At 44.3% G+C, this 143,412-nt stretch overlaps 3 protein-coding genes across 4 annotated transcripts in view; 2 read left to right on the forward strand and 1 right to left on the reverse strand.

Annotated features, from left to right (window-relative positions):
* The first annotated feature begins 13,420 nt into the window (after positions 1-13,420).
* NIBAN1 (niban apoptosis regulator 1) lies at positions 13,421-66,733 on the forward strand. The gene is made up of 14 exons (XM_062497734.1): positions 13,421-13,475; positions 40,772-40,902; positions 41,993-42,124; positions 42,871-42,985; positions 44,362-44,526; positions 55,440-55,555; positions 57,791-57,895; positions 57,990-58,152; positions 58,944-59,131; positions 59,377-59,538; positions 61,531-61,641; positions 62,196-62,303; positions 63,979-64,090; positions 65,100-66,733. The coding sequence occupies exons 1-14, from the start codon at positions 13,421-13,423 to the stop codon at positions 66,731-66,733; spliced, it is 3,297 nt and encodes a 1,098-aa protein (XP_062353718.1).
* Positions 66,734-70,050: 3,317 nt separating this feature from the next.
* Positions 70,051-95,341, forward strand: EDEM3 (ER degradation enhancing alpha-mannosidase like protein 3). Of its 2 annotated transcripts, XM_062497310.1 has the most exons (21): positions 70,051-70,212; positions 71,949-71,994; positions 75,322-75,422; positions 77,709-77,748; positions 78,200-78,312; positions 78,941-79,094; positions 79,582-79,716; positions 80,103-80,208; positions 80,729-80,826; positions 81,941-82,066; positions 82,771-82,854; positions 83,808-83,891; positions 84,075-84,199; positions 84,717-84,882; positions 87,101-87,255; positions 88,030-88,183; positions 88,683-88,877; positions 89,613-89,778; positions 90,164-90,349; positions 91,131-91,178; positions 91,767-95,341. In XM_062497310.1, the coding sequence occupies exons 1-21, from the start codon at positions 70,052-70,054 to the stop codon at positions 92,174-92,176; spliced, it is 2,853 nt and encodes a 950-aa protein (XP_062353294.1). In that variant the 5' UTR covers position 70,051; the 3' UTR covers positions 92,177-95,341. The 2 variants fall into 2 exon arrangements, with proteins under 2 accessions (XP_062353294.1, XP_062353295.1); XM_062497311.1 differs by lacking the exon at positions 91,131-91,178.
* Positions 95,342-102,539: 7,198 nt separating this feature from the next.
* C8H1orf21 (chromosome 8 C1orf21 homolog) overlaps positions 102,540-143,412 on the reverse strand; it is a 62,078-nt gene continuing 21,205 nt past the window's right edge. Inside the window, exons 3-5 of the mRNA XM_062497687.1 lie at positions 115,437-115,513; positions 111,719-111,779; positions 102,540-102,578 (exon numbers count right to left, since the gene is read on the reverse strand). Of these exons, the coding sequence (XP_062353671.1) occupies positions 102,540-102,578; positions 111,719-111,779; positions 115,437-115,513 (177 nt within the window). The remainder of the gene's footprint in view (positions 102,579-111,718; positions 111,780-115,436; positions 115,514-143,412) is intronic.

Consider the following 143,412-nt stretch of genomic DNA (forward strand, 5'->3'; position numbering starts at 1 on the left):
CTTCTTCAAAGTCCTTCAAGTCATCTCTTTGTCCTCTATTTTCTTGCTTCTTGGAATAAAGTGATGTCTCTGACTTTATTCAGCAGTGTTTTACACAACCACTGTATGTTTACAATGCACACAGTCTCTTGCATGCTCAGTAAGCATTTACACAGCCTTTCTGTCTTTGTGCACCTTCCTCTCATACCCTTCACATGGGTAGCAAGAAAGAAGAGACAGAGAGAAAAAAAGTCTTGATCTCTGGTCCACCCTTCTGAACTGAGCACATTTCCTAGTGAGAAAGAGAGATCTTACCAATTTCTATTTATTACATGTGAAAAATTTGTTTGCCAAATGAGGGATAAGGATGAAAAGTGATAAAACTATAAAATAATATTAATTATGAAACCTAAAACTCTTCCACTTGTCTTTGAAGTCTGCCAGTCTTGCTTTGTGTCTGCTATGAGAATGAAGATAGACTCTATTGTGGAAAGAAAATAAAGGGATTGGGCTGTTTAATCTTCCTACACTGATAATTGTAAGGTGTGATAGCTCTTTACACTCTGTGCTTTCACTGCTTTCATAAGACAAGGCCCTCAGTATTTTATTTTAAACACATTCTGCTATTTTTAGGAATGGCTTCTTACAGTTTTCCTTGTACTTTACTGATCACCATATTTGGGACAAGGAGAGAAATATCTCTGACAGTTTATTTAAGTTCTTCTTCCTTGGTCTAAGAAACCAAATGGTGACTGAGTGCATAGTTCACAAGCTAAATCTGCCTAGTCTTGGAAGGTGATTTTGGTCTCCTCTCTGCACCCCCATTGTGGTGGGTGAAGATTTGGGGGAAGATTTTGCTTTGCACTAAGTGCTGGTGGCTGAGAAAAAGTTTTGGTGGAACAGGGACCAAAGGACATTGCTTGTAATCATGTGGACTTAACACACTTTATGTCCTGCATGTTGTTTTATGGGAACATACTCACACCTGTTTTTCCCTTGTTTACCTTTCCCACAATGTATTTCTATGTAAAAGCAAGAACTCCGTAACAAGACTTTTCAAGATTTGCTTATTTAAAATCAGGTTGTATAATGTAGAGTTATTCAGACCACTTGTAGCACTCATCACAGGGCTCAGAGAATAAAATTTCAAGGGGCCTCCAAAATCAACACAGAGTTTACTGCAACTAGTGACTTCCTCAAGAATGTTTATTTGAATACCAACCTAAGAAAGCTGAAGATTACAAATTTGCAAATGGAAGAGAAGCCTGGAAAATGTGAAATGTTTTCCTGAGCAGCAGTTTCAAGCCTTTGTCTCAAATGCATAAACAATAAAATTGCCATCATCCAGATTAAAAGTAAGCTCATATCTGCAGTGCTTTCCTGGAAGCTCATACATTTTATGTACTATTCCTCAGCCTGAGGAAACAAAAGAATCAAGTACACTGTCACTGAAAAAATATTGTGTAAAGTTAAGGCTTTAATGTGTATTCAGAAATTGTACTATATTTAAGTATTCTCCTCCTAAGTAGTAAGAAGTTATCACTCTGGAACAGGAATTATATGGGATGTAATGCCCTAAATCTAGTTGAGCATCAACTAAACTCAACTAAACATCAGTTTTGCAGAAAGTACTCTTCAGTAGTTTAAAGCTTTTAGTAAGATTAGGTGAAAGAGTAATTAAAGGGTGGGGAGGAAAACAAAAAGGAAGATTCTGTGGATCCCCGGGGGCTGTGTGTGGATCTCTGCATCCCCCCGTGGATCCCCTCTGGCTGCGGGGGCACAGCTCATCCACCATGGTCTCACCACAGCCTGCAGAGGAATTTGAGCTCCAGCACCTGGAGCACCTCCTGCCCTTCTTCTCCACTGACCTTGGTGTTCCCAGGTTGTTTCCCTCAGATGTTCTCACCTCCTCCTCTTCTCTGGCTAGGAAAAAAGCTGTGTTCTACTTTGCTTTGATCTTCTCCTTAAATCTGTCATCACAGATGTGTTACCAACCTCTAATTGGCCCAATTTTGGCCAGCAGCATGTCCATCTGCAGAGCCATCAGGAATTGGCTCTGCCAGACATGGTGGAAGTTTCCAGCAGCTTCTCACAGAAGACACCTCTGTGGCCCCCTGGTACCAAAAACCAGGCAGTGCCAAACCAATACATGGGCCGACAGAGGTGAGCAGAGTGAACACCTCTCCTGTGAGGAAAGGTCTAAAAGGGGCTCCAGGAGAGCTGCAGAGGGACTGTGGACAAGGGCCTGGAGGGGCAGGACACAGGGAATGGCTTTAAGGTGAATTAGGGCAGGGTTAGATGGACTATTGGGAAGAAATTCTTCCTTATGAGGGTGGGGAGTAGATGTGCCTGCCCCATCCTTGGAAGTGTTCATGGATTGGAGCAACCTGACTCTAGTGGAAGGTGTCCCTGCCCATGGCAGAGGGTGGAACAAGATGATCCTTAAGGTCTGTCCCAACCCAAACCAGTCTGGGATTCTATGATTTTAAGTTGAGGATACTTGGAATTATTTTGCTTTGTAAAGAAAATTAATTGTCTGGTAACTCTGTTAGCAAAATTAAGATTGCCTGGGAGCTTTCTGGAGTGTAGTGAGTTGGATAGCAAGTTGGATATCTGAAAAACAGGGATGTGTGGGGGTCAGGAGGAACTTTTGTATGGAAGGATTTTACCGGGGGAGAAAGAGGAGGAGGAGAAAGAGGGACTCTCTGTCACCAGAACAGCTATAGAGGTGAATGTGCAGGAGAGGGCGCCCGACATCAACAAATAACTTCTGGTGTGACAACATCTCACTGGAACGGGGAGAGAACAGCTGGTTCAAGGTTTTGGTTGAGGTTATATTTTGCATAACCTCAGAGAGTTAGAGTGGCCAAGGGAGCATCCGTGGTTTTGGTAGCTAATGCATTCAACACGAGAGAAAAATCTGATTGCTGTCACTCATGTCAGCAGTTCCAGCCTCAGTCAGTGAGAAGCACAACTTTTACCAGTGTCTCCGATTAGATGTGTGAGAGCAGGCTGGGTAGGAAGTGCACAGCTTCCTTTATTTCTCGTGTCACACCGCTACCTCAACCCCAGCCATGGACACCAGCCTGCACAGTGAACTAGTTCCTTGCTGAACTAGAAAATCCCCTTACAAAGCTCCACATTGCTGCAGTCAGTGCTGGCTGCCTGTGCTCTCACAATGCTGGATGAGGCTACGGCTCAGGCTGGGTTTATTTTCAGGGCTGTAGCCATGCAAGGCTTTTGCAGACAGCAGAAACATTTCAAAGCCCAGACACTGGAGACTGTCAGGATCTACTAAGTATTTTTCCATGGCGAATCCAGCACGTAGAGGAACTGCACTGAGTGGCAGCTCCTTCTGTCCATCCTGTCCCCAAACAGAGTGTGCTCCCCAAGCACCTTCCCACTCAGCGGGCTGCCCTCCGCCTGCTGGTGCAGGTGCTGGCTTGAGGCCAAGCTGCCACTGGAGTCTCTTTAAAGTGAAGATTCAAACTCCAGTCCCATTTCATTGCTGTGGGAGCTTACTGGCAAGCGGAGCCCTGTGCACCACTAGTGAGAAGGTTCATAACCCCTGTTGGTGCCTTTCCTGCACTGCTGCCTCACCCAGGGCTGCAGTTCCAGCCCTGCCAAGTTGCTTCTCTGCACTCCTTCTTTGCAGAAACATCTAACACAGACACAGCTGTGCTTGGGCAGCTCGTTCCAGTGACAACTGTGTGTCACTGGACACACAACTAGTGTGACAGTCTAGTAACAGCTGAGTGGCAGCTCATCTGTCGTGACCGCACTCGGGGTTGGTGCTTCGTGGGCTCCACCCGGAGCCCATCCAGCTCTGGGACCACAGCACAGGGAAGATGTGGCTCTTCTTGGAGCCTGAGGAGGCCATGGAGATGCTCCCAGGGCTGGAGCCCCTCTGCTCTGGAACCAGGATGGAGAGCTGGAGGTGTTCGCCTGAAGAAGAGAAGGTAGTGGGGAGAACTTAAAGCCCCTTCCAGTGCCTAAAGGGGCTCCAGGAGAGCTGGAGAGAGACTGGGGACAAGGCATGGAGGGACAGGACAGAGGGAATGGCTTCCCACTGCCAGAGGGCAGGGTTAGATGAGATATTGGGCAGAAATTCTCTCCATCCCTGGAAGTGTCCAAGGCAAAGTTGGATGGGGCTTGGAGCAATCTGGGCTAGTGAAAAGTGTCCCGGCCCATGGCAGAGGGTGGAACTGGAGGAGCTTTAAAGTCTCTCCCTGTCCAATCCATCCCATGATTCTATGATTCCACATGAACTTTGGGTGTTTTTTTTCTTCTTTTCAGAGGATTTTTGCTTTGCACAAGGAGAAACTCTGGAAAGGCTCAAGTTACCCCTGAGCTCCCCCAGCCTTTGTTGTGGTGTATTGTTCTTGTCCATGGACTAACAATACAGGCAGTGCCTTCAGCTGGGAGCCAGCAGCCAAGTGGAGACCAGCGATAAAGAGAAGGAAGGAGGAGCAAGGGAGAGTTTGACCTCACAGCTTTTGTTTAAATTGCTGGTTCTTTTTAGTAGTTCCTCTTGTTATTCTTTGGGTATTTGGGGAAAGAGAAGGGAACCATAGCCAGACCATTGCTTAGCCCATAATCTAAACATTTTTATCATCTCCTTTTTCTTTTCTTTTTCCTTTATTTTATTCATTGTTTAAATAGCTACAGAAATATACCAAAGAACTACAGACTAAAATTTTGCAAGATTTTAATCCTGGGCAGTGTTCCAAGTAAAAGGTAATTGTTGGCAAGTCTCCAAGGATTTGGTTTGCATACTGCTTTCAATCCACAGCAGGGATCCTTACAGCTCAGTTTTTCTATACAGACAAAATGCTCAAAAAGCTTCATTTTAAAATGGGCTGAATGGCTGTTAGAGAACATTAACACCCCCAATTTCAGCTTCCTGCCCTCTTCTGTGTTCCTGGGCTCTCTGGTCCTTGACAGAATACTGAAAGACCTCCTAGTTCTATCCAGTAGTTACTGCAAGGTGTGGCAAAAGCCATCCTTAAGGTAGTTCAACTGCTAAACATCCAGCATGCCATCAGAAATGAAGCAAGGCCACTCCTGCTTCTTCTGTTGATTATTTAGACAGGCAAGAGCTAATTTGTACAACTGAACACATCAAGGGGAAACACATTAAAGTTAATACAAACAACTTGCCCCAAGGAGAAATTCCGTCTGGGTTTAAGTGGAAGAAAATCACTGTGAGAACAATTAAACATTGCACTAGGTTGCCAGGGAAGTGGTAAAATTTCCCTCACTGGAAATATTCAAGGTTTGGCTTGACAGAGCCCTGGACAGCCTAACACAAGGGTCCTGTTTCCAGCAGAAGTTTGGAGCAGATGGGCTCCTGAAGTCCCTTCCAAACTGGATTTTTCTGTGAGCTATGATAATACTTTTAGCCATCATGTTTCAAAGTTGGGATAATAGAAGAACGTTGTTATTTTCTCTCATGTCAGGAAAATGAGGATTCCAGTGTCTACGGAAACACTAACTTTATTATGAAATAGAAAAGGAAGGAAAAGCAATAATTGCATTTCACTTACAAACACTAGTGTAACTGACTGTGGTCAAAACCAGTCTGGTAAATTTGAACTGTGTAGGTAACCAAGAGAATATAGGTTTCTGCTAAACATCATCCAAAAAAGCAATAAAATACTCTCTTTTGATCTGCAGAGAGTGGTTTTAATGCAGTAAATATGACAGTGTATTCAACACTGCACAGCAAAACAGCTGGGACTGTGATGGTGGATGTGTCTGAAAGCAAGCAAGTTTTTAAATAAGTATTATGCTTTCCTATAACAGCCAAATAAACACTGGCATTTAAAATGCTTTGGAAAAACCCAGAGAATTACTAGTGTTTTGATAGAGTTTATCAATTCCAAGTAGATCATTACTACATAATCAAAGCCACTTCTGTTTCTTCTGTTGGTTATTTAGTGAGGCAAGAGTGAACCCAAGGCAGGTACTATGATAAAAAAAAGCAGAGTAATTGATACCCATGTTAACAACTGGAGGCAACACAGTGAGTGTAAGAAAATCAGTCGTACATCAGCTAACTGCATCTGCACTCCTAAAGGATACCGAAACACCTTGTGTCCAGGTTTATCACACAAAAAAGTCATGGAAATAATTAATTGGAAAGATTTTTGCTGGCTGCTCCACCATGAGGATGTGCTGGTGCTGCCAAGGAGGTGATGTCCTCCTTCTGTCCAGGCACCCTTTGGGTGAGTGCAGATGAGCTGGAGGGGAGCAGGAGGCTGATGGGATCCCAGGGATGAGGGAACCTCACCCAGTGATGGGATTAGTGTGGGATTGCTGTGGGGCTGCTCGCTGGATGGCTTTCCCAACCCAGGAGGAGGATGGGCTTGTGCTCTCAGCATCTACATCAAGTGACAGAAAAACTTGTAAACACTTTGTGATCCATCTACTCCAAGTTTAAAACCTCAGAGGAATAAGCTTTTTATAAAATTATCTGGAACAAAAATGAAGCAGACAAGACAATCACATCAGAAAGGGACAGAAAATACATCAAAAACCCAAACTATTCAGTTTTCCTTTGTGTGTCTCCTTTTGAACTCTTGCAGCCCCTTCAGTGTGCAGGATGGTTTAGCAAATCCCACTTTATTTGTTACATATGCCTCCCTGGAGAAGCTTCTCCACGGAAAATGGAGGCTTGGAACAGAAAGCTGTGTTTAAACCCCATGCTTGGTCCCAACGAATATACTTGGAATAAAAAGCAACCAAAACCATCTGTGGCCAGAAGAAGCAAATCCAGATGTCATGGAGATTTAGCCCTCTCCTTCATTAATCATGTCTGCAGGATCACTTAGCTTCTGCAGCCTGTGCCTGCTGGACTTCTGAGGAGTTGTTACTAATGCAGGAACAGCAGCTCACCCGGGAAGAAGGTTTCAGTCACATCTTTGATAATCAACTGGAAGTAGAATTTCTTACTCCCCTAAGCAGAGTCACTATGATTTCCTTAGTTAAGATGGGAAAATGACAGGTTTAATTTCTGGATTTGGCATCTTACCTCACTAGATTCTGTTCAGAGGCAGTGAGATGCCTTAGCCCTCCTCTCTTACCAGGCTGCTTTCTGCAAATCCCTCCCCATAAACTTATTTTGACCACCTAGGAAGGTTTTGGTGCTCCCAGGCAGGTGTGGCTGCCCATTTGAAGCAGTAAAGAACTCAGTGGATCCCCAACAGATGTCTTCTTTTTTATGTTGCATTTTCTGCTGAGATCAGCAGATTGGGCCGTGCCTTCTTGTTTGCTGTCCCGTGGCCATGGGAGCACTGGGCAGTGGGAAGGGCACCCAGCTGTGCTTTATTCACTGGTTTCTGGGCACCACCTCTATTTTCACGTGAGGGAACAAACCCATGAGTCTTGTTTGACAATGAGGAACTTCAACAATGGATTTATGAGTGCCTGTGCATTAGTTGTTTTGACATGAATGTCCCAACTAATTAAAATACAGCTGAGCAGGAATGATCACCTCATTCGTCATTAACAGATTTCATAACTCGTGACTAAGCAGAGAAGGAAATGCTGTTTGAATTTACCAAATATGTTTTGTGTATTTAAAAGCAGGAAAGTTCCACGCACATATTTTATTTTCATTTACATATATACAAAACCATGTAATTTCTTGGCCACTGGGGCAGGCAAATGGAGTGTGCTACAGCTGGAGGTGATTTTTAACTCTAGGATTCCTTACTTTATAGGAAATAAAATCCAGAACCATATCTTCAAGTCTGCGAGTTTTGCATCCCTATCCAGAGTTTTTACTCCTGTCCCAGATTCCCTCAGTCCCGTGGCATGTCCTCACATTCCATTTCACTCCTTACCAATTCCCAGGAGCGCTGGGTTTGCTGTACCTCTGTACTTTCCTGTTCTTCTAGATCCAGCATTGCCCCCAGCCTTCCAGAAGGAGACTCCAAAGAGCCACAAGGCTGACATCAAAAGCACAAGCAAACAAGCTTGGAACAGTGCTCCCATCAGATTCCTGACATGGCAATGACAGAGCCAGCAGCAGGAAAACTGGGGAGGGGAGAAGACAGCTCCAGGGCAACCTTTCACCAAAGGGCTTGAAGAGAAATGATTTCACATTTAGGCAAGGCAGAGTCTCTTGTTCTTGTGGGGTTACTGATTTGAGGGGATTTTTTTCACCTCCAGGTGTGCGGTGCTTTCCCTTCTCCACAGCTGCTGCTTGGAGCTGTACTTGGGACAATCTGTTTATTTGACATAAATCAGTTTTAGAGTCTGTTTTTAAAAACAGTCTTGACATGCAAGCTGGTAATGTGCCCTAAGTACTAACAGATTGTGTATTTGGTTGTAAAGAGTATCATTTGCTCAGAATAGATTTGCAAGTGTTTGGTTGTACTCCTTAAGAACTGGGAACCTGAGAGCCACTGAAGGGCCCTTGTGGATAGAAACCAAAGAACAGAGTGAGCTCCATGGGCACTGTGCTGTTCCCCTCTGTTTTGAGAAGGAATTCTAGGGAAGCAGCATTCTTTCGCTCTGCTTACCTGGTGTCTTAAAGGCCCAGCTGCTCAAATCCTCCCACTCCAGAATCTCAGGGGTCAGGAAAAAGAGAAGCTTCTAGTTGTCATTACTGGGGAGTTTTCATCACCCCACCACTCTTGGGCAATGAAGAAAAAAGAGATTTTTAACCTCAAGTTTTCTACATTTCCACTCAGTAGTATTTAGTGTTTGAGGAACAAGATGTGTGTTGTTTGGACACCGAGGATGGAAATTCTCTGTTGGCAGCAATGCTGATGTCTAGCTGAGCCCAGCTTTGGGCAAGGGCTATGTTTGTGTAGCTATATATTTACTAAATGCAAGTAGAGAGCTATGGAACTCTGCCATGTCACCACGAATGCTTTATCAGAACATTCTATTGCAGGAGTTTCAAAAACCTCTCAGATTATGTATCACATTCAATTCTGTGGGCAAAATTGACATACCTTAACAATTTGCAACCAAGCAGGGCAGAATGATGAATGTAATTTATAATTTGGTTTTTTATGAGCACTGTTTTTCAATGAGTATTCCAATGAATGTTGTTCACATGTTGAATATGAGCAACATAAAAAAACATAATTGGGAAGAAAATAAGGAGTGAGAAAGGTAACCAGCAAAGCCTCCTCCTGCTTTGTACTGTGCACTCAGCAGCTTGATTATATTTTGAACTACATAACCTTTGAAAGGCAGAACTACAGATAAAATTATATTTTACCACCACTTGCTATTGAACTATTCCTTTGCCTTGCTTTCCCTCCTTCGTGACTGGTTCAGACAGTCATCCACACCTTTCAGTTCCAAAAACAAGGGGGTTTATCTGATTTCTTCATTTGAATAATGACCATAAACACCATTTTACCTCTTTCCTGGAACATGCGGTTCATATATGAAGCAGCCATGTCTTCACACCATGCTTTTTCATTTTATCTTGTCATAAGAAAAATACATAGCAAGAACAGCAATTCATTGGCACAACCTCCTCAGGGGCATAGCAGAGTCTCTGTTGCTGCAGTTCTCAAGGTGCAATGGCATGGGATGTTAGATAATCTCCTTAGACTTCTTATCTCAGGAGAAGTTCAAGGATCTTTTGAGGTCCCTTCCAAACATGGGCTGTTCCATGATTCTGGGATTAGGAACCTGTAAAAATCCACTTTACTGTGTGTGGGTTTTCAATGCCCCATGCTGGTTGGTCACTCAGAATTAGGGCAGTAGCTAAAGCACAACCAACTCTTTAGTTTTTCTTTTTTTTTAAGGCTATTTTATCAAAATGTTGTTTTTGATTTTCCAGCCAGAACAGCTGTGATTCTCTTAGAGTATCTTCTGCAGCTAGATTTTAAAACCTCCATATAACCTTTTGAAAATAACCCATAAGAATAACATTTTTGTTTTACTTACAGGGAAAGGATTCAGAATATACTTCAACCAACAGTCTGTCCTAAGAAAAGGACTGGTTTTATTTTGGTTATTATTAATTATTTATTTTGTTTTTTATTTTATCACACATCTCTCACACTGTCTGCAAACTGTTTTTGACTTTCAGACAATAATGATTGAGTTTCCTCTAGCAATACATAATGATTATTTATTCATTACAGTTTTATTACATTTGCAGCTGGCTGTGTCAACAGCACATTGTTATCCTGCCTACAAAGTCAGTGGCCTTAAAATGGCTCCTTACCCTTGGAGAAATACTAGAAGGTAGTTCTGGATGATGAATACTATCTCCCAATGGATTTCACACACCTTTCACTTTAGTGTTTCTGTTTGATAACAAACCATGTCTCTGAGGCAACCAAGAGAGCTGTGGGGGAGCACACAGAGGGTGAGCCTCTGGAACAAAGGGCACACCCAAGTGCTCTTATGCAGCTTCTCAAAGAAGCTGGTTCCTTTGGGATCACACAAAGAGAAGCAGCCAGCAAGGTGGCTAAGATTTTATCAGTCCCTCTGATGACACCTCTGCAGACTGACAGCCCTGTGGTCGTGCTAAGGACTGTGCCTTTGACTAACAGCCCCTGGAAGCTCTTTCCATGGTGTGCCCATGGCGCTGGGAATGGATTTTGTCATGTCTGGGGTACAGCAGTACTCACACAGTGGGATATCAAATAGATTAGATTGTGGAGACAGCCTCCTTCTCCCTCCCTCCCTCCCAAAGTAGAATATAGCAGTGACAGTGTGCTGCACTTTTTGGGTACCAGAGCTCCCAGTACTTCCACTGGCTGCCTCATGAGTCCAGAGCATGGGGAATCCTGGACTGTGGTGATGTAAGAAACCACCTCTCACTCCACATCACTGTGCCTCAAGAGAACTCACAGAGGCAGCAGAGGTAGATCTTCATTCCTTTGTTTGGAAAGAAGGGCTTCTCCTGATCCTCTTTACTCAGGAATTCACTTTCATTTTGCCCTTTAGGATTTAATGCAACCTATATAGGATATAGTACAAAACAGGAGTATAGAGAAGAAATTTTGGGGTGTGTAAAGATAAACACAACCCTTAAAGACCAAGATTTCATAGGAGAAAAAGTGGGAAAATATTTGTTTTGGTTCTGGTGGTATTTTTGTTTTGATTGTATTACTTTATCATTGATAGCTGCAGTGCAGGTGTCACATCAGCTTAAAATTTAATGTGGCAAATTTCGTATCTTGAGGATGGTTTTTGTTTTAAGCAGTACATAAATAGGATCATTTATCTCTGTTCCTGATTTTGTTCACATTTCTCATGGTGTCTTTTTAAGATGCTAAAGACACAAGCTTTGCCATTAAAACACAACATTTCCCTATCCTAAAAAGGAAACCAGTCTTTAATTAGCAAGCATTTATAAAATGCCTGGGGATCCTCGGGATCAGGTAGTACCAAAGTAAAGAATGTTATAACTAAATAAACTCCTCAGTTGTCATTTTGTTTTTACCTTAGCTGTAATTAAGACAGGGAAGTTTCCCACTCAGTGCACGTTCTGACATCTGTTCTGGAGTATGAAACTTCTGGGATTTGGTATATTTTCATCTACTAAATGAAGGGACAGAACTGCAATACACTACATGGCTCATCAATTCTCCAAGGTTTATCTCTCCAGACTCCTGGAGCTGACTTTCCCATTACACATGGCTATGCATTATGAAAAGCTCCTCACCTACACTTGATAAAAGATACACTCCTCCGAGCAGAGCCCGAATTCTCCTCTGAGTTAACGCCTTCAAAATGCATGCAGTAACCAGTACTTCCTCATTGGTGTCTGCTCACACAGCTCACAGAGATGCAGTGAGCAAACCACAGCAGCCACCTTGCTGAGAGCTCTCAGGCAGAGCCTAACAACCAAATATACTTAAAACAGAGCCTGGTTCATATTTGACCTCTAGAAGTGCTGTTGATTAAATGTTTTTGCTGAGCTGAGGTCTCTATAGGCTTGTGAGATGCTGGCTCAGTGATGCTCTGGATGAGCCTGCTCTCCTCGAGGTAGTGAAGCAATTGCTCCATCACACTTAGATACAACCACTGTGTACCCAGAGAACACGAATTTTGGAAGGAAAGAGGTTGTTTAGCACAATACTGAACTCAGTGTCACACACCACCTGCAATATTTCAAATTTGATAAAGTTTGGTGTTGGTTTAAAAAGATTCAACCCCAAAATGTTTCACCATTCTGCAATCAGCTAGGTGGCACAGTGATAAATCTACCAACTCCACAGCCCACATCAGCAAAACTGAACTACGTGAAAGCAATTTCACAGCGGGTGCCAGATGTGTACAAGCTGAATGAGAAGTATGTAATGGTAAAATGCATAACTTCCAGTCACTGTGAACCTCCAGCATGTCAGCAAAATCCATGTTCATTGCAACTCATCAGCTCCATACAAAACATATGAGGCACAATAAGGGATGGCATCCTGCCCGTGGCCAGTCAGCTGGGTTAATGTTATAAAAACAGCAGAAAAGAAGGAAATACTTTAGAAAGTCACATCTGGGTATGGTGTGAAATTATTATCCAGGGGCAGGAGAATTCAGATATCTGCTCCATACTGTCTTACATTGCTGTGCTGAGGATCTGCAGACCAGTGTGCTTGCCTGATTTAGGAAGTTGTTTCAATCACTGGACAGTATTTACTGAAGGGATGGGTATTTTAGTGCCTGCTTGTGTAGGCTTATCGTTCATCCCGGAATCAAACACACAACAGCAGTTTGCAATTACTTCTGGGAAGAGTGGAACAATATGGCCCTGAAGACTGAGCCATAAAGCACAGAATCACAGAAGGATGGAATGGGCTGGGTTGGAAGGGACCTTATAATCATCTCATTCCAGCCCCTGCCATGGGCAGGAACACCTTCCACTATCCCAGGTTGCTCCAAGGCCTTGGACAATTCCAGGGATCCAGGGGCAGCCACAGCTTCTCCGGACACCCTGTGCCAGGGCCTTTATCAAAGAATCACAGAATCATCAGCGTTGGAACAGATCTCTAAAATCACCGAATGTCCCCTCAGCAGTGCCACCGCCGCCCCTAACGCAGCGCAGACATCACCCAGCGGCACACCCCGCTGCCTCCCGCACAGCTCCAGGAACGGCACTGGGGTCCCGTTCAGCGGGGCTTTTACTCTGCCCTTGCGCCCTTTAGCCTGGCCTCTGGGGAGGCTCCAACCGCGCCTCCAAGGGGATGTGGATTTTGCGGTGGCAGAGCAGAGTGGAGGCACGAAGAGCAGCCGGGGACGACCGTGTCTGGGGGTCAGAGCCCCGCGGGGTCTGGGGGGCGGCCGTGGGTCCGTGCCGGGCGCGGAGAGCGGGGCGGGGCGGGGCAGGGCAGGGCCGGGCCGGGCCGGGCCGGGGGCGGTGCCTGCGCCTGCGGAGGAAGCGGCGGGAGCGGTCCGGGCTCGGCGGGAGCGGTCCGGGCTCGGCGGGAGCGCGCTGTTCGCCCGGTGCCCGCACCGAGCCATGGGCGCCTCCGCCTCCGCGCCGCTGGACGACAGCAAGTGCTCCTACATCCGAGGTACGGGGCTGGGGGACGGCCGGCAGCGCTCCGGGAGCCCCGGGGATCGGGAAAGCCGCTGGAAGCGCTCCGGGAGCCCCGGGGATCGGGAAAGCCGCTGGAAGCGCCCCGGGAGCCCCCTTCATTCCCGGCAGCTCTCGGCAGCCGGCGGGACAGCGCGGGTTGAGCTGATTCCCAGACCCCGATGGAGATGGGAGCGCTCCCTTAAGGGGGATGGTTCAGAGGTTTCCCGTGAGGGAGTTTTAGGTCGGCGGTGGGAGCTGGGGAGCGTGGGGCGCTGCCGGGAGCCGGGCCGTGTGACAGATCCCGGTTCTCCGGAGCTCCCGGGGCACCGGGCTTTGCCCGTGCGAACCAACCAGCGGCACAGCGGCCGATGCTGTGCCAAACCCACCGGAGGTACTGGCCACGCTGCTAGGTGGGTACCGAGGTGAGAAACGTGGATACCTTACACAGGATGACTGTAAAGGGCAGTTCTTTATCCCATTGCAGTCTTAGGGGAGAGAGAGCAAACAGCAGCAACAAAAAAAAACAGGCTTTAAATTATACATATTGCTGTTAAACTGAAGGAAAAGAGCGTCATTCTGGGCTTTAGGGAGTCTTTTTCCTACTTGACTAGTTCAGTATCAAACGCAGCTTACTCTTACCTGTGCTGCTTACTACTCAGACAGCAGGTAGGGCATTTGCAAAGCAAATTTTTAGGCTGAAGATTTACAAGTGGGATAAAAGTTTGCATGAGAAAAGGAAGCCCAGTTCTAGCACTTGATGTATGATGCATGTGGAGCCTGCCAGAGCCCTCTGTCTTGTGGGCTGAGAGATCAAACTCTGTGCTGAGGATTTGGGCTGGAGGGGGACTCCTGGGTGGTGCCCACAACCCAGCTTGTCCTTGGATTTCTTTGCTGTGGGATTTTTTTTTTTTGTGGTGCAGAGAGAGTGCAAGCATTGAGCTGCTCCCCTGTTAGGACTCCTTTGAAATCACAGTTGGTCTTTCACAAGATTCCCATGTTGGGAAGGATGTCCAGTTATTAAATGGCTTTCACCCAAAAAGCAGTCGGCAAAGCTACTGGCCTCACACACTTGAGATTTTTTGAGTGTCCTATCAGTACTGTCAGTTTTTCCTGCCCCATTGAGGGTGGTTTCAAGTTCCATCAGAGCCACGAGGGTGCAGTCCCCCTTGATTTCATCCCCACGCTGCAGCCAAAATTGCATTTTCACAGTTCAGTATTACAAGTTTCTTGTCACTGAGTTGTATGCACCTGAAAAGGCTGATGTCTATTTACTGAGGAAGAAAAAAAAGGGAAATTCAAGGAGTTTAATAGTTTAGGGGAAATCATGCAAGTCTTTGTCCTGGACATCATCTGGTATTAGAACTGGGAGCGACTGCTGAAAGGTTGGGAATCCATCCCTGTGTGTGAAGTAGGGCTGTCTGTGTGTGTCTGAGACTTGCTTGCCCCTCACAGGGAGGGTACTTTGGTCCTTCTGAGAGCTCTGCAGCTCTCCAGACACATTTCTTGTTTGCCCATCACATCTTTGCACAGACAAGAGCCAGAGGGAAGTCATTGTGGAATAAGGAATTAAAATCCTTACACATCCCCTGGCTCAAGTCTGTTGTTTGTGCTGTGAGGATCTCCCACTTGAAGCTCCTGCTTGGAAAAATAATTTGAGGCACTTTATACAGAAGCTGCCTGTGAATTAGCACTTCCGAGGAGGAAAAATAATTGTGAAGAGCATCTTAAATGGAAACAGAGTGCAGCTCGCCAAACCTATTGCTGACGTTAGGCTGGAGACTGTGGAAGTCAGGCCTTGGCTGTCTTAAGCACCTGGGTGTGATTTATTTGCAGAGGATCTCTGTGGTAAGTTCTCATTCCAGGAGGGACCATGTGGAAGCACTGAGTGTGTACCTTAAATAAGCAGTATGTTTTTTAGCTGGCTTCGTGAAGCTTAAGTGGGTTTTCTACTGGGATGGTGGCTTTTAGGGTTCTTTTCCTCCACAGGTGATGCAGGGGTGACTTCAGTAAAAAGGAAAGGGGAACAAACACTTACTTTTTGTCAGCAGAATTGTCAGTCCCTAGGTGCTGGAATGGGACAGCACTGGTGAGGGAGGGAGATGGGGAGACAGGAACCCAAAGGAGCCAGCGACGCTATCCAAACTTTGTGCATTGTGGGATGCTCCCTCATATTGGCCCAAATACCAGTAGCCTCAAGACAGGAAATCCTGAGTATTACTACAAGTGAGAGCTTGGTGTAGTTCATAGTTGTTTTCATGATGGTGTAATTTAATTTCTTGTTGCTGTAATGATAATTTAATTTGTCTGAAATTAAACAGATTGTAAAGTCTTGTAGTTTACTCAGACAATATTTAAGCTAAAGCACAGTGTAATGAATGGAAATGAGGGGCTGACCATTAAAGGTGGTGCATATGCTGCGCAGGGCTGGGGTTGGATTTCATTATTCTTGTGGGTCTGTTCCAACTCTGGATATTCCACAACTCCATGTTACAGCTTCTACATCAACACAGGTACAGTTCAACAGGTTTTCTGACTTCTGTAAGTCTGTCTGCTCACATTGTTCCTGGGATGAGAGGAGAACCAAATGAGGACAAGAATTATGTGAGATGTAAAATTATGTTGAAAATATGCAAACCCAGTCAAAGAGGTGCCTCTATAACCCCTCAAGAAGCTGCTCTCAGCACGGGCACCCCTGGTAGAGCCTGGGAGCTGCTTTGCTGTCTGGGGTTTCCTGTGGGTGAATGGGGGTGAGCCTTGTCAGACCAGCTGGAGAAGCGAATCCCAGAGAAAAGCAGGAAGGCATCCCACACAGCATTTTGGTTACTGAAGGCAAAGCCTGGGATTTCCACCTGAAACTGCTTCCAGCTTCCGTGCTCTTAAGGAAAATGTGGTAGGACTGGACCAGCCAACTCACAAAGCTGTGTATGGTTGTACATGGGGCAATATTTGGGCAATATCATGACCTGAAAGTCAGCAAATGTAATTATTGACCTGGTAGTGTGCATCCCCTGCTGCAAACGATGCCTAAGAAGAGAATAGACAATGCCAACGTGTGATTTTTCAGGTGCTCTTCACAGGGAAATCGAGGCTGTGTTTGAAACTGCAAGGGCAGGGATCTTCCTTGTGAAGTCTGAATCAACTGCCTTAACACTTAGTTGGGGGTGAAAATGCTTTGCAAAACGATTTTTACACTCTGAAAATCTCTGTATATAATTTATATATCATGAAGTTACATTTTGCAAGCCATCACAACATCTTCTGTCTTTGTTGAGTAGAAATTAATGAAAATTGTTGGGGGATGAAATTGTGAATAAAATGTCAAGACTTGATATTCCTTACTCCTACTGAAGGAAGTAAATATCATAGTGAAATAATGGAAAAAATTAGTCAGCAGGGACTCTTGTGAGCAGTGGGGACAGTTATTGTCCTCTGGGAGAAGGTGTGTGGGGGATATTTAGGGGGAAGTGGGAGAAAGCCAGGGCACATGCACTGCAGCATGACTGGTCTGGAAACCTTAGCAGTTTCAAAGGTGTCCTGTGCTGTGCAGCACAAGCCTGTTTTTCTAACCAGACTTTCAGAAGAATATATTTTTCCACCAATTTAAATCCATAATATATTTTAAATACACACACACACTGTAAACAGTGAAATGATTTAAAGCCCTCCGAAATTAAACTAACATTTTATAGTAATTCCTCTAGGTTTTGGACTGAGACCATGAAAAAGACTTGTGGCAGAGATAATCCTGCTTTGTGGGGTTTTGGTGGGACTGCATGGGGATTATTCAGGATGTGAGTGGAGTTTAAACCATGGTAGTAATAATTAGGAGACTGGGAGTTGGTCATGTGAAAAGAGTTTGTTAAAAAAATTTGTGCTCTCAGTTTGATGAGGCATGGGCTAAACTTATGATGGGAGTTGTTTTTGGGTGAATTGTCTAATGATGCTTAGGGAGTGCTGCACCCAAGAGGGAGCAGTCCAGGGTGGTGGTGGGGAGTTACGGTCTCGGGGTGCCATCCTGAAATTCAGGAATCTGCTGAAAGTGCCTGGTGAAAGAGCTTAGTGGTATGTCCTGAGAGACTGTGCCAGGAGTATCATCATTGCTGATGGAAAAGTGTTGCTTAGTGTCCCTATTAGCAGACAGGAAACAATCAATGATGAAGGTTTTACAGTGGGCAAAGATGGAAATGCCCCTGAAGTCTTGATGATTTTCCACTTCTGCAGTCTCAGCAGTGGAATTAGCAGGTGACCATGCTCTGCTCTGTCATGTGCTGTGTGTTGGGACTAATTTTTTTTAAATTCACAAGAGTGGAAAGATTTCAAGCACCTAACACCAGTAATTTCAACAGGTGCATCTCCAAAACAGTTTAGCATATGAAAAATTGAACTTCTCTGGAGGTCGTATTTTTCCTAAAGATACTTGGTATGCTTGACTATGTCCTGGCTACCCATTTCTGTAAACAGACATGTGTTCAGAGGATGAGGCTTTGCAGTCATTTGCTTTGGATTTGTTTGTTTAAATGTAGTGTCTTGCTTCCCTTCCTTCCCATCTCTTTCATCCCTAGGCAGGGCACAGTGGCTGTGACCCTGCAGCACCCAGGATTCTCCCTGTGGATTTCCTCATTGTTTAGGAAGTTTTTCCAGGCAGACCTTCCAGATGTTGTTCTTTTGAGGTGACAGTGAAAGCTATTACTTAATGTCTGTAAGAAACTTCTTTCTAGACGTTTGTTTCACTTAGGAATTTCAGTGTGGTGTTCATTAAGTCGGGCTTTTGCACAGCAATCGCACGCTGTAGCACCTACAAAATGTAGTGGACTTGAAAAAGCAGGGAGACTCCTGTCCCATCTTGGAGGCTGAAGAGGAGGCTGCTTTATCCTTTACTTGAAAGACAAGTTAGGAAATGGGTTGTTAGCTTTCCAGAAAACCAGCTGAATAAATTCCAGTGGTAGTACAGAGGTGAGTCCCACCGACTCAGAGGGACAGAACCCAAGTGCCTGATACAGCTCTGGAGTGAAAGTCTCGGCCAGTGTGCACAGAGCTGGCAGGAGGAGTGCTGCAGGATGGAAGAATGACTTGGAATTAATTGTGGAAAAGCTGGCCTTTTTTTGGACAGGCACTCAGACTTGGATGTTGGATTTTCTGCTTTAAACTCTCATTTATCCTTCTGGTTTTAATTTGATGTGTGACTGCAGGTACAGTGGGGTTCTGTACAAGTCTTGCTGGACTCCCTGCCTTTGCTCCCAGCCTGGACAGCTCTGGGCTGTTCCATGGTCCAGAAATTCTCTCTTCCATTTTCTGTAGGTGAGCATGGCTGTGGCATCATACAGAGCAGGAGTGCCCCATCCCTGGAAGTGTCCAAGGCCTGGAGCAACCTCCCGGTCTACTGGAAAGTGTCCCTCTCCTGGCAGGGGGTAGAATGAGATGGGCTTTAAGGTCATTCCAGCCAAATTCTACAAGTGTGGGGTCTCTCTGGACTTCTAGTTTGTAGCTCTTAGAGGCTGCATTGGTAAAAGCTGATTGGATTTATCTGCAACTCCCAAAATCTAAGGAAGAGGCAGAATAATATTTTGATTCATAAGCATGTATTAAATCCAGAATTCATGATAGTACCATCTAGTCCAATCCAAATAGGGATAAATACCCACGGAAGGAAGAAGTGAAGTGCACAGGAAATTCAGATTTCAATAAGCATGTAAGAGTCTACTATATGCACCTTGCAAAGTTTCCAAGTTCTTGAACACTGTAAGAAATGAGATTTTTTTAAAGGAAAATCCTTTTGGCTTTACTTGTTTTCTGAGAAGTTTTAGTGCTCAGAGAGATTGTTGCTTTTGGAACCAGTAGCAGATTTTTATCCCATAGTTTTGATAAATGGTGCCTGCCTGCCTTGCTGGAAAGGAGAGGAAGCTTCTCTTTGGGTTTTATAGCATTTAATTCAAGGGGCCAAGTGCTTTTTCTTATCTTTTGACTGAATGCAAGGAAAAGGCATCCAGGGATGTGATTGATGGAAAAGGTATTTGCCACCCAGGTGAACAGAATTTACTGTCCTTGGTAACTTTCAGATTCAGCTTTGAGAGACTAAGGCTGGATATACCTTCTCTGTTCCATTTCCATTGCTCAAATAGTCCATTATTAACTTCTCTCAAAAGCTCCAGGAGCAATTTTGGAAGTTTCCAGCCATGTTTTCTTGCAACAGGCATGGTCAAGATTTCCCTGATCAAAGCAGGAGGTGAATTTTTTCAGTTTTCCTTCATAGTTTGTCAGTAGAAGTATTGTCTGTGATCACACCCCATTTACCTTCTGTACATGGCTTGAGGTTTTGCTAAACACAGGAATCCCAGTTACCCAATTTGTGTCCCAGAGCTGCATTAGTCTCTGTGCCTGTTCAGCAGGATCATCTCAAGCCTCTACACCAAAGCAATCCATATACAAGAACTACCCTTGAAGATGATGTGCTGCATCGCTAGGTCTGAAAAACAAAATGTGGCTTTTCTCTGGTCTTTTTATGGGTAGTGTGAGGGAATGGAAACCACAGGGTTGTAGGGGAAGTCATGTGGCATTTTTCATGCTTTCGTTGTCACTGAATAAGAAACTATGTACAGTGTTGAATTAGGCAGAGGGATCAGTGGAAAGATTTATCTCAATAGAAAAAGTGAGAAACAGGTTCATCCTTGCCCCAAAAGTGTAATTGAGAGATACACTGTAAGTGTGCTGTGCCTTTGTACTTGATGTTTTCCAAAATCTTGAATAGTGGAAGTTCTTAAATTACTGCAGCTTGGCCACAAATTGTGAGTCAATCTTTGCATCTGATAGACATTTTATTGGTATGAAAGGGAGAAAAAGCAAGGGATGGGATGCTTTCATCTGGGATGATGAAAGCAGCTTTGTTGGTGGTGCCTTTCAGCAGTGGCAGCTGCTGAGCCAGTGTCTAGGTGGGGAAGGATGATATTCATTAGGAATGTGCTTTTAAAGTACAGCTTTTTCCTTTGCATAGAATAACCACGCTGTTCTCTTCACACTTAGAGAACAATTAGGAGTTGTTTCAAGTTTTTGAACATACTTGCAAGCATTTTACTTGCTTTTGCAGTTGAAGGACAGTGATGAAACAAGGGCAGCTCTTACATCAAAGCAAGATTAAAGATTGTGCAAATGGCTCAAACTTCTGTGAAGAAAGGGCTCTTCTGCCTGGGTCTCCTAAAATCTTTGTCCTGTGTCTTTCTAGTCGTCTTACATATGCAAAAAAATTTTGCTGCTGATTCTACACTGAAGCTTATTTTGGTATGGATAACCTAAGATTTTAGTGACTTTGTTGCTCTGAGTATTTACTCAAGTGTTATGTCTTGAATTCATAAGCCTGTGATTCTATGATATTTGTTAATAGGTCTGACCAAGTAGTTGCTCTTACAGTTTGGCTAGCACTGAAGCTTTAAGCCAAAATATTTGGGTCACTGTAGTACTAGCGAAGTTATGTAGTTAATGCATCTTTTTTTATTGCATGTTTTTTTAAGCTAGGGAGTTGTCAGCCTTGCTTTTGTTTTCTGCTTCCTGCACTGCAGCTAGGACTCTTGGGCTCTCCTGAATACATGACTAAGAGGTTAAAAGCAGTATACTTTTCAAAAGTATGTAGATAGTTTTTGTATGGTTGAAATTCTTTTAGGGAGCGAGTGAGATGAGGAGTAGAGTAGTTATTTTCTAAGTAAATACTTTAAGCTGAAACTAGTGATTCAAGTGACCTTTTGGGTGCTGTTTGTAATGAGATTCTGTGCATGTTGTGCCATGCCCTGCACCCCGTGGTTCTGAGGAGTGGGCACTGCCAGGGATGACAGCCACATTGTTGCAGGACACCGTTAGTGCTTCTGTGCACTCCTGTTGGGTGCCTGGGGTGTCCCAGGTGGTTTTTGGGCTGTCAAAGGGGGAGGCACCACTACAGCCACACTGCTACAGCTGCAGCCCAACAGCCTGCACTGCTACAGCTACACCCCAACAGCCTGCACTGCTACAGCCCAACTGCTACAGCTACAGCCCAACAGCCTGCACTGCTACAGCTACAGCCCAACAGCCTGCACTGCTACAGCCACACTGCTACAGCTACAGCCCAACAGCCTGCACTGCTACAGCTACACCCCAACAGCCTGCACTGCTACAGCCCAACTGCTACAGCTACAGCCCAACAGCCTGCACTGCTACAGCTACAGCCCAACAGCCTGCACTGCTACAGCCACACTGCTACAGCTACAGCCCAACAGCCTGCACTGCTACAGCCACACTGCTACAGGTACAGCCCAACAGCCTACACTACTACAGCCTGCACTGCTACAGCTACAGCCCAACAGCCTGCACTGCTACAGCTACACCCCTACAGCCATGGGAGCTGGGTGGGTGCTGCTGCTGGTGCCTGGTGACACTTGGAGGGCTCCGAGGGAGTGGTTTGTGCCACCCCTTAGTCGGAGCAGCAGGGTGTGTTGCTCTAGGACAGCCCAAAGCCACGCTCCTCCAGGGTTGTCACAGCAGTAGCCATGGGCTGCAGCCTCTCCACCCTTTGGTGGAAAAGAGCAGCAGGTTTTTGGATGGCTGCCCACTTTCTCTACCTTCTCAGGAGCAAGCTGTGATCTGTCCTCCAGAAGGAATTGTGCTTTGGAGCTTTTTGCCAAGTGAATGTGTCAGCTGGTCTCCTGGTTGGGTTTTTACATGTCACTGCTTAAAGCGTGGGCAAGGAGCATCCTTCCGGTAGCGGTTTCTGCCGAGAAAAGCCACCCACGACACAACCTGGCAGCTTGTGGGCTCTCCCCGACACCACCATCACCAGCAGTGTCTCTTCAAACCACAGAGAGCTTGTGACATCTTTGGTAATGCTGTGAGACAGTCTGTTCATAGCTCCCCAAAATGCTGGTGTTTTTCCAGGTTTTTTCCATGTTGTGCTTCTAGGGTCATGGCGTGTTTTAGGTGTGGTTCTCAATCATTGGAGCAGGTAACCTGCAGAAAAGGTCATTTACACCTCGATTCCATGTGAGCTGTCATGTGGGGGGTGTGTTGTTCCTCACAAAGAGCATGACACAGACATCATAAGGTAATACTATTCCTGGTTATTTACTGTGTAAGCAGGCAAAGCTAAAGCAGAGGTCCAGGGAGCTGAAGACATGGGACCAGGCAGTGCCAGCTCTTAGAGCAGGGACAGCAACAGCAGCACCTGCTGATGGATCCCAGCAGGCAGAGTCAATCACTGACACCCATGTTGGGGGCCAGCTGGACCCTTAAGCACCCAGGACCATGGAATCATAGAATCATGGAATGGTTTGGGTGAGAAGGGAATTTAAAGCCCATCCAGTCCCACCCCCTGCCATGGACTGGGACAGCTGCCACTATCCCAGGTGGCTCCAAGCCCTGTCCGGCCTTCCCTGGGACACTGCAAGGGATCCAGGGGCAGTCACAGCTTCTCTGGGCATCCTGTGCCAGGGCCTCACCCCCCTCACAAGGAAGAACTTCTTCCAAATATCCCATCTAACCCGGCCCTCTGGCAGTTTAGAATCACTCCTCCTTGTTCTGTCACTATCTGCCCTCTCCTTAATATTTTATAAGCCCCTCACTGAAGTTCTGAAAGGCTTCAACAAGGTCTCCCTTGAAGCCTTCTCTTTTCCAGGCTGAACAATCCCAGCTCTCTCAGCCTGTCACAAAATGCCTTCATATCCAACCTCAGGAAAAAATACCTACATCTTCTTTATGTTATAAAGCCATCTGGGGTTTTCCCCAGAGGTTTATGTTCCATGTGAAGGGAGCTGCACATTTTGCAGGGCTCAGAGGCCACTTCTGGCCACGCATACCAGATCCCTGCTCGTTTCCTGGGATAGCCCATTTACTACTTAGTTTTGGTTTGCTGTATTTGGGACCTCAGCTAAAAAAAATTATCCTCAATTTGCTGCCTGCCAAGGAGCTTTTCCTTGCTCTTTTCAGAGGTACCACAGGTGTTGCTGCTTCAAATTTACAGAGGATACCAGCACCATCCCACCACTCACTATCCATCTCACTCAGCCCCTCTCACCTCCTGGCTCAGGAAGGCATTTCTAAAGCTTTACCTGGTATTTCTCTTCCTCTGCATGAAACCACATCTACTGTTTGTCCTGTGATTCTCTGTAGGGCATTTTTGTGATGTTGGTAACTGGTGCCAGTCCTGGAGCAGGATTTGGGATGTTAAATACCTTGGGTGAACGTTGTCTAAAGACCAGCTTGCTTTTACTGAGCATGATGCAGAGGATCTTTATGTATTTGCACTTGATATTCCAATATTGCAGTGGTCACACTAGAGGAAAGGCAAGTTTTCATCATCCCCAGGCAAAGATTTAATGGCAAAAGAAAGGACAAAAAGGCTTTTTTACTCTTTTGGGATATTCTGTAAAGTAATATCACTGTAATTTAGTCTGCCAGACTCAGTGCTTGCAGTTGCAGATGAGGCTTTGCCAGCCTTCAGCTATCCAGACTGAAGTTTCTATGCTGACCATCTGTGCCAAATTGTCATTTTGAGAAAACTGCAGCTAAAATGGATGAGGGGTTTTGTTTTGGGGGTTTCTTTGGTTGGTTTGTTTTGGTTGGTTTGTTTGTTTATTGGTTAGGGGTTTTTGGGGGGTGTTTTTTTTTTGTTTTTTTGGTTTTTTTGGGTTGGGGGTGGTGAGGGTTTTTTGGTTTTTTTTGGTTTTTTTTGTGAATTAGGCTAAAGAAAACAATGTTTTCCTCTCTTTGGATGTTCTTTTGAGAGTTCAGACATGGCCTGCTGGAAAGGGAAGGGTTTGGGGTCCATAGAGGTAGAATAAGGGAAACAGGAGGTGGGTGGGAAAGGAGGTTTCCAGCCACTCCCCATGTTCTCCTGCTGGACTAAACCCTGTTGTTTCCATGTTTTGCCCTCTGTGCAAGCTAGAAAAAACTGCAAAGCCCACGGCTACCAGCAGCTGCTCACTGCCGTGGGCAAAGCAAACACAACTTTGTACCTTATAGGCTTAAGTGTGAGTGGAAAAGCTCCATGGATCTGAAGCCCTGAACTCATTGCTGATGCTTGAAGCAGACCAGGGTGTAAAGGCTTATCTTTGGTGTGTTTCTCTGCTGCTTCATTCATGCGGAATCCGGGAAGCCCCGGATTCATTGCTTGGGTTTTTTTCTTTCCTTCTGAGATTTCCTGTACACCTGCCAAGCTACAAAGCTCTGTGCAGGCATTGCTTAGCTGATCGTGCTGCTGTTTGATTTCATGCACAAAGAGTTATGGCTGTTCATTTGGGGCTTGACAAACCCGCTGCCCAGTTTTTTTGGGACCTGACGATTTTGATCCTCTCCCCAGATTGCCAGCTAGGTTGTTTCGGGCACTCAGCATTTCTCTAAATCAGGAAAAGAAGGTGGCAGGAGCCATGTGTGAGCTTCTCCTTTAAATGACATGTTTCATCTAGCTTTACATTCTGCAGTAGACATAGCTCTGGTTCTCTGGGGTGGTATTTACCTGCTTTTAAATACAAATCGAGTTCCTGCTATTTCCAGCTCACTATGCCACAAACTTGAGGAGCTCTACAATGAATGGGACAGGTACCATATGAGGTTGATTAGAAGATGGTATTTTTAGGTGTGATTGTAAAGGACTTTAATGTAACTTTAATTCCTGCTGCTTGTACTCCATCTGTCTTTGCTCTGAGCCCAGGAAGTAGCAGCAGAAGTAGTGATGCAAGGAGTGTGTCATGGTTTGTGAGTGTGGCTGAGGAAGGGATGTCAGGGCTGCATCTGACGTGTCTGCAAAGAGGAGCCCCTGAATGCTCCACACTGTCAGCTGATCAGAGCTGATGGTGGCTTCTGTGGTGCTTTAAAGCTCGTCTCGTTCCACCCACTGCCATGGGCAGGGAAACCTCCCACTATTTCAGGTGGCTCCAAGCTCTGTCCAACCTGGCCTTGGACACTTTCTCTGGAACAAAGCTGTTCTGTCGACAGGACGAGAGGAAATGGGCTCAGGCTGTGCCAGGGGAGGTTCAGATCTGACATCATGGAAAGGGTGGTCAGGCACTGGAAGGGGCTGCCCAGGAGGGTTTGGAGTCCTCATCCCTGGAGGTAAACCAGGAATGGACGTGGCACTCGGAGCTCTGGGCTGGGGACACTGTGGGGATCAGGCACAGCTTGGACTCAGTGGTCTGGGAGGGTTTTCCAACCTGAGTGACTCCAGTGTTCTATGTTTCCATGATGTCCTACCAAACCCAAGGGAAGCAGTGGGGAGAAAGAGTGCCCAGAACAAAACTGAGGCTGTGTTTGGTGTGACACACACCCAAGATCTGCTTCTGGGGAATACTTTGGAGACTGGGCTCCATGTGTTCATGGTGATCCCTTAGGAGATGTGGCCACATAGTGGTGACATCAAAACCTGACGCAGCACTGGATTTGTTCGAGGAAGAAGCTGAGTTCTGAGTGAATGAAGGAGGAAGGCCCCATCTGAACTCAGCACCAACTTCCCTTACAAATGGAGAAAACATGAAGCAGCTCAGCACATCCCATACCAGAACGGGGGTGACTAAAGCTGATACCACAGTGGGAGACAAAGGAGTTGCCAGCATAACAAACGTGCCACACCAGTGCGTTGTTAGGAGTGTAAAATCCTACCTAGTGATTCTGAACAAAAGCTTGTGGTTTGTTAGTTACTCAGCTCTTGCTACATGGCTTTTCCTTTGCGTGCCTTAAATATTCAGGCAGCAGGAAGTGTGGTCAACTGAAAAGTTGCTCTTTCCCTAGCACTTGGCATTGGCAGGTGTTACTTTTGTGACTATAAACCAAATTCACGCTTGCCTTAGGGGGTGCTCCTAAACCTGGATCTCACAGGGTGCTGGAGCTGAGCAGTGGAGGGAAGCACCGGCTGGGTTTGATTGTTGCCATCTGCAGAAGAGCTGCCTTTAAATAAAATCCAGCCTCTCTGACAGCTGAGTGTCTGGAGTTCTGCTGCTGGACAGGATGAGGGGCTGCCCCAAAACGCAGGCTCAGTTTGAGGATGCTGCACAGTGTTGAGTTTCTGTGGCTGTTGTGTTTGGTCGCCTTGGCTGAGTCTGTGCCAGGGGTGTGAGTGTGCACAGCCTTGGGAGGATGTGAGAGCTGCATTTCAGATGGGGCCCATCTCTCTATAGGGAGATTTAACTCTGTTTGGATGATGAGAATGGAGACATCTGTAAAAAGTAACAGTTCCCCTTCCTCCCAGAATAAGGCTATGAGCTTTCCAGCTGTTGGCTAAGACAGGTTTTCCTGTTGAAATAGCTTTTGTCTGAAGTAAGTCTAAAACAATATGGTAATAGTAACTGAAAATATTTCTTTGTCAATTCTAGTTGTTAATCCAAGTGTTTGATTCATTTTTACTTCTTGTAGCAGCTGTTTGATTCAGAAAACCTTATGGAATCTTCCAGTGAAGTACCCACTGCTGGTAAAATGCAGTTGTGCTTATATTCTGTATTTTCTTTACCATATTGTGTGTGACTTACTTTCTTTTGTCTTCACTGCCTCACAATTCCAGATCACTCTCTTGCTTTCCTTCAGAAGTCCCATCATCCTAAATAATGCAAAGACAAGCCCATAACATTCCTTCATTTGGTTCTTGTTTGCAACCACAATAAAATGGATTGTGCCATATATTTGTCAGCAGACACCATCCTATATTCATAAAATATGCTTGGGATCTTTTTTTAGTTCTGCAGAGTTTAAAGATGAGCTTATTAGGCATCTCTCTGATGTGTAATTATTCTAGCCTGAATAATGTTAATCAGAATACATGCAATTTATATGCAGTAGACAAGCAAAGAAGAGTGTATGTTTAAAAAAATTAGTTTGCCAGAGCAGATTTGCAAAAAAAGTGGATCTAATGCACTTAAAAGATTTCTATATTCTTTTAAAGAAAGAGATTTCTAATTTCTTTTAAATATCGTTTTAAAATAATCAAGCCCTGTCTGCTGGCTCAGGCAAGTTTTACTTCTGTATTGTGAGGGTGTCTTGACTACGTTTCTGTGTTTTCTTTCAATTTCAAGGTAATGGTATTTTACAAATCAGAGGAACCCTCAGAGATTAGGAGTTGTAAAAAGCATATCAGGGTATCTGCTCAGCCAGGAAGCCAGGGCTGCATGATTTCCTCTGACTTTGTTGGTGTTGCTCTGTACTGGGCATTCTTGAATGAGATGAGACCTGATGCTTGTGTTTCTCTCAGCAGGTTCTTCTTAAGCACACTAAGCAGATGTTTTTAATACACACAAACAAAACTGGTAATTTTTAGAATGTCAGTTGGCATTTAGAGCTTCAGCTTGGCTTCAGAGGTGCTGAGCACCCACCTGGCAACTGGTGCTTGGTACCAGCTGCTCTGGAAACAGGAGGAGTTGCCTCACACCAGTGGCAGCAAAAGTAATTTTGAAAAACGTTTTTGAATTTTTCAATGTGTGTATCTTTTTAGTGTCAGAGGTGCTTCTAAAGGGGAAATACAACAGTAGGACCTGACCTCATTTCTTGTTCAAAAGGGGTTGTAAGAAGACTGTCATCTCCTGAACTGTGCATTTGTGGCTGTTGGCTGAGGAACATGTCTCCTTCAGAGGGATCTCCCTGCAAGCAGAATTGGAAACGAGGATGTTAAATCTGATGCCTGTGTTTTGTTGTCCTGACCTCAGCATTTCTGAGACCGGCAAAGAAAAACTCCTGACCCCATTTAAGCCCAAACCTTTGGAGCCAGAAGGTTCAGTCTGACTGACTTCTTTATGAAGGCTTGGTGCACTTCTGCTAGTAAAGGTCAGAGTAGAGCAGAGACAGTAAGATGCATTTTTTTTTCAACACTGTCTGTGTATTTTTTATTTATTTATTTATTCATTTATTTATTTATTTTATTTTATTTATTTATTTATTCACTGAAAAAACCCATTAATCGTATTGGTGAGTTTTGTGAAGACACTTTTTCAGAATTCCTGCCTTGTTCTTGTTCTGTTGTGCTTTTCACTGCTCTGCTTTTTCTTTAACCAAGAGCCTGTTTGTGTAAAGCTGCTGGGTTTATGCAAAACCTGTGGTGAAACAGTTGGTGAAACGGTTGGCTCAGAGATGCTTGAAAGTGCAAATAGCAGAGAAACTGTCTCAGGGTAATCAAAAGTTCTGCTGCTGGCGTGAGTAGCACGCAGCCTGAGTAGCATCTCATTGGAAGGGATGATTGATTGTACAGTAAAGGTCTTTGGGAGTAGTAATAAGGGGTAGAAAAGTCTCTGAAAGGTTGCTGTGGATTCAGGAGCTCTTCAGAGTGTTTTGAGGCCACACTGGATGCTGTTAAGTGAGAAAATATTTCATAGAAATTCAGGGCTCATCTTTCATCAGGTTGGTGAAGTCCCATCAACCCAAATGAAGATAGAAAATGGGTTTATGTGGTTTTCCCTGTATTTGTTTCTCAGAAAGCCACAGGCTGCCTTTAACCCACTCTTGAAGGATGCAAACGTGGCTTGAAATGTAGCTCTAGTGAGGAAATGCAGGCAGTCTTTGGAGGAATTCAGGTTTGGATGGGACTGAAAATGAGCATTGTTAGACAGGGGCTAAATATTTTTAAAGTCACATTCCTAGAGATTATTTCTGCATTCACAAAATGAAAATGTGATCTGATACACATAAATTGCCAAATAAAACCCTTATCACACCGCTCTTGCACACTGCATTCTTAGGGCTGCCTTTTTCTTGGTGCCATAAATGAGGCATCTTGTAAAACAGAAAGAGGAAGAATTTAAGTTTTGATACAGACAACTGAAACATACTCTTCTCCAGAAGGAGAGAACGTAGCAACATCTACAGTGGCAGGAGCTCAGATTGGACTGGTGGGGAGAATTTCATAGAGACTTTGGATGGAAGAGCTGAGACTTACAGAGCTGGAGGTCCATAACCAGTCATACAAAGGCAAGAGAGATGAAAGCAAACTGTTAAATGCACTGACTGAAGTACTGCCACCACGGAGGTAACCCCAAGCCTTGAACATCTTCTGGTTGGTTATGTGTAGCCACAGGTCCTGGTGTACAAGCAGGTCATTGTGTCTGTACATGGAGGGCCATGAGGTGCAGGGTCACTGGGAAGCAGCAGGAGAGCTCTCACCGACCCATTTCCCAAAACATTCTCAGGAACAAATTTCCTCCTCTTACTAACAACCTGCCCAGCTGCCTTTTGTGAGCCCAGACTTCACGTGGTCCCACTGTACAAACACAGCACAAGGAGAAGGTGGTTTGGATTTGGTTTTTCCTTTGAAGTCATGTTGTCACAAGCCCTTTTGAATGTGAAAGATGAATGGAGAGGAAATGAGGCAACTTATCTCTTTTTTTTTTTTTTTTTTTTTTTTTTAAGAAGGAAGGAGCATTGAAACATTGGGGCGGAAGAGCCAAGCAGCCTCAAGCACAGGCTTAGTGAGAGGGACAATAGCTGAGTGGAGCTTCTTCCTGGGGAGTCCTCTTAGAGATGGAGAAAACAAACACCAGTGATAACCACTATCCTCTCAGTGATGCTTTCATGAGTGTTTGAGGAACTGAAAGTGGTCCAGGAGGAAGAAGAATAATGCACAGCACTTGGCACGCCAGGTGACTGGATGGAACCCCTCTGAACTGATTTCACTGAATAAAAGTGGGCTTTGGTGAAACCCGCCCCGTGGAGGAAGCAAGGCAACTGGGAGCTGCAGAGCTGTGTGTCACCACCTTCTGTCACAGCAGGTGACACTGGCTGTGCCTGTCTGGGAGCTGCAGCCAGACACTCCCAGGCTCTGGCCTTTCTCTGAGTTACAGTTAAAAATAGCATCCTGAAAAAGAAAATAAATACTTTTGAGCAGCGTGCCAGAACAAAGAGGCCTTAAACCCCCACATTTGCACAGGAGATACTTTTAAGAGAAGTGTTCTTTTGTGTGTGTCCTCTGTGGCATTTACGTTGAGTTCTTTTTGAACACAGTGCTTTGTTTTCCCTTTTTCCTTAACCTATGCCCTTGTCACTTGGGAGTGTTTCTACCTGTGGTGATGTGGTTTGCTGGCCCTGGTGGGTTGTAGGAACAGCAAACCTGGGGAATGTAAAAGTAATCCTTCATCTTTGATCCTGCTGCAGCTGCAAAAAGTTAGGGGTTGTTTGGATTTTTACTTGACCTCTTTCCAGGATAAAATTTCAGGAATTATTCTCTATTTGGTAGCAGAAGGTGTATTTTTATTAGTAAGGTCCCAGCTTTAATTTAGAAGGAATCAAAGGCATGAACTCTGCCAAGTAATTAATGAAGTTTAATGGGTCCTTTTAGCTTTACCGAAGAAAAACCCCAAAATGTTTAGATCGCTTTGTTTCATTCCTTTACAGTGCTTTGGAAATGCTGGAATCTTCATTATGTCCTTGTTCAGCTTTGAATGAGAGAAAAGTGGGGAAAGTAGGCCACTGACAGGTCTCCCATGTGAAGAAGCCTCAGGCAGCCAGAAGAGCATCTCCCATCCTCTGTGTGTCTTTTCCCATTTATTTTGCCTCATTTCATTTGCCTCATTTTCTCTGCTTCTTCCCTTGAATTGTCCCTGGACCAGACTTCGTAGGGGCTTTTGGGGTGATTTCATCAGTTTCAGAAGGGAAGAGGCCAGTTCTGTTCCTTCTGCACCCATTTCTCAGCTGGAAGAGAGCAAAGGGCTGTGACCTAAAATGAAGCGGGGCTTTGGGGCAGCAGCAGCTGCTCTGGGACAGTCAAAGTGTGAGCAAGAGAACCAGACCAAGACTGAGGAGTGGAAGGAGATGTGTTCAAGGTCTCCCTTTCCAGCAGCATCAGTGCATCTTCCTTCATGCCAGCCCTTTCTTGAAGGAGCCTGGATCAGGGGGTGATGGTCTGGTACCACTTCCCAGTGTTTCTTCACTAATTTGAATTATAAAGCTGATCTGTTGTGTCACAGAGCTGTAGGTTCCCTTCCCCATCTGTAATAAGCACAGAAAAAACTGTCTTACACAGGGTTGGGTGAGCAGCTTCATGTAATAATTATACACTTCTCAATTCTACCTTAATTGATGCTTTTTTTAGCAGTTGTGTGAAGAAACCTTTCCTACAGGGCAAGGCACCAGTGCTGCCTCCTGGCTGTCCTGCAGAGTAAAAAAGTCCAGTGAACAGTGTGGATTTCCTGAGACACATTACCATCCATGGAGAGGTAGAGAAGGGTTTCTTTGTGAAAGGGGAGACCTTCAGTTGCATGAGTATAGACCCTTTTTGTGCTTGGGAGTATTATTTGCAAAGGAATGAATGCAGTCTTTTTGAAAAACCAATTTATTTCTAAAGATTTAACAAACATTTTTAGAGGTATTCTGTTATTATTCTGAACATGAAAACAGACTTCCAGCAAGGAGAGGTTGTCTTAGCTAAGGCTTTGAAGGATTAACCACAGTGTAGTGCTGTGGAACAGTTTTGTCCTTGTAGGCTGTGCTAGCCTTGAACAATTCCTGCTGTAGCATCTGCATGGCCAGCATACACAACAGATTAAAGAGATTTTATAAGCTATGTAACAACAAAATACATGACAGATAAAGAGATTTTATAAGATTCACTCAAACTTTTAAGTTTTATAGAGCAAGTTCTCCCATCTTCTGCCCGGTGTTTTGCTCTGACAACAGTTGCATTTTCCTGCAGTCAATTTCCAGTATTATAGCATGAAGCTAGTGAGAGCTCGAACAAATGATTAAATATGCACTGCAAAGGAAAAATGTTTCCATTTTTTGTTTTTCAAGCTCCACATAAAGTGGGAAGTCAGGTAAAAACATGAAAAAATCCTTTGGAATGTGAATTGCATTTTACATACTCCTTTTCCTGTATTATAAAGTTCTGTTAGAAGCTTAATATTATGTATATGTATAAATTTTTGTCCCTTCTAAAAGAGAGGGAAGAGGAATAAAATCAATTACTGATTTTCACAAAGAGTTGGCACTTTGTCCCCCTCAGAATGCCCTTTCACAGTTGCTGCCCTACAGAGGACCAAGGTGAGGAAGCATTGGCACAAGCAAAGCAAAACAGGTGAAATTGGAAAATGGTCCCAACTGTGACACTAAGGGGCTTTGAGGCTGAAATTACTCCCCTGGGGTAAAATCAAGGCATGGTTGTGTTGGGAGGTCATTAAAGTCCCTGTCCTTGCTTTGGGACCTCTGTTTAGTTTAGAGATTAGTCTTGGTTTTACCCTTCTTGCACATAGGCTTAAGCTGAAAATGCTTTGCAAATCCTGGTATTTACTCATTTGCAGTAATTTCAGTGTATACAAGAGCCAGAAGAAAAGCAAACGCCTTAGAATTAATGAGGAAAATTTTAAGAAAAGAGGCTCCAATGTTACCATTTTTTCTCATTTTGTTATTCTGTTTTGTGGCATTTATTGAGGAGAAATAGAATAAAATCCTGCCATGGAATAATGGCTTCTGCTGCAGTGCTTAAGAAGTGATGACTTTGTGGGAAATACAATACTCTGAGGAGTCCACCTGGGCTGATGGTGAAAGGAGTTGGAATAGTAAGGGAATGAAGGGAATTCATGGCTAAGGTAAGGAAACCTCAGCATAAATGAAGCCCCTCATGGAAAGATGTGTGTGTACTCATAGCTTTGGTCAATGCCATGTACTCCCTGCAAGAGTTTTGTGATAGAGCCATGAAATGTGGTATAATTTGGCAAAGAAATTAAGAAAAAGGAAATTAGTGTAAGTATGCCCCAGATCTGTATGAGTGTATGCCAAGCATCACATGGAAATATTTTGAAGGTGTGTGTGTCTGTATAAATGTATATATATTCAGAAAAAAGGTTCAACTGGTGTCATCAGGATGGTTGTTTCTGCTATCTTTTTGGGTTTTTGCCTTATGGATGGTTGGGCAGTGAGTTAACTGTCACCCAAAAGGGAGGGAAGGAGGAATACATCATCCTGATTTAAAGGGTGATGTAGGACCAGCTTACACTTTTGGAATGCTGTTTAAGTATTCCTAAGAAACATTTTTGTGTGACCTCCCATGAAACGTAATGTGGTGCTGAGATCTGGATTGGAGAAACCTGCTCAAGACATGCCTGGTGCCCCCACAAGCAGCTCATTTTGTGGCTGAGGGAGTTAGAAAAAAAGCCCCAAAACTTGAAAACCATTGACCTTCACCAAATTTATTTACCACAGATCATAGTTTAATTTCATGTGACACCCCCCCCCCCAAAATTAGATTGGGTTCATTTGGTTCTTAAATCCCAAGTCCTTCTGGTGCTGTGAAAGAAGCTTATAAATTAAAGTTTTGTCAGACCTTATTCTAGTCAAATCTTGTTGCAGCAGATTTCTCATCAGAGGCAGAAATGAGGACACAGGACACAGACTCTCATTCATACAACATGGAAAGGGTCCTGGTTTATTCTTCTTCACAGCTTGGCCATCCTCACTCTGACTGCAGCGAGCTCCTGCTGCAGGGTCCAACTGCAGACTCTGACTGTTTCCTGCTGGATTATGACTGCAGGTGTTGGTTTGCAGACTCTGACCACAGCTTTCACCCAGCTCAGCTCTGACTCCATCAGAGCAGACTGCCCTCACAGTACATCTTCTACTGCAGCAGCTCTCCTCCTTAGTTCATTCTTCTTTGCGTCTCTCTGCAGCCTTCCTTCTTCCTCAGGGCTCCTCCACCTCCCCAAGATCCTCTCTTTTTCCCCCCCACCTCTCCCTCTAAGAGCCTCCTGGCCACCCAACCCACCCCTTTTATCACACTTACCTTTATTAGTCACAGCTGTGACCCATTAAGGGCAAGGCTGTTCCTCTTCTTTGGTAATTAATACAACTGTGACTTATCAGGGGCAAGGTCACCTGTAATCTCTTCTTCTGCACCTACAGAATCTGTCTATGAGTAATTGTTTCTAGACAGAGTGTTGCTGCTTCTAACACCATTACTGAGAATGGGTAGATTTCAGCAGCCTTTGAGATAAGCTTATCTGACACAGTGTTAATAAAATCCGTGGCTTGTTTCAGCCTGATTAACCACAAGCCCTGGCCTTTAAATAATTCATGATTATTAGGGTTTTTTAACATGATAGAAGTGCAAAGGCAACTTGTGAAATCTTCCTTCTCCCATAAATAAGAGTTGGGCAGTGGGAGTAGGGGAAGGGAAAGCTGGCTGCAGGAACGAGTCTCTGAGTTTGATGCAAGAGCCACTCTGTTTATGCAGGATCTGTGCTCTCCTGTTTGTTCTTAATTTTTAATAATCACACAGCATTCAGAATTAACTTAAAGCAAGCTCCATAGTTAGATTATTAGCTACTCTTCACAAAACAAGCATTTTTTATAGAGTGCATGAGGTCTCACTCAGCTCAGTCTATTCCCTCTGTGCCTGGGAGGAATATATGTAAACTTGTAGAAATCAGTGGGATAATTGTCCATCTCAGTATGAAATTCAGCCTCGAGTAGTGGAGCGCTTGAGGAAGAGCAAAGTGTAGGGATGAAATTGTAGAAAGGGCAATCTGCAAGGTTGGAACAGAGCCTGTTACTTTTGGCATCTCTTTTGTCATGGGTCATGTCTAGATGAATTTACAAATGCGTTTGTTTAGCTTGCTGTGAAACAAAAGCTTTGCTTCTGATGTAGCACAGATATCACACCCATGGTCTCAGCTGCCAAACTTGCGAAAAAACCTGATTTTTTCACAAGACAGCATCAGTCTTTTTTCCTGTGGAGAAGATGGACTAGGCACCCGAGGGGTGCTGTATGGTGAGACTTGAGGAGAGGCTGATCCAAGGTGGAATGGGTGTTACCCACTCCTCTGCACTGAGTGACTAACAGGGACTTCGCCAGCATGGCAAACTGGTGGTTTGAGGGTGTGTGCACAGCACTGGAGTTACAGAATTGTAAGTTTTTACTGGGAGCAGTCTCCATTAATTTAAATCAAAGCCAGGATAAATAATTGGTTTCAGTATTTTACCAGGTGCAAACCACATGTTCCTGCATGGGAAAGAGGCATGGCTCCACCAGAGCTGCTGGGTTTGGGTGAGTGCAAACAAACCAGTGAGAAGTGATCCAACCAAATGAGAACCTGGGATTTGTGTCTGCCATCCCTTTTTGTCATAACACGTATTAAGCCATGACTCAGAATAATTAAAATACCATTTCTACATATAAAGATCAAAATGAGTTCTGCTTTCAACAGCAAAGAGAGTAGTTTACGTTTACATCTTCCTAGATAAAGTCTGGGAGCTCTTGAACTGAAACACTTACTGGGTGGTATTGTAAGTACTGCACAAGGAAGAAGACTGTAGGAAAGAGGGAATCACTTGTAAATCCTAGCTACACTGTTCTGTATCACAGAGCACTGGAAGGTGGTGGGCACTATCAGGATGTGCCAAACAGGATCACTTTCACAGGTTTTCTGGTTGCCAGACACATTTAACAACTGATAATGATATTTGCAGTGAATGGATGATCGGAGGAAAAGCAGTTTTTATGGTGAGCATCCTTCTCTTCCTGTTGAGCATCCAGCCCATTTCAGAGCTGCCAGTACTGACATCCAGCTTTCAGGGATTTTGCAATTTCAGACATTTATCTCAATCAGAGTTGTGTTTTTCTTGGACTTGGGATGAAGTCAGCCCAGGAGCTGAACACTGGAATTATTTTGTTAACTCATTTTTCTGCTACCTTGATGGGCTTTGAGATTAAGACTGTGCATATGCATTGAAAGATGGATGGATGGATGGATGGATGGATGGATGGGCAGTAATAATTGTGAAGCTCAACTTGCATTAAGGCACAGAGTACATATAGATAAACTAGAAACCAGTTAATCATTTAAAAGCATGTCCCCAGTTGTGGGTTACATCCTGGCTTGTAAATGACTGTGTGGGTATGATCAGCTGATCGTTTTAGATTGTTTTCTGACAGCTTTGCTCATGGCCAAGTGAAGGAAATAAGACACAGTGATTTGTTCCTGTTCTGTCTCACTGCTTTACTTGTTTGAAGTGCTGGGTGTACTGACATTCAGCACACAGGTTTTACTTTGTCCAGGATTTGTTTTAATACAGCAAATCATCTACTTCCTTTACATTCATGCCCCCTGGGGCTTAAATGGTGATACATCAAAATACATCAGTCCCCAGAACTCCAAAGAGATTCATATCACTGATCGTGGTATATTTGGAAAACCCTTTCAAAAGGTGCTGAGTGCAGGTAATTGTGCTGTGAAGGGGAAGGATTGTGAACATTTTCCTTCTCTTGGAAGGGTCATCTTACTGCCAAACACCGATATTTAAGTGAAATAGCTTTTATGGCAAGTCCTTCCCTCTTTTCCATTCTTAACTTCCAAATGGCTGAAGTTCTGGGAGTATGAGCAATAACTCTCTTGTATGCCAGCCAAAAAGTTATTGTTTTCTGATCTTTTTTCCTGAGTTTTCCTGACCTGAACCTGTACTGGCCACCTGGCAACATGTTGTGGAGAGCAGGGAGATGTGGCAGGGCAAGCTAGATAGGCTGCACTGGGAGCCAGTGGCTTGACCAGCAGGACTTCATTCCTGGAAAAACTTGCTGAAGAGTGCCCTTGTTTGAAAAAGCTCTATGTCAGTTATTTCAATAAAAGGCAGTGAAACCCCCACTATGAAGTTGGGTATTTGAGACCATTCTGTGGGCCTGATGACTTGGAGTTACATACAAGTGTCAAGCATGGGTGACACAGTTAAGGAGGTCAAAGGCAGGGGAAAAGCAAGAAGAAAAAAAATCTGGGGGTGATGACTAATTTCCAGAAGGGCAACAGGTATATGTTTCTTGTTTCTTAGTGCAATGACGTTTGTTTTTAGTCTTAAAAGAACTCATGCTGAAGTTTTGTGGTCATGTGCATGGGCAGTTCTCTGCAGCGGGAGATGCCTCATGAAGCACTGGGAAAGTTTATTCTGGAGCAGGATCTAAACCTCAGCAAAGAAGAACAGACCCTCGCCATGTTAATTTGATGGAAATCCTTCCACCTCCATCACAGTTGTCTTTTCCTGTAGGTAATTTCGGTTCATGGAATCACAGAATATCCCAAGTTGGAAGGGACCCACAGGGATCAATCATTGAGTCCAACTCCTGGCCCAGCACAGGAGCAGGAGGTTGCATGCAGGCTCCTCCTGGAGCTGCTCAGACTCCTCATTCTCCTAGGATAAACATCCCAGCTGCTGGGATTCACATCCCATTTATATGGGCTGGAGCTGTGCCGTTGCCAGACCAGCCAAGTGAGAGCATTGGCCATGCTCCATATAAACAGCTCTGACTAAGCCAGCCACACTAAATTTGGAAAAGAATTAAGGGAACTCATTCTTCAACTGCTCTGGAATATTTTATCTCCAGTTACCCCATGTTATCATTTCATGGGAAGAGTTTCTGTTACTCAAGACTGTTTCCATCATGTTTATTTTCAGATAGCATATATTTATTATCTGTAAATCAAAAGAGTTTAAAGATCCATTGAGGAACACAATGGATCAAGGGTCTGTCTGCTTCTCTTCCCACCTTCCCACCACTGCAATTCCTGTTCAACTGAGCCCTGCAAGACCAGGTCCTCATGTAGTGCCACTCACAATCTCTTTAAGTAAACCTTTCTTCTAATTTTAAGAGGGAGGAGTATTGTTAATGCAAAGCTCCTTTGCGACAAATAGTGTGAAGATTGGAAGTACCAGCCAGAAATATTTGCCTCTTGATTAATGATTTGGTCTGTCATAAATACAGTCTGCACATAAAAATTATGTCATCATTGTCCTGTTTCTGAAGTATATGTTGTGAATTGCAGGGTTTCTCTCCCTTCAGTGGTTGTGCTTTAAGCTGATCCAAGCAGTACTGACAGTGAAGAATGACACTTCTGAGGCTGTTTAGCCTTAATTGAAAGACTTTGCCAAAATTACAGGTATTTCCTCTGATTGTTGCAAGTTTTTTCCCAACACCAGAATTTTATTCTTTGTCCTACTTCCTCCACAAGCTTTTAGTGCAGGATGCAGGCAGTAGTCAAGTGAGGTGCAGTGTCCCAGAGCCCTCTAACAGATTAGGAGGATGATGTGAGCTGGAAAAGAAAAAGCCACATGCAAATAGGGGCAAACCCTGAGCAGGAAACTCTGCCAGGGCTGAAGCCAACAACATCCTACTGCTGCCTAGGACCAGGAGGAAAAAAAAAAATGCTACAAAGAAGATTTTGGGAAACTTTGTCCTTATTTGGAGAATAAGTCTATGCCTCTACCCAAAGCAGGCTAGCTTTTTTAAGGCTGGGATATTCTGCTTTAGCAGCACCATATCCTGCTGTTACAGCCAAGCAAATCCTAAAATCAGTACGTCTCTAAAAATCTGTCTTAAAACTGAAGATCTGGAGTCCAGAGTGTCACCAGGTGCTGTCCCACAAGTAACTCTGTGAGAGACTTACAAAAGTGGTGAATTGACTCTGCTTCTGACATGCCTCCAGCTGAGTGGGATGGCTGTGCCAACACTGAGCCGGCTTCTCCGTGTGCCTGGAGAGGGCTCCAGGGCGTCAGGTCTGTCGTCTCCCAGTGCTGGTGTGGGATTGGAGTGGGGCAAAAGAGGCTTCCAGTTCAGTGGCAGGCAGTGATCCCATTGGTGCTTACAAAGGAGAAGGCTCCAGCTCACCCCTCAGACCCTTCTGGTCACACAGGAGTGGCTGGAGTGAGAGGTGGTGTTATGGGATGGAAGCGTTGGCATTGCCCCTGAACTCGGGGCATGCATCTTAACTCTGCATCACACTGGCAATTCACCTGCAGAAGCAGAGGAGCTGGCATGTGGGTTTGTCCTCTCACGCACATCCATGTTAGGAAATTAGGGAATAATTTATAGAATCCCACAATGGTTTGGACTGGGAGGGATCTTCAAACCTGTTCAGTCCCACATCCTGCCATGGGCAGTGACACCTTCCACTAAACCAGGCTGCTCTTCAGCCCTGGCCTTGAACACTTCCAGGAATTCCATTTCAGAAATCCTGTGTGCCAGTCCTGGTCTAGGAGTCCATATGAAAGCATTAAGAAGTCTTAGTTCAGGAATTACCACTTCTTTCTCATACAGAAAATATGATGTTCCCCCGCCCCCAAGCCGAATGAAATGGATTTTTGAAAGCATCAAAGTTGCTTGAGATGTGAAATTGCATTTCTCTGTTGTATGCTCAGAAAAAGCCCTTTGGCATGGAGCTGCCTAGTACCAAGAAGAAAGGGTTCTCTCCAGTATCCAGGATGTTTGGGATGCTCTCTAGATCACAGGCCAGGTTCTGGTTTTTGCATTGCTGCAGACTCTTTCAGTCACATATATGCACATTCCTTTTCCCTGTCTGCAAAGCACCATTATTTCTTTGGTAGGGTTAATGAGTTAATTGCTTGTAAATTATTTTAAGATCCTCTGAAGTGAGACTGAGAAGAAGAGAACAATGTGTTTATTGCTGTTGCTGTTACCCATGAGATCTTGATCACAGCGAGACAATACCAGATTAGTGTTTATTGCAGCGTGACTGAGGATATGTTTACATTAAAACAAAGATGAGACTGTCGTGCCCGAGCCTAGAAAAATCTTTTGTAGAGCTCTGAGTCAGCTTTAGAATCTCAGTAGGTGATAAAATTGGCTCCTATGGCTGAACACTGGCCAGTGCCACTGGCTCTCTTTGAAAACCCTGTCACCCCTGACTACCCTTGGCTCTGGGGCAGCGTGTCCCAGGGAGAGGCAGAGAGCATCTTTCCTTAGAGAAATTGATTTGGGGAATTCTTTCCTTGTTCTTAGAAGAAAAATCAAAGTCCCAAACCCAATGTTTTCCTGGACAAATTCCCTCTGAATGCATATCCACAGATTTCCTGATGTGTGCAGCAAGTGGCCCTTGGTACACTCAGGAGGTCTTCTCATGTAATCATGGAATGTTTTGGGTTAGATGGACTTTAAAGCCCAGCCAGTTCCACCCCCTGCACTGGGCAGGGACACCTTCCACTATCCCAGGTTGCTCCAAGCCCTGTCCAGCCTGGCCTTGGACATTCCCAGGGATCCAGGGGCAGCCACAGCTTCTCTGGGCACCCTGTGCCAGGGCCTGCCTACCCTCACAGGGTGGGAACAGGGAACAGTTCCTTCCAATATCCCATGTAAACCTACTCTCTGTCGATGGGAAGCCATTCCCCCTCGTCCTGTCACTCCATCCCTTGTCCAGAGTCTCCCTCCATCTTTCCTGTGGGCTCCCTGCAGGTACTTGGAAGGTCACCATTAGGGGACCCTGCAACTGCCTCTTCTCCAAAGAGAAGAATTTGGGTCACTGATGAGAAATGCCTTGGTTCTGTGCTACAGGTTGTGAAGCCATGCACATGAAATACATTTAAATTTCTGTTTCACCTCAGGGAAAACAGAGGCCACCATCAAGAATTTCAGCCCCCACTACCGCCGCCAGTACGCCGTGGCTTTCTGCAGGCACGTGCAGGAGGAGCTGGAGCAGCACCGCCACTCCCAGTCCCGCTTCCTGAAAACCAGGGTAGGAGCACACTGGTCTTCCTGTCTGTGACCCAAATGCACACAGCAGTTTGCATGTGCAGGTGTTGGATTTGGGTCATTTTGGTTTGGGGTGGAAAATTTGCATCTGGGTGCTGGTTTGGTGTTTTATTTTTGAAAATTCATCTTTGTTTCGGTCTTGTTTAGCTGTTTTATCATGGCATGAGGAGAACCAGGACGTGAGTTTCTGGTACAAAGAGTTGGACATTTGGACAAAATGGGTTCCTTCTTGCTGGTTGCAAGGTTCTGCAAACTCTAGGGACAGAGATCATACTTGCAAGGAAGAGATTATGTAGGAAACTTAATTAATCCTGTCATCAGTGGCTCAGAGTTCCTTAAATAAGATGACAATAATTCCCTCTGTGGAGTGAACTATGGAAAGCTGTTTTTTATTAGAAGGGAGACAAAAAGAGAGCAACAGAAGACTCTTTATTAAAGGAGAATGCAGAGAACCAGCTCCTAGATCAAGAAGAAAATAATTTAAATGTCCTGAACATACTAGAAATCATGGATTTCCAATGTTCTTGAAATGGGTAGGTGAAGCAGTGAGGTGGAATAATAGATGTGTATCTTTCAGAAAGGTGCATATCAGTTACTACAGCACGGATGCAAAAGCATTACAAAGAAATGAGAAACAATTTACTTTATTATAATAAAACCTTGCTTTTCATATCAATGAAACATTTATATTATGTAGTGGAAAATGGGAGGTGGTGAACTCCAAGTCATCCTGCAGGGGTTGGAACTAGATGATCTTTAAGGTTCTTTCCAACCCAAACCACTGTAGAATTCTCTGGTCTTGCATTCAGCATGTCAGCTGAAAGGTAAATAAATCTCTGTCTCAGAAATTTGGCAGTGGTTTGGAAGGCAGACCTCTCCTGCTGCCTGCTCACCTCAGCTACAAGAATTTGCTTGTGTCTATGGAACCTTCTGAAATTAGAGATATTTATGACTTCAGATTGCATTTGAAGGCACAAAAGCCCTCAGAGCAGCATTATGGAAATGCAGAAATAAAAGCTTCAAGGTGGTCAGTGGTGCAGAGGAGTCTCAAATGTCACCAATTGTCCCTGTAGCCGGCGGGGGAAGCTGGAACAGTTCTGTACGAAGCAGAGCTGCTGCACTTTGCTGAGGACCTGAAGAAGTGGAAGGACAGATACATCGTGATCAAAAATGACTACACTGTGGATTGCTTTGAGACCAAAGAGGTGAGTGCTGCTTCCGTGGATCTGCTTGTACACTCCCAGGTAAACCAGCAGCAAGTGGATTTGCTGCTGCTGCCTTGCTTCCAGCAGCAGGAGGTGAAACCTTGTCCCCATCAGGGTGGCTCCAGTGGAAGCCCCACAGGGATGGCTACATCCCCTCTACATCCAAGTGCCCTGCCTTGGACAGATACATCAGCAAGAGCTAAAAATCCTTCTAACAGCACTTGAGCCTTCCTGTGCCAGTCCCAGAGCACTTTTCATCTGTACATCCCTGTAATACGTCCCTGTGCTGCTGCAGTTGGCTCTGAAGTAGCAGGCTTTGGGTGGCTCCAGGCTGACTACAGTGGAGGTTTTTTGCTTGGAAGCTGCCATAGTCAAACTCTAGTCCTGGCTGACAAATCCCACAAATTGGGCTCAGGAGAAAATGCCATCCTTTTTCCCTCCCTTCTATCACTGACTCCTCACCACAGCAGATAAGCACTGAGAGGATATTTTAAAACTTGTTTTTTAAATTTAACCATGTTTTAGATTTGACATGCCATGGGAACATTTCCAAAATGCAGCCTGACAAAAAGATTCTCTCTTTGGGCAATATCCCCATGCATTAGGATCATACAATATCCTGAGATGGAAGGAACCCACAAGGATCATGGAGTCAGCTCCTGGCTTTGTCAGTGAACTGTGTATTTTATGTTTTCTCTCTCCTTAAATCTCTGTTTGACAATACTTCCTCTCTATTGATTTTCCAGGCCTACCAGAAGGGAGCCAGCCCTAAGTATCACATTCTTCCTGCAGGAGGCAAAGTCCTGACTTCAGAAGAAGATTACAATTTGCTGTCTGATAAACACTTTCCAGACCCTCTTGGTAAGTCCTGCTCAAAGCCAAATTGCCAAAGCCCAGGCTCTGTTCCTTACTCTGTTCTGGGAAGGCTTTCAGACTCCAATTTAAAATGGGGTAGCAGAAGATGCCCACAGCCCTTTTCCCAAGTTCAAGCACAGCTCCAGAGTGGATGAACAAAGCAGATGCTGTAAGCCAACATTCAGAGAAATGCTGGCTCCCTTTCTTCCCAGTGTACCGGCACAAAGCTGCTGGAAGCTGTGCAGAAGCAGGGCAGGAACCACAGCACCATTGTTCCTGGGCTTTGTTAATATTCCTGGTTTATTTGTTTCCATTTTTAGATGCCAGCTGTCTGTGTTGACTCATAGCTGATAATAAGGCCTACAGAAAGGGCAGGAAGGTGGCTGATTCTGAGTTGTTGTTTCTGGGCTGGGAACTGCTGTGGTCCTGCCTGCCCCCACTCTCCCAAGATGGAGAAAATTCAGGTTTTACAGAAGCGGATCTCACATTGCAGAGTCAGACTGGGAGAACGGGATGCCACATAATGAAAGGGATAAGGGCAACTTGAAGAGAAGGATTTATTTTTTGAGTCCTTTAAATCCTTAGGATTTAAAAGTTAGGTGCCCTCTCACACCCTTCCCCAAGGCACAGGGTGGTCAGAGGGGCTGGGAGGTGTCCTGCGTGTGTCACCACAGCTCCACAGCAGTTGGGGTTGAGTCATGTGCAGCACCCCAAGGGTGCTCGTGGGCTTCCCATGGCTCTCCCTTCAAAAAGATCATCACTTCTTCTTCATGTCCCTACTCCCTGTCTGTGTGTTATTGAAGACCTTCCAAGATGAACCTTTTGTGTCTGGGCTCTCAGTGCATATCAGTGATTCTAGTTTGGGTTTGGTCATCCCTAAACATGCTGTCCAGCATCCCCTGTGTGCAGGGACCCAGGGCAGGTAGGAGCTGGAGGTACTTGGTGCTTTCTTTACATCACCTGCAAGGGCTTGAAGTGACAGTTTTTAAGGGCAGTTGTGTGTGGAAGTCCTGGAACCAGGGTAAGCACTGCTGTTCCAGCACAGTGTGTTTAATGCAATTTGTTTCTACAAGAAAGTCCATATGCTCTTAAATGGTCTTTATGTGGAACAGACCAGAGCTCCCCACTGATTTAGTTACTTTGAAGTTTTGCCAAACCTAGATTTTCGCCACCTTGAATACAAAGCAAGGGGCCATGAAGTGGCTGTGGTGTAACAGAGAGGGGTGGTTGATGACAGCTGAGTGTGCCCATCCCAGCTGTGCCCCCTGCCCTCCGTGCCCAATCACCTGGGCTGGGAAGGAGATTAACCTGCTGGCAAAGGTCTGGCACGGAGCCAGCCCCAAGGAAATCTTCTGCTCTCAAACAGAGGTGTTTTTGTGCAGGTTCAAGTGAGGAGGCAGCTGCAGCCTTCGTTCCGCTCCCAAAGGAGTTCCCGGTATACCTGTGGCAGCCCTTCTCCAGGCACAGCTACTACTGCTTCCCAGAGCCAGGGGCACAGAGACACTTCAGCACCCTGCTGGGGGACTGTGTGAGGCATTGCAACCATGGTGAGTGTGAGATGGGGCTGTGTGAGGCATTGCAACCATGGTGAGTGTGAGATGGGGCTGTGTGAGGCATTGCAACCATGGTGAGTGTGAGATGGGGCTGTGTGAGACATTGCAACCATGGTGAGTGTGAGATGGGGCTGTGTGAGGCATTGCAACCATGGTGAGTGTGAGATGGGGCTGTGTGAGACATTGCAACCATGGTGAGTGTGAGATGGGGCTGTTTGAGTGTGAGAAACGATGCTCACTTTTAGAATTTCAAATGTTTATTAAACCTTGACAAAAATACAACAAAAGACTGAATAAGGAGAAAGAGCAGTGCTCTCAGTCCCCATGGCTGGCAGCCATGTGCTCATTTACAGAATGGATGCTCTGCTTTTTATATCCTTAGCCTTTCCCAACGTCTTGTCAGTCAGCTCTTTTCTCTGCTGTCCAATCTTATCTCTTGATTAGAGGTCACTTGTAGTAATAAGATGGCCCTCCCAAAATGCCCTGACTACCAAGACCGTCCTCTGACTACAATACAGGGGGCAGGGAAAGTGAGCTGTGGCAGGATATATTACAATAACATAATTATACATCTACAAAACTTCTCTGAAGAGACACATAATGTTAATCTCCTAAATGTGAGGGCCAACCATCACATCACCCATCTGTAACAGTGAGTACAATCCCTTACTGCATTCCCAGTGCTGTCCAGGTGCAGTACAGTGCCCTGACACTCTGGACTTGGCTGCTCACTGAGGTTTGGTAGGGAGATGTGGACACAATCAAGTTTTCCTGGCACTCCATGACCTGAAGCCTGTTCATGATGTTTGGGGATTTTCATTTCTCTCCTGGAACAAGCATAATGGGTTTCACAAAGCTTTTGGCAGCCTGGTTTTTCCTTAAAGTTCAGCACATCACTCTAGGGGCCAATCCTGAACTGGCAGAAGCTGGGTTTAGATGACCTTAAGAGGTCTTTTCCATCTCCAAAGCCTGTGAGTCTGCACTTCATTATATTTCATATGCCTTAGCTATTGCTCATGTATGCATCTGTTCCAGGATTTATCCCTCTGAGCTTTTCCTGTGGTCCACTTTTTATCTGGCTGACAATGTTTCAAGGCTCATCCTTACTTCTGCCCAATGGGGTGAGAAACATAAAGAAAGATAAAGAAAGTCTGGGTTAGAATCTACTGTTGTACCAGGGAGAGTTTCAACAGCTATCAGGGAAGCAGGATCCCTTTTTATGTGGATTTCTTGGAGATGTAGGTGCTGCAAGTGGAAAGATTATCACTGACAAGCACCTCAGTAACCTGAACTCTGCCCTTGGAGAGAATTTTTTTTCCCAAGGGCTTTATATTGATTCCTATTCATTCTCACATCACTGAAAAACGTTAGTTTATTAATACTTTTAAAAATCTCTTCTTGCAAACACTTTTGCTGACAAAAACAGGTGTCTGAGCAATCTAACGAAGTTACAGCTATGTGCAGCAAAACATTGGATAATAAGGATTGCAGTAGAAAATTTGACTGTGGTCTTTTATTTAAAATAGTTGTAAAGAGAAAAGAACGATGAAAAATCCTTCATGTTTGATTGTGAAATATAATTTAGTGGGATAAGGAGCACAGACCAAGGCCACAATCACTCCACCTTTTCCCAAAGTGCCTAGTTCCCATTTACCAGGGCAGATTTGGCAAGGGCAGGACAAAAATAAATGTCACGTCTGATCAGAAGTAGCCTTTCTGTCCCTGCTGTGATCTGCCACTCCGGGAAAGGAATGTATTGCCCTGGGCTTTAGCCAAGGACTTGGAGGAGTTTGTGGCTACAGTGTGTTTTCTTTCTCCTAGGAAGCAGAATTAAACAGGGAAAGAATCAGTTCTGGGAGCCGCCCTGGCATTCAGCTGCTTCCTGTCCCCAGAGTCTCTCTGGTATAAATACCCAGCCCAGCCTGTGTTTCTGGGATTTCTGGGCAGAGCAAAAGTGTTCAGATTTAGTGAGCACCACTGGGAAATGGCATTCAGATGTTTGGAGAATGGGGTGTGTTGTTCCCCTTTCGACTTTCCTCTTATCTTTGCCCTTTTTATTCACTGATGATGGCTTCGTGGTTTGAGGAGACAATGATCTCCTTCACCAGCAATGGAACATGAAGATCAAGTGCTGTTTGGGTTTTAATTAGTGAGGTGGTGTGACTAGGGCTGAGGAGAGAGAAGACAAGTACCCAGGGAGCAGCAGAGGAGCCCCAAGAGCCTGGTGGGTGCAGGGGGTCCCTGGAGGGGACTGCTGACTGTTCTCTGCTGCTTCTGGGGAGCTGTTCTTCCCAAGTGTCTCTGCAGGTCACTGGTGTGGGATTTTTAAAACTCCTCAGCTTTTTAAAGAAGCTGTGCTTGAGTTTAGGGTGGAGTATGGAGGAAGCAGTTTAGCATTTTCCTCCAATTTTCTAAGCTGCTCCTGCCAGCTTAGATGGAGGTGGCAGCATGGGATTCTTTGATTTATGCCTTATCTTCATGGTCCACTTTGATCCACAGCCTGGACTTACCTGGTTCCATCTTGCTCCCTGTTTCCTTGGTGAAATGCTGAGATGTGCACACCTCACATTTGGGGGAAATCTGCTGCTGAAATGGCCACCTAGGCCCCAGTGGGGATGTTCTATCAGTCCTGCAATGGCCACAGTGAGGGAAAGGCTCAAAATACTCACAAGGCTCTAATATTAGCTGTTCCCCAAGTTGTAATCCTTTATCTTTGCAAGCCTTGAAAATCAGACTGAAAAACTTATTGAATTATTTAATTTTTTAGGAGGTCTTCTTGCTTCCTATATGAGTTTTACTCAGTATTTGCTGTTGGAAGTGGAGAACCGTGACCACTTTCTGGGATAGAAGGAAGTCTGCATGATGGGAAGGAAGTGACAACTAGCTCATTCTGTGAGACACAGGGTTTCACTTCATGTTTTTATTTTTTTTGTCTGGTTTGATTTCATGTCCGTATCTTGATGATCACCCTCCTGACACAGGAAGCTGAGGGACTTTCAAAGCCATATCCTGTCATATCCAACTTCAACAGAAACAACAACAAAAGTTCTTTTGAGCAATAAATATATGAAAGAACTATAACAGAAATACATTAGGCAAGAGAGAAAGACAAAAGCTTGTGCGGGGCAGATTTTTTTCCTCCATCTCTGACTTTCAGGGTTGCCATTATTGGTGTCCAAATTGCCTCTTTCAGCTCTGAATTTATGTGACAGTAGTTTTTCTCATAGTTATTTCTAAACTTCCTATATTGCATGTCTGTAGTATCAGTATAGGACTTAGCAACTCTTGGACTAGAATTCAGAATAATGCTGGAAGCCCTGATAAAGGTTGAGAAGCTGACATGAAATCCTTTGAGCTGAGGGATGAATGTGTCTATATATCTCTAAATACAGGGCAGAGCAGCTGTCAGGAGTCCAGATACCACCTTGGAAGGGTTTCTGAGTCTTCATGCCTCAAACAGGGTGGCCTTTCTTCCCTGGAGAGGAAGATGAAGGGAAGGATTTTCTTATTGCCTGTTTTCAATGGATGTGGAGGGAGCAATTAAAAGACAACTGAGGAGGAAATTGCTTTTTATGACATTAAAGAAAAATGTCCTTGTGTACTGGGATGAAAGTGAGTGATGAAAGTTCTAGAAGCTTTTTGTGGTAATTTGGGGTGGGAAAATGTACAAATGGAAATAATATTTACCCCTTCATCTACCAAGGCTTGTGTCTTGGCTTGTCTGAGGCAGCTGCTGTACTTGGGTTAATTAAATCCCTTTTTGGTTAATAAGACCACCTGTGATCCACATGAGTGGCTGAGACCATGGCTGTTCTTTTACCAGTCACATGAGTTCCAAATAGACTTTCTGAACTGATGTGTAGACATCCATAGCAATATTAATGTTGTCATAGCAGACAAAGCCATTTCACTTGAAATGCCTTTGATGAGGCTTGTGGGGTGTTAAAAAAAACTCACTAAAACATTTAGGACATTATATAGAAAATTTTTGTATAATTTAGAATATTTTGCTTGAAATAAGACTACTTCTCCTCTTTCTGGGATGATTTTGCTCTACAGCACAAGTTCATTCAGTCAGTGTGGCTTTTGCCTTTCCTGCCAGTCTGGTTTCCTACACTGCAGAGCAAGGATTTTCAGTCTCTAGGAGTGACATTCATTCTGAAACATCAAGATGAGGAACGTGCCAAAATCATAATTGCCATTCCATTCTTCCTATCCCTCTCACCTTGGGCTGATTATCCTCTTACATACTACCAAGCATGGGGTAGTGCAGGGGAGCCACTGCCCTGAACCCACCACCCCAGCCTGTTTTAGGAGCTGTGAAGATTTGTGCAGGGTAAGCTGGTGTTCAGGCTCCAGCTTTGAAGTTCTGCAGCAGAGAAATCATGGAATCACAGAATCATGGAAAGGTTTGGCTGTGAAGGAACATCCTACCACGGGCAGGGACACCTTCCACTATCCCAGGTTGCTCCCAGCCCCATTCAGCCTGGCCTTGGATACTTGCAGGGCTTCCCTGGGCACCCTGTGCCAGGGCCTGTCCACCCTCACAGGGAAGAATTCCTTCCCAATATCCCATGTAATCCTGCCCTCTGGCAGTGGGAAGCCATTCCCCCTCGTCCTGGCACTCCGCCCCTTGTGCAAAGTCCCTCTCCAGCTTTCCTGGAGCCCCTGTAGGTACTGAAAGGCCACAATAAAGTCACCCTAGAGCCTTTTCTTCTCCAAATTCCCACCTGCTCCAGGAATATAGGATTATAGCTGGTTTGGAAAGCACTTAACAATGTCAGAAATCAGTGATATTGTGATCCTTTGTATGTGTTTATGCAGTGTTCATTAATTTTTTAGACTCTGAAACCCAGAGCTGCTGGTGCCCCCACTGGAGGTTCACTGTGCCCTGTCTGGTGCTGCTTTGAACAGCTTTAATCTGGGTGCTGATCAAGAGTTAACCCTGCTCAGAGTTGGTTTGGTGGCACAGAAGGAACTTGTGCTGCAAAGCTTTATTAGCTATAAATACAGCATATTGTTCCAGGGCTGTGTCATGTTTAGAAGTGACCTCATCTAGCTTCTGTTAGTGGTTAGCAGCTTCACACTGCATGCTCTGTGGATAATGTGACAGCACACTGCTCCCAGGAAATCCCCAGAGCTGGGAGGTTGATGCCTCTCTGGCCCAGAGCATCATATATATATATTTCACTTTGTTCTCAGTTTGGATGCTCACAACACAGGACAGCATTTTGTGTGGGTAAAATGTGTATCATTTTATTTAGGGGGTCATTTTCAGCTGTGCTTGAGCTGTGTCCCAAGCCCCTGGTAACCTCCCTTTTCCTGAGGTACAGTTCCTGAGCTTTCCTCTTCTCCCCAGGCTCAAAGCATATTCCTTTTCTTACCTGCCATCCCAGTGGGTTGGGACCATTGCTTATTTTTTGAAGACAGAATTTCCACAGTTTAATTTAGTTGGAGTTGGTGGCCATGGGCTTTTTACCAACTGTCCGTGGTACCTGAAAAGCAGCAGCTCTTAAAACCTGTTGGAGCTCACATGAGCTCTTAGAAAGGGAAATAACTTTTTATCATGCTCATTGATTTTTATTTTAAGGGCATCCCCTAATTGTGGTGCTGGAAGATTGGCAGAGTGATTCCTTCTCTGCAGGAATGTCTCTTGTTCCCTGATGGTCTCCAGCTGCCTCCGCCCCAAATCCTTGGGGGCTGGCAGAATGGGAGCACTATTTTTGAAGTACCAGTACCACTGTCCTGTCTCTTTAGTTGGTTTGGGGCTGTATATTTTTCCTTTTTTTTAATCAGCTTCTATTTTAAAAGAACTAAATAAAAAAAAAAGCCAGAAATCAATTATTTTTTAAATTAATGAGTGTGTATAGCGGAAAGCAGAGGAAAAGCAAGTCTAAATATATACAAAAGAAACAGATGCCACGGTGAGAGGGGGATGACTTGGAAGGATGAAAAAATTGAGAAAATTAAATTTGCATTTCTTGGCATGGAATCTGTTCTCTTAAGGGCAGTGGAAGTAAGAAGGGGTGGAATCACCAGCTTTTGAGACTTCACTTCAAATTCCATGTATTTCTTTATCTGCCTCCTACTATCCATTTGTAACATGACAAGAAAGAAAGCACCAATACCTTTACTGAGATTTATAAAGTGACTAACAAGGAGTTACGAGAGATGCTTTGGCACTGCCTTCACCAGAGCCAGCTCACCATCAAATAGATGAGGAAGCAATGAAATAATATTGTGAGATCACCTAAATCACCTGAAATCAAATGCAGTTTTTACCCATTTATCCTATTCAAAAAATTAATAGTAAGTGACATTCTCCTCCTCAGTGAAAGGCCACCAGACTGGAGTCTCCTTCATCATCTTCATCTCCTTCCAGTGATCGTTCTCCACTCTTTGTCCAAAGCCTGTCACTTTGAGTGATATTTGTGGGCCCTGCTGTTTTGTAGGAGGGAAGTAAAAGGTCTTGAGTTTTTTGTATCAGTTATGAATGTCTTGTGTTGGGAAGAGACACTGGAAAGAGCTGCAGTTCCTGAGGCTGGTGGGCCCTGACATGATCATCTCCTACAAAAACAGCCATCACTGGGTGCCACATTGCTTTAATATCAATTAGTTACCTGCAGGAAGAATTCCAGGATCATACAAATTACATTCTCTGCATGCAGAATCTGGCTGGGATATTGCAGGAAGCAGATGAAGCCAGAGTGGATTGCTCCTGAGTTTTGGTGGTGTAGCAAAGGGCGTTGTGTGAGAGTCAGCATTTCTTTAATTAAAACCTGTGCTCTGTGAGCTCAGACTTCTGGATTCTGGTTTAACACTTGTTCAGCTACGTCTTTGTGTGAAATGTCAGCCAAAAGGCTGAGGTTATTCTTCGTGGTGGAGCTCACTTTGGTAAAGCACTTTATCCACAGTCAATAGACCCCTTGACTGTTACTGGATTGCAGCTGAGTTCAACCGTTAAGCCAGCCATGCTCACCACTAAGCCATGTCCCCAAGTGCCATTAGTGACAGTTATTGTTCAGAGGGACAATGTAAACGGAATGTTGAAATAATGACTTTTTAACAGCTACTCCAGTGCTGTAAAGGCATCTTCCTTTGCTTGTAATTAGAAAAAATCATCATCTGAGTGATTAAACCTCCTCACCGGCAGCTCGAAGCAGCGGTGTGCAGTACAGACAGATGCACAGTGTGGAATAGTCAAATAGAGATTTCATATGACCTGGATTTGCTGGAAATCCAGTTTGAGCCAGAGACAGCTGGAACCCTCAGCCTCTCTGGTGAACAGGCCCATCTGTAGAAGTTCTTGCACAAATCTCTCCCGTGTTCTGGCTGGTGTAAGCCCAGTTGATCTGTGGCTGTGGATGAGACCAAATCCACGAGGCAGGTAACTCCTGCTGCTGTCCTTGGACACACGGGAAGCGTTGGTGGGTCACAGATGGCCAGCCTGTCCTGAGGGGCTTTAGCCATCTCCATCTCCAAGGGTGCAGCTGTGCCGCCGTGGACAGGGCTGGCAGAGCCCACAGGACCGTGGGGATGAAGATTTGCTCATCACTCCCCAGACGTTCACCTGCCAAGGGACAGAAGGAGGGGCTCATAGCCCGGGGCACCCTGTCAGGAGACTGCCAGGGCAGCCCAGGCATAGGAGACAGCTGAGACTGGGAACAGGACCCTCAGAGTTAACTCTTCTGCACCAGGTCAGGGTGCTCTCAGAGGGCGTCCAGTAGCGTCCTCCTCTGGGTGTCATTTGGATGAGTCAAGGTTTGACATAATTATGTTTTTTAAAAGAGAAATTATTCACTGCAGGGAAGCTCCTTCCTTCCCAGGAAGCCTTCTGCAGCCCTGAACAAACTGAGCTATACCATTGAGACATGTGCAAGACTGGGGAGATTATAAAGTCATGGTGCTTCCAGTTGTCCTTCCATCTCCCAGAGTCCAAGGGAGCTTTATAGCAGTTACTCTTGCATTTGTAAAAGGAATCTGCGGTTAGCAGTATCTGTTACTGAAACTGGGCTCTATGCTTGGATATGTAGAGTCTAGGTAGGTTTTCTTTTTAAAAAAATCAAACAGAACAAACAGAATTTTATTTTGATCTCCACACATAAGGGATGCTATGTTCATTAGCAGCTGGGGAAGATGCTTGGGTGATTTTCCAAGTGCGAGGCATCCTGGATTAAGCACACAGTATCAGTCCGGGTACCTGTAAAGCCTCACTGGCCTTTTGCTGGAGAGCACTCGGTAACCTTGCTGGCTTTGTGTGGCATTTGGGTAAGGAATACTGCAGCCAGCAGTGCACCAAGCTGCCCTAAGCTGCTTCCCCTCCACACAACCAGCAGGACACGTGGATCGCTCAGGACAGGTGCCAGGACGGCTGAGGGGAAGCTGCTGTGAGGGCTCCAGGAGAGGGGAGCAGCCCTGGTGCCTTCCCCCGAGGAGCTCTCCTCCCTGGCACCGCTGGGCTCTGGCTCCTGCCCTGTTTGCAGCTGCAGCTCTGCTGCCATGGCCCACGGCCCAACCGCTCCCTCGCACGCCAGCGGGGCTGCCCCAACAGCCCAGCCCTTGTTTCCCTGCCCTGGCTGTGGCTGCCTTCCTCCAGCCTTTGCATGGACTGCTGGATGGGATGGGCAGAGCCCTGGCTCTGCCCCGCTGAGGCTGTGCAGGATGTGCCTGGCAGCTCCTTTCAGCTGGGTACAATTCCCTTTTCTTGAGCCCTGTCCATGAACGTGGTTCTGTCTCGTGTGCCTCGCCAGCAGCTTCTGCACAGCCCGACGCTGGATGATCTACTTGTTCAGAGCCTTAGCTCTGAGGGTATCTTTTCCTCCTATGGAAAGTGAGAGTGAAATTGCCTAAATTAAGCAATTGTAGCAGCCTTGAAGGATAAAGCTTTCTTTCTGCTTGGAGTTGTTTTTGTAGCAAGACTGCCATGATTGTGTTTGTGTCCTGTGTTTACTGGCATAGGAAAGAATGTGGGATTGGGATTTTATGGCACTTACATCTTGATGTTTTTCCCATGAGCTATCTAAATGAATCACTCTTGGATTTTTAGCACCCGCTGCAGTATGGGCTTGGGGACAGTCAGAACACAGAGAGAATACTCCCTTGAGCATGGATTTAAAACTTGATGATCTTAGAGGGCAGACTGCTGTCAGCACTGGTGCATCACCATGTCAGTGGGTCCAAAATCCAGCCTCTTGGATGGTGTGTTGTCCCTTTGGGTTAGGAGGGAGCACAGCTGTGAAGGAGGAAAACATGTGAGTCATGATTGGAGGGCTGTGGGAGCTGCAGTTTTCCCTCCCTGCAGCCAAACCAGGCCCTCTTCTCATCAAAATATTTTGAGTTTTATTTTGGGAGGATAAAAGTTTTTGAATGCAATGCTCCACCTCAGTTTCTCAGGTGGAACACTCCATTTTTTTCATTAAAACTGTGGTCAGAGGTTGTTCTCTCAGCACTCAACAGCCTGACTTAAAACTAATACTGATATTTTAGCACCCTGGTTTGTGACTTGCCATGACAAATGCTATAAATCCCGGAGGCAGCAGTGAAGGTAGGGTTGAGATTTTACCTGGCTGATTTTTTTGTTTGTTTGATGATCGTATGAGCTTGGAGAATTTGTGTGATGTCTTTGGATCTCCAACTATCTGCAGATAAAGAATAGTATCAAGAGAGTGGCACTGAGAGAGTGTTTAGTGTCCCTCAGTGTGTTTAACAAACCTTCCTGCATTCATTTCAGCCAGGTGAAACTCTAAAAGGGCAAATTTTGACGTTTGGGCTCTGAGCAGATCTGAAACCATACAGTTTTCAAGCTTCAAGGATAAAGCCCTGATGAAGTTAACTGTAGGTGTCTGTAGCTTTTGTTTTTTTTAAAGTGCATGGAGGAGATACTTCAGGCACTACTGTGGTGTTAATCCTCCATGTTTCCCATAATGTCTCTAATCCCTGCATTGCCCTTGGCATTTATGCAAGGCTCCTGTGAAGCTTCTCTCTTAGCAGTTTTATGAACAAGCCCAAAGAAGTGTTGCTTGAGAAGAAAGGCTTGAGAACTTCATCCTGACTCTTCTCATTACAATTGTTTGTATGTATCAGTCCCTTCTAAAGCAGCATAATTCCTTTTGAGAGAATCAGCATTCCTGTTCTTCCCTCCTTTGTTCTCAGAGTGCACAACAGGACTTCAGCTGCTCAAGGCTGCAGTAGATAATCTTGGAGAGGGGACAATAAGCCTTTGTGGCTTTGTTTTTCCACAAGATAATAATCCTGACTGCTCTGATAGTGAAGACACAGCACTTCAATCCCTGAAGTGTTCAGGGGTGTTTTTTTCACTCAGGTTTGCCAAGCAGCCACTCTGCTTCATATTTTGAGGCCAAGATGTCCCCAGTCCACCACACTGTTCTTGGGAAGAGCTCCCATCTGGCAGAAGTGGCCTTGCACTATAACCAGATATTCCAGAGCTCTGGTTGAACATTCCTGAAATATTGAGGGAAATCAGCATGATCTTGTCAGGAGTTTTTGTTCTTAACTGGTACAAGCATGGTGCTTTCTTTGATGAAGTCTGTTTTGTTGTATATCCATGAAAAACCATCTTGATCATCGGTTTCTTAACAAAACAAAGGAACTAAAACCTTTGGCAGTGTTAACTCAGGACTTAGCAATTTATCCAAACTAAAGAGGAAGAATTCCCAACTGTTGGCCCTGCCACAAGCTCACAAGCTTTCAGTCTTCCTATGTGCCACCTTACATTGCTCACAGGCATAAAGGCAAGGGACCAGCTTTTCTATGCATTCAGGTTTAGTAAATGATTTAAAAATACTACTGCTGTGTGCATGTGGAGTGGGACATGGATCAGAAAAGGATGGTTATTTTTAAAGATTATTTCTGGCTAAATACTGTATGTTACTGTTTGTTTTCTCCAGACTTCCTCAAACAGACCACGTATGAAGTGGAGGCGTTCTTAGAGGCCATTCAGTTCTTCCGGCAGGAGAAGGGCCACTATGGCACGTGGGAAATGACAACTGGCAGTGAAAAAGAGGTAAAAGAATATATTCCTGCTGGGGTTTTTGGCTTTGGGTACAGCAGCTCTGAGGATGGGGAAGATTGTAAATTCCCTTGGCAAAAAAGGGCATCTTAGAAATTTAGTGGATAGAAATACCTGAGATTTTAAGACATCTCTTACTCATATGTAAGTGATTACTCTTTTTAAATAAGAACTTCTGAAAGAGAGTCTTGCATAGTAACAGTTAAACACCAAAAGTCTTTGCAGTTCAGTTCTGAAGAAATCAAATGCCATGCCCAGGGTCTGGGTCCATACTTGGGCAACTGGCTTTGGAGCACTCATGGTAGCTGACATTACCCCACAACCCCACTGGCATCACTCCACATGACTTTTAGGGCATTATTTACACCCTGATATATATTTTTTTTTTTTTTCCAAACACTGAGCACTCAGCAGCAATGTTTACTTGTTTACTTTTGTGCCAACTGCTGGCTGTTTTCCTTGATAAAATCTGGCTTCCCTTTTGGAAAATGGAAAAAACCTTAAGGAGAGTGGTTTGTTTTAAGGAACCAGATAATTGTTTTAGGAGAAGCCTACATTTGAAATGCTGAAAAATGTGGAATCTGGAGAAAAATCTATAAACATTGTCTTTCCCACTGCCATCATGTCAGTGATTGAAGTTCCCTGCTAACAGCTGATAATAAATTGTTTACTTTAAGGAGTTACATGAGGGTTTTTCTCTTCTCCCCTCCTCCCTCATGTTATGGAGCTATTATAGTGTTAGTTTCATTTTATGTTTTATTTTTCCTATTGCTTGCCAAAAACTTACTCATAACCCATATGCCTCAAGAGAGCTGTAATCTGAAGACATCCAGCCTAGTTCCTCTATTATCTTCTTAGCAATAATTCATTCTGTAAGTATAGTGTGTTCTCATGGCCTGCTTGGACCAAACATAATAATTATTTTAGGCAAATATCCAAGCAAAGTGAGTGGTTTGGAGCAAGCAGGCTGAAATTTGTTGCTGTAAAAATCCCTGCAGAATGCCAAGAAATGTATTTGCTGACACTCATTTGTCAGAGTACCCTGGGGCTGCAGCATGGCTGGAGTGGGAGCATGAGCCCAGGCACCTGAGGGAACATCCACCAATGCCTTAAAAATGTTCCCAGCGAACTCAAGACTCTTCACAATATAAAATTATGGAATCACAGAATATCCTGAGCTGGAAGAGACTCAGAGGGACCATTCAGTCCAGTTTCTGGCCCTGCATTGATACCCAACAATCCCACCCTGTGCATCCCTGGGAGTGTTGTCCAAATATTCCTGGAGCCCACTCCCTGGGGATCCTGGTCAGTGCCCACCACTCTTTGGGGGAAGAACCTTTCCCTGACAGCCAACCCTGACACAGCTTCATGCCTTTGCCTTGGCTCTTAAATCTATCTGACCTGTTGTCACATTTATTATTTGTGATAGTTTGTGTTATTCACAAGATCTTTTTTAAGGGAGCCATTAGTTTAGGACCTGAATGAGAGAATGCTTTTGACAGACATTTGAGTCAGCAGAGCTGAATCTGAAGTGCTGCTGAGGCATTATCTACAAGTACTTGACTTAAATGAAGCTACAATAAAAACGTATTGCATATCCGAGGTGTATTACAGGTATATTACAGCTGGGTATTGCGTGTAGTATTTCTGTAGGGGCTGTTTATGCCCTGTTTTACACTGGGCTGCAGTTAGTTACTTCTTTACTTGTGCTGCTCTAGTTCCTGCCATTTCCCTCTGCTGGTGTTGGTGCATGCCTCAGATCCCTCTGGCAGCTGTAAAACATGATGTGCAGTGTCTGGAAACACTGACATGAATGAAAAAGCCCTGGCATGATGAAAATGGAAAGTTGAGGAGTGTTTTTGCACTCTGTATTGGCTCAGCCAGCAGCTTGGGTACAGCAGGGATGTCATCCTGACTGTGGACTGTGCAGCTTTCTCAGGCCAGAGACAGTGTCTATAAATAAAAATGTGGAGAGGGAGGCCTAGATTCCCAAAGTCAGATGTATATTAAGTCTTGCACTTTTATTTGGTGCATTTGAGTGGGACAGGTGAGGAAGGAGTTGCAGTTCAAATCCAGGCAGAGAGAGTGCAAAGCCTCTGTGGGTAATTCCTGGCAGCTGGGAGGGATGGATAGCTGAGCCACTGCCTGCACACATCACTGTGCTGCAGTGCTCAGCCTTCAGGTAGAGAGCAGGGTGTCAACTTGGCTTTTCATCTCCGTGCCATACAGATCCTGAGCAACCTGGTGATGGAGGAACTGCTGCCTAACCTCCAGACAATGATCCTGCCTAAAATGAAGGGAAAGAGGAATGACAGGAAACGGGCCTGGTTTGGGGTAAGGACTGACACTTGCAGAGTAGCTGTTGCTCATAGCAGCTCTCTGTGAGTGCTGATTCTGATCTCTGCTTCTCAATTTGATTTGGGTCCAGATCGTAGAGGAAACCTATGGCTTAGTCCAGCAGCAGGTGGCAGAAGGATTAAGTACCTTGAAAGAAGAATGTAGAGAATTTGCAAAAACTCTTGAAGGGACCATTCGTTCAGACATGGATCAGATTCTAAACTCCAAGAACTTCTTAGCTGGAAAAATCAAAGGTTAGTGGAGGAACAGCTGTGTTTTAGGGCAATTCTCCAGTGTTTCTCACTGTGTTGCTCAGATTATCAGATGTGCTTCTTTTGAAATCCTTGTGTGTTTTGAGAAATCCAACTGGAGACACCAATTTTCACAACACAGATAAGCCTCTGCTGCCTTTGATGGGAACTGATACCTGTGGCCATTGTGTCTGTGAAAATACCAGGTTGTCTGAAATTGGAGCTGACAGCTTTTGAGTATCCTGATCGGAGTTGTTCATTCTACTTTTCATTTTCACTTGCACAGTCTTAGGTAGTGAAGATACAGGTCACATGAGCATAATTAAAAGACCTGATCTCTAGGAATGCACCACAAAACTAGGTTCTGGTTATGTGACAAGTCCATTGGCTTCCAAAGAATATTTAAGCCAATGAGCTTCTTAGGTGCTTTTTAATTAATGTGAAGTAATCATAATTTTGTTATGAATATGAAAAGGAATGTAAAGAGCAGGCAAAATGTTGTTGGTGTTGCTTAAGCTGGCAAATAAATAAATAGCTGGTAATCATACTCAGAGCTGCCCTTTCCTCTGCCCTCACAGTGCCCCCAGTCAGCAGTGTTTGCTTAGGTGAGGCTTGTGACAAGAGTTTCCACTGTCAGTCAGAAAGCTGTGAGCTCCTTTCACACCCTCATCACCTCTGTGGAGGTGTGACTCCGGGGAAAAATACAAAACCATTGAATTAACTGTGAAGAGATGAGTTTCAACTACTTCTTTCACTGTCTCTAAATGCAACTGTTGTCCTGTGTGACCCTCCAGCCAGTGTTTCTGAGCCTGCCCAGAAGTGCTGCACAGAGAATATCCAGCCATTTCTCACCTCCATCCTGGAGGAGCTCATGGGCCCCATCAGCTCTGGATTCATGGAAGTACGCTCGCTTTTTGATAGGGAAGTGAATGAAATCATCCAGGACTTCCAGAAGACCAATGACATGACCAGGCTAAAGGAGGTAAGAAAAAACAGTTGGAGCCTCTGTATCAGCACAAGGATGTTCTGGCTAGACCTTGGCTGGCAGCAGGATTTGCTTTCCCAGGTGGAAGCACACGAGCACTTGGTTTTGTCATTTAGAAAGTCTTGTGGTATTTGTGCAACTGGAATGCAGGTACCAGAATTTGGGTTAAAGCCAAATTGTTATGTTCTCTATTAAAAATTCACCTCTGGTTGCTTTCTCTTGAAACCTGCACGGGAATGCAGAATGTGGATCAGCTCATGACCCTGCCCTTCAACTCAGTGAAAATGGAGCCCTGCTATTTGAAAGTGAACCTGCTCCAGGAGTTCCTGCAGGACCTCAAGAATCGCTTCAAGGTCTATCACATCGATTTTGTGATTCAGAGGACACAGAACTTCATGCAAGAGGTACTGTAAGATCCAGTTCTTCCTCCTGGGAGAACAGGTTAGATTAGTCCTGCTAATCTGCTTCAAAGTAATTTTGATAAAAGCTGTGAAAGAGCCCCAGAGTGTCTCTCAGGCAAGGCACAGATAACAAAACCTGAGAAAACCGGGTAGAAGCTGCTTGACACATTTGTGAGACTGCGCGTGTGTGAGTCATTCAGCACGGCATGAAAATTTTGGATGGCTCATCTGTTCCCCTGAACTTTCAGGTTCTGAATTCCCAGTCTCAGAGCCCAAGAAAGTTGTGTATGTAACTAATGGGTTGGCTAAAATTCACCTGATTCCTTTTCTCAAGGCTCAGTTTTTCAGGAAGGGTCTTAAATGTGTTTTACCAAAATGGAATGTCTCCTCCTTGGTAGTTGATTTTCTCACCAATATAAAGTAAAGCAATTAGTGTTAGAAGCTCAGAGACAGACAACATCTCAGGGTGTAGGTGCTTTATCCAGCCTCACTTTTCAGGAGACTGGTGGAGGTGACAATATCATTCCAGATGAAAGCTGAACTCCACCTCTTTGTCCCCTCTTGTGTGTTGGTGTAGGCTGTAACTCTGCTTTGCCTGGGTTCCACCTGGATGCCTGGCCAGAAGTCTCTGAGGAGCTGGCCAGCAGACTGATTTCAGTTGCCAGATCACGAGGCACATTTGGCCTTGGAGCTCTGAATTGAACCCTGTGATTTTAATCTGTATTTGGGAAATTTACTGCTCTGCTCAGTGATCTTGTGAAATGGAGCTGGTCCAGATCTATGGAGTGGAAGTTGTGAATGTGGAAAACAAGTGTCTAGTACAGTGCTAGGATAGGGTTTTCCTAAAAGCAGCTCTTCTGAATACAGCCAGGACCAGCAGCCAAGGAATTACTCAGAAATAAAATTCTGATTTCATGTCTGGGTCTTTCAGGGGGGACCATTCGAAAATGCTGCCAAATAAAGTGTCTTTCACTCAGTGAAGACCATGAGTAAAGAAAAAGAAGTAGACAGAAAATAAATCCCATATAAACCAATAGGTCATTTGTTTTCTGAACAGAACACGAGTCAAAATTAACAAGAAATAAGTTAAATTATAGCAGGAGTTGTTCTAAACTTGCTGTTATTGCATCTTCCTCTTTAAAAGACTGGTATTTTCCTCATAAAAATATTGTGTAGTTTCCCTTTTTTGTAAATGGACGTTTATTTCATACATAAGTAAAATCAGACATATCTGTGTTGGTGTAGTATTTTGGCTAAAATGTATCTCGAGTGGAGGGTGGAGCAGGATTCTTTGCCTTGGGAGCTTGGCATCCTCTAGTGGCCAATTTCAGGAAATCTGGGAGTACGGAAATCTGGCTGAAGGAATGCCCCCCCTGCATGTCCCCCTGTACTTCTCCAGTAAGAAAACGTTAAAATTTGAATGGGTACAGCTAAAGAAAAGGCAAAGCCTCATTAAATAGACTCAATTACTGCTTGCAGAACTGTTTTGTCTGAAATATCTTCAGAGTAGGGGCACAGTATTCTTAATGGTAAGCTAAAAATATGGTGCATGCCAGCTTAGCATAATTCTGTGAGAAATTATTGCACTCTGTGATTTTTGCTGATTGTTATTTGTAATGAAAGCTACTGAAAATTATGTGCCTTTTTATTAATGATTAATGATAGAAGTCAATGGGAGTCTTCTAATTAGGGATAATGAGTTTTAGGGATAATGTTGTCTGTATACACAGATAATCAATTCTACAGTTTGGCTCTGTCACCATCAGGGTGGTGACATGAGAGAAAATCTGTACAAGAAAGCTGGGGCAGCATGATAATGATACTACACCTTTAATTTTATTTATTTATAGCAGCATTTCAGTGCTCTTCGGAGCACCTTCTCAGAAACACAACTTAAATTAACAGTTACACTTATCATGTTTATGGAATGTTTATGTTTATCACGGAATTTGATGTTACTGATCTTTAACAGATTTTTTTAATTACTATTTTTAGCTGATGGAAAATGCAGTTTATACTTTTGAGCAGTTGTTCTCTCCAAGCCGCCAGGCAGACTCGGCCAAAGTTGCAACAACCATTGAAAAAGTCAAGCTGAGAGTGCTGAAGGTAAATGTCACGTAGCACATTTGCAGGCTGCCTTTCTGGAAAAAGAGAATATATTTTATATAAATGTACCTCAATATTTGAAAGAAGATAAGCTTTTACCATCCAACTGAAAATACTGATTTGGTGGCACTTAGCAAAGCTGCCCATTTGGGGGATAAAACCTAGTTTTGGCAGACACTTGTAGAAGTATTTGCACGTGCAGTCCCTTTAATTGTACATAAATCAGATTATTAATATGCTGTGGATCTGAATAAATAAATTTCAATTAACTTTATAATTAGCCTGCTGCTAGGATTCATTACTCTCAGAAAGGGCAGTGCTGAAACACCCGGGGAGGGCAATCAAGGGCTGTTTCTGGCCTAAGAGTTAAAAGACATCCCAGAATAGTAGATTTTAGAGTGATTTTGCAGAAGCTGGACTAACCTGCATGGCCATTCAAACCCCTGTGCACCTGTGATGCAGCAGCTACAGGCTGACAGGAACCAGTTCCCTGTGGGAGTGGTGAATAACCCCAGGCATGTGTGGGCTTGTTTCTTTCTGGTGTGTTTTGGCAGCAATATGATTACGACAGCAGTACCATCCGCAAGAAGATATTCCAGGAGGCACTGGTGCAGATTACCTTGCCCACAATGCAGAAGACACTGGCTTCAACGTTCAAACCAGTAGGTGTCTGTGACTAAAATCCTCAAAAACAGTAATGAAAGGCAGGGGAGGAACAGCACCTTGGCAGTAATTTCTTAATACTGTCAGGCTGTTTTCTCTCAGAGAACTGCACAGATTTCCTGCCTCTTCAGTGCTTACATTTGCCACTTCATGGGTTGGGTAGGTGTGGAGCCCAAGGAAGATTTCAGGACACAGAGACACTGTGTATACATTCTCAAAGGCAGTTGAAGTCCTTTGCCCATCCCTGGTTCATTCCTTCCCTAGAGATCTGAAGTCCCTGAAAGTGAGTTCTTAGTACAGCTGAGATGTAGGGATGAGCTGGGCCTTGTGTTCATTCCTCTGCAGCAGCACCCGGAGGCACATCCAGCCCAGCCTGTGCCTAGCTCCTTCAGCAAGAAACGGCCCTTGCTGTCAGTGGTGTTCAGCGCAAGGGTTGCACAACAGTCAGGAAATAATCACAGAGACCATCTCTGTTCCCCTAAGCAGACAGGGCATGTTCAGGCAGCAAACACCAGTTTGCTGGAGATGGTATCTCCGTGGCTGCAGCAGGGGCTGGTTGGAACTCTGTTCACCTGGGCTCAGAATGAATATTCTGAACCCTCTGAAAGCCCTGGGCATCTTCCTGCCTTGCCCTGTGCCTGCTGAAAGGGGACTGCCCTGGCCTCCTGCCCTTCTGTTTCCACAGATGTTCATCTGCTCCCCTTGGCTGTGAGCTCTCACCCTGGCCAGCCTGCTGCTCTTGGTTATGCCCAGCTTGTTTCAGTTTCAAAAACAAGTGTAAAACCAAGTGTTTTGCCAAATTACACTTGCGAGTCTTCGAGTGAGGATTATTAAAATTTACAACTTTAAAGAATATATTTAAAATCAGTCTCTTCTGTATATCACTCTCCTTTCCTTATGATCCCCAAAGCAATAGTCTCTTGTAGAGTGTCGCAGTGCCTTCAAGGCAGGGTGTTTGTGCACAGGGACAAGCATTTTATCACCTGGAATAAGTGTGCAAACACCTCATGTCTCTGTCACAGAAGAAGCAATGGTGGAGAAAACTTCCACAAGCCCTTTCTGTTTGGTTTCCCACCAGCCTTTTTTATTTGTGCCTCTGCAGAAATAAGCAGAGAGCTCTAGAAGCCAAAGTGTGGCATGACCGACAGGCCCCACCAAGTCCTGACCTTTCACTTGAAAACCTCCAGGTGATTTATGTAGGTGCCTCTTCTAGAAGTGGGAAGAGGTCACTTAATTTACTTTTCATAGACCACCAAGCAGCTGCTTGATGATACTGATTTGGTTAGATAGCCTGTTGGGTATAAATCAGTGAGGTCAAAGTGTTACACACCTATTAGAAAAACAAAACCAAACCCCGCATCTCCCGTGCACTGTGGATTTGCCTCCTTGGACAAACAAGGGGTGAGGCATTTCCTCAGCCACTGGTTGTTTCAGCAGGCAGTGATCTGTAGTGCTTTTAACTGTGGCTGTACTGCAGGAACACTGTTTCATAAGTACATAATTGATTGTGGACACACGTAGCTCATGGAGTCATAGTTCAAACAGTGCACCCCCCAGGAGCTGTCATGGAGTGTAGCAAGACCTGCTCCATGGCATCTCCAAGTTACTTGGTTGCAGCAGGACTCAGAATCCCTTGGTTTTCTCCATCTGTTCCTTTCTTCCCTACCTGCACAGGAGTTGCAGAGATACGAGCAGTACATTTTTGCTGATTACACAAGTGTGATCCAAGTAGAGAACGTGTATGAAGAGATTTTACATCAGACGCTGCTTGAAGAGGCCCTGAAAGGTGAGAACATTCTTGAGGTAACAGGAATAACATTGCAGCTTGTGGCCCATGATCTGTTCCTTCAGAGCTTCCCAGAGTCCTCACCCGGCTGTTCCTGTCCCACTTTCTCCAACATTAGTGGTTATGTTCCTACACTGGTTGTTTTCATTTGCCTCACTGAAGATGTGTTGCAAGCCCTAAAATGTGAAGTAAGGGGCAGCTTTACTAAACCTGTGGAACTCAAGAGTGATGTCTTGGCACAAGCGTTTTTCTAACAAAATGTAATTATGGCAACTTCACTTGACCTCGATTCCCTGGGCCAAGGAAGGAAATTCTGTCCTTACTTGTAAAGATTTGGTGATAACTAAATGGCAAGATTATGCCAATTGCAAGACTAAGAGAATTGCAAAGATTTGCAAAGAATTGCAAAGAGAATTGCAAAGAAAGAGAATTGCAAATGGTAACAGAGATTAATTTCCTCAAATGACATGAACTGCTAGATACAGTTTCAGTACTCACTGATGCCAGTGCAGCACTCCTTGCAAATCTCTCTCCTCTTCTGTATCAGAAATGAAACTATTCTTAATAAATATTATATACATATATATATACTTATATCTCTCTGTATGTGCCTGTCTGTCTATACCCTGGATAAAAGACAAGCAGGTGTACTGCACAGGATGTTTTCACAGACTATAGGCACTCCTGTTCCAAAACAGCAGTATAATAATTGTAACCAGTACACTTTATTGGCATATTCAGTGTAAATCCTTCTGCACTGAAGCATTACCTTTGTGCATTGTGGTTCTCTGCTTTGGAAATGCTTAGGTCAATTCTAAAGTGCCATTATTCAAAATATAAAATCTCCATCCCCAGAAAAGAAATGTGAACTGAAAGGAAGCTGAAAATGAACATTAGTGTTGTCTTGAATATCAAAATGTACAACGTAAACTTGGGAAAGCACTGCATGTTCTTCCCCGTGCCTCTTGTCAGCCTTCCCAAAGCAGTCTGGTGTTTTTGTTTTATTCAGTGATCGAAGAAGCTGCCGTTCTGAGGAAGCACAACCTGTTTGAGGACAGCCTGAATGTGCCCAGTGAGAGCGTGTCCAGCCTGACAGAGCTGAGGACCCCTGTGGGATCAGCACAGGGCACCCCCACCAAGGTGCCCACGGCTGCTCGAGCCGAAGGGTCGGACACTGAGAGCCACGGGGACAAAATGCTCGTTGTGACTGGGAAAATCGTGTGGGAGAAGGATGCCAATGAGGGAAAGTCACCAGAAAAAGAGTCAGGCACCTCTGTTAGTGCAGCTGGTGATCAGGCCAGCAGGAAGGAAGCAGTGGCTGTTATAGACATTGGTGACAAACAGGAGTCCCCTTCGGCTGGCCACAATGAACAAGGAGTTGCCGGGGGCAAAAGCGCATTGGAAAACGAATCAGAGTGTGTAGTGAGCACCGAGAGAGAACTCGAGGCACAACAAAAAGCTGTGGAGGGAAAAACAGCTACTGAGACTGACACTACAGTAAAAAATTCTGGAGCCAGCCCTAAAACAGAACTTAAGGTACCTGAAGGAGCAGCAGAGGAGGTGACTTCAGAGAGTCAAATAGTAATGGCTTCTGTGTCTGTCAGCAACACTGAGAAAGCAAGCACAGCACAGGAAAGAGTTTCTGAGATAAAGCTCACTTTCACACCTGAGAGTGTAACAGATACAGAGGTTTTAGGGAATGCGGAAAACAAAAGCAAGGTAGAAGATGAAACTATGGGAAAATTACCTCAGAGTGAAAATGCAGTAGGAACAGGGTTTGAAGGAGACAGTGAAAAAGAAAGCAATGAGAGTGCTGAGAAGAAGATTGTTTCCCAGGATGAAAAGAGAGGGAAAGAAGGGTTTGGGGACAGTCTTGAGAAAGCAAGCCAGTCGGAAGAAAAGAGTTGTAAATCCCCCGATGATGTGAATGAGATAAGGAGTTTGCTGATGTTGACAGTCGAGATCCCAGCAGATACTCCAGCTGAGAACATCAGTGAGGTCTGTGAGGCCGAGCTGCTGAAGTTGCAGCACGGGAACTACGAGTTGAGCGAACTGGCCGTGGCAGGAATTGAGGTGAGTCAGAAGATGAGGAGTGAAGATGCAGGACAACGTGTGGAGTTCAAGGAGGAGCGCCCGTCCTCAGGCAGCCTGGGTACAGATGGTCGGAGTGTAGAGAGCGTGCCCAGGGGGGCACAAGCACCGTGGCTGGTGGAGAGCTCGGCTCCGCCTCCGGAGGCACGGGCAGAGGTGAAGAGCAAAGCAGGTGTGCCGGACACGGCGGGGGCGGCAGGGGAGAGGTCGCAGCCAGAGGAGCACGCGGGAAATGCGGTGGAAGACCAAAAGCTGTATGGGGAGGAAGGAACAGGGAGCAGCCACGCTGTCCCGGGGGAGGCTGGGACACAGAGCTCCTTTCCTAGCCCTGCTGCAGACGGAGCCACGAGGGATGTGCCCATCCTGGATAGAGCAAACCCGGGCCCAGGACTGCTGGAGCCGGTGTCCCTGGTGCCGCAGCAGCGCCGGGCACAGCCCGGGGCACACACAGAGCCTGGGGGGCCGGAGGGGCAGCCGGGACAAAAAATGGCAATAGCCATTCTCCCAGAAGAACACCGAGAAGATGGCTCAACGCAGCAAAACTCTGAGTGAAAAGCAGCTTTCAGCCCAGGCCAGCAGCACCGATTTACTCCAGTAATCCCCGTTCAGCTGTGAATACTTACCCAGGTCGGGGCTGGAGGAAATGCGCTTTGCTGTGGTTGTCCCCAGCTCCTGCACGTTTCCCACAGATCCCTTCCTGAGGGATGGGTGATGGGTTTCCTTTTGGTTAAAACCAGATCGCTCCTGAGGAACCTCATCTGTCACTTCAGATCTGCTCCATTTTAAAGCTAGAGAAAACGTCTGAAAATGTGACCACTGAGTACTTCAAACACCCAGCTATCATCAGCTTATTCTAACAACCTAGCTGTTCTTAGGGATCCTCTTGATTTTTAAACACGTGGTTTTGACAAGTACTGCTCTGATCCGGGTGGTTGGTACATACATACTCAAAGGTGCTTTTAGAATTTGCATGCAGTATACAGGAAATAAAAGCATTTTTAGTAGTAAGCAGAACCCAAATAGTTGATTTAGTAGATTGCTGAAAAGCCACCCTGTGCAAATTATGCAAACTGATTACTTAATTATTTTCAAGTTTTGGCAGATAGCAAAGACAAGCAAATATTCTGATTTTTAATTTTTTTTCTCTTGTAACTGTATTTAAAAAGGGGAAAGTACAGGAGCAGGTTTCTCAGTCCCACTCTGCACTTTGGGGTTGTTTAGCCTTCCAGAGCACTTTATGGCTATTTTGTTTTGTTTTATGGAAGGGAGAGAAGAGAATGTTTACAATAACTGTAACCATTAGGCAGCACTTCTCCGATTTAAATTCCACCATAAAATAGATTCACTTACAGTTATTTCATACAGAGTACTGAGTCCTGCCATTCCCATTCCCACCGAGTTACTCAGGTCTGTAGACCTTTTTAGGGCCTTTTTGGAAGTCATGTCCTAAGTGGCAACAATTGTGAAATACCAGAATCATTGCGTATAATTTCTAATGCAGACGTTAACTGAAGTGACAAGCAGCCAGAGGTTGTTTTACATGTGCTTAGATTTTGGCAGGCAAAATCACATTACAAAAACAGTAATTAAAATGAGACAGTTGCTTTCATGCATACAATCTGTATCAAGCCATGCACAGTTGCTTAAATGTGTTCTTTTTGTTCTGTTTGCACAGAAAAGCTTGGACACAAAACCCAGTATTTTAGTAAATCGACCTTTCAAATGCAAGACCTCACTTTAGAGATCAGCTTAAGGCCTTGAAATTTTGGCCCAGTGTTTTGACCCTGTTCCTGAATGTCATGCATTACAGGGCAGCAAAGATTAATTATAATTGCAGCAAGGACTGCAGGATTTATGCCTATAAAGATACAGGAAGAAATAACAAAGTCCCGGGAGCATATGTGTTAGCATTTAACTTCAGCAAACTCTGCAAAGTGTTTTAATGCTATCAAAATATTCTTTAATACTAACAGAAAATTGACACTAGAGGAACAGGCAAATATTACTGTGTGAGGAAGGAGCCTTGCTGAGTAACTGGATTAACTTCTCTGTCACTGCAGTAAAATAAATGCAGTTCCTATTTATTCTAGAAGCTGTACTGTGGTATGGGAACCACGGATCACGGATGTTTTCCTTGCAGAAGTACTTTGACTGCTTTCCTCCTTACATTTTATGCAAAAATACTAATTTTAAACATACAAACCACTGCCAGACTTCTTTTTTTATTTATTTTACAAATCATTGGTTATTTCACTGTCAGCTGCTTCACTTTTACATATCATTAACTATTTTTAATTGGTACCGAGTGTTAAGTGACTTCAAATTTATAAAGTGCTCTAGAGTTAAGCAGCAGCAAACAGCCTTTTAAAGCTAAAATTAGGGGACATTATGGGGTTTTAATACTTTTTTTTGTATGAAAGACAGTTATCATGGCAAGAAAAAAATTGCAGCCTCCTGCAAAGGGAAACTAACTCATTCTAATATGAATTAGATACATCTGTACTGAGGCATTTTGCATAAGTATTTCCATACTGGTAATTTTGGAGTTATTTCTGTGGCAGGCCTAGATCTGGGTAATATTTTCCTGCGTTCCTGAATGCAGATGCTCAGATGTTTTTCACCAGTGAGATGAGTGAGGACGGGGAAGATTCTGCCTGCACATTGCCTGGTTCTGCAATTCAAATTGCAGTTCCTCATGGCCAGGGGACTTTATTTCCCGGTTTTGTGCATTTTCTGCCCCTTTGCAAATGGATAAAGGAGTGCTTTCGTAGTCTTTACCGCAGCTGGTTAGAAGCGACAGCTGGGTTAGAAGAGCTCAGCAATCTGCAAGGTTACGTGGGACCACTGATCAGAAGTTACAATAACGCACCCATCCCGTCGCTTTTATTGCTTTCTTGCAGTTGCCTTCACTAACGGGGAGCAGTGATAAATCGCCTCTGGCGGCTCAGGGCCCGAGATGGGAGCGGGTGCTCCCGATGGGAGCGGGCTGGGGCGTGGAATTCCGTGGGGTTTCTACTCTTAAGGGCCACGGCGTGAAACACATTTTGTTTGCTCGGAACTTTGTACAAACGCTTGTCATGGAAATAAAGACGCTCTTCCCTTCCATTGCTGGGAGGCTGCTTTTTTGAGTGTGTGGTAATTTGGGGGGTTTTATTAAAGAAGTGTTCCTCAGGCAGCTGGGAGGGACACGGAGGTGTTTCCTTCCGCTGCCCGGGGGGAGTCTGCGAGCAACGCGGAGGGGAAGGGCTCGTGACAGCGTGAGGGGGAATGGCTTCAAACTAACTGTTCCATTGGGTGTTCAGGACGAAGTTCTTGACCGTGAGGTTGGTGAGGCCCGGCTGAGCCCGGGTACCCAGAGAAGCCGCGGCTGCCCCTGGATCCCTGGGAGTGGGCAAGGCCATGCTGGAAGAGGCTCTAATCACGTCGCTGCCCACGATGAACTGATCTGTACGGTCCCCTCCATCCTGAGCCACTCCGTGACTCCTCGGCACGACCGGCGCTTGCGGCTCGCTGGGAGCCGCCTGAGGGAGGGCGGGGGGACGGGGCGGGGCGCGGAGCACGCCGGGAGCCGTGTGCGAGCGGGGCGCGGAGCACGCCGGGAGCTGTGGTTCCCCGCCCTTTGTCCACGTCGACCCTCTCGTTGCGCTTTCCCTGCCGGCGCACGTGACCCCCTCGGCGCGCTTCCCCATTGGCCCGGCGGCGCGCGCTGGGGGGGGCGGTGCCGGAAGCGGCTGTGGCGCGAGGCTGTTTCCTTGGCTACGCCCCCGCGGGCGCGCGCGCGGAGGGGCAGGGCCGGGCCCTTCCTGCCCCGGGAGCCGCGGGAGCGGCTATGGGCCCGCAGCGGGACTAGCGGGCACCCGGCCGGCCGCCATGGCCCTTAGCGGAGCTCCGGGCTGCCGCGCCGGGGAGCGGGGTCCCCGCTGGAGGAGGCCCTGGAAGCTCCTGGCCCTTGGCCTGCTCTCCGCCTCCTCCGTGCTGGCGGCCGCCCCGGGCGCCGGGGCCATGAGCAGGGAGGAGAAGCGCCGGCTGGGGTGAGCGCGGGGACGGCCGGAGGGTGGGAAGCAAGGGCGGCGAGCCGGGCCCCGCCGTGCTGGGCGGGGGATGTGCGCTGCGCCCCGGGGTTGGGGCGGGCTGCGCGGCTGCGGGCGCAGAGCTTCGGGATGGCGTCCCTCGTCCTTCCCTGTCCCCCCAGCGCTCCGGGGGACGCGTGGCGTGGGGGCCCAGCCGTGTCGGAGCCGCGTGTGCCGGGGCCCGGCGGGTGTTTCGGGCCAGGTCACCCGGCTGCTGGGGACACGCGGCCCCTTCGCCGGTGTGGGATCGAGCTCGCGTGCTGTGCGAACTCGTAACTCGCCTGTGCTTGGGAGCTCGCCTTGGAGGTTTCAGCCAGGGCTTGCGTAGAGCTAGGGGTGAAAGTGGTCAAAGGTAAGTCTAAATCCCCGCTCTGCTGGGTTCATTATGGCCGTGCCTGTGTGAGAGTGCGGGAGTCATAAAAAAGGTAAACGTTTACGTGTGTGCTGCCTAGTTCCTGTATGTAGCCTAAACTCCTTCGGTCCCCAGTGCATGTACATGTCAGAGGCTGATTCTTTTATTGTAGTTTTTAGTTGAGTGGTAAATACTACAACGTATATTGGAAATGCATTTCCCTGCATGGAGTGGGATTTGTTTAAACTAATTTGCAGTCAAGCATATTTTGTCTCAGTATGTTACTGGGGGAATTTCATCGTCCCTTTCCCATCCAGTGGTCAGTTGTACAGAACAACAATGCAAAAAGACTGCTGGAGAAGCTGTGTAGATACTCTCACAGTTGTTAATCACAGAGTTGTTAAGTTTGGAAAAAGCCTCCAAGATCATCAAGTCCAGCTGTCGGGTATAAGTTGATATTTAACTCCAGTGTTTACAGTTCCTGGGATGTTCCATCTTGCGTTCTCAGGGTAATTTGTGTGTGCAGTTTTTTAATACATTTTCTTCATGAGGCTCCACAAGCAATTGAAATTTCATTACACAATTTGTTTTAAAATTTTTGCATTACACTTAAAATGTTGTCTGATGCCCCAGGCACGTGCAGGCCATGTCCTGCTGTGGTTTGTGTTTACCTGTAAATGTAAGTTTTAAGCAGTTTTCTGTGTGCTGCATCACCCAGCAGCTTTGTATGTTTATCTGTTTGCCTGCTGCAGCTTAAGAGGCACCTGGGATAAGCACCATCCTCTGCTCTTTTGATGCCTTAATGTACTTAATGAGTTAAAACTACTTCTTGAATCTCCAAGTCATTTAGCTAAATTGGATATTTACAATATAATTTTAGTGTTCTTGGCTCTTTTATGTTTGGTCTTATCAGCAGAGATTGTGGTTTATGTTGATGGTAGAAATTAGCATCCTTTTTTTCCTTGCAGGGCTCTTTAGTGAAACAGTTAGGACTGATCAGAAGTAGTGCTGTGTCTTAAAAAAAAGTGGGGGTTTTTGGGAGTTTTTATATATAGAAGCATTTTTGTCCTTTCAAACATATTAAATAAATGTAAGGGTTTTCTTTACTATTTGCTTGCCAAGAGATCCCCAAATAATTTCATGTTAGGTGAAGAAAGAGTCTTTCCTTTTTGGAGTGGACAAGAGTAGCTGAATCAAGAAAAAAATATTATTCTATATTTCACTTACTTGAGTAGAACATATTAGTGGAGGACCTGTGCCTGATATTCAGATATTAAAGTGAGATAGTGCATTAAAGGCCATTGGGAGACAGACCACTAATGCTTTTTCTTTTTTTCTGTTTTAGAAATCAAGTGCTTGAAATGTTTGATCATGCATATAGCAATTATATGGTAAGTCAAATACTTGTTTTGATGTTTTTCAGAGGAGTTGTTGCTGACCTGGGAGAGAAAGCAACCTACAGTACGTGATGTTCTATAGAAATATCCAGGAAGGAGGGGTGAAAACAGAGCTTAGATAAATAACAGCACCTGTAAAGCCTTTAAAAAGACCAAACAAATAGTACTTTCAGGAGGGTTGTGATAGCTTTTAGAGTGGTAACTAAGAACTGCTTGTGGTAACTCTCCTAAGCCATACCTAATCTTTTCCAAACCAGTTTATCTCATGTCAGGATATCAACAGTAGTGTATTTGGTTTGAAATTCCAGGAAAAGGAAGCTCAAGATAAGCTGTCTGTAGGCATCAGATTCTGGAGAACACAAATTCATCTTATTTTTTAGGTAAAAATGACATTTACTATTTTTTCAGTGCAGTTTGGGTGTTCTTCTACAAACTGTTTGTAGAAGAGAAAGGGGATCTGGTGCCATATCCAGGCATTCCAGGCTGTGTGCAGGATGTGACTGTCATATGACCATAGGCCATGCTGGCTGTGGTTTCTTTTACTCTGACTTGTCATTCCTGTGCAGGTGTCCTCCCATTCTGGATCTCTGAGCCATTCCACACACCCTGGTCTGGCTCAGTTTAGAAAAGATTAAGAATAAATAGTTACTTGGAATGGACTTCCTCCAGTAATAATTGCTTTCAAATATTCTGTAAGTAATAGTCTTCTGAGGAGAAAGTGTAGATGTGGCTAAGATAAATAAAAAAGATTAATTCTTACTGGCTTTATATGCACATTCTTTGTGGCTGTTGCAGAAACCCCTCTCAAGTTGCATCAGTTCCTGCAGCACAAGCTGCTCTTTCCTGACAGCATCTTGCCACATGTCCCAGGTTCTGTGTAATACGCAATTCAAGCTTAAAATCTAAGGAAATAAAACTTAATACAGCATGGGAGAGGACTGTAGAGTGGACAGAAAGCCATAGAAGAGGATTTTCAAAGAGGGTGCAGCTTCTCCTTTTAACTTAAGCTCTGTACTTTTGAAAGCTTTAGAAGTTAAACATCAGGCTTTTGGTTGTAATTTTTGTAATCTGGTTCCATGGAAAACACTTGGCTTGGATTTCTTCAATGGAATACTTATGTATTTGGCAAAACTGGATAAAATATTACAGGGATCTGTGCTTCTACTATTCATTGTGTGATAAATTGGCAGCTGGTAGGGGTCTTGCCACATCTGAAGCAAGACAATTTTGTTTGAAGGAGAGGAAAAACTTCAGCTATCCTGGAAACTTCGAAGCCAAAAGGATATTTATTTGCCACGTATGCTGGAGCACTAAACAAACAGAGAAATGTGACTTGCTTGTTTAAAGTTGAAGGAAAGATTAAAGTATCAGACTTGATTCTGACAGCAGGAGACTGAAGTATTTTTGCAGGTGTTTTTGAAACAGCCAGCTGAAAAGTTTTGATTTTCTGTTTCTATTAATACATATTTTAGACATGCATATTTAGAAAACTGAAAATTCATATTTGACTGCAAGGGAAACCCCCTTGCCTTTTTAAATTTTTTTCATTTTTTAAGTTGTTAACAGAAGCTATGTGAAAAAGTTGCTGGTTTTTTCAGTCCTTCAACAGTATTTGTAATAATGGGGATATTTTTCTTCTTGGCTGTTAGAACATGTGAAAATGTCAGTAACTTGAGGCCAGTGACAAGTTGGGAAATAACTCAATCCAATAGCTGCTTATTCTCCGCTGCAGGCAGAGAATAAGTGAACTTCATTTTTCAAAATGCTTCTTGTTCTTTATTTGTAAAGCTAAAAGTTTATTTTTCCAGATTTTTTTTATCACTTCTCTTATCCAAAATTTAAGACAGAGATCTCAGTTTTGACATTGCTTTTGTTGTGTACTTTAATCCGTTTTTCTGAGTGCTTTGCAGAGATATTCAGAAACATCTGAGCTGTATGAAAATGATCTAGATTCTGCCTTTTGTAGTTAAACTTGAGGGGAACAAAGAGTTGAGCAAAGACCAAAACACTCAGGAGGGTGGTATGCAGGGAGACAAACCATCGGTTTCAAAAGAAGTTGCAAGAGCTGTTTATTTATAGAGGAAAGTTCCTTTTTTATTTTTATCTCATGCTTGAATACAGATTATTTTTGTTCCATATATTTGGAAATATTTTGAATGTGTTTACTTGCAATTTCAGTGCAACAGTTGAAGGTTTTTATCCTCCCACATGTTAGTTCTCCAATAAAAGTCAAATTGGAGACCTCAGTACAGCAGCCAGTTTCCTGCTGAAATCAAGGGAAAAGCTCCATCCCAAACCACTTGTGTTGAGCTTCTAAGGAGACAGTTTTGTATTCATTGCAATTAGATATATATAAGATTCATCATAATTGATGTCAGTATTATATTTGTTATATTTGTAAAAGGCTCAGTCTTGTTAGAGGTTTTTTGGTGAATGTTATTTTTTATGTCTTACATAGTACTTCACCAATTTTTTGTTTGAACTTGTAAGTTCTCTTACTTGTCACTGACTGTCACCCTCAGCCAGGTGAGTTCATTGTGCACAGTCCAGAGGAGGGCCATCAAGGTGATGGAGAGGCTGGAGCATCTTTCCCCTAAAGAAAGGCTGAGGGAGCTGGGGCTGTTCAGCCTGGAGAAGGGAAGGCTCCAGGGAATTGTAACAAGAGAGAGAGCTGGGGCTGTTCAGCCTGGAGAAGGGAAAAAGCTCCAGGGAATTGTAACAAGGGAGAGAGCTGGGGCTGTTCAACCTGGAGAAGGGAAGTCTCCAGGGAATTGAACAAGGGAGAGAGCTGGGGCTGTTCAACCTGGAGAAGGGAAAGCTCCAGGGAATTGAACAAGGGAGAGAGCTGGGGCTGTTCAACCTGGAGAAGGGAAGTCTCCAAGGAATTGAACAAGGGAGAGAGCTGGGGCTGTTCAACCTGGAGAAGGGAAGTCTCCGGGGAATTGAACAAGGGAGGCTGCCAAGAAGACAGGCTCTTCTCAGCAGTGCTCAGAGGAAATGGGCACAAACTGAACCATGGGAGGCTCCCTCTGAGCATGAGAAAATACTTCTTCACTGTGGAGTTGACCAGGTACTGGCACGGTGCCCAGAGAAGCCATGGAGATGCTCAGGAGTTGCCTGGACATGGTACTGTGCAGTGGGGTCTGGGTGATCCTGCTCAAGCAGAGGGCTTGGACAAGATGAACTCTAGAGGTCCCTTCCTTCCCACCTGCAAGGCTCCGTGATGCAGTTTTTCTGCAAAGCAGCATGATGAGGATTCCTTTCAGCCGCTCCCCAGAGTGGCTGTGAGCACTGTCACTGATTCCTCTTTGTTCCCAACAGGAGCACGCGTACCCAGCTGATGAACTCATGCCTTTAACTTGCCGAGGACGAGTGCGGGGTCAGGAGCCAAGTCGAGGGGATGTGGATGATGCCTTGGGAAAGTTAGTGTCTGAAATGGTCACTGTAAACATCTAGGAATACAAGTACAATTGGCAGCCCATAAAACTTGTTTGTTCAGTTGATATGGCCAGAAACTTAGACTTGTAAGAAATATTTTTATTAACTGATGTGAAATTGTGCCTTAATTAGAGGATGAGAATTGACCGGTGAATGACATGCAAGGATAATTTTTTTAAACTATTCTCCAAGTATTTTCCATAGGAAAACCTTCCAAATGTGAGCTGACATTTATGGTATTGGTAGTACAGGTTATAAGTGTTAATGATCAGCTGAACAGAACAATAAACTCTTATCCATGATGCTGGCCTAGTAAGTGATGCTTAAAGTGCTTTTTTATTTTTAAGTAAAAAGTTTTCTGAAAGTAAGCAGTCAAATGATTATCGTGTGTATGATAGCCTGGGGCCTTTGCCAAAGTATAAAACACTATTTCAGACATGGAAATATTTTCTATTCTTTCTTTTAAGGTAGCTGATAGTACAAAATACTGATCCTTTGGCTAGCAAAATGTAGATTGAAGGACTTTTTTTTTCATGTTAAATGGAATAATCAAAGGCAAAGTTGACCTAGTTTAAATGCATTTGTAATTGATACCTTTGAATATGTGCAGTTTATAGATAAAATTCTTTAATAACAAATAGCTATTTTTTTTAATATCGCCATTTAATGTCTATAAGCACAACAGTGTTCATCAGAGATGAAATCCTTCTCTTAAATACTGCTTCTGATACACTCTAGGATATTGAACATGTTATTTTGGCTTTGTTTTGTTATGTATAAATGTTATTTAGTCTAGAGATTTCCATTTAATCCTGCTGCCTTGGAGGTATCCAAAGATACAGCTGATGAAAAGTGTCAAGAAAATGTATTTTTAATCCTGGTTGTGCATTCTTTTTAATGACCTTTTTTATAAGTAACATACTAGCATTTGAGTAAAAATACCTTTCAGCCCCTTAGATTCATTAAATTATTGTATGTGTTTATTGTTTTTCTGTATACAGGCTTTATCCTGAACCTTATAATTAGTTACATTATTATGTAGAAGATTTCTTACCCTTTTTCTTGCCAGCTGCCTCATCAGTTGTGTTCTCTGCCAGTCTTTGCAATCACAAAATGACAGGGTGATGCAGCTGAGTCAGTTCTGTTTCCCTGGAGAACTTAGGAGCCTTCCATATAGATGTGAAATGCATCATTTCCCTCCTTTTGTATGGAAAAAGTTGTGGATTTGTTAGGCAGATGTGCATAATCATTAGTTAATCTGTCTCCTGAAAAACAGCACTCACAGAATGCTCTTGTGTCTTTACAAATTAAAGAGAATTACAATATAGGAACACTTAATTAGAATTTTGGTTGTCACATGTTGCCTGCGAGGTTTCAAACATTGGGCACTTAGAGACATCCTTGGTGTGTGCTCCTCAGTCAGCAAAATGTTTACTGTTCCAAAGTGTTCAGTTCTAACACTGTCATGTTCTGTAAATTCCATTGTGTTGTGAGTGTGTCCTAGCATAGGAGCAGTGGTTGGAATCAGACATATTTAAGATAGAATTATAGATAGAATTCCTGGGATAGAGAAAGGTCCCCTCAGCTTGGGATAGAACACCCCTGGAGAAAAGCTCTGACCCTCGTTAGGATGTTCCTGTGTCAGACAGTGTGGAGCTGACTTTGGCTCTTCTCTCACAGAATAAATCACAGAATCCCAACCTGCTTTGGGTTGGAAGGGACCTTAAAACCATCCAGTGCCACTCCCTGCTGTAGGCAGGGACAGCTTCCACTAGCCCAAGTTGTTCTGAGCCCTGACCAGCCTGGCCTTGGACAATGCTAAAATAATTCTTTCTTTTAGAGTCAATAAAAGTAGTTCTTTATTTTAAGCCTACCACTTGCTAGTGTTGCAACAGTTTCTGGTAGGACAAATTCAGCTTTTGATCTCAACATTTTTCCTTCTTTTGAAGAAAACAAGTGAAACAGAGGCCGGAAAAAGACTTAAACTTTTATGCTGGGTTTCTTAATAGATTTGGTTGGAGACAAGAAATAAAAATTAAATTTGCTCACCAGAAGTTAGAAAGCTTTGCAGTAAATAAATCTGTCCGTAATCATAGCTTCTTTGTCAGCTCCTTTTCTGGTCACTAGCAAAGGGGACAAACTAATTATTTTTTTGTAGCTGGTGGTCTGTAAGAATTTATTTTCTTCCCTGGTATCAGTTACTATTAAAAATCACTTAATTTCTACACATACAGATCTATAGTAAATATCTTTCAAATTTTCTTTCATAGGTTTTCACTGACCTTAATTGATACCTTGGACACTCTTGTGGTAAGTTCAATCTGTTGATAAGCTTTGATAAAACAAAGAGGTTGTCTCCTGATGCTCAGACTTACTTTTAGATTTCTTTTTCATGACCATTGATCTCTGGCTCTGTTTGAAGTGATTGTTGCTTGTGAGAACTTTGGAAGTGCTGTGATGATGCAGTTTCATGTTTGTTGTAGTAAAATTACAGCAGTTCCTTCAGATTTCATTGATACTTTTTTAATACTTTATTTTTCCTCTAATTTAACACAAAGGAATTTGCTTTCCCTTATAGTCCAAAGCAAGGGGCTCAGTTAGTGGTGGGCACCTCTTAATAACCACTGATGTATTTCTGGTTTTAATTGTATGTACATATTTCTTGGGTAACTTTGTGTGCACTGAAATATCCTGTATACAAATACACTGTGACTGCATTAGCTATACTGGGACTGAACACCTGCTCACTGTTGTATTCCAGGTGTTAAATAAAACCAAAGAGTTTGAAGAAGCTGTAAAAAAAGTAATAAAGGATGTTAATTTAGATAATGACATAGTTGTGTCTGTCTTTGAAACCAACATAAGAGTCCTTGGGTGAGTAACTTTTCTTTTCAAACCTCCTGAAATGTGGATTTTAGTCAGTGTCTTTAAGACACCTTTCTATGCTGTTGCACCTATTTGAAATAGTTGTGCCTTTGTCTGAGTTTGCCTGTGAGCAGTTTTAAAATGCAAGGCAGGACTTGCTGCAGTGGTACTGAATCAGGCTGCCCCCCATGTCACTGCTGCAGGCACAGCTTGGCTGATTAAGAACCCCATGTGCATGCTGAGGGATCAGTGGGTTTGCTTAAGAGAAACAGGCTTGCAAATGGCTCTGTTCAATACTTGATTTACCAGATTTTGATTCCTGGGGTCATAGATGATTCCAGCTTGGAAGGGACTTTTGGGACTCAATGCAGGATCAGAGCATGGAATTTCAAGTTATTATATGCAATTTTAGAGGTCTTGGTTGCTATTCCTGTCTAATATTGATGAATCAATGATTCCAGTGATAAACAGTAATTGCTTCCAAAACATTGGTAGCTAACCTTGATTTTAATGGGAATTTCATCAGCAGTCTGAAAACTAAGGCCACAGTTATGTACATATCAGAATTATAGAGAGTTGTCCTTGCTGCTCAGATGAACATACCTTTTGAGATGTGGATAATTTCTCTTGTGTTTAGAGGTCTCCTAGGCGGGCACTCAGTGGCAATTATGCTGAAAGAAAAAGGTGAATATATGCAGTGGTACAATGGTGAACTCCTGCACATGGCAAAGGAACTGGGCTACAAGCTTCTACCTGCTTTTAACACCACTAGTGGTCTCCCTTATCCAAGAGTAAGTTCTGTTTCTGTAATGCAGCATTACAGCTGGAATGAAAGCTTCTGTTGTTATGATTTTTTTTATATCTGTTTCCAGAATTGTTTCTATATTAAGTGGACAGAAAATGGAAAGCTGATAAATTGCAGGTACTCTCAGGAGCCAGGAGTACTGAGATATTTACGAAACTAAATTTCCAGGAGCACTTATGATGTTCTGAGTTCCTGATTTGTTGCTTAAAAAGTTGCTCAGATTAGGTTTTTAGAGTGTATTCTCTTATTCAAATGTCTAGTGAACCAGGCAACAGGCTTTTTTGGGAGGGTTGTGATTTTGAGTATTTGTGGATAGTTCTCTGTGCATGTCTAAGTTGGCAGAGGAAACCCAAAGGGATCTGGATTTTCTTGTCTTTAGAAAGAGCACAGATTATATACTTGCTATACAGTCATAGGACTGTAAATTCTTTCAGCAAGGAAAAATAAAGATGTTAATCTCTGTTTTTCTCTAGGTTAACTTAAAATTTGGTGTAAGACATCCAGAGGCACGAACAGGAACAGAAAGTGATACCTGTACAGCTTGTGCTGGTACCTTGATCCTTGAGTTTGCAGCTTTAAGCAGATTCACGGGAACATCTATATTTGAGGTTTGCTTTCCACCATACCTTACATTTTGCCTTAGGTTTTAGCATTCTCTTTGCATTTTGTAATTTTGGAAAAACAGTTCTGAGTTAATGAAAGGCCTGTCTTGGCTGTGCTGCACAAAAACATTTGTATATGTTGAGATTTGTAGTGTGTGTGTGGTCTTTCTTCTAAGGTTTAATTTTTTAAAACAGTATTCTTAATCATGGGAAATAATTTTGGTTGAAAGTAGTTAAGAGACATACAGAAGTAAACAAGATAAATATTCTGAAGGTTAGACTGTTAGACATGAAACATCCTATTCCTTTCCTAGCATCTTAATGGAAACAGCCAGAAGAATCACAGAGTTTAGTGTGTGAGTTTCCCTAACTGCCTGTTGTTGTTGTTGCAGGAATATGCCCGGAAGGCACTGGATTTTATCTGGGAGAAGAGGCAGCGCAGCAGCAACTTAGTGGGGGTTACCATTAACATCCACACTGGAGACTGGGTCCGCAAAGGTGCGGCTGGCCCCAGGCAGGGAGCATCTCACACACCCCAGCATGCTCACCTGGATTGCTGAGAGATATTGATGGCACAGGCAGTGGAGAAAGGTGCTGCCTCAAAGCCTGGCTCTGCTCTGAGAGAGCAAAGCCCTCTCTGGTAGAGAAACTGGTTTTGTTCATGGCAGTGTGTTCCCTGATCCTCTTTAACACCGAGAGGGAGATGCCTTGGGATGAATTTTCAGAGACTTTGCTATAAATGCATAGGAAAAAATATAAATAGGACAGGAGAAGTGATGTCCTGTGAAATAAGTGTCTTCAATGCATGTCTGTCCATATTATGATGTGCACTGGTAGTGCAAAGCCTTTGGCATAGATACACAGTATTGTGTCTCTGCTTCCGTCTGTGCCTTAATTCCAGTGACAGGAGGGTTTTCCTTTCACTGGAAGAGCCTTTCAAATCAAAGTGGGATATTGTGGAAAATACCCATATCACTACTTAAAGTAAACCCACCTTTTCATTTTCTTCCGTTCCTAGATAGTGGAGTTGGAGCAGGAATAGATTCATACTATGAATATTTATTAAAAGCCTATGTCTTGCTGGGAGATGACAGTTTCCTGGAAAGATTTAACACGGTAAGTTAACACCTGGATCAGGTTTGTGCCTTCTGCAGTACAAATTTCAGAGTAATTGTGTTGTCAGCTGTTAGCCTGAGAAGGGATCTTTAGCAGAATTTCTGTGACTTCTGCTGTGTTTAGTGCCAGCTCTTTTTAGTGAGGGTTTTTGCTAATCTTGGGTGATTAGCTGTTACCTGAGCAGTTATTTTAACCCCATCCAGTAAAAATCAGAACCCTCTAGGCCTTTATCCATGTTCCCAGTATGGGAGAAGCTGTATTTCCCAGATCATCTGGGAGAGTGCAATACTGCAAATGTTTCTGTGAAAGAATGTAAGGGCCTTTTCTTCCAAGCCATTGTACAATTTCATTCTATCCTGGAGCAACAAAAAAAAAAAAAAAAAAAAAAATCTAAGTGTGGCTCTTGCTTTGCACTGCAGATCCTCAAGCCCAGGATACATTTAAGTATACAACCTGAAAACCACACTTAGATTTTTTTTAATTTTTTTTTTTAATTCGTAAATTACTGAGCAACTTGGTCAGCATCATGATTCTTTCATAGAAGTATTATTTCTTTTGAAAATAGCAATATCATTGAAAACATCTTAGGTCATAAAGTGATTTTGTATCATATAGCATGATTTTTTCAGGATTGGAAGTCAGCAACGTGGCAAGAGACCTAGTGGGTCTAAAAGTTCTTTTGAGCCATCTGGTCCAGCTGCTTTGTTTGGGTTTTTTAACCTCCTTTTCCTCCTGAGAATCCATATGCTTTGGAATTCTGTTGTTCAGAGAAAGCAATTTCAGCTTTCTTTAGTATGCTTCAAAATTCAGCCAAAACAAATGTGCCTTAACTGTGATAGTTCGTGGTTTATCACATGGCTGCTGGATATACTTTTGGGTATGTGTATTCCTTGGAAATGTGGTAAGTTTTGCAAGTGTAATATGGAGCTTTTCAGTATTAACTACACTTGGTTTTAGTTTGCAAAACTAGAGATTAGCAGCACTGCCAAATGTAGTAATGATTGGGAATGTTGTACTGGCTTTTCCATTGAAGTGCAATGCCAGTCTGGTGATCCATCTCTCCTTTGGGGAATGAACTGATAAACAAACTCCTGCTTTTCCTGATATTTGGCAGCACTATGATGCCATAATGAGATACATCAGCCAGCCACCTCTTCTCCTTGATGTTCACATTCATAAACCAATGCTGAATGCTCGGACCTGGATGGATTCTCTGCTTGCTTTCTTCCCTGGATTGCAGGTAAGGTGTAAACCCATATAGAGGTGGTTTTAATAACAAGGAAATTACTAACTGGGTTGAATATATGATTTTCAAGTCAAGCTTAGTAATTTAATTTTCAGAAATACTAAGGGAACATCCCTGGAAGTGTCCAAGGCCAGGCTGGTCAGGGCTTGGAGCAGCCTGGGCCAGTGGAAGGTGTCCCTGCCCATAGCAGGGGGGGGGACTGGATGGGCTTTAAGGTCCCTTCCAACCTAAACCGTTCTGGGATTCCATGATTTCTGTACTCAGTCTTCCAGTCACTCCAATGCTATGATGCAAGTTAATGTGCTTTTCTGCCTGTGTTGAGTGTCAGGAAAAATAATGTAATTTGCTTCCTTCCTTTTCATGACTCCTAGTGATGAAAATAGTCCAGTTAAGCTGCCTTTTTACTAGTAACTGTTTTTCTAGTCTGTGTGCCATTGGCATCTTTAAGACGGACTAAATCACATTTTCACCCCAGTTCTCTGTAAATGTCAGAGGTCCTTGTTCTATATAGGCAATAAATTTAATGATTTTCACTGATTTTGCTTAAAAAACTCTTAAGGAGCTTCTGTGACTTACAGTGATAGGGATTAATGATTACAGTATGCAGTGACTGCTCTGTAGCTTTACAAAAACACAGCGTGAGTGTTTTTAACCTTGAGTATTATTCCAATGCTTGGTGAATTATTTTTTAATTTTAGGTGTTGAAGGGTGATATTAGACCTGCTATTGAAACACATGAGATGCTGTATCAGGTTATAAAAAAGCATAACTTTCTTCCAGAGGTAAGGTAGTAGCTTTTTGATTTTGTTAATCAAGTATTTGTATTTTTAATTGTGTAAACTGATTCTTACTGCAGTTTGAGCAGTTGCAGATGCCCATTTGATAAACCAGCAGGTATATATGTTGTTAAAATCAAAGCCTCATTTCCACAGCATTCTTCTGTGATTTGCGCTTCTGCATGTCTGACAGCTGAGAGAATGTTCTGAAATTTTGTATAATTTCTTTGAAAGTCAGCACACAAACTTACTGCAGATGCTCAAGTCTTTGAGCAAGTCCATTGTGCACAGCAAAGCTTGTTTACCTGCTGAAGTGTATGTCTTTAATCTGTGATGACCCAGGTTATAGTTGAAGGCTTCTGACTCCAGGTTTAATTTTGACTTTCTCTAGTGTAAGCTTATTTCTGTTAAAGAGCATTTTAATTAACATCACATTTACCTAGTGTGGTTCTTGAGCACAAAGAATGCTAAGCACTGGAGTGATTTGTTGTTTTGTTTTGTTTTTTTGGAGGGCTTTTAAAATGGTGTAATTTGGCTCTTTATGGGTTTTTTGGTTGGCTTTTTTTGTGTTTTGTACTTATGAAGGAAACTTTAAAAGGTTAAGTAGTTGTATTTAAGCCAACAGACCATCCCCTACACAAAGACTTGGTTTAAACCTTAATATGAAATGGCAGTGAATATATGACAGAAGTGGCTTTTCCCAGTGCACATTAAGAGTGGATAGACTAGGAAATTTTTAGGTATCTTCTGGCCTGTGGTATTAATGTAGAAACAGCTGCTTAACCATCTGTCATTGTGCACTGACACTTGACTGCAGTGGAGGTGTCAGGTGTAGGTGTGTTTGCAAAAATGGTCTTTATCAAAGCTAGGCTGGTTATACAGTTAACACAGAATTGGAATAAACCTGGGTTTGGTTTGCATTCCTGCATTTATTTTTGTCTGTTCTTTTTCATCCTCAGGCGTTCACAACAGACTTCAGAGTTCACTGGGCTCAGCATCCTCTGAGGCCTGAATTTGCTGAAAGCACCTACTTCTTGTATAAGGTACAGTCACATTCATTCCTCTGACCTTTGAGCACTTCTTCTTGCACCTAGAATTTTGTTGCTGTTCTATTTCAATACAGAATTGAGTAGCATATCTCCAGCTTAACTTACCCACTGGAGCCAGTTTAGGATGTAAACAAGATGTAATGGTTGTGAATTTTTTTTTGTTGTTTAATTTCACAGGCTACAGGAGACCCTTACTACCTAGAAGTAGGAAAAACCCTCATTGAAAACTTGAACAAGTATGCCAGGGTTCCCTGTGGGTTTGCTGCAATGAAGGATGTTCGTACAGGAAGTCATGAAGACAGGTAAAGTTTGCACAATTTTCTAAAATATAAAAATAAGAAAAAATCAGATTGCCCGGTGTAATTGAATTAATTGATATTTGAGGAGCTGTCTGTCTTCAGTTTGATAGCCAAGTCTTAAATTACCCATTTGTAATTGTACTGAACTGTAAATGCATTGAAACAATGTAAACTGTTCCAGTAGGGCTATAGGGTGCTCTGTAAGAATATTTTCAGTTTAATAACCTTTCGTTTGTCTGAGAGCAACAGATGAATTACGTTCAAACTAAATAATACTTCAAATCTGGAAATTTGTCAGGAGGTTTATTTGGTTTTTTTTCTGTAATGCTCTTTTGTACTGAATCTGCTGAATCATTTCTCTCCAAACACAGCTTCTTTCAAGTGGAAGGAATGCTAATGGAATTATGTCCAGCAGTAATAGTCATGAAGTCTTCAGAGATGGAGCACTAGGAATATTTATTTTACTGTTGTTCTGGAAATGAGGAGATCTCCCTAAAGGACATCCCCTTTTTCTCCACAGGATGGACTCATTCTTCCTGGCTGAGATGTTTAAATATCTGTACCTGCTGTTTGCTGATAAGGAGGACATGATTTTTGACATTGAAGATTATATCTTCACTACAGAAGCTCATCTATTGCCACTCTGGCTCTCTACTACAAACCAAACCATCTCTAAAAAAAATACAGTATGTAACAGCTCCAGTCTAAATCAGTTTATGTGTTACACTTCCTTCTACTGAGGGAAAATGGAAATAAAATCAGGAAAGAGCACAGTCTGAGAAAGTGCACCAGTTTGAACACATTGTTTAGTAGGTACTATTTCATCATATAGATAGTGCCAGTGACAAAAGTAGGAATAATGACTGGATTCTGCACTGATGAACCTTGAGATAAAAGATAGGAATTATTACCAAGATTTAAAAAGAAAATAATTCCCCACTTCTGTATAAATGGGAAGATAACACAGCAGGATATTTTTATTTTTTATTATTTTTTTCTAAAATCTACATTTTTCTCATTTGTTTTTAGCACATGAACAAATTTTGAGAGGTTTTTTGAGACAGCTGTGGAGTCAATTTGACAAGATACAGCTGAAGACAGATTTGGCATGTTTAATCACTTTAGTCCATGTAGTAGGCACCTATTGCATAAATATGAGAACACTTGCAGGTTTATAAATTACTTAACCTTCCAGAATAATCTGGAGTAATACAGCTGTGCCATGAAGCATCATAAATTCTCACATTTTTTGATTTTATGGTCAGTAAGATGACATAATTTGTCTCTAAGGCAATAAGAAAAAAGAAAAAGAGAAAATGGTGTCTTGAGACATCACGGACACAGATTCCCTTATTTGTGCCTCCACTTTTAACGTTTTCTAAGAGTTTTACAATAATGCCTGCATCAGAGGAAAATGCTTAGATTGTATGTCAAGACATGTATCCTGGAAAAATCACTCTGTTTGATAGTATTAAGCAGTGGCAAATATTTAGTGATTTGATCTTAATGTGGAATACTGGTTATGTTTTAATGGGTCATGGGTTTGGTGTTAAATGGTTCTTGAGGGTAGAAATCCTACACCCTCTCTGAAATGTTCTTGCCCTGAAAATTTACCTTTCCTCTCTGAGTTTTGGAAACAGGCTGTTTTCTGAACTAAGTAAGAAGTTTCCTGAAGGGTCTGAAGGAGCATTTTATATAACTTTTATTCCCAATATAAGAATTTAATACCTTTGAGACAGGCAGGGTTCCCACAGCTGGTGCCAAGTGCTGGCCTAACTTTGCTTGTTCTCTTGAGAACTGCAAATGTTAATGAAAGGCAATAGAGAGGATAGAATAAATTGCTCAAATGCATATTTTTAAGCTCTTTGAGTCGAAGCTGCAAGTGGGCATAATCCAAGTAAGAAAACTCCATTGAAAATGGTGTCAGGTGGCTGAAAGCCTGTGATGTCGGGTGTTCCTCTTTCATGGAATTTTATCTGAACAGATGGAATGTGTAAATGATTTTTAACATAAATACAATGCTAATGAAACAAACTGTGACAGAGATACTGGGTACTGTCAACCCAACATCCTGTTTGTATTTGCTCTCATAGACAAGAAAGGTCATGTCTTAGTAACAACCCTTTAGGTCTTGGGTTTTAGGGAGCCTTTAAATACTTGATGTTTCATTGGCCAGTTTGTTGGAAACAAGAGCAAAAGACAGGGTGAGTCTTTTCAGGTAGATAACTACTACATTGATTTTTATGACTTACAGAATGAGCTTGCCAGTTATCTACAACTGGTTATTTGCTAAGCTAAGGACATGCTAAATGTGGCTCCAAACCACCAGACATATTCCACGTGGTTTCGCATGTTACAAACCAGAAATCTTTTGCAGATGTTCACTCTGCCTTCTTTCCTGAAAATAGATTATTTTTTTTAATTATATAGAGAATCATCCTTTTTCATTCAGACTTGCAAGTCTGTGTGGCTCTTGAGGAGAATCTTTTGTTCACATGAAAAGATGTAACATTTTTAGTAAGAATGACCTAAAGCCTGCAGCTGGTCACTTGCTGTAAAGCCAGTATCAGGTGAAACCAGAACTACTTCCTTTACTTGTCCAGCACATAAAATACAGGGCACTGGCTTTGTTATGAGCAGGCTTGAGAAGTACTGTCTGCCCTCAGAGAATTATCTGTTTCTGTAAAATAAATTCTAGAAAGTGTATATAAATGTAGTAAATTACAAATGAGAATGGGTGTTGTATTCCTCTGTCCAAGGGGGTGCAGTACGCTGGCTCCCCGCTCTTGCATTCAGCTGCCACGTGTCCCCAGAACACAGATTACTTCAGTTAGGCTTATCTGTTGATGTTCTTTATATAAAAACATAAGCTGCAATTTTTTTACTTGGTATCTTTCATTTTAGAGCACAGAGTACACAGAGCTGGACGACAGCAACTTCGACTGGACGTGTCCAAACACCCAGATCCTCTTCCCCAATGACCCCATGTTTGCCCAGAGCATCCGGGAGCCTCTGAAGAATGTGGTGGATAAGAGCTGTCCCCGGGGCATTTCCAGAGCGTGAGATGGACATTTCCTCTCTTTTTGTTAGCACAGGACTGAGTGGAACAGGGTCTGCTCTGCAGGGAAGGAGAAGCATGAGGTGTGCTGGAGCTGGAAGTCCTTTTGGGATGGGCCAAAGGGGAGATTCTTGCTCACAGGAAAAATCACTTGGGATTTCTCTGGGGTCCTGAGTGGAACTTCATTTGTTTCCAGCTGAAATTAGCAAGTGTTTCAAAGCAAAAGGAGCTGAATGAGCTGCGTAGCTGCAGCTCACACGTGGAGTATTGCAGGAAGTGTGTCTCTCTCATTTGTAAAATTAATTTCTGCAGTCTCCTGAACAATTCTGAAAGTCTTTCTAGCAAGGAAATTGTGCTGCCACACACAACTGCACCTGTTTTGAGGAATTTAGGGCAGTGTTAAGGCTGAGGAAGTTTGTTCTCCTGACCACCTCTTCTATATTTGTCTTTCATGACTAAAACTTGAGTTGCAACTGTATGGGGCAAACTGTGTTTGGTCAGTATTGCAATAATGCAGACTATTTACAAATGAGAGAGAGTATATGGCAGTTTTTGTTATCAGTACTGGCAGAGAGGTTTTGCCCTATAAATTTATTGATAATATAGGCAACTTGCAAAAAAAAAAAAAGGTAACTTGATTGAGAAGTTGCATTCCACTGAAGCTTGTACTCAGTTTACCAAGAATTCCAGTGTTGTGATAGCAGGAATAACACTAGAGTTCTGTTTCAAGCGTAATCTGGTTTTTAAAGCTTTGATCTGTGATGTCTTTTGGCAGAGAAGAGAGTTTGGGAAGTGGACCAAAACCACCGTTGAGAGCCAGAGATTTCATGGCCAGTAATCCTGAGCACTTGGAGATCCTGAAGAAGATGGGAGTCAGTTTGATCCATCTGAAAGATGGACGAGTGCAGTTAGTGCAGCACGCAGTGCAAGTAAGACAACCTGGCAGGATTTTATTTTTTAGAGCTCCCAGCAAAGTCCTTCTAGCAATGATCCTTGACACCAGGAGCTTCAGGAGAGACAGCCACCCTGTGGAAGGAGACACATGAGCTGGATATTGTGGCTGTATTTAGCAGGCTGATGCTTGTTAATATTTTGCCTCAGCAACACTTTTAACTAATCTTCCACTAAATTAGGTGGAGGCTGCTCATGTTGAAGTGATGTAACCAACAGCATCTTGGCTGAAAACACTGCTTTCAGCATGAGATACTTACATCTCTCTATGAGTTCTATTTGCTTGTATATTTAAAGTCTCTTGTGTGGTGCAGGTGCTCAACCTTTTGTGAAATGATGCATGAGTAGAAGTGAGCATCCACCCTATGTGGTGCAGTCTCTGTAGCAGTGGTCCGAGCAAACACAACTTCAGTTTCTGTTCTCCCAAGGTCCTCAAAAATTTAAGACAGAATTGTTTATTGATTCTTTTGTCTGCAGGCAGCAAGTTCCCTGGATGCCGAGGATGGCTTACGGTTCATGCAGGAAATGATTGAGCTCTCCAGCCAGCAGCAGAAAGAGCAGCAGCTCCCTCCTCGTGCTGTCCAGATTGTTTCCCATCCCTTCTTTGGCAGGGTGGTCTTGACTGCTGGGCCAGCACAGTTTGGGATGGACTTGTCCAAACACAAAGCAGGGGTACGTGAGATGTGGGTGTGTCTGTTCCTTTTCCTGTTGCACAAGCCTCATCCTTCCAGTACTGCTGTTGTTTGAGGGCATCCTGCTGATCCCCCAGGTGATCAGTTAATTGCAGTGGTTAAAATGACAGTGCCCAGTGGTGACAATGACAGCAGGGACAGTCGTGGAGTTGGGTGGCTTATCTGTCTGTGCTCTGCTCCTGAGTCATCAGTCATGGTTTAGGATTTAAAACACATAGAGGGCATGAGTTGCAAAGCCAGCTTATCCAGTCTGCTGTGCACAGCTAAGGAGATGGTGATTTAGGGGACGTTTCCCTCCCATGTCAGCCAGGAGCTGGCAGAAGCTTTTTAGAGTTAGAGCAAGTTGTTCTAACAAAAGCTTTTCTAGAAGGCTGTGTGGATGGAAGAGGGCATACCACTGAAGCAGGGGTCTCTATGGGAACCAGTATGAAAATCCACATTGCAGCCCCAAAGAGGAGTTCCAGATTAGCAGTTCACAGAAGAAGAATTCCCAAAGACAACACTTCCAGGTAGACAAATCACACTGATTATAAGAATTAGGTTTTCATTCAGTCAATCTTTGCTTCTAGAGCTCCAGTTTCAGGGCACAGATTGTCTACACTGACACAAGACAACTCTAAATGCATTAGAGTGACTGAAGGAGCAAAAATACTTCAGTCTTTCACAAGCATGACCATAGTGCTCTCTCTCTTTATTTTTGTTTTTTTCCAAACAGACAAGAGGATTTGTTGCAGCCATTAAGCCATATAATGGATGCTCAGAGATCACTAATCCTGAGGCAGTAAGAGAGAAAATTGCTTTGATGCAGAGAGGCCAGTGCATGTTTGCCGAAAAGGCACGAAACATTCAGAAAGCTGGAGCAATAGGAGGCATTGTCATTGGTAAATACAATTCCAAGTTCTTAATTGGTGTAAATGTAACCTAACTGTACAGGTTTGAAGATACAGGAAAGCTGGCAAGCTTTAAGCTGAGAAGCCCAGCAACTGTGCTTTCAGAAGATGAAGAGATGTTTGGGGTTTGTCTGGTTCTCTGCCGACACGAATTAGGATGGGGGTTGTCAATGTTTTTGCATTTTAAAAGTTGTTACTTTAAGGATTGCAGGGTGCTGTCAGTACTAACTGCTGAAGAAGAATGGGGATAGAAATGAAAAGTGGAGGGAAACACACCAGGCTGGGGTTTGCTGTGAAGTGACTGGGCAGGAGAGGCTGCTCCAGGTTCAGCTGATCTAACGGGAAGTTTGCCCTTCCTGTGGTGTGCTCTGCCTAGATGACAACGAGGGCAGCAGCAGTGACACAGCTCCTCTCTTCCAAATGGCTGGGGATGGCAAGAACACAGATGACATCACCATTCCCATGCTCTTCCTCTTCAACAAGGAAGGGAACATCATCCTGGATGCCATCCGGGAGTATGAGGCCGTGGAGGTGCTCCTTTCTGATAAAGCAAAAGACAGAGGTAAGGTTAGATGTGATTTATGTAAATCTAGCTCCCATCTGTGCCATGGCACAGTGGAAAATGGACAAGAATTTGCACTGCAGCTCAGAGGTGCTGTGGTTTTCTGTTTGACACTGGAATTAGTTTTTTATTAAGTAAGCCATTATCTGAAAGATATCACTGATATCTACTGCCCCCACAGAGTAACATCCAGAAATGCTGTTCCTAAATGTCATTTTGGCTTATGAGAAGATCCAGCCTTTTGGATTCCTTTTCAACCCTTTTTGTCATCAGCTGCTTTGAAGTAGCATCAGGAACAGCATGTTTCCAGTGCCCTACATTGTGAACATCCTTCCCTCACCAAGATCCCCAGTAACATTCCTGGGACCCAAAAGGAGAGAGACAAGTGCTATAGAACTGCTTTGCCTATCTAAGGAGAAGTGGGTAACATGAGAAATAAGGCTGCTGACCTCAGATGTTTCATGGGTGTTCTTGTATAATGCAAGAAAATTGCAAGCTAATACATTCCCAGTTGAAATGTTTGAATGTAGCAGAAAATTCCAGTAACCTTTCCTTGTAGCACTTCTGTGTCCAAGCAGAGTAGGTAAGGACAAGTGTCTCTAGAAAATCAACCTGTTTGCAAAGGAGATATGCCAAAATCTTGTCTTGTTTTCTTCCTAACTGACAAATCCCTCCTTTAAGTGCTCTGACAAAATGCTAATTACAAGGTAGCTCTGCCTTTGAGAGTTTGTAATCCATATCTACTTCTTCCCCCTCCTCGTGCTTCCGTTTGGAATCCCAGCAACAATCTTTAAAGGTAAAATGATTCCAAACTACATTATTGATAGCAGTAAGTATCCCATGTCAACAGTGGCATGTGCAGTTAAATTCCCTAAAAATCCTGAAATATCAGTGTCCTGCCTATAGCCATAACCATCAAACCCAGAGAAATGTGCATGACTAAACTGGGCAGTTGTACTTGCTTGGAGTGGGGAGGCTCTGGCTTTGTCTCTCTCAAATGCACAGTTCAGTAAACTTAGGAAACTCTTGATTCCAAGTGCTCAGATGTGGGATCCTGATGGATCTGGGAGTGCTTTAAAATCCAGCATTAAAGCCCAGTGCACGCAGTGGATGTTTGTTTAAGGCTGAAGGAGGGTAACTGGCACTGACCCACAAGTCACTCCTGAAGTCTGAGAACCAAAATGAGCCTCAATGTATTGTTTGCCCTCATTTAAAATGTGTTTAAAACACTTCCATCCTATCCCCCTGTAAAATCTATCCCTCATTACTACTGAATTTCCATATCACTGGAAAGTCTGCTCTTCCTTGAAGATAATAAGGCCAAGGGAGGTGACCTTGATTTTGGAATACATAATAAAATGTTGCATTCCTACTGTTGTTTTAACTTTTTTTTTTCTTTTCTCCTTCCCTTTCAAAGACTTAGAAATGGAGACTATGGACCAGAAATCATCTGAAAATGATTCACACAAACCAAATTCTGAGGAAGCTCCTTCAGAATCTCAGGATGCTGGAGCAGTCAGTGAGGAGCCCAAAGGAGGAGGAGAGAGCTCTGGTGTTGGTGACCCTGATCCTTTGTCTCCTGCCAGCACAGCCAGTGCCAGTGTTTCCATGGCAGAGGAGGATCCCCACTCCTCTGGACCCACAGAGTCCAGTGCTCCAGAGCCAGCATGTTCACCAGGGGACAGCCAGCCTCAGGAACAAAACACCCAGACAGAGGCCAGTTCCAAAGCTCACTGGGATAGTAAAGTCCAGCCTATGGAATCCATATTAGCAGACTGGAATGAAGATATAGAAGCATTTGAAATGATGGAAAAGGATGAGCTATGACTTGTAATAATAACTTATTTGTTAATAAACAAATGGAGACCTCTTTGGGTAGAAGTGAGGCCCGGATATCCAAGAAAACATATTCAGTATTGGGATGAGCAACCAGGTGTCATCTGAAAAACAACATAGAATTCCAGCACAGGCTCTTTGTATGTTTTAATTTTTCCTGTTTAAAAATGGGAACGTGCAATCAAAGCATTCGTGTGGCCCCATGGCTGGTGCTGTGTCCCAGGTAGGGACAAGCCTGACTCGTGCCTTCCAGGCTCGAGGGGACTCCTGGGGCTCTGGGAAGCAGGAGTTGAGCAGGGTGGGGTGACAGACCATGGGATAGTTCTTGTTGGAGCACCCACCCCTCCCCAGCTGAAAGCCTTCCTTACATCAGCAGGGGAATTGTTTCCAGGTGTTTGCACAGCTGGAAGCAGTCTGGTTTTGTCTGACCTGGCACAGTGCTGTTCATTACTCCTTGCACCCCTTACCACGAGGAACCACACAGGCACCTGGGAGTTCCCTTCCTGCTGCTTCCAGCTGGAGGAATTGTACAAACCAAAGGCAGAGTGTGAGCAGGTCCCCTCAGGGAGGCTGGGCCAGCTGTGGGGCCACCAGGAAAAGGTGTGGGAAGGTCCTGCTGGAGGCTGAGGGGAAGCAGATGAGGCAGGTGTTGAGTCCCAGGTGTTTCCCTTGGCCTCCAAGGTGGAGAAACTCCAGTCTGCTGTGAAATCTGAAAGAGCCTCTGAAAGGACACAGCTCCATCTGCTGTAACAAGACCTTTTTCTACAAGTTTGACTTCCAACAGCTTGACTCCATTGTTCTTTTTATACACAACTCGTGTATAAAGGTGTTTCAGGCAGGGAGGCTGGGGTCAGTGGGAAAGAGCAACAATTCTGGCTGTTGGGTCAATAGTTCAGAGTCCAGGTGGACTAGGTGTTACCCAGGCTCTGGAGTTTGTTACAGGTAAGTGGAAGTCTGAATTTGTTATCCACATTACATTTAATTAAAAATGGGGAAGTTTAAACAACATAGAGGCATTCTGACTGTGTCCAAAGAAACTGCCAAAAACGAATTAACTTGATTTATATAAACTGCTTTTAGTGAATTGTGGTTTAAAAAAAATGGTTTTATATTAAAGACTAAATGAAAACTGCCTATATGCTGCACCAGGCTAAAAATGCAGGTTTATGTTCATCATTGCAATGGAGTAAATAAGCAGGAAGCCCCACTCTGGACTGCACCTTTGATTTAGCTGGTGAAATTACATGTGCTGAATATGCAACTGTTAATTAGTGCAGCCATACTCTGTATTTATACTCTGTACAGTGGGCAGAGCAATCCCAGGCAATGCTGGATCCACGTACTCAGCCACACTTGCTTTCAAAAGTCTCAGAATGCACAGGCACCTTTTGAGAGCATGGCAGTCCATCTAAATACCATCCCGAACTGTAAATCACCAGGGTAGGAGGGAATTCGAGGATGAATACTGTATAAGTGTCCTTTGAAAGAAATTAGCTCTCAAATGGAGTTGTCATTCCTTTGGACAGGAACTGTGCAAAGTCTGGAGGTTTAGACTTGAGGCAGCTGGGGCTTTTCAGTTGGGAGTGTTTTTATTTATGGGTTTTGTTACCTGAGTCCATAAAAAGCATTTGACCATGGGAGCCTTGTAAGTGTCCTTGGTTCCATGGAGCCCTGGGAGTGCCAGGACATGGCCAAGTGCAGGATCAAACCATGAGGTGCAGATCAAACGTTTTCATTCAGAGAATTTTGTTGATCTGTCAGTGCTCAGTGCCACAAAAGGAGCATCTTTGTTCCCATGCTTCTTGACATGGACATCATCTTCCTTCTTGATAGCTCTTTTGGTGGAAATAGAGTTATTTTTATATCCTAGAGGCCTCTGGTCATTACTATCTCAATATAGCAGCTAAAGGTTTTCTTTTTTTTTTTTTTTTTTTACTTGCAGATTTAGATGTAGATGTCAAATTTTATTGAAAGGTTAACTTCCCTTGCCATCACCAGCTCATTTTTAGTAACTGCTTTCTCCAGCTGTTAGTGGAGCAGCAGGCATTACCTTTCAGGGATCCCGAACTCCATATGGATTTAGGGGGCAGCATTTTGGTGGTCGCCTACCTCAGATAACTTGTTGCCTCCTTCCTTTTGAAGTGTTTTTTGTTTCATTTGGTTCTGCTTCACCTTTGAAACCATCACGAGAGCCATAGCTTTGTTTACAGAATTGAATCAGGCAAGGTTGACCTTTTGGGAAATAGGATTAAATTGAGGGGGCAGTTTTTATTCAGGTTACTTTCACTTTGTATTTCCTTATGAGGACATAGGCTTTAGTTTAACCTGTTCATATCATTCTGGAAAGAATTCAGTTTTCTGTTACTATCATCTTAAAAAGAAAAAAGAATGTATTCATCAAAAAGAAAAACCCCTTTGGAAGGTGACAGAGAGTGTTGTTCCCAAACGTGTGGAAGTCTGTTCCCTGCATATGGAATATTGCTCATAGATCATTAATCAGGAATCACCCTTTGTGTATAGCATTGTACATGTCTTTGTATGGTATTGAACTCTGACGAATTCAGGAATCACAGCTGCAACTAGCACTTACTCCATGCCATGTAATTCCGATCAGCCAATTAATTTCTCATTTGATCTTGCAGGAATCTTCTTAATTGTTTACATTTTTTGGTTTTTAATGAAGTTTGAGAATGCACCCAACTCTGGTTCTCTTCCTGCCAGTGTCCCTGAGTAGGCACCAATGAGTGTTTGCTGAGAGGTGAAAATCAGGACATCTTATGCAACAGGCATCCGTCAGAACATAGAAGACAAACCATTCTGTGAATGAAAATTGTATGTTCAGATTTTATAAGATTTTTGGTTTGTTTTATTTTTTATTTTTTTTTTTTTAGCCAGACCAATTTACAGCCGTATATTTTCTTATGGAAGATGTCTAATAACAGGTGCTGTAACACTGTTGTTGGGTTTTACTCTCTGGTGATAAGTGTACACAGTATTAAGGGCATCTATGTACTGTGGTGTAAAAGTCTGGGCTAAAATGTACATAATCCATGTACATAATTGTGTACTTGATTATAACTGCTGATTGTAAAGATTTAATAAAATGTAAATATTCTGGTCAAGCTGTGCTGAACTGATGCTCATTTCTGCATTGCTGCTGGCTGTCATTTTCAGCAAGGCAGTCACACCAGTCCTTCCTTGGCAGCCTCAGAGTTAGAGCAGGTTTGTGGTTTGCCACCCTGGAGAAGCCTGGGATTTTTTCCCTGGGAAGTTGGTGGTTCAGTACCTCTGAACCCAGAGGTACTGAAATAACCAAAACACCACCTTTTCTGTCTAGAACTGAAAGTGGAGAGATTCTTGAGCAACCAGACCTAGCTGGGACTATTTTAGACTCTCTATGACATGGGCATTATTGTTTTATTTTTAAAATCTAGAATCCAGACCCTCAGAAGTTCATTTTGACTGCTGTAGCTGTTTTATTTAGAATGAGAACAAAAACAGGTCTCACTCAGGCCTGATGAGTCTTGGAGGGATGTATCCCTCATCCTTCTGTTCTAAGCTCTCCTTCACCACCTCTAATCCTCTAAATTTTTCCTTTCTGGAAGTTAGGATTAAGAAATTTAGGATTAGAATGCAGAAGCCCTGAATTCAAGTCCTTGTTCAAGTCCTGGGCAGCATTTATGATATGAAGCAGAAACCATTTCCAGCTTTGCTAGGGAGGTGTTAAATTCCTTCAAACTGCTGTTTGCTGTGTTCTGGGAACATCAGGGTTTAGGGACTGGAGTATTTGGGAACAAAGGCCCTCTCTGCCTCCTTCACCCAGATCAGGGGTCATCAGAGGGGCTGCCCATGCAGGCAGAGGGATGTGATTGCTTCAAAGGCAAAAATGAAACACAGGCTTGAGAGCCAGGGTGGGCTGTGCCCCTCCCTGTATTTCTTTTATTACAAGAAATCAGGACTGTTGAGGTGTTTATTTCTGGGTTTGAACTGGTTCCTGACCCCCGGGCTGCTCCTTGCATGGATGGATGTCTGAAGGGAGCATGGTGGCACCAAGTCCTCACCCCTCCTATTAAAACTCTCTTTATTAATTTATGCCAGTGATTGTGTTGAGGGCCTGTTGCTCGCTTGTCACATTTCCATTTTTCGTGCAGGTCACCCAAAGGTGGGACACCCTTCACCCAAAGGACTCGAGCTGCTCTGACCAAAATTCAGCTGCAGCTGCTGCTCATCCCATCAGTCACAGCAGCTCAAAGCTGCTGTGGCAGGAGTTCCATTTTCTCCCAAAGTGCTCCATGAAAAGATAATAAACATTTCCAGCTGGAATGGAGCCTATAAAATACTGTTGACCTGTGAAAATTCACCCAGGCTATTAATGCCCAGCACGGGCAAATTTATCTTTCCTAATGCTTTGGTGGAGAGTGCAGAGTGATGGGCTGGGGCCCCTGCAGAGGAATTTTTAGCCAAAATTGTGCCAAAAAGCCTGTGTGGTACTCACTGGTATCCACAGGTGTTTTGGGGGAGCAGTGGGGCCACCCCAGGATGTCTCAGATGCCCCACTGGCTGCCAGATGGCAGCAGTGCAGGGCAGAGAATGAGAAGCAGTCCAAGAAACCAGATTCATCCCTTAAAAACCCAGCCCCAGCCCTATCCCAGCGTTTCTCTGCTCTTCACCTGGGGTTGCCATCAGTCAGGAACACGGGGCTGGGGAGGAGCCAGCAGATTTTGGGCCAGGGGATGCTCAAGGTTCAGGCAGGGACACAGAGCAGCAGTGTGGGTGAGAAAAAGGATGAGCTAGCTGGTGGTGCTGAGCTTGATGCATTTCAAGATTTCCCCATGGACCTCCTGGCAGGCACGTTGATGGTTTGAGATGTGCCTGAGGCTCTCCTCCACAGCAAAAAGCTATTTCCTCATCATCCTCTGGCCTAGTGCTCCTCATGATTGAAGAAAATGAGCAAAGAAGGCTTAGAAAGGCCTAAAGGGAGAAAAATCTGGGCAAAAGATGCTCAGGTGCGGACAAGAAAAGGCACCTCTGCCCCGTGCTGGCTCTCCAGTGCTTTTATGTAATGGAGCACGTGCCTCCCCACGTTCCTCGTGGGGCTGGACACGGGTTCTCTGAATGACAAGCTGGAGCATCTCCCTCAAATGATGTCAATCTTCACTGCACTGCCATTACAGCATCATAAAAAATTACAGAGCTGCTATTTTGGGTAGCAGCTCTCTCCGAGTCAGTGAATAAATGCAGCTCCATATGACTCACTCTGGGGGATTATTAATAGACACAAAAGCAGAATGCCAAAACCCCAGGAATATGCTCTGTTCTCACACCGAGCTTTCTAGCTTCTTGCAGCAACTGCTCTTGAGAACTTCTTGTCTCAAAATTTAATTTAATATACATATATATATTAAAAGAATTAAATATATAATTTTTTTGTTGAACTCATACCTCCAAGGCTTTAGCAGGAGGCATTCTGCAGGGATGAAGGACGGTTGCTCCAGGCTACCAGGCTCCATCTGGGATGGCAGAGCAGCAGGGTGGAGAAAGGGAGTAATTTCAAGAGGGAAGAAACACAGGCTTCTCCATTTGCTGCCATGAGTGTCCATGAGGTTGGTGTTGGAGGTGGCTTTTATGAAGGAGGTTCACAGTCCCACATGTGTTGATGAGGAAGATGATGATCCTGAGGATGATGATGGGGCTCTCCCATCTTCAAACCCAAAGTGAGCATTTCCCTGGATGTCACGGGTAGACGTGCGTAGCTAAATTGAAAGAAAATAATATTCTTTTTTACAAAGCAAAGACATGAACATCTTTGAGTTCTATCAACTTCCCCATCTTGAACTACCCTGACCTGGGTATTCTTTCCCTTTGCAACAACAATACAGTAACAATAATAAGAATTTCACTCAATGCTTACCCAACTTTTTGGATGTCTGATGTCCCCAACAACAAAGCAAACAAGGTGCCCCTCCAAAGCCATCCCTGCACTTCCTGTCTCCTCTTCCCCAAACGCCTACAGAATTAAATTAGACAGATAAGAGATTTCAGCCTGAAAAAGGAGAGTTGCTCAGCTGGGCAGTACCAGGATCCAAAGCAGGGTTTTGCAGTATTCAGTTCTTCCAAAAACATCTTCCATAAATCCACATTGGCAGAAATGCCATAAATCAGTGCTTTCTCAGTGAACACCCTAAAAATTGCCTGTACCACACAGGGACCTTGGCTGAGATCAAAGCTTTTGATTTTCCAGAGTGCAAGTGCTATTACCCCACCTTGGGCTGGGGCTGGCCCAGACAGGTAAAAGCTTCTTTAGCACAGGGCTGCTGCTCCCATCACCTGCGTGTGGCACCCCAGCAGCCCACAAAGGACCTGAGTCAGGGCATTGTTTTTACAGTCGTGGAAGCCCAGAATGGTTTGGACTGAAAGGGACCTTAAAAATCATCTTGTTCCATGGGCAACCTGGAACCAAGTTCTCTGCTGCCTTGGGCAGGGATACCTTCCACTGTCCCAGGTTGCTCCAAGCCCCATCCAGCCTGGCCTTGGACACTTCCAGGGATGGGCAGCCTGTGCCAGTGTCCCACCACCATGGTGGAACTGGAAACCACCCTTTTGTGCAAAGCCCATGTGACATTTGCTCTTTGACAGACACACACATCAGCCAGCCTCTCCTATGCTGAAGGTCTGGTGTGTCAGCCAGGCTGATCTGCAGTTGAGTCATTGATAGCTCCAAAATGACAGTGACAGGAAATTACTGTTTTACAGACCTGGTAAAACCAAAATAGCTGAGAACAGAGTATTTATCTCCAGGCTGATTCTTGTGTGATGAGTGATGTCCTTGGAGTTCAAATACATCTCCCTGGTACTCCATCGACCCCTTTGCTCCTGTCCCATCATCCAGAGTTTAAATACCTGTTGTACTCTGGGACCAGTCATCAGCCTGGGTGTTCTTGCACCAAGAAAGAGGCACACTGCAATAAAACCTGGGATGCTGCTGATCTCTCTCCTACAGCTGTGCAACACCAGGTACCATCCAGCTGCTGAGGCCAGAGCCCACCTGAATGGACACAGGGACAGGATGAGGGCGTTCCTGAGATGAAGATTTCACCTCTAGTTAAGGCACTGCTGCTCCTGCCTTTTACAAGGGCATGGAGAGGTGCAGTGAGTCAGCCTGGAGCTGTGCAGCCCATCCGTGGCCACAAAGGGCTTGTGGCAGGGATCTCTGTGACACAGAGATGGCTCTGCTGGATCCCAATTCCAAAGAATCAAACCTCTGACTGAATGCAAGGGAAGAAATTAATGTGATTTGGGGGGTGGAAAGGGGTGGGAGGGGGCACAGGTGAAGTGGAACTCCCAGTAATTAAGCAAGAGATGCAACACAGCCCAAGGCAGCTCCCCAGTTCCCCTTCCAATGCTTGAGGCATGCTCCAAGGAGGAAAACCAGCACCGCTCAGCTCTGGACAACAGAGAAAGCACTTCAAGGAAAGAAAGTTGATTGCAAAACCCCTTCACCATAATTTTCTCCAAGTTCCCAGAATACGATGTGGAGCTCAGGAAACACTGCATCAGCCTCCTAAAGAGAAGTTTGGGCCTCAAATCATTTCCCTGGCACTTCTTTTGAGAGGAACCTTGAAATCCTATTTACAGAATCCAGATAGGAGCAAGCTTTCCTTCTCTTCCCAGCCTCCTGTTTTCCAGGCCACTGAATGTGTTTGAGCAGAGCAAAGCACTGGGAGGCAGAGCTCCAAGGAGAGATGCATTTTCAGCCAGAGTAACCTGCTTATATTATTACAGACCTTCAGCTGCCACATGTATTTAGACTTACTTCTCACAAAACCTGCCAGGATTTTGCAAAGGTGGAAGAATTACAGCAGGTTCCAAACCTCCTGCCCACCCTAGTGCCTCCCAGCCAGCAACACCACAGCCTACCCAGCCTTCACACATATTGCCATCTACAGGTCCAGCAGGAAGGCTGGAGTTCATCCAGCAGTCTAAAGCACCTGCTGCTGGTTGGAACACGAGCACAGGTAAGAATGGGAATTGCTTTTCCTCTCTTACAAAACCTCCACTGAAGTGCAGGTCTCCAGTGCCAGCAAGCAGCAGCAAGGAAAATATGAAATAAAATGATTATTAAAACTAAGATGTGGCTGAAAGACCACGATGTGCCTAATACAATGTTTGTGTGGGGACGTTTACACACGAGGTGTTCAGCACCTGGACAAGGAAACATTTCAAAAGAGCAGACCCAACCCCATCACTCCAGTACTGTGAAAGCTTTCCAAACTGCTTTGCAGAGAAGGGTTTGTGGGACCAACCCCCAAGACTCCTTATTAATTAAAGTGTTTTAAATAATTGAAATGCACAGTCTCTTGACTTTCCCAAGCATAGTCACCTGCTCAAGAGCTGGCATAAATTAAGGGGAAAAAAAATCATATCCAGGAGAGTGCCATCATGTTGAAGAATTCATCCAAACCTGAGAGATGCCACAGCCCCAGGAACAGGGATGTGATGGGAGGGAGGCAGAGAAACTTCATCTCCAGGGAGGTCAGGATACTTGGGAGTGGCTGCCTGGCCAAGGCACCTGCTCAAATGAGCAAGGATTTAGGGAGATCAGAGCTGGCTGGTGGTTTTTGACCATTAATAGGATAAAGCCGAGTATGCCAAATTCAGGACCCTGAGCTCTTTTATGGGAAGCTGTTGGAGCTCTTGGGCTGTCTGAACCCTGGAATACAGCAACACTGGGCTGACTGAGGCTGCCACGGGGCCAGGGAAGCCTGCAGAGCTCAGAAATAGCTGCTCCCTCGAGGAAGCAGGTTGATCTGCAGCCTCGCTGCTGCTTGGAAAGCTCTCCTGCTGGATGGGCTCAGATCCATCCCGGCAGGAATACGAGCGACTCCCAGGTCTGGCCCCACTGCCCATCCCCTGCCCGAAAGCCAAAGGTAAATCCAGTGCAGGGATGGCAGCAGGAGGGAGCTGGGGATCGCTGCAGATATTCCAGGTTCAGCACAGTCCTGATGGGCAATGAAATCTTCTCACGGGGGCTCAGAGCAAACATTCAGGGAAGCCTCTTAAGTCAAGAAATTCAGCAATAACTTAAGAGATTTGCAGAGGTCACAGGTGGTCTTTGAGGGACTGGGATCCCTTAGAGGGAATCTGGTTTTTAGAAAGCCCAGTGAAAAAGGGTCAATATTTGGGCTGAGCACCCCACTCAAGTGTCAGCCACCCCCTAAGAGATACTTCTAATTAATATACCCTCCCAGAACCCAAACCAACACAAGGACAGCAAAGCTTCCCCCCTGCATGCAGTGCAAACCCTGCCATCAGAAGGGAGAAGTATCAGCACAGGTAACAATCTTCTTTGAAATAATCATACAAAAAGCTGTATTTTTTTTCCTTTTTTTTTTTTTTAACTCATGACAGCATTTGTTAAAAATATTACATCTGCTTTTGAGAAGGTAATATCCTCTCCATTTAATATGGAAAAATAAACTCTACAGGACACACAACACATCCCCCCAGTTGGCACAGAGCTGCTTTAAGAGATCAGATCCACGGGACACATCAAGGCAGAGGAGAGGTTTGGTCTTCCTTGTCCCCAGACTCTTAGAACTTTGTGTTGTAGGAATGGTAAAAGACAAGAATACATAAAAACAGTAAAATGTTTATTTTCTTAGAAAAAAAAAAAAAGAGATTCAAAATGATTGTGATCACACTCCCATTCGTGCTCAGCAAAGCCAATACTGCAAGCTTAGTCCTTGATTAAGATACCTTCTAAAAGAAACTTTTTTCCCTCCTAAAATACAAGTTCCTGCTCCTGTATCACTTCCAGCATTTCAGTGACAACATGCTTTTAAAGGATAATAGTTTCTCAGCTTCTTCTCAGCTGAGAAACAAGGCCTGCCATAGCAAAAACATCCCATCTCCAAAGCTTGGAATCAAAAGCACTCTGGCCCCAGCACAGATGGACACACAGCTCAGGGGTGTTTCTTAGATGCTTGGATGTTCACTTATGGAAGTTTGGTATAACACTACCTCATCTGATAGAAAATAGGCCAGAAGCCTCAATAAAATCAATGTCTTTTGGATTAACTTTTAAGGATTTGCTGCGTATCTGGACACAGAAAAAAGTGAAAAGTTGCAACAAGTTTTAACTAGCAGCAACAAAAACAGTTCCTTAGGAGTTCTTAGCAATATTCCTCATGTGTTCATTAGGAAACACTGTAACTGAATGGAGCATATAATGTGGAAATGATCTTCTGTTATGGAGTGCTGTTCACTGGAGCAAACGTCCCAAAGGTTGTATCCAGAAGGCTGGGTTGGATCTATTTACACTGCAGGTGCTCCCGGGGCGAGCGCAGGGCTGGCACTATGTGACATCCTCCTCCTCTGAACAGTAGTCACGACCCTGCAGGGACAAAGGCCAGGCAGTTGGTACACAGAGACAACACACAGGAATAAACCTAGGGAACACTCACTGAGAGCAGCTCTCTAACCTGGGGGGTTTAAGTTCAGAGCTGAGTAGAAACTTGAGACACAGGGAGTTTGTGGGAAAGCAGGACAGGAGACACCTTCCTTTCTGTCACTATTAATCTCATAAACATCATCCCCCTACACGGAATTGCAGAGGGAGGTCCAACAAACTCATTCACAAACCTGCTTTATGTAAAGATCCACTTTGATGGACACAGCCCCAAGATCTGCAGTGAAAGGATAACCTCAGAGGCAAAAGCAACAAAGCATATAATCCTATGAGCAACACGAGGCAGCTGCTGTGAACAAGAATCCCTCATCTGATAACCCCAGCAAAAGTTTAACCTCAGAGCAAGAGACACCATTCATATTGAAATTATGCTTGTACTAGAGGGGATTCAGCCTAAGCTTCACAAAACACGGATTTCTTATCAGACCACTCATGTTATGCCTTCCATCCCACCCCGAACACAGGTGTGGAGCAGCACTTCTCTGGGAATTCCCCTAGGGATGATCTGGAGAAGGCACATCCCCATCCCTCCCTGCCCAGCTCTTGCAGAGCAGCAAGAAAGGACCTGCTGGGAGCCACTGTCCTTGCTTCCCTGCACAAAACCAGCTGGAGCTAAGCTGCTCAGTACACAAGCCACCCAGAGCATCTTGCATCAAACAAGTGCCTCAAATGCAGGATCCAAGATCTCTGGACTGTTTTCCATTGCTCCTGTGTGCTGGGGCACCGAGGCACCTGAGCACCTGGAGAAGGAGAGCCAGAAAGAAAAAAAAAAAAAAAAAAAGGGAGAGATGTTTCTTAACAGCAATCAGTTTATTTGGGATACACAGCTGGGCTGCACACCAGGAACCAAGGCTCTAAAACATCTCTGCAGTCCCAGGGCTGATGGTGGGATTGCAGAGCTGGCTTTGCTGGAGCCCATACCCAGGAATGTGCAGTGCTCTGACAAATCCCTGTGGCCCAGCACTGAGAGCAGAAGGTTCATTAAGTATGTTAAAATAACCCCCAAGAGACTCATCAGCCCAAATTCCAACTCAGCAAGCACTGACCCAGAAAGAAAGGAAAAAAATTACATTTTTCAAACTAAAAGCTGTAACTCAAAACCAAGGAACACTTGTTGCAGCAGATTTCTCATGAGAGGCAGAAATGAGGACACAGGACACAGACTCTCATTCATACAACATGGAAAGGGTCCTGGTTTATTCTTCTTCACAGCTTGGCCATCCTCACTCTGACTGCAGTGAGCTCCTGCTGCAGGGTCCAGCTGCAGACTCTGACTGTTTCCTGCTGGATTATGACTGCAGGTGTTGGTTTGCAGACTCTGACCACAGCTTTCACCCAGCTCAGCTCTGACTCCATCAGAGCAGACTGCCCTCACAGTACACCTTCTACTGCAGCAGCTCTCCTCCCTTTTTCACTCCTCTTTGTCTCCCCGGATCATTCCTTCTTCCCCAAGGTCCGGCTCCTCCCTGGTCACCCAACCCACCCCTTTTATCACACTGATCTTTATTAGTCACAGCTGTGACCCATTAAGGGCAAGGCTGTTCCTCTTCTTTGGTAATTAATACAACTGTGACTTATCAGGGGCAAGGTCACCTGTAATCTCTTCTGCACCTACAGAATCTGAAATTCTTTGTAGTGAAGCACAGGATCTGTCAGTTTTCTCCAGGCCAGGGACCACATTCGGACAAATCCAGGAGACTGAGCTGGTGGTGATGAAGGCTCTGTCCAAAACTCTTCAGAGCTGTGAAGGCAGCAGCAGTGACTGAGGGCTGAGCTCAGGGCATTTCCAGGACATCCATTTACCTGCTCCAGAGAGACCCCCATAGCCCAGCACTGCTCACTGGTGGCCATCACTGCTATTAAAGCCTCAAGCAGACCCAAATCTGACAGAAGAAAAGCCATCCTGCACTTTCCCCTCCTACTGTTCTTCTGCTCTTGGTGTTTGCTCTGTGGCTGCCAAGTGCATCAGTTCTCAATGGATGCCAAGGAGCTGCTCCAAAGCACTGTGCTGAGCAGGTCCCAGCCCTGGCACAGGCACAGCACCTCCCACCAGGGCATGGAGGCCACGGGAGCTGGCTTGATCCTTCCAGACACCTAACTTCCATCTGCACTCTGCTGGGAATGGGGACACATCCCTATCTTTTTGGTGACCTGGCCACCCCAGGTGGTCTCACCCAAACTGTGGGGAGTCCCAGTGGTGCCCAGCAGAGCTTGGGTATAAAGGTTGCTCCCCAAATGCATTTTTGTCAGTAATAACAAGGTCAGCATTGCTCAGAAAGGTCACAGAAACAATGAAGCGCCCTGTTACAGCCTTCCATGCTGTACCAGAAATCCAAGACAAGGGCTGTACCCTTGATCCTCCTTGGGCAGAGAGGCAGGGGAGGGAGGGCTGCCACTCCTTCCTGGCAGAGGAAAGGCAGCTTCGGTCACAATCCAGTAAAATACTTTAAAATGTCCATTTTTGACCCATTGGTTGTTTCAGAAGATGTTTGACAGATGCTGGAGGAGATGATCCCTTGATCACTGAGAGGCTGCTGTGCCTGAGATGGGCAGTTATCCTGGTGGGAATAGCTCATGGGAAATGGTCAGCTAAAAACTTGCAGAAACCAAACTGCTCCAGTGGAAGTGTCCCTGCTCACTGCAGGGGTTGGACCAGGTGGTCTTCAAAGGTCCCTTCCAACCCAAACCACTCTATAATTCTATGATTCCATGGCTGGCAGTCAAATTCTGTCCAGGGGAGCAGGCTCCTGCATCCAGAGGAGCCAGAGGCACAGAGCAGGTGGCTACTAACAGGCATGTATGGGCTACCCACAGAATAAGCAAGCTGCAGTCTCTGCATGGGCCACTCACTTAAAAGTTAGACTCAATGATTCCAGTGGGTCCCTTCCAATTCTGTGATTTTTGAGAAGTTTTAATGATTGAAAGTGTAAATGAGCTATGCTGAGGAAGATGAGAACTGTCACGTGTGCCTCCAAGTCCAGTTAATTCCTGAGGAAGCCCATCTCCCACCTCTGCAGTTTCAAAATACAACTGCCAGCTTTTGTAGATGTCCACAGAACACCATGAGCGTTTCTAAACGATTGAGTAAATTTAAGGTAAATTAAAAAGCAGCCTGATCTTCTTTCCCTGCTGCCTGCACTCAAACCAGAAGGACTCATCCCCCCACCTCTCCCCTTGCTGCATCTCCACAGTGCTCCCCTCCTGATGCCTCTCCAGAGGATGCATCACAGCTCATTATATCCTTCCAGGGAATAAAAAAAGAAAGAAAAAAATCGCAGGAAAAAGGCCTTTTCCCCATTGTGTGGGTGAAAGGCTAATAAACAACAACACTGCCCGGCTCAATGGCCCCTTGTGCTGGAGGACTGGGCCGGGCAGGGGAGGGACAGGAGGATGACGATGGAGGAGAAGCAGGGGAAGGAGAGGTGGGAGGGGAGGAAAAGGAGACAGGAGAGGCAGAGGAGGGAGGGAGAGGAGGCAGAGGGGCAGGAGCTGCAGCAAGCAGCCCTTTCTGCCTGGGGACACAGTGGCCCCTTTGAGGGTCTGGGTAGCCCTGGCCCCGCTGGCGCTGGGAACTCTTTTCATCAGGCTGGTTTTGTTTACAGTGCTCCCCGAAAGGACGGAAGAAAACGCCGGGAGGCGGCACTAAATCACTGTATACTGTGCTAGTTTTTGTCCGTTTCTCATTTTGTTAGGGAAAAATCAATGGAGTCATTAAGAGCAATCCACTTTGCTAATGAGCGCCAGCCTAATCACGGTGCCTTGCACAGGCTGGGTTGGCAGCCCGCTCCCAAGGGCTCTCTCTCCCTCCATCCATCCCGTACAAGGAGCTGCTTTGTGTCCACCGCCCCTCCCAGGGCCAGCGTTCCTAACGGGGGATGCAGGGAGCTGCCGAGCATCCTCTCAGGGCTGGGTACCGCGGGCGCCAGGGGAGCGGAGCCATCCCTGCACCCGCACCCCAAGAGCAGCGCTGGTGCTCAGCACCGGGGTGACCCGCAGTGACATCCCCCATGGGCACGGCGACACCATGCCCCAGCCTCGGGGTACCCAGCAGAGCTCGTAGCAACTCATCTCCGCATTCCTTCACCTCGCTTTTGCCCACGAGCACGTCGGCACTGGGATTATTTTTTACAAACCACTGCAGCCGTTTAGGAGATGGTTTATGATGATGGGTGCAATGAGGGTTTTCCTCTGGTACAGCTGCCCAGGATTGTTTTGCCGTGGTCCCTTTAGAACCACGAAGTCAGAGGTGCTTCTCTTGTGGGGTTACAATCCCCAGATGTAATCCCAGGAATTGCTTGTCAATTGTTCCATTACCCCTCAGCCTTTTTCCTACTCCCTGTCTATACAGTCTGCCACAGCTTCCAGTAGTAACATACACTTCAAGGAGGTAATTCCCCCAGATCATTGTACTGCTCCGTGTCAGGTTCAGAGACAGCAGCTGTTTTTCCAACCATTTTCCAGGACAGCCATCATCAAGATGTTTTTGCTAGCAAGCACTAAATGGGTAAATTTTTCACAGTCAACACTTAGCATGTTAATAGCTTTTAATTTTTATTTCTATTTATTTCATGCAAGCCCTGGTGGGACAGGGCCCCTTCAAGGCGATGGAGTTGAGCTCACAGGGCTGTGCCCAGGATCAACTCTGCTCTGAGCCACCTCGTGCAATTCACTGAACCCCAGAAGGGTTTGGGTAGGAAGGCACCTTAAAGCTCATCCTAGTCCCACTCCCTGCCATGGGCAGAGACATTTTCCACTGTCCCAGGCTGCTCTAAGCCCTGTCCAGCCTGGCCTTGGACACTTCCAGGGATCCAGGGGCAGCCACAGCTTCTCCAGGCACCCTGTGCCAGGGCCTGCCCACCCTCACAGGGAATAATTTCTTCCCAATATCTCATCCAACCCTGCCCTCTGGCAGTGGGAAGCCATTTCCCCTTGTCAAATGGTAGTCCAGGCCCTTGTCCCAAGTCCCTTTCCAGCAATAGCTCTGTGTTCTTCCTGTGCTGCCATTTCTTTTCAGGAGGTAATGTGAAATTTGCACGGAGCCCTGTGGAATCAGGGTCCAAATAAATCTGGGATGTAAAAAGAAGAAGAAAACAACCAGAGTCTGGAGAAACTTTAGGAGAGACAGGTTAATTCTTCATTGTGTGTTTCACAGCACATCTTTTAAGAGTCCAAATGCAATATCTGACTAAATTAATCCCTGATCTCTCAGATTAGAGAGGACCCAGGTCATTAATTTACTTGCCTGAATACCAACACAAATGGCCTGATACCAGGACATGTTTCTATCTTACTAATCAGAGCTGGTAGTTCAAAACCAGATTTATCCCACCACAGGAGTGCAGTGATTGTCCCAGTCCTGGCTGCAGCCAGTGGAGCCCATTCCTCCTCTGCTGGGCACAGCAGATCTCAGATTCATGCAGAAGCAGCACAGTTTCTTTTAGGAGGACTTTTCAGTCACTCCATGCTTCCTTCTCTAGTTTCCAAAGCCTTATTTCTGTGTATTTCTGCCTTCAACTCTCAGGTCAAGCAAATCACTTGTACTCCTGACCCACATCTTTCTAATTTGCTCCAGGGAATGCTCTCCTCGAGCTTAATTGCTGCTATTACCTGTTGCTCATCCTCCACTGGAATATATTTCTGTGATTCCAGGCTAATTTTCAACGAATTATTAGAAGGCTGACAGCAGATGAGCTGCCTCCTTCCCACTGCCTGTCTCTGTTCCATTTCCCCCGGAACTCTGGAACCCACGTGCTGTTTGTCTCCCAAAGCAAAGCCCATGACTCTGCTCACAATAACCTCAGCCAGTGGGAAGCCCTAGGAAGACTCACTGCAGCTGCTGGCAGATGTTGGGAACATTCCTGAGCCTGCTCTGCCACCACTCAGGGCCTCGTGCTGCACACAGGTCCTTGGTCTTCCCCTCTGCTTTCCTCTCCCTGGTCTGGCACAGGTCAGAAATTGTTTGGACAACACTTCTAGGCACATGGTTGGGGTTGTCCCTGTGAGTTGGACTCCATGGTCCCTGTGGGTCTCCGGCAGCTCTGGATATTCCAACTACAGCTAGAGCAGCACAGTAATACAGCTTCTTGTGCTGTCGACTGCTCAGCTCTCTCCAGCTGCTCCCAGTCTCCCACTGAACCTGTAACTCTGCGTCCTGGGAGCATTTCAACTCAAATTCTGGTGTTTCTGAAAGGACTGGGTTGACTCCAGCAAAACCAATATCTAAGCCTACATTTGAGGCTTTCACATTCTCAGTCAGTCCTACCCCTGCCCTCATCCCAGTATTTCTTCCTTCCAGCAAACCCTGTGAATGGCATTCCCACCATCACAGGCAGTTCTGTACCTGCCAGTTCAGCTCCAGCTCCTGAAGCAAGGACAGACTCAGTCAGAGACAGAGCAGATGTCCCCCTCTGAAGGACTCACAGTGTTCTGACACTGAATTTTGGCAGGCAGAAGCTCCCTGCTTCACGACATTCTGTTTTTTATCTTTGAGTGACATCTGCAGGAAGCAGTGGAGGTTTGTAGGGGCAGCCAGGAATGCACTTCTGGGGGCAAGACTTCCAGAGAAACTCTCCAGACTGCTTCAATAAGGCTTTTATAGATCTCCAGCACTCACAAATACTTGCTGTTTGCAGCTGACGAAACACCAGCCCGTGTTCTTTTCATTTCACACTTAGGCTGCACGAGTTTTATTTCAGCTGCCCTCCCTGTCCCTGGAATGGCTGTGCCAGGTCCAAGCACCCATGTAATGTTCCTGCCTAATGTTCACATGTCAGAGCTGCTGTTAGTCACTTGGATTTGGTGACCCAGCACCCCTTGGGATCTCAGTGCAGCTGAGGGTGGTTTGCTCCTGACTGGAGTTTCTGCAGCACAGCCCATGGAGCAGGATCTCCATCACAAATCCAACAGCCATGGTAACCATGGGAGCACCACAGCTGAGCTTTGGGACCCCAGCAGCCACAGGCAATACCCCCTACACGTCCACAGACTTTTTCAGCTGGTGAGCTGCTCACTGATACAATTCTAAATGTTTGACTGCTGTCCTCCATCGCCCCGGAGAAGGGACTGAAAAATGCTATTTACAGATCAGACAAAACCCTTTTTATTTTCCAATCTTTTTGGCATTTGTGACAACAGCTAGAAAAAAAGATTGTTGTGAACTAAGATGAATTAAAACCCCCAAAACTCCCCTTATGATGACTATTTCCTCAGGCACAGGAGGTCCCCAGGGAACACAAATCCCACATTCAGCTGCGTGTTAACTACTGCCAACCCCATCAGCTGTCTTCAACTTGGTCTCTCTGACAGATAAACTGTGGATTTCCTCTGAACAGACCATCTCCTGATCCCAAAGACAAATTATCCCCGAGATAAATTACCCCGGGAGATCATGTGGGAACACCTCAAAGCGGATCTGGAGACAGGGTCAGCTGCACCTCAGCGTGGCAGCTGGGGAATGAGAGTATTAGTGCCCTGCCACAGACCTCAGGAACAAAGATTAACCAAAATTCATCATTAGGTACAGCCTTATGGCATTGTCTGGTCTGCAGATAAGATTCATCTTTGGAAAATCCTTTTCACTGGAGATTCTGTGCTCAACATTATGGAAGGTGATGATGTCCAGGAAAAGCATCTGAATATTCATAGGGTGAATACATTTATTCAAAGGAGATAAAGCTATATTATGGATATGTAGAAATTCTACTTTTAAATGCATTAGGTTACATAAAATCTTACCCCTGTGAAATACTGGGAAGAGAAATATTTTTCTCAGGAATCTATGAACCCCTCACTTTCACTCCTCCCCTTTATGTCCTGTTTTCATAATTTTTATCTTTTAAGAGGAAAGTAATAAATGTGTTGCTTGGGACAAATACAAGATGTACCCATTGTAGCACTCTGACTCCTAGGACCAGGAGTGCTGGCTAAAATGGCAGAAGTTCAGAGCCATGCAAGTAAAAATTTCCCTTCTACTTTGCAATCCAACATGACAATTAATAGAATAAAATAAAACAGAAAAGAACAGGAGAACAGACTAGACTAGACTAGGCTAAAAGTATTTCAGTTGGAGGGGACCTACAGTCATCAACTGCCTGAGCATTTCAGGGCTGACCAGAAATTAGAGCATGTTGTTAAGGGCACTGTCCAAATGTTTCTTGAACACTGACAGGCCTGGGGCATCCACCAGTTCTCTGGGAAGCCTGTTCCAGTATCTGACTTCCCTTTCCATAAAGAAATGCTTCCTCATATCCAGTCTGAAAGTGGGAGTACAAATTGGTGCACTGCTACTGAGGAACAAATATTGAATACAAAGTATTAAACAAGATGCACAACTCCAAAATAGGCAGTGTAAAGGGTAAACTGGTGTGTGAACATCAGTCCCCCCATCTCCTTCAGCCACTCCCAGTACAAGTTGTGCTCCAGCTCCTTCACTGCTGTCTCACAAAGAAGACAAGGGTGTCATTTAAAAGGTTTCTGAAACACACAAAAGCTGCTCTCAGGAAAGATGAGATATGCAAAGAATTATTCATCCTCTTCTTCAAAACATCTCCAGTACCATTATTTCACTGGCACAGCCCCGGGGCAGGGTTATCCACATTTACAGCCACACCATCCCTTGGAGCCAGTGGCTATTTCGAGGAGATTCAGCACAAAATTCCTGAGGTATCCCAGCTACTACCAGCACTGAGATTCCAGCTGTCTCCCACAGAGATGAGATGAAAGATCAAATCAGCAATGACGTAAAATCCCACTTTGCTCTTCACCTTTATCCAGCATGCATACCCTGAACATCTGAGTTAGCCTGCCATTAATCCCAGACTGGTGACATTCCCACATTCCCACAAAACAAAGGATTCTCTCAGTGCCCCCTGTGAATTCTTTACCTTCCTGGTCTTTGCACCTGAACTATCTAACCAAGGAGCTGGAAGGGAAATCTTGGGCCAGACCCCTCCAAGCCATGGAGAATATGGAGAGCTGCAGCAGGCAGGTCACTGTCCTCCCCACGAGGCTGGGAAAGCTGTGTCCATCCCTGAGGGAGACTGGATGTTTACACTACTGGGTCTTACCTTTTCAATTTTTTCATCAAGCATTCTGAAGAATTCTTGTTGGCTTTCGGAGATGTGCATGCTGGAAGGCAAAGGAACAATATCAGTACCAACAGGATTTTTTCCATTATAAAACAGCCCAGGGTTGTTGAGGGGCCCAGTTGTCAGCTTCCACCAATCACTTTGTGCTTTTATCTACAATGTCAATTTCTAATCTTTTTTTCCCTTATTTTTCTGTTTGCCCACAAAAGATTACTGCATTTAGTTCTGTGTACACGTGCAACACTCTGGGTGGTAACTGGGATCCACACACATCCAGAGGAGGCTCTTCCCTTCTCCAGGCTGACTGCAGAAGTTAATAGCCCAGTACTTCTCCCTCTGAGAGGGAGAGTGAGAGCCCCCTCTCTGTCAGGACAGCAGGTTTTCCAGGACTGCCAACCTCACCACCACAGAATGAGGCAGCCTCAATGGGAGGTTAAGGACCGTGTCCTCTCGTCCTGCCACTTGTTATGGGGGAGAAGAGACTGACAACTGCTACAACCTCCTGTCAGGGAGTTGTGCAGAGCCACAGGGTCCCCCCTGAGCCTCCTTTTCTCCAGGCTGAGCCCCAACACCTCCCTCAGCCACTCCTGGTGCTGCAGACCCTTCACTTCAACTAATTCTTCAGCACCAAGAGGCTCGGTGATATGATTTTGCACTAGTCAAGAGGGCTGGAAAATACTCTGACCAATACCTGATGGTCACAACAAGACCACAAGTCCTTCCCCATGGGGAACCTGCAAGCTAAAAACACAGAAAGGATGAGGAGACAAGGTTGAGGATGGATGGTAGGTGGCATTTGGGGTGTTTATTTCTGTTAAGGGATGGTGAGAGTCTCCCTCCTGCACGAGTAGCACCCTCCAGGAAGGTGAGGCTGGAGCATCCTCTGGACCTGCAGCACGGAGGAGCACGTGGGCTCACAGGCAGCTGGGGAAATGTGCCAGGGACTCCATGTGCAACACAAAAAGATGCAAAAAAGGGAGGATGGGGGACTGGGGCCAGTGGCAGCAATGATGCCAACCAGTCAGAAGGACACAGGGCTATTGGAGGTTTTCCCCCGGCACAGAAAGCTGGCTCGGCTTGCTGAATTCCCACCCATCCCCTCTTCCTCAGAGTGATCCTTTTAATCCTTAGCTAGAATGAGTTAATGCTCTCCCTGAGTGCCCAACAACAGGCTGCAATGCCCACAAAGCTCAGCATTGAGCCCTCTCTGCTATCAGCTGAATGTATACAAAGATCTGCTTATGTGGGACATAAATGAAGCTCAGTCCACAAGAGGAGGGTTCAGAAATGGCATTAAAACCTAAAGCTGGCAATTCAGGAGCAGGAACAATTCACCTCTCAGTGGTTGAGGGAGTTCTTGTCCCCCAGCTGTCTGCCTGTTCCTCAGGTTCCCACCTCACATAGGGAAGAGATGATTTTTTGGGACAGCTGACCCCATCACCTGCATATTCAGGTGTCTTGGAGAGGGATTTTAGGGCAGTGCAGCCCTTTCTGAGTAGGCAAGCACTTGAAAAATAGTCCTGCCTTTACAACATCAAAAATTCAGTTTCTAATAAAATGAGATAATAATGTAGTGACTCACCCCAATTCATAAGGAAACTAAAAGAAGGCAGGGGGAAAGAAAGGGAGCATTGTACATATTCCTGAAAATTCCCACAGGATAATGCTACAGATCTGGTCGAGTGGCAGGTGTCCTTACCATGGCAGGGAGGTTGGGTTAGCTGACTTTTCATGTGCCAACCCAAACCATTCTGAGAGCCTGTGATTTGGCAGGGTAATACTGGTCTGAAATAACCACTTTCATTTTGTGCTTCAGGCTGCTGTCACTCCCTGAGTTATGAACTTGTCCCCAGGTACTTGGTGGGTGTGTTTGATCATTCAAGGTGTCGGTGGGGTGAGTTTGGTGATGAACAGACAGAGCAAGTGCCTCTGAGGTTGGGGCAGGGTGCAGGGGGAAGCCCCAAAGGTATGGCAGGTACCAGGACTGGATGTGGAGAGGAAGGACCAACCCTTCTCCCTCAGCCAAAGACTCCCATAAAGCCACTGCTGGCTCCCTACATCTCCTGGTTTTAGAGTCCAGGGCTCTGGATGGAAAAATCTAAATCCTTCTGCAGGAGGAAGAGCTCTCACAATCTTGCTTCTCAGCTGACATCAAAATATTGAAGAATTTTATAATTTGGTACTTAGTCCATGTTCCATTTAGAAGTAATAGCCACTGTACCAGAACAGTACTGTAAGATGCATCTAATGATCTGTCTATTAATTTCTGCTCTTCCAGCTCTTCCACCCAATGCCACCCCAGCCTGCAGTCAGAACTGTCACTGTTTTTATGTTTTTGATGAACATTACAACAAAAAATAAAATACTGCACATTATAACAGCTGTTTGCTGACTTGGCAATTAGCACCTCAAACACATGTAGCCACTTTATAAACAGAAATGCAGTGGTAGGTTGGGCAAACAGCAAAGCCTTGGGCAAACACTGGAGGATCCACCCAACAACCTTATGTTACATTCTGGACCTCTCTGTGAAGTTTCCTTATTTTTGCAGGTCTGTGACAGAAATATTTATCTCTGTCAATGCCGTGTAAAAAATAGGCCTTTTGGTCAGTTCTGATTTCTGCAGGGACTTTTCAAATTAGAGTTTTATGAAGGAATGGAAGCCCTGGCCCCTGCTGTGGATGTACCAAAAGATGACCCACCAAAAGAACAGCCCTTTTTTATCCCAGAGTAACTGACATCATGTTAGAGCATCTTAAATACATCTCTGACCCTGCTGGGAAGGATAAGCCACAATAGTGAAGTACAGCTTTGCTGAAGAGTGCTTCTACCTCCACCTCCCTACTATTAATTTCTTTGCAATTACACCCAAAAGCACTCAGCTTTTCCCTTTGAAAAGAGGCTGAATTACACTATCAGCTGAATAGGAAATAACTAAAGTTTCCAGACTTGAAATCGTGTTCGAGGCACTTGATAGGCAGCAAGTTTAAGTCAGTAAGTGCCCTGAGGGCAGGGCACAAGGAACAGCATTCCCACTGGTGCCCAAAACCCAAATCACAAACCTTTATCACTTGTTCCTCACGAACCCGGTACGTGGCTCTGTGCAATCTGTTATTTCTCAGCCAATTAGGGATTAAAATGTAACACTGAGTCAGAAAAGATGTGAGTTACTACTATCAATAACCAGCTGTGCCACAAGAGGCAAATATTTCATGTAACACTGACTGACCCCAGGCAGAGCATGGACACAGAACTGCCAACCAAGCAGGGAAGAATTCACAGCTACAGAACAACCTTTATTTTAACAACCTGACCATTCCCAGACCCAGGCAGAACAGCTGCTAATCTAAACCAGGAACTAACAAAAACCTCCCTGGGGCTGATCCAGTTGTATTTAGGAACACTGGTGGGTATAGAGAAGTTTGTTCTGTGTAAGTTGTATAGAAACCTGAGAAACAGCACAGGGTGTTCTGTTAGACACAATAGGATGCATCCCACCCTTTTTTCAAGTCCTGCATCTTTGCTGTGCAAAGGAGAGGATGCTTCCCAGTCTTGGGACACAGGTGATGTTACCTCTAGTACCTAACTCAGCAGGACTTTAGGGCTGCTGGAGTCATCCTACACAGCAACAGTGAACCTCACAGACACTGCTCGCGTTGATTTGTGTTATGACTTAAACAACAGAAATGGAACTTACTTTGCTCTGGGTTGATGTACTAATCCTGGGATCTCTTTGTTAGATTTGAGTCTTGAGTTTGAACTGGCACTTTTTTCCTGAAACACACAAAAAGCACACAGAGAGATAGCATCAGTATTTACTAAGCACACAGAGAGTGACAGGCATTTGTCATCAGGGTGTCACACTCAGCTGGGTCCAGGCTCTTTCTGCCTGCACAACCAAGTAAGAAAAGCTCTGCAAAAATGAAATTAAAGGTAAAACAAGAGATGAAATGACCCCAGGTAGGCAATTTTTAAACGTCCTGGGCTTGGCGGCACGCAGAATTGCCTCTGGGTCACTGGATGAAATCCAAACTCAACGCTGGCCGGTAATTCTCCAGCGGTCCATGGAAAACAAGGGGTGCTCATATCATATAAACCAGTAACAAGACCAGTCTCTGTCACCAGAGCAAGGCAAAGCACTGGGAAGGCAGTCCCAGAGTCACCCAGCACTCACAGGCTGGCTCAGAACAGAGTGGGGAAACATCACCACCAAGGACCTGTCTGCAGGAGGAACCACGAGCCAAGCGTGCTGGGGAAGAGCAGCAACGGCACACCTCACCTGCTCAGCCACAAAACTGGGCACAAGGGGCCCAATTATTTTATCACAATTATATCCCAAAAATAAGCAGGTGGGGCTGCTGGAGAGAGTCCAGAGAAGGCCACAGAGATGCTCCCAGATACACTCTGCTCAGGAGCCAGGCTGGGAGAGCTGGGAGTGCTCACCTGGAGAAGAGAAGGCTCTGGAAAGACCTCGTAGCACCTTCCTGTGCCTAAAGGGGCTTCAGGAGAGCTGGAGAGGGACAAGGGTCTGGAGGGAAAAGAGGGAATGGATTCTCACTGCCAGAGGGCAGGGCTAGATGGGATAACTGGAAAGGAATTGTTCCCTGGGAGGGTGGGCAGGCCCTGGCACAGGGTGCCCAGAGAAGCTGTGGCTGTCCCTGGATCCCTGGAAGTCCCAGGCCAGGTTGGACACTGGGGCTTGGAACAACTTGGGATAGTGGAAGGTGTTCCTGCCCATGGCAAGGATGGGACTGGATGGGCTTTAAGGTTCCTTCTAAGTCAAACCAGTCTGTGTTCATAGACAAGAACATAACCCTGTCCTTTGCAGAGGACCAGAATCATTAAAAACATCTTTAAAAAGGCCTGGGAGGGGAAAGAGAGAGTTGAGAGCCAGCACTGTTTGGTAAGACCACTTCATCATGTCATGAGCTTCTGTAAGACACAACTTAGTGCACACACATATCTATTATCTCCAAAATCCTTCAGAAGGAAACTGCCCCTTCCAGATCTTCCCAGTGCCATGTGTTAGGGAAAGCTGCTGGTGCAGATGGGAGAGGTCTGAGTCAAATCTTAGAGCTCATTCGCTCCACAAATCCCTCTGTATTTCTTAGGCATGTCACACTCATGGCAAGTTAAGAAACATAAACCCAAGAATCAGTGTTTTTGTGGGTTATTTTGGTGGTTTTATTTAGCCTTTGACTGTCTGAATCACACAACGAGATTTTGGAAAGGGCTACTAAATCACTCAATTAAAAAAAAAAAAGAGGAGGCTGTCTGGCAGTTAATATTTTAATGAATAATTCTACAAGGGCTGTAAACATCAACCACTTCAGCATATTTAACACTGTTTAATACATATCTTCTAATCCTCCTAACCAGGGAACAGTGCCTTGCATGAAAATAGCAGTGAAGAGAGAAACAAGCCCTTCTTCCAAGCCTTAACAAGGCTGTGCTTGCTACACCCCACCAGCCACTGCCTGCTCAGGATCCCGTGTTACCATGCCAGAGCAGCAGAACAAAAGGCAAAAATCACTTTTTTTCAGAGCATCTTCTAATCTGAACGGTGCCAGGAGGGTGTGACATGCCATGCTGTGTGTGATGAACACGTGTGTGCACAGACACACAACCCATGAGCTCATGCCTGACTCGCACGGCTGTCGAAGCGAAACAGAAAGAGAGGGATGGGTCTCATGGAGAAGGTATTGGTGGAGAATTCAACAAAGCCATAAATCAGCTAAACCCCAGCCTCCTGCACCAGGTGTATTCTCAGATCTACTCCACGGGACGGGAAGGGAAGGCTGATCTACAGCTCCTGTGTTGGGAGCTTTGATAAATCAAGGTAGCACAAACTCAGCTTTCCACACCTCTGCTTGTGGTTTGGTATGAGCACAGCTCTATCAGGAGCTAGAATCAGCCCAAATCCCAGCCTAAAGAAACTTCTGGCACTTAGGAACAAATAGAAAGACACATTTGAGTTGCCTTCTCACTGTGCTCACTTCCTGAGCAATATTCAGAATATTAACTGACACACATGGGAAAATAGAAATAAAATTCCTGTGTAGTTGACTTTGAGATTCCAGAGTTTACTCTTTCCCTCCTATTGCTCCTGGTAATTACCACACCTTAATTATCTACTACAATTCTCCTATTTAAGCAAAGAGTATGCTACCTTCTCCATCTGTTGCTCAGCAGGAACAGACAGAAAAGGAAGAGTTAAGAGAAAATAAAACCCAACCAGGTCTCAAACTGGCTCGTTGCTTTGTTTATAACTCTTATTTATGGCAGTGATATTTCATCCCACTGATGGAAATATTGGCTTGGATAAAAATAGATATTCAAAAATAATTATTCCAAATGCAAACAAATAGAATATTTTTTCCTGATCACATTGAAGACAAACTGACTCATCAGAAATTAATGGCTTGGCTTCTAATGCTAGGCTAACAAAAACAGCTTGAAATGCTTTAATGCAGTCAGATTGTTCTTCCAGACTGACTTGACTTTGGCTGAAGGGTCACTTCTTGCAGTCCAGCCTCATATTCTCCTTTGTTTAACATTAAGTAAGTTGCCATGCACCAACAGATCCACAACCGGTTTAGAGACCTAATCTGTTGCAAACTGAAATGAATATGCAGAAGTTTTGGTTTTAATCTAGCTCTGCTTATAAGGATTATTTACAATAAATGCAGTAAATACTGTCTCACACCACAGGCTTGAAAGGAAATCCCCCAGGATGATGCACTTGTAGAGCAGCTGTAGCAAAAAAGGAGAATAGTGGACATTTTATTCCACATTATTTTGCAATTAATCATTACCAAGGTAAGGCTGTCATCCAATCAAGGTGATTTCATGTGATAGATTTGTTAATTATTGTTAATTCCTCCATAAAGGATGCACCATCTCCAGGATTTCAGGGCACTAACAGATGGCAGTGACTCTGCTGCCAGATGCTATTAACACAGCAACAGCCACTACTGCCATTATAATTAAATATCTGTCAACATTTCCCTTGATGTCTCCCCTCTGATGAACCCATTTCTAGAGACATATGAACTTCATTTGAAGTATTTTGCTTTTCTTCATAAAGCTGTCACAGATTGACTCAGGTAAACTGCTAACAGTCCTTATAAAATAATATTCCTGATTTATATCACGATGACGCTTTTCTTCAAAGGAGCCAACAGCACCTTTAAACTGCTTTCTAGACCCAAACAAATCATCATTAAAGTCACTCAGACAAAAAAATTAAGTATTTGGGGTGTTTTTATAATATAAAATATTCTTAAAAATTATTGTACTTGAAAAGGAGGAACCAAATGCATCAGTTAAAAATGGACTGAATGATGAGATGTAAAATTTCAATATGCTAGCCCATAACGTCACTCATATTTTAACCTCACTCAGTCATGAGCACCAGCCTCAGGTAGTAATATCTCATATGGGCTGTCGGGATCCATCAGGACGAACAAGGGAGAAGCACTGACCTGTGAGATTTTACTTGCGTTTCCTTGCTTTGTAGGAATGTAAAGGCTCATTTTTTGTGCTATCCTTTGGCAGGAAGAGAGCCTCTCTTTTTTTTCTCTCTTTACCTGGAAACAAAACCACCTGAAAATGTTATTTAGGTTAACTTTATAACGAAGGAGCAAATCAGATACGGAAAAATCTCAGAAACTAGTCTAAAGAGATTACTCTTGGATGCAATTTCATCCGAGGAATCACATTACCCCTGCCAGAATGTGTAAAGGCATCCAGTCCAGAAGGGTGTCCTGGCATGGCGTGGATCACGTACATTGGATGGTGCTGACACAAGAGTCTCTTCTCCTCCTCTCACTATCCACACAGGGAGTAAGGAATTATGAAAACCAGGGACCCATCTGACCACGAGCTTTGGAAGCCACGCTGGGGAGGAGTCTGGTTTTCACACACCAAGCACCGAGCAGTGCCTCACAGGATCACAGAACATCTTGACTTGGAATAAACCCACAAGGACCAACTCCTGGTCCTGCACAGGACATCCCCAGAACCACCCCACGAGCCTGAGTGCTCCAGATGCACATCATTCCCACAATACACACCAGAGCCAGGGCTCAGAAATGAATTTAACCATCATGGCACACAGGCAGGAATGCATTCTTGTGGTGAGAAGACACCTAAGAAAAGCACTGTCACCCCAGTCCCTCAGCTGTCCTGCTGCCTGGAGCACCTTGATCCTCACAGGATCAGGACTTGAAACCATGGCTGGTATTTGTGCATTTGGGTGAAGCTCGAGGGCACATCTCATAATAAAACCCTTGTCTTAAACAGAATGTTTTAATAAATACTCTTGCTGCATCAGGTCAGGAGTTGCCCATTATGCCCCATCCCTGTCAGTATCTCCATCCTTGGAGATGTCTAAAAGGTGTCTGCACTTCACCCTGGGCAGGAGGCTCTAGACAGCCCTGCCTGAGTCATGGGGCTGGACCAGGTGACATCCAGAGGTCTCTTCCAACCTCATCCAGCCTTTAGTTCCGTGATAAAGTATAATCAGACCCTGGGGGGGTGGAATACCCCACTTTTGAGTAGGTTTGTTGAGTTTTATCCCCAAGCAGCAATGGGAAAGACTGAGGCCATTCAGGCATGCAAAGGGAAGGCAGCAGCAGACACAGTGCCTGGCATTCATTTTAGAAAAAAAAAACAAACCTGATTCTGCAAACCCAGCCAGCATCACACAGTGAGCCTGCACTGACGCAGGGAGTGCAGCCCAGGCTTGGCAGAGAAAAACCCTGTGTTTCATCAGGGATCCAAACCCTGTTCCAGAGGGCAGACCTCATCCTGAAACCAGCCACTTAATGGAGCTCCTCCTTCCCAAGGAAATTACTGAGAAATTCTGCTGTAGCAACTCCAGCTCCTGGAATGCAATATGGAAGAGCAGCATTCGTAAAGGAAACTCCCCCCCACCCCCCAAAAAAAACCAACAACTACTCAAGATGGGATAAAAAGAGGTAAAGAAAGAGAAACATATAAATCCTGAGCAGCTCTCTGCAGCCCACCAAAAGGCCTCCACTGCTGAGAAGTTAGGGAATGCTGCTTTCAGAGTTTATTTAAGTCACAGGGACACATAGGGGCACACACAGTGGTGCAGTGACGTATTTATAACTCGCTTCAAATGCTTTTGAGACGCTAAAAACTACAAAGGGATTATTTTCAGAAGAACATCTAACATGCCCTTTACAATCAACTCTGGCTGCAAGAGCTCAAAAATCAGAAAAATCCAGCTGAAAGTATAAAGACAGGGGAAAAAAAAGAAGAAAACATAAAGGAAGAGGAAGGAAAAAGCTGGAGTGAGTTGCAGGACTTCTCCTGCAACTAAATATAGTACCTAAATATAGCTCACCCTCAGCCCAAGTCAGTGGCCTCTGAGCTTTGATGGAGGACATCACTAAAGAGCAGGGGATAAAAAAAGGAGGGCAATTCTCACCACTGAAGGGTTTTCACAGAGCATGTATTTACTAAGTCTAACGGCTACAACTTTCTAAACATCCTCATCATCTTTTCTCCCAGACAATATTGGAAAGTCTGCACTAATTAGTTACAGTAATTCCAAATAATTCTGTCGAGTAGCCAAACACCAGGGTTTTATGTGAAAAGTAGACACAGGAGCAGGCTGGCCTGCCAACAGAAAATTAGGGCCAGTAAACACATGAAATTACAAATAAGGCACTTAAATGATAAATAAGTACTACCAATAAATCCTGCAGGGAAACTCTCCCCTGCACCTTGCCATTCTGCTCCCTTTCAGAGCTCTGAGCTTTTATCAAACCACATGGGTGAACCCTTGTGGTTCTTTGTAGCTTGGGACACTAAGGTCCAGAGAAATAAAATCTGGATTTCTACCACAAATTTTCCTCTCAATTTTCCTTTCTGCAGACAGACTGATAAACCTCAAGGTGTCCCCTACAGAAAACAAGAGGTGTAATCACTAGTGAAATGCCTGTGTTGTGAAATATGAGGATAATGCTGCCCTGACAATCAGGGTTTTCTGGTTCCTTCAGCCTCTTCAGCACTCTGAAAGGTCAGCCAGGATAAGAACATGAGCACAGCAGAGATAAATAAAGCCAGAACGCTTATCTCCAAAGGTGCATGAAGTTTCAGGTCATATGGGAAATTACCTTGCCCATCCATGTAATAAACCCAAAAAACACAGGCAGGAAGCAGAGGAAGGGACATGTCTGCAGGACTGCCAGCAGGAAGGGATTTGCAAAATGAAGATGGGGAACATTCTCTCTACAAACAACTTGGCAGGAGGCTGAAAAGTGTCTCTCAGAGGTGTATGCCCCAGAAATCCAGGTGGGAAGGTGCCTTAGAGTATGAAGAACAGTTGCACCAAAAGATATCCAAAATACCAGTAATAAAATGCTACAGGCAGAGAAGTGACCTGCTCTCCAGCTCTCATTAATAAACACAATCTTCAGTGGCTTTGGTACATCAGACTAGATGAAGCTTTTATCTAACAAATAAAAAACAGAAGAAAGTTAAAAACTCCATTACTGATGACTTGGAAGACGAGGCTGACTCTTGAGGAAACTTCAGAGAGCATTTGGCCACAAAAAGCACTTGGCAACCTTGCACTTCTGCAGGTATGCTGCTCTTCCGGATCCTAGAGCCACCCTAGATAAAAAAAAACCTGGCTCAAAAATTAATTTTCTGCTTATTAAGCCCGTGTAATCAACAATTCTGTCTGTCTCACTCAACCAGCTTTTACAAAAATACACTTATTTATAGTAAACGTAGGTATTACTCATGCTCCCAGCTCCTGATGTGTGCCTCCTGAAGGCAGTTTTCCACCAAGTGCAGTAACACAGAGAAGAGTTTGCAGTGAGCATGAAAGAACAGGACTGGGAGAAGTCTGTGAAACATTTACAGCCAGGGACAGTTGGTGTGAGAGGGAGGCAGGGTGTCACAGTATTCCTGCTCCATGAAGGCACCTTGCTGGAATGGCAGGAGCGTTAAGAGCTGCCACAATTTTGCCAAACTTTTTACGGGGATGGTTCTGAAGAGTTTGACACCCTGCAAACATACATGAGAGAACACAGCTAGAGAAGGAGGCGTGCCCTGTTTAAACAGCTGGGTCTACATTTACAGCGGATGTAGCAATTTCTTAAGTTGCTTTTCTAGAGCCAAAACTGGTCTTTGTCAGCCTGTTTTTAACCCTTTGTAAAATCAGTTTCCTGAGAGATGCCTGCACATGCAAGCAGTCTCCTGAGATCTCCCTGGGCTGTCAAGACCAACTAAGACTGGCACAGATGCACACAGATCCTCCCTCACTGCCTTAATGCAACATTTGGGGTTACACTGCAGGATGGGCTCACGGAAATGATGGCGACCACCAAACAGCCACTTTGAGGAGGTGTTCAAAACAGCAGTTGGTTCCCCTCACCTGCAAACAACAGCATGGTGATGGTGATGGTGTTTCCTCCTGCAGAGTCTGCAGTTCTGCTGGTCACAGGCTTTGATCTGTCAACTGCACGTTTGGGCAGGTTGTATTTATCACATTTTTCTTATTACATCCAAGCAGTTCCAAAAAGTGCACTGACATCCTCCTAGATGTCAGGATAATGCCAGTGTCCCATTAATCAAGCGTTAGCAGGGAATTTAGCAGGATACATGGAAGATGGGGCAGCGTGGCCGTGAGGAAAGGCTGAGAGAACTGGGATTGCTCAGCCTGGAGAAGAGAAGCTTCAGGGTGACCTCAGTGTGGCCTTCCAGTGCCTGAAGGGGCTGACAGGAAACATGGAGAGAGACTGTTTACAAGGGATGGAGGGACAGGACAATGAGGAATGGCTTCCCACTGACAGAGAGTAGGGTTAGAGGGGATATTGGGAAGGATTCCTTCCTTGTAGAGATGGTGAGGCTCTGGCACAGGGTGCCCAGAGAAGCTGTGGCTGCCCCTGGATCCCTGGAAGTGTCCAAGGCCAGGCTGGACAGAGCTTGGAGCAAGCTGGTCTGGTGGAAAGTGTCCCTGCCCATGGTAGGGGGTGGGATAAGATGAGCTTAAAGGTTCCTTCAACCCAAAGCACTCTATGATTTCATGAAGATACTTTTTCCCCTCTTGTTCTAACCTGGGATTTACAAAGGATGGAACAAGGGAAAACAATGAAAGACAAAATCCTTCTGGGTTTGTTGCTTACAATTAGGAGTAAAAGCTGAACTAATTAAAGATGTGGTGCAAATGAAATATACTGTTAAGCCACATGTAAGCAGATGGTAGCAAGAAATTATGAATGAGGTAACCCTGAGAAGCGAGATAACAGAAAACCAAGAGTGGTGCTACTCAGCAATACAAATACAATCACTTCAGGAAGGGTTTGTGTGTTCCAAACCACCAAGAATTCCCTACAATAAGCTCTCACTCTCCCAGCACTGTCCAAGGCTCCGATTTTGAGATTTTTCAATAATTTCAATTATGTAAATGTCATTGCTGGAACATATTTTCAGTGTCTGTATTTTGCTTCTCTCAACATCTGTTTTATTTGCATTAATTCTCAGATTTGCACCAGGCATAAGATTTAAGACCTGAGAGAATGAAGTAACAGCTCTTGCTACATGGCAAATTCCAGCATGCCTGGGTAAAATGTGCATTTTAAAGGACATAATGGTTGGAATACTATTAAGGATCACATATGTACTATGACACACACAAGAAATATTAGGACTGCAGGAGAAGTCTTACATCCGATCTGTTTATTTTGAACCATCTTCTCCTTGTTTTAGTAAGCAGTTACTTTTCAACAGCAAAAAGAATGATTATTGTTTCACAAACTATAGTGGCCTGCTCATTTACTGTATTTCCAATCCTCAGCTGTATGAGCACGGATTTTCCCTGGATTCTCCTAACACATTTATCTGAGAGTAATACTGAGAAGAGATACCATATGCATCAGAATGAAAGACAATCATAAATGGTTTAAAAATTTTATAAGCCATTTAAATCAGTAGTGGAGGCTGGGTTTTAAGTGTTTATCTCCTCTAAGGGTCCTTGGAAGAAGAGCAGATAAATAAATGTAACTCCTAAGTGCTGGCAAAATGAGGCACCAATATATTCCAAAGAGGATATAGAAATATCGCTCTGATGCTCAGGGTGGTGCAGATTAGAAGGTATCCAAACCAATACTGGGAGAAGAACTAGCTTGACATTCAACTACAGGCCTGGAAATACTCAAATCTAACATTTAGGAAATTAGCATTTAGGTTCAATGATCTTAAAGGTCTTTTCCAACCTTAACAATTCTATGATTTCATCAACCTAAGACGACCAGTATTTCAGAGTCCCAAAATGACTGCATGCCTGTTATAGTCTTTAATATCCACTCTGCTTTTCCATCCTCTCATCTTCTGCATCCCCTCTTCCCAAAACCACTCCTAGTAGAGGTGGGAGAGGACATGGAAAAGATTCAAAATGAGCTCTGCTCTTCCTCTTCCAGAAGTCAGCCAATCTTTCCTGCAGGAAAAGGTCAGAGCCAGCCTGGGATGACTGTGTGCTTCAGTCCCAGCAGAGCAGGGCCATGAGCCCAGCCAGGGCTGGGATACAGCATCAGCTCCCTTGGGAGCCACCAGCCATGGAAAAGGAGACACCACACTGTGCAAGATCAGGCTAGCAAAGGTGGACCCATCATTCACCCACAACATTTCAATGTCTCCGTGATCAGAACATGAAATAGCTTAGTGAAACCCTACAAGATCAGTCTCCTCAGATCTTCACCTGGTATCAACCATCACAAAAAAAGAAGGTATTTCAAAATACCACCCAACTGCACCACCCCAGGGCATGTACCCAAACCACTTCAACAGATTTCTGTCTAACCTGTTCTCCAAACTCCTATCCCACAGGTTTTCCCAACAGTCTGTCTTTCATTTTACCACTTCCCTGAAAGTTCAAACATTTACCCTACTACTCAGCTTAATCTTTGCCTGATGCCTTCCTGTCTCTCTCAGGAGTCATGGAGAACAAACAATTGTTGTGCCTTTTAAAGCAACCTTTCCTATATCGGATGACTCGTTTCCTTCTGTATTTTTAGGCTAAACAAATCAACTCCTTCCATCTTCCATTACAGCTTACGTTTGCTAGGTGTCCTATTCTTGTCACTACCCTCTGGCTCTTCCCCATCTGCCCACATCTTTCCTATTGAGAACATTTCCAATTTCAGCCTCAGTATTTAAAGCCCTCTCTGAAGTCAGGATGGATCACAGGCATTGCCATACAGTTTTGTTTTTTTAAATTTCTGTTTTTAGTTCATTGCCTCAAACAAGCAAGGTTAGCCTACAACAGATACAGGGTACACCTGTAAACTATGCATTCATACTCAAAAAAGCCATAAAATGAATGTTGAAGGAGAAATTAGCTAAGCTAACCTTCTCTAATGGCTACAAAACATTTGTGGTACAGTGCTCAAGATCTCTCTCAAGCCAAAAAAGTTGGTGGGGATAGTCTGTCTTCCTGCCTCAATGCTTGAAATACTAAATAAAACAATTTGGTGCTAACAGAAACATCAGGAAGCAAAAAATCCACCTGTTCCATAACTCACAGTCCATCAGGTCTTCTTAAGATTAACCAAAATCACATGCAACATGCAGAACAAGTGTTCATAAATAATTTCAATTTTGCTATCTAATCAAAACTAGCTTCCAAGTTTATAGTTGATTTCCATCCATTTGCAAACACCAAGTTTTAACACAAGCTTGATTTTCTTTTCAAGTGAGGTGAGTGAAAAGACAAGCACCTCTAAAATTTAACAGGACTGTCCCATCACAGGAATGTTGAAAAATGATGGACCAGCATGTCCCAAACACTAAGTGCTCTGCCTGAGTCAGAAGTGCACTCCAATGCATGGTAACAGGCACAGTGCTTACAATGAGGAGAAAACTAGAGTTTAGTATGGAGATATGGCCTCACTTTTCACTGCAATGTTGTACTATTAGCATTCAATTACTTCCCTACACATAATTAACTCCTTGTAGAATCTTAATGTGATAATGAGAACTTCAATTCAAACCATATACCATGTCAATACTATGATCCTAACAGCAAAAATAGATTTTATTTAAGTCACCCAAGCCCCATAATCCCTGTCTTTTTTTAACACTGTGATTCATATAAAAGCACAGCAGATGCAACAGAACAAGAATCTTCCCTGATTGCTACTAAACACATTAGAAATAAAATCTATTTTGAAATCAAAATCAGTTGGCTGTGATTAGTAGCTCTCACTTGTTCATCTCTCTGCAAATTGAAGAGCAGCAGAGGTGGTGATCAAGCTCTCTGGAGATCCTGCATCTATGGTACACCTGGTTAATTCATTCATTCTGACAAAACTTTCACCTTTTGAACAACCCACAGCAGACACCCATGGTATGAATTTCTCTCTTGGCATTTCTCTGCCTCACACTTCACAAACACTTAAAACCACACTGGAGACCAAACCCAGAACATCAAGACCAGCAAGGAGCACACTTGACCTTCCATCAGGCTCTTCAACTCTACAAGAACCACCAACAACAAACAGATCTTGTAACTTTACAAAGAAAGATGGAAACATCACACTCAGCAGCCAAATCTAACAACCTGACAAACCCTAACTTCCCAACCTGAAGGATTGCAAAAGAAGTTTTGAAACAAACAGAGGCACAAAATGTGTGTGAGGATCACGTGTTTTGCCCACCAGTGAAATGCAGAACTGCTCTAATTCTCTGACTCCTCAGCAAGAGCACAGCCTTCCACATCACCGAGGCTTTGGGATGCAGTGGAGTAAGTCCTTAACAAAACACAGGTCTAAACTCACTGCTATGTGTTTTCCTGAAGGAAACTTCAACCTGGGCACACTTTGCTCCTGGATCTGCAAAGCACTCCAAGGACTGCTGTATGTCATGGAGGTGCTTAAATTAAATGTCCTGCAGGTCCACGGTGCACAGACCCAACCACTGCTCTCCTGAATCATGGCCTGCACAACTCCTCCAGCACGTGCTGAAGACTTACCTTGCAGCTGTTGAACATGATGATAACAGGAATGACTCCATGCTGGAAGGACTCTTTTTGGAACAGCTGGGTAAGGTCTGCAGGGAGGGAAAGCCAACGGGGAAGATGGGTGAACAACCCGCCCCAGGAACAGCATCCTGTGCCATGGGCAGAACTGCTGAAATAACCTTCAGCAGAGAGAGGAAGGGCGAACAGCAGATGGGCATCACAAGATGAGGGCACAGTTTATGATGTGTAAACTTCACTTAAACAACAGCCATCACCTGAGTGTAATGAGCAGTAGGAAATAGGTAGCTTCAGCCAAGGCTCCTGTACTCCTTTTAAATGAAGAGTCACACATGGAGTAAACTTACAGCTATAAATAAGCAGGTGGTAACACTGCACTGTCCTAATTAAGTTCCAGGGTCATTAAATCCTTTCTGTTACTGTGCTTGCTGCTTTGCCTCAGCCATCCCAAGGCCTTGCCAGGCACTGCTCACCCGAGTTCCTGCCCCCAACCTGAGCACCTGTGCCCATGGACTCTTGTCCAGCCTTCCCATGGACTTTCCTGCTGCTTGGGAGCACCAAGTGAGCAATCTGTGACCATGCAGCCCCAGACTAGGATGGTTCTCAGCTCTCTGCCCCGTCCCCTCACTTCTGAAAGGGCACATCAAGCTGCTCACTCTGCAGCTGGGGTGCAGGGAATGCTCAGGATGTTGTCAAGGCTTATCTGGGAAGACAAATGCTTAGATGACCAGGTAGTCTGTTCATAATCCTCAAATTCAGAGTTTAGCTTAAGCCCCAAATTCCTGGGCCTTCAAATCGCTTTCAATTGATTTCATTATCAGGCATGTTGGGTGCCAGGGGAACTGCACGGCCACCACCATGGACACTTAGCACATGCTCTCCTCAACTGACCAGAAACTCTGGCCAGCAGTAATAACACAATGTGCGTTCTGAGAGTATTTTTCAATATCTAAAGGTATTTATTTTCTTCTCAGCAGGTCCCTCTCTCATTAAGAGAGCAACTTCACAGTCAATTTGGAATCATGGAGTGCTTTGGGTCAGAAGGGACCTTAAAGCTCATTCTGTTCCACCCCATGCCATGGGAAGGGACACCTTCCACTATCCTAGACTGCTCCAAGCCCCGTCCAACCTGACCTTGGGCACATCCAGGGGTGGGGCAGCCACAATTCATGGCCATTTGACTGAGGTCTGACACTAACCAAAGAAGACTGCAGAGGAGAAACCACAGATGTGTCAGGAGTTAAGTCCTTCATTCCAAACATTCAATAAGCTGGACTTCCCAAATGAATCAGGAAAGCAAATTTCGCAGCATAATTATCTTGCTGAAAGACAAAAGGATCTCTCAAAGTGTTGCTTAAAATTCTTTAACATCGAAGTATTGACTTAAACACTGTAGAGTTACTATTTATCACAAAAAACAGAGTACAGTGAATCATTTTGAGACAAGAAAAATAATAAAATTACTAGCTACATGATTTAATTCTACATGCAGTACTCTGCTTCTTGTTATATTTAGTCTCAGCTATCAGCCTACTGGAAAACCCAGCCAAGTATTCTTCAGGCCCTGCCAAAGCTACAAACACTGGCCAGAAATACTTGTCATATCACAGCTCAGTTTGCAAAAAAAGTAAGGTGCTGGACTTTTACAGCCAGAAAAATACAAGGCGCAAAGGACAATAAAAAATGAACTTACTTAATATTGCTGGAATGCATCAGATCAAAGGAACCCAAGCACTCTTAATCCTGTAGGACTGCAGCATGACAAATACACTTCATTTAGATACTCAGCCCCCGTAAGTCAAAGCAGTCTGGAAGATTCAGCCTCCCAACTGCTGCATGTTACTCAATTAGCGTGAGGCAATGATTTCCAGCCCTCAGCAACCCAGGCAGCCTCCTCTGCAGAGCCAGACAGCTTTACCTTGGATTAAACTGATTGATTTTTCCACTGTGTGCACAGAACAGCATTGTCAGGCAATTTGAGTTCACTGGCCAAATTATTAATGGACATTGCTAATTTTTTCAAAGCACTCATAAAATACAAAACATGTGTGTCTTATAATGAGGTGTAATTGCAGCAGCAGCAGCAGCAGCAGCCTCTGCAACACATGTAGCTCCAAGGAAAATGTGTTGACACAGATATCCCCTTAAGAAGTCTGGGCTTTGTATTTCCTTACTGTAGGGTGCAGTATCTTCAGCCATAGCCAGTCCTCTCCATTCAGTCAGCCCAGCTGTTGAAGTAAGCCCTGCTCCCAGGAGAAGGACACCAGCAGGAATCAGTATCTCTCAAGGAAACCTCTTTGCTGCGTAATTCAGAATCCAGACATTCCGTAACACTAGTCAAGATAAATCCCCATGTACAAACCTAACCAATCAGGAAAACATTAGCAACCCTATTTCTTCATCTTGGATCAGGAAAAAATTAGGAGCAAACCCAAATTCTGCATCTTGGCTCAGTCACGAGTGTGTAGATGCCCAGCCTCCAAGCCAGGATAACTGCTTTAAGATTCTGTTTTCACCCACCCTACTGTAAAGCACTAGCAATGCTCAGCTGTCCAAGTAGAATATTTACCTACTTGAAGTCCGAAAAAAATGCCCTGAAAAATTATCAATTACTGGAATCAGGAAAGTTCTTCAGATGGGTACAGGTGTAAATATATTGAAGGTACTGACTCTGGAAGAAATGTAAAGCAGGATTTGTGTGCTATTTTAAAGAGGATGAGAAAACCCTTCTCCAAGCTCATTTTGATATAATATAATGATGTCAAAAGTTCATTACTGACATGTCTGCTAATTGATCAGAGTGGCTGAATCTATGCTTTGACTAATACCAAAGTGCAAAGGTGGCTGAGAAGGTACTTTACAATGGAACATTGTTCAAATGGAGGAATACATCAAGTAGGATTTTGCTGGTATCTGTCCTGGAGCTGGATTTTCACTAGGGACTGGGATGATGAATAATAATGAATTGGAGACTACAACTGCTTTCCAAAACCCCAAGAGAGCACCAAGCCAGGAAAGACTCGGTTTTGCAGGATTCAAAGTTATCTTGACAATTTGGAAAGATGTCCTGAAAAAGTCAGGAGAACACTCCAGGAAGGCCCAAGTTCTAGGCAGTACACTGGCAGAAATAACCAACAGGATGCAATAATACATTGATATATCAATAATAAAATAACCACCATGGAAGCACTAGCTCATGTAGTAGCTCTGCAGGACAGGATCTAGAAGCTTGCTGGGCACCAGCCATCAGTATCCTGCTCTTGCAGCCCAGCCAGGCCTCATCCTGATGCATCTGAAATCTGGGATGGCTGCAGAATGTGTGACCTGGCCAGAGGCACCAGAAAGGTGTCAGGGAACAAGAATGACAATGGCTCCACATGCAGTGGAGAAAACGCTCCATGAACTAGAGCTCCTCAGCCTCCAAGGTGACAGCAGTGAGACACAATGTTCTGCTCTCCCTGCCTACAACCACCCCAAGGACCACAAGGATGTGCAAAGGGATCAGTAACGTGGGGAGCTGGATGGAAATGTGTTTAACAGTTTGATGGCAGCGCTCCAGTCCTTGCACTGAATTCTTCACAATCCCAACAAGCCTTCCCTCCTCTATCAATACTATTCCTACCTATCAATCCTATTTCACGGATTCTCAGTCCTTTTCCCAGTCCACTTCCACAGCTTTGTTCCTGACAACTTCTTTATTCATGTAAGGCAACGAGCTTGAAGCACGAGCAGAATAATTATTTGGTATCTCCCATCCCAGTGTTAAGTTCCTATAAACTCAATTAATCACAAAGAACTGCTGGCAGCTCCCTATTTGCCAGCAAGATACACCAAAGTAATAAGTGATTTCACATTCTGCTTTTGAAGACAAGCTATTAAATTCACATACTGTATTACTTTAATCACGAATAGTTAATTAAGCTGTTCCCCTGATATGATTTTTATCATTTTGCACCAGCCATACACAACTTTTCTAGGACTCAGACCAGGGCCATGATGCATGTTTGCATTCTGCGTTTCCAAATTAATCTGTCATCACATGTAAACTCGAAGTGGGTCCAACACATTTTGTCTCAAAGGTAACTGGGCTGAGTTTGGGGACACTGGGGACTGGAGGGTGAATGATGCTAAAGCAGAACTTCACAAAAGGGTTTCAGTGAATTACAGGTCACCCGCTATGACACAAAACACTTGGTTAATATGTTAGTCTGTTTGCCTTATTTCCTTAAGTGAGCTCTGCTTCATGCTCTATGCAACCATTCACAAAATCAATTCAATAACTTATATGCTCATAGTAACCATCAGCATCCATAATGCAGGAGTCATTAAGTGCAGCCCATAAAGCAAGGGAGAACTGGAGTGTCAGGTTATTAAAAACATTAACCTATGATATGAATCTAAGTCCAAATTTATTACAAGCAAAAACCTTCCCCAACAACTTTCTGTTCGTGGAGCTTAAGGACAGGCTAATGTAATGTTTTTCTAGAAAAGAAAGACTTCAAACACAGCAGCCAAGGAGCGAGATACGGATCTCTTATCTTTTAAAGTACTCACAGAAGTAGGATACCAAAAAGAAAAAAAAAATGACATCACTATTTGGCTATGTGACTTAATCATAATGAAATAAGTTTATGAAGTAAAAAAGTGAATTAAATGAAAATTTGGACAAGGTTTGCAAATATTAAGTGGGAATACTCTGTTATTATGCTGTGAGAATCAGCTGGAATTTACCCCCAGGAAAACAAGGAACGTACAGATGTGTCATCCCATCTAGCCTTTTGTGAATCCATGCCATCAACTCAAGCCAAGCCTTCCATAATCCCATCCAGCCACTTTTATTTAGGTTTTCTAAAAGGCAGACTAATGAGGTTGATATGAACTGGCTCTTTTCACATCTCACAATTTTTCATATTTTTTTAAGGCAATACAACCAAAGGACATGGTTTAACATGGGACTACTGGATCCCCATCTCCATCAAGAACCCGCTGAGCTGGCCCTGGCAAAGCCCCTGCCCTTGGAGACAAAAGGAGAGGCACATCAGGGCATTTAGGTCACTCGTCTTTTAATGAGGATAGGAAAAACAACTATATTTTGTTTATTTAAGTGAGAAATCAAGTACAACCAAAAGAACAGTTACCAAAACCCAAACAGGCCTACAAGGAATATGCAAGTCCACTTCACGAGCCCTTGAATCAGCTCTTGGTGCTTGGACCTCCTATGTGTATTTCCCATTTAACAGATTTGTTTAGATAAACTCACAAATATGGGTATTTACATAGCATGACAGAATGGTGTATTTAGAGATTTTAAGTAGGGGAACATTCTTTCAGGCTCATCATAAAATGAAAGCATGCCAAACATAAACTAAAGAAACATGTTCTAACACTGAGAAAGTTTTATAATTAATCCTCGCATTAAATAATCTCAGAGAGAGTTATGAGTCTAATTACCATCAGTTGAGAAATTGCTCATGTTACTGAAATGGCTGAAACCAGGCCCTGGGTAACAGAATCTGAATCCCTCCCATCCCATGACCAATTTACAGCTAAGCCCTGACTCACTGCATTAAGTCCGAAAATACTTCTCGGCATTATCGACAGCTCACTGTGGGAGGAACAACAGACACGGGCGTGGGGGGAAAAAAATCCCCTCTAAACTCCACTGCTTTACAGAAGGGATGAAGTTAATACATTGCTAAAATCGCCTTTTTTATGTCGTTGTTTTTATTCTTTTTTTTTAAGATCACCAGGGCTGTTCTTAGAGGAGTTACGTGGCGTGCAGGCTGCAGCGAGCGAAGGCTTGGCCGGTGGCCAGCCCTGGCTGGGTTTGCTGCCAGGCTGAGCAATGCCTTAGCTCGGGAAGAGATTTCTGCTTGCTTTTGTAATTAAAAAAAAAAAAAAAGAAAAAAAAAAAAGAAGAAGAGGATGCAAAGAACTCCATACACAAGCAGCTAAGAACGAGCTGTACTCTGGAAAGATGTGCCACCGTCTCCTGGCATGTGCTGTCACCCAAGCCCCGTTTCAGTGCTGCATGTTTTCCCCAGGAAGGAAATGAGTGTAAACACTTCAGAGGCAGAGTTCCCATACGGATGTTATTCTTTGGAAAAGCTGGGCAGGACGCAGCGGCTTGGAGAGCCGGGAGATCTCCAGCAGCAACAAATCCCACAAATATACAATCTGCTAAACTTGTGAATGCAGCCAAACCCTTGAGGGGAAAAAAAAAGGTACGAAATAAGGCACGCTTTGACCTTGACTCAATCTTAGACACTATGAAGCAACTTGAAGCTGGTTATTTCAGAGCCCCAGCAGTCACCTGAAATGGCTGAGATTTCCTAAGCCTAGCTCAGGTGATTGCTTGGCTAAGGAAATATGCTCTCCTACTCTACAAAAAAGCTGCTGATGCCACAGAAGTTGCTGACACCCCATCCCTGGAAGTGTCCAATGCCAGGTTGGACAGGACTTGGAGCAACCTGGGACAATGGAAGGTATCCCTGCCCATGGCAGGGGGGGAACTATAGAATCTATAAGGTCCCTTCTCATCCAAACCAATCTGTGATTCCATGAACAGGAAAGGGTAATCTGGCAAACCCAAAGCATTTCAGCAGCAGTGCCACACTACCAGCACTGCTCCAACCAAATCACCCTCTGTGTTCCACCACACCTGAAAGCCAAATCTGTCCCTCCTCTCTCCCACAGCAGCTTTGTTTCTTTGAAAGACTAAAGGAAAGGAGAAAACCAAGGGAAAAGGGCAGCCTGATGGCATTCCCTCCCAAACTGCCCCTCCGCACCATGGAGCCCAACATCCAAATATCCACAGAATCACAGAGTTTGGGTTGGAAGGCACCTTAAAATCCATCTCATTTCACTCCCTACCATGGGCAGAGACACCTTCCACTATCCCAGGCTGCTCCAAGCCCCATCCAGCCTGGCCTTGGACACTTCCAGGGATCCAGGGGCAGCCACAGCTTCTCTGGGCAACCTGTGCCAGGGAAGAATTTCTTCCTAACATCCAATCCAACACTGCCCTCTGGCAGCTTAAGGCCATTTCCCCTCAGTTTTGTCACTCCAGACCCTTGTCCCAGGTCAAGGGGCTCCCACCAGGGGAAGAGGACAGCACAACACCCCTGTGCCACTAAACTTTCCCCTCACCTGGCTGTGCGTTTTTTAACACCCCGGGCTTTGGAAACTGCCCTCAGGTCACTCTCCTGAAAGTACAAGGATTCTGGAATAAAAGTACTTGTTGGGATGAAATCTTGGGGACAAATTGGTAATATGTGAGCCCATTCTTGCTGTGTTTGCAGGCAGAGCAGCTGCTGATTCCCAACACTTGCCTTCAGGTGCTGCTGCAATACAGACTGCATTTAAATACACACACACACATACAATTATAATATGATTACATTATTAAGAAGCACTGGCTTTGTGTTCCCATGCAGAGATTATCTGTTGGCTTATTTTTTTTTTAAAGCTGCCTGTCTTTGATGGTATCCCATGGTAAGATTACATATCAGATAGAGCAGTGCATGGTCCACACAGACCAAACGTGGGAGATGAAAGCAGAGCACTGAGAGCTCTGTTTGAGCTCCAACACTGCCTCTTCCAGGAGCAAGGAACAAACAATTTAAAGAAAAGAGGAAAAAAAAAAGGTTTTTCAAGGGTTTTCTTCTCAGTGAGAACAAACAGGAAGCTGCATATTAACTTAAGCCAGTATTGCTTTGGTATTTCTATAAACCACTGCTTTCTATTAGAAATTATTCATTAATTTATCAAGAGATTTTTTAACATACCTACACGTAATTCTAAACTCTGTATGCACAAGAGTCTAAATTATCTGCTCAGTTTTTTCAGAATATTGAAGTACTTGCCTTTACTGGCATAAACTTATCTCCATAGAGGTTTTCTTCCGGTCCCTGACTTTTTCGTACTTGAAGAAATTCTGAACTCTTGCATGTTATACTTTTACATTGTTTCCCCTTCTCCCAGTCCAATTTCTTACTCTTCTTTCCACCAGCTGAAATGCAGAAATCCCTCCCAACACACGTTTGAATCTCCCAGCTGCCTGTAGAGCAGCTGGTCTGGGGGTATCCACAAAACCAAAGGGAAACAGCCAAAGTCCAAAATCTCAATTATAGTGAAAAGCAGACGAGGCTGAGCCCCTTCCAACCCTGTCACCCTGAGCACACAGCAACTAAGGCTAAAGACCTCAAGGACCTTTTAATGTAGCTGATGAGCTTCTCCAGTTCTTTTTCCTTTTCTCTAGAGAAGACACCATTAAATCAAGATCTCTCGTGATGATGTGTGCCCTCACATCCCAAAAAGTCTAAGCCTGAGCAGCCCAGACCCTGCACTTCCCTGGAAGAATTAAGAAGTCCACTCAAAAATGCTCACCACAGTTTCAAGTAATTTTGAGCCAAACACCATTTTCTCCATGATGAATGTGAAACATTTTCCACCTTTGCTCACATCTAGTGGTGAAGCACAACCAAAATATGGAACAAGCAAGCACAAAACTCCAGGTTGCAGTGGTGGGAGTGTTCCTGCTCAAGGATGATGTGAGCATAAAACTGCCTGACAGATGGAAACCTAACCAAAGCAGCCACTGTTGAAAAGTCAGGAAAGTAGTATTTCATGTTCATTCAGTACAACAGACATTGTCTACTTGAAGCTTAGTTAAGTAACCAGTACTTTCTGCTACAACTTGTGTTCCTGGGAGTACTCCTCATTCTTGAGGATCCTAATTTATGTTGCCTGTAAAGGTACTTTTAGACATTTCTTACTAAATAATCAGGATGAATGCGGGGAAAATCAAGCTAAAAACAATTCAGTGATGAAAAAGCCTCATGTGGATTGGATTGTGGAGAAAAACGGCATTTTTGGTATAAAAAAGAAGAAGAAACCCAAGTTATTTCAAAACAATAATGGTACAAAGTGGACTGGGAGCTTCTGATTTTCTAATCCCAGAATAGTGGAGCAAGAGGGCTTTTAAAAAACAGTGGGAAATTCAAAGCTGAAACGTTTGTTTGAAAAAATAAGCTATAAAATTGTCAAATAATGATAACTCTGGATTATGCAACATGCTGCTATCATGTGCTGCTCATGGCAAGAAGAGAAGTTCAGGGCTGCAGAGAATCCTCTGAGTATCTTCTCACCTCTCCCTGTGGTGTTTCTTTTCCCTTTTCCCTTTCTTGTCATGTTTTTCCCTTCCTGCTTTACCCCTCCAGCCTCTTCCTGGGATGGTCACTTAACTCCCACTAATGCACATTCCTCTTTGGCTTCTGGACTGCTTTAAGGTCCCTTCCAACTCAAATCTTCTGAGATTTTGTGGTTAAATCCCTAAAACTGGGTGCTGGAAATCTTCCCATTATTCATTTGACCAGCTTCAAGTTCACCTCTTTCAAAGACATCAGTTAGGAAAGTCTGCAAAAGAAAACACTTTCTACTGAAAAAAATATCTGCAGTATAAACAAGTTGCAGCCAAGACACATCAATGGTAAAAAGGATCAGCCCCAAAAGTCACACCCCTCCAAGGGCTCCCCCTCAGCTTCAAAGCATCAAAATTAATAAATTCATAGAATCACAAAGGCTGGAAAATCCCTCTAAGATGAGCAGTCCAAGCATTGACTCAGCACTGCCAAGGCCACCACTAACCACCTCCCCAGGCACCACATTTGTACTGGTTTGGGGTCTACAGAATGGCACCTCCCTCCCCCTCTTTTCCAGATGCTATACTGTATTCAGACTAAAACTGAGAGATCACAGAGGCTGTATGGATAAACATCTAATGAAGTACCTAGGGATGAATGTGTTGCTATCCCCATGCTCTACAACAGTCTGAAATTAGCACACCTCACCAGATATGGAAACCCCTGACCCAACATTTTCTCCACAACCACTCTGACTCAAGGAGCCCCTGAGGACAGTGAGCAGACCCACGTAATATCTATAATTAAAAGTGAACACATGAAAGGCTGAACTACTTTGATGCTATCACAAGGAGGTCAGGAGACCACAGCTCACCTGTGGTCAGGAGTACTCCAAACTGGGACTCTCAGGACATAGCAGCTGCCAGGATTTACAGCTTTAGTGTTGATCAGTGACTTCTGATGATTTTAGGTATTTCTACATGATCCATTCTGCCTGTATCTTGCCTCATCCTCTGTTCCAAAACAGCAGAGTTAATTATTAACATCTACTAGGCAACTGCTAAACAGCAAGTACCAAAAGAGAGGATACAGAGCTTCTCCTGCCAACAGCTTGCAAAACCCTGCAGCTCATCTTTCTTAAAGCTTCAGTTCTGCAAGTGTGGAGAAGCTCATGTTCTTTAAAAAAAAAAAATAATAAAAAAACTTTAAAAAGAATCTGAAGGTTCCTGGCCCTCACAATCGTGGAAGAAACTCTTAAATCAAGAACGTGCCACCTTGCCATGACTGCTGACTCCTCTGTTTCACCAACAGCTCTGCGTCCATCCTCCTTAACAGCACCAGCTTTCCCTGAGAGGGGGGCAAAAATCCCAGGCAAAAACTCACCTGTTGAAACAATACAGGCATAGAAACTACACAACCTGTATGGAAAATGACCTGCTTCCACAAGTGACAGTGGGAATGTCTCTGCAGGTTTTGCAAGAATCCCTTCCACCAACAATGTGGGCTGCTCCTGAACCCTGTTCCTGAGAGCTGCCCATCACTGCTACATTTTCTCCACCATCAAGCCTGCAATTACATGTTGCTCCTGGACCCTGCTACTTCACTGTTGCTCCAGGACACTTTGAAAGAAAAAGAATTATATATTTTTAAGCTTCCTACTCTAAAATCACATTCACCAAGAACTTGAGAAATTGTATAATTCTACCTCTCCACAGGGCACTGTGCAGATTTATTCGACAAAGGAAACAAGGTCTGGTCTGAAGAAATGCACCTGGAGCACAACAATTTTTGTATGATTTCCTGACTTGCTAAAAATATTTGTTAATGGTGTTCATTTATTGTCTAAATTTTCAAAATTAAACACTTGAGGAAAAATGAATACTTCCTCACCAGAAGCATTTTAATGGAATCCAGAAAAGGAATATTAATACCCAGTGGAATTGTTTACTTTGATGTCTATATAATATGCAGTGACCTGTAAGTGGAATGAGCTAAAACTGTCATAAATTCATTACGAGCAACCATTCTTTGAAGAATATCAATGCAAATGTGAAATGAAATGGGCATTATGGAAATGAGCTAATTGCACGACGTTTAAAATAACTGACTCCAGTAACAATGTCCTTTCTGTGCACCTCTATTTCTGCTGCAAAAAACACTGGAAAGGCTGGGTTATGAAAATTGAAATGCTGTCATTACTTAGCACTGATAGTGGTTGGGCAGCATTCATTTAGGATCTCAGACACCGGGGAAAAAAAGAAATCCAAAGGATGATTCCGTAATTCTTATTTCTCTGAGAAAGGGAACCTCGGATGGCATGCAGCACAAAATGTGCCAACCCTGGCCCTGTCAGCAGAGACTGGAGGACAATATGTATATTCCCAGGGGGTTTTCTAGGTATCATTTTATAAAAGCAGAATGTGAAATTTCTCTTAGTATTCTACAAAGGTTTGGGTTGGAAGGGACCTTAAAGCTCACGGCAGTCCCACCCCCTGCCACGGGCAGGGACATTTTCCACTGTCCCCCACTGCCCCAAGCCCTGTCCAGCCTGGCTGTGGACACTTCCAGGGACCCAGGGGTGCCAGGCATTCAGAACTAGACAGGTATTTCCCCAGGTGGGGCCCGGCCCTGCCCTGCCTTGCCCTGTCTCTCCCGGCGCTGCTCGGAGCAGCTCTGCCTGGAGGAACCCCACGTTTGCCCTCGCAGGTGCCCAGGGCAAGGGGCTGGGCTGCCCCACTTCGTCCCAGTGTGAACCCTCCCTCATCTACTTACTTTTGAGTTTTAATCCCTGGCTTCCTTTTCCTCACTGATTTTGGAGCTGCATTTCTGTAGCGGCGTCTTTTGTTTGTGGTTTGTCTCTTCAGGTGGAGGGAGGAGAGTCCAGATGTGAGCAGCTCCATGCTGGGCTGTGAGGAACCCGTGGGTCCTGTTCCCACAGAGCTGCCCGGGCCCTGGGGTTTGGCTGACACAGCATCTGGGCAAAGTGGATGCCTATCCCTGTGGGAAAACGTGTGGAGGAGCAGGCTGGCTCTGGAGCCCTCCATCCTCTGCTCTCTCTTCCAGCTCTCAGCAGCACAGGAGCTGTATGGATGGACAGCACAGGAACCTCCGCACATCATCCCATCTCCATGCACGTTATCCCATCTCTTGTCCTTTTAACACTCCTATGCCTCAGGTGCCAAAGGAAAAGGCCATCTCAATTCTTTTTTCCCCTCCCAGTGACCCAAGCTGCATTTTGCTGTATGTTTTTGTGGGTTTCACCCTGCCTGGGTTCCAGCACAAGAACCAACAACATCCCCAAGTATTTCATTAAGCTGTGGCTAGATATATACATATATATGCTACATCTATATGTACTGGTATTCCATACCTAAAGAGGTTCCAAGGAAGGTGGAGATGGGAATTTGGACAAGGGACTGGAGTGACAGGACAAAGGGGAATGGCTGCAAACTCACAGAGGGCAGGGTTGGGTGAGCTACGAGCAGAAACTCCTCTCTGTGAGGGTGGTGAGGCCATGGCACAGGTTGTCCCCATCCCTGGAAATGCCCAAGGCCAGCTCGGATGGGGCTTGGAGCAAGGTGGGATAGTGGAAAGTGTGCCCACAGCAGGGGTTGGCACTGGATGAGCTTTAATGTCCTTCCAACCTAAACCACCCTGGGATTCTGTGATCTGAAAGCAGAAAGGAACATGGGGGGTGAAGACACAGAGAAATCAATAGACTCTCCTTTATATGAAGAAAATATATTTCTAGGTATCCATCCTTTACAGTGGATAATGAACCAACAGGATGAAGCTTTCCCAACACTTGTACTGGAGCTGACCCTGTTGTGGTAGAACAGGGCTCCTGCAGAATGTCACACACAGCAAGGAAAGCAAACAAGGGGTCAGTGCAGGATTTCACACACCCAAAGTCTTCAGGATAGACAAAACCCAGGAAAACCTCTTCTTTCTAAGGGCTTGAAGGCTCTCAGGCATTTTTAGTTTCTTTCCCCTTATAAGCAGAGCATGAGCAAGTTCTGTCCTGAAATTGTGTGTTCTGAAACACTGCCACAGCACAATGGTTTAAAATAAATAATTAGGACATTAGAGAGAGAAATCTTCACACTGGAATAATATGTGCTAACTTCAGTTTTTACAAAGCTCTTCACCACTGTACTGCACCAGTGATGAAATAAAAATGTAGTTATGCATTTAGAACACTGCAATTCAAAGCTTACCTAGCAATAAAAAGCTGCACTGTCTTTTAAAGTATTTTAAAGTACCAAATTAATTACATTTTCATGCTTAAATTTGCCCTTGTGATATTTTACATTTGTAGAAAGGAAAACACCACAAATACCCCTAACAAACTTAGTGGTTTTCTTTCAGCTGGCTTATTTCTTTTCTTATTTCATTTTTTTAGCACCTAGATTGGGCAGGTTGGTAACAGAACTAAAATGTATTTTCCTAAATTGATGTGGAATTTGACATACACCAATGTTTGCACTGCAAATCAAAAATATATATGATTGATGTATCTATAACATGCATTTTACATCTTGTGTACAATATATATATTTAAATAGGGGTCTTCCCTTTCATATATTGCATTTTATATGCTTATTAAGGTGTTTCATTCCACATTTTCTGCCAGGCTTTTAATTTCACACACTTCATCTATCAGATATTACTGTCTACTTTAAACACATCACTACAGAAAATGATAACTGGTGTTGAATAGAGAGTCACGGAGGCAGGGGTTTGTAATTCTAAGTAATGTGGAGCTGGGTGATAAGTGGAGAACAGCAGCTGGGCTGAGAAGCTCAAGAGAGACAAAAATCACATTTGCAGGTAAGCGGAATGGAAATTTGTGGAAATTGGGTAAAACAAAAAGCAAAACATTGTTATTAAAGGTGGAGTGAGAGGTAGCAAGAGCAACAGAGAGGCAATTTTCTCCCAGTTCCAGCAGGAATTCATCTCAAGCTCTAACATGCAATTTCACAACGCAGCTGCAGGATGAAATGCAGAATTATATCTAATTGTTTTGGGGTTTGGATAACAAAGTATAAAAATCCCAGTAAGTGGCCCTTAGTGCTAGTGCAGCAGAGAAAAGGATGAATAAAAGTTACAAAAATTTCCAAAACCTGAACTGCAATAAATATTAAGATAACCACCCAACAGAACAGAAATGAAGTTTAGGGATTTGGTATTTTCAGGGATATCTGTACTATGACAGCCCAGTTCAGAGGAAAAATGATCCAGCTCCTGAAGTTTGCCAAAGTAATGCTAAGCTGCAGGAATACCACACACTTTCTCATTTTACTTTTTCTGGTAATATTATTTTACAATGGAAAGCCAGGCGTGCTGCAAGAGTATGGAAATGAAGAGAATTAAATCTGCCCTATTACGAGTATTAATAAGGGCGCTTTGTAATTGTACTCTGTATTTAACACGTGTTGGTGAAGATAAACAGTCCTTTCCAAACAAAAAGTTAATAGTTTTTTATTAATGTGTGTTATTTATTTTGGTCACAACTGCTTGTAAAATATTAACACCACCTGAGTTTTGGCATTTTAGCTTTCAAAGTGAAAAACCCATGTGACTAGCCACTATTAGCTTTGGCTAATACCTGTGGCCAAAAAAAACCCATCTAGAACTTCTGAGTGGCAAATTCAACACTGGCAAAACTCCCTTTGTTTTGGAGAAGCCTTATCAGAAAACCTTCCCCCAGGTAGATGGGGAAATGCGGAGAGCTTTTTTTTAGAGCCACTGTGGAGTCATGGGGAGCTGAAGTTTAGTTTTAACACATGGTGGAGTTCAGCCTCACATGTGGCACACTGGCACCAAGCTGGGCATGGAGACAAACTCCAGGACCCCAATAAACCATACCAGCCAGGCCTTCTGCTTCTGAACTCACAAATAACCAGCCTCATCCTCAACCATACTCGTTTATCTCCAGGAATAATAGCACACACACGACCTCCTATGCACCACCTCACAGGAAAACTAGCACACATTCCACATTTTCTTACGTGTGTAAATACACATATATTTACACTTATACAACACTTGTGATTTAAAAACATGTATATGTAGTATATATTTCTCCCTTCTTTCACCTATCCACTAGTTCTTCATTGATCTGACCCCAAACATCCCTGGTTTAGCTGAGCAGCCACCAAAGCACGTGGCGCAGTGACAGCATCCAGTGTAGACCCAGCTCTCCAGCACCTAATCCTGCTACATCCCATTCCCACCCTGCAGGCTGGGATGTGGATGGGATGTGGCACTGTCAGCTCAAGTGCAATGACTCTGGCTTTGTTTTGTGGGTGGAGATGCTCTGGAAGGTGTCAGAGGCACCTGGAATGAAACCAGGAGCACAGAGATGCCAGTGGCAGGTGGAGAACTGGAGAAACAACCTGACTAAAGAAGGGAATCGGGCCTATGGATACAAAGGAACAGCAGGAAAACAAGCTTAGTTTGTAATTTCTTATTTTCTTTTTCCCCCCCTTGTCAAAAGCCTACATTTTAATTCA

This window comes from Cinclus cinclus, chromosome 8 (assembly GCF_963662255.1).
Source record: "Cinclus cinclus chromosome 8, bCinCin1.1, whole genome shotgun sequence".
Taxonomy (NCBI): domain Eukaryota; kingdom Metazoa; phylum Chordata; class Aves; order Passeriformes; family Cinclidae; genus Cinclus; species Cinclus cinclus.

Bases quoted from the DNA above. Each gene is read 5' to 3' on its own strand.
- NIBAN1 (XM_062497734.1), top strand. From the start codon at position 13,421: ATGGGCGCCTCCGCCTCCGCGCCGCTGGACGACAGCAAGTGCTCCTAC. The intron at 61,642-62,195 runs GTAAATGTCACG...GTGTTTTGGCAG, and splicing joins TCAAGCTGAGAGTGCTGAAG to CAATATGATTACGACAGCAG. The intron at 62,304-63,978 runs GTAGGTGTCTGT...CTACCTGCACAG, and splicing joins TGGCTTCAACGTTCAAACCA to GAGTTGCAGAGATACGAGCA.
- EDEM3 (XM_062497310.1), top strand. From the start codon at position 70,052: ATGGCCCTTAGCGGAGCTCCGGGCTGCCGCGCCGGGGAGCGGGGTCCC. The intron at 77,749-78,199 runs GTAAGTTCAATC...GTTGTATTCCAG, and splicing joins ATACCTTGGACACTCTTGTG to GTGTTAAATAAAACCAAAGA. The intron at 79,095-79,581 runs GTAAGTTCTGTT...GTTTTTCTCTAG, and splicing joins GTGGTCTCCCTTATCCAAGA to GTTAACTTAAAATTTGGTGT.